This window comes from Dendrobates tinctorius, unplaced genomic scaffold (assembly GCF_039654945.1).
Source record: "Dendrobates tinctorius isolate UK_male_01 unplaced genomic scaffold, ASM3965494v1 ptg000126l, whole genome shotgun sequence".
NCBI classification, from domain to species: Eukaryota; Metazoa; Chordata; class Amphibia; order Anura; family Dendrobatidae; genus Dendrobates; species Dendrobates tinctorius.
In genome coordinates this window covers 17,888,250-18,032,428 of record NW_027361794.1, presented here as the reverse complement: position 1 = coordinate 18,032,428, position 144,179 = coordinate 17,888,250, and the positions used below count along the sequence as shown (strand labels likewise).

At 46.3% G+C, this 144,179-nt stretch overlaps 1 protein-coding gene across 1 annotated transcript; it reads left to right on the top strand.

Moving 5' to 3' along the window:
• The first annotated feature begins 26,212 nt into the window (after positions 1–26,212).
• On the top strand, positions 26,213–96,873 carry LOC141047051 (uncharacterized). The gene is made up of 9 exons (XM_073541980.1): positions 26,213–26,312; positions 31,381–31,471; positions 55,757–55,843; positions 80,893–81,042; positions 81,170–81,349; positions 81,433–81,556; positions 81,640–81,737; positions 81,932–82,022; positions 95,272–96,873. The coding sequence occupies exons 1-9, from the start codon at positions 26,242–26,244 to the stop codon at positions 96,711–96,713; spliced, it is 2,334 nt and encodes a 777-aa protein (XP_073398081.1). The 5' UTR covers positions 26,213–26,241; the 3' UTR covers positions 96,714–96,873.
• Positions 96,874–144,179: the final 47,306 nt, after the last annotated feature.

The window sequence follows — 144,179 nt, the reverse complement described above, 5'->3', positions numbered from 1 at the left end:
CACCTGTGGTTTGCACACGTAAGTTTTTCATTTTTTCAGGAATGACGGTTAGGCCTAATTCCGGAACTGCGGTTGACCTGCACTTACTGGGAAATCATTGTTCGCGGGTAATAATTGTAATCAGTGATCCCCATCATTAACGTTGTTCAGCGGGTTATCTGCACCTGTAAGCGACAAACGCTGGCCTTTTCAGTGTAGCGCACATGCAGCCACGGACATGTAAGGGTATGACACACCAGTTATTGGCCAATCTCATGTGCCAGAGCCTCACGTGTCCCTCTAGCAAGCCGGACTTGGACCGAGGGGCATGACGGAGTCTCGTTCGTTAACGGAATTAAGCTTGCAATGTGTGCATCTGTTCTGTAGCTGGCATGGTTGAGGTTTCCCAGGTGGAGTCGAATTTAACCGTAGGCTCCACTCCTGGTGGTGCCCTTCTGGACATTCCTTTAAGGTTCAGCTTTGCAACCATACTGCCCACGTAAAACAAACACTTTGCCTTCATGAACGCTGTTTGGAGGGTCATGACTCGTGGGAATAACGCCGCCCAATCAGTTAACCTGCTAGAGAGATCGGTCGTTGCTCCCAAGCATGACATCACACTCCCTAGGAAGAAGGTAATGCCACTGTGGCGACCGTACTCCTGGGGGCGACACAAGTGCACTGATGCCCAGCCACTGCTCGATGAATCTGCTGGTACATTGACCCAGACCACTACATTCCCCTCGCACGCTACACGGCCTGAATCTGACCCTGATGAAACTCAGGTTACCCTTCCCATATACAGTTCCATCTTACACGGTGACAAAGAGGAAGCTGCAGATGAAAGTGCAGGTTCGGCCCACCCGCCATCAGACACACCACCGTACTATCAGGGGCCCTGTGCCAGTGCCGTCGCCAACGAGTGGGCCCCCCTGCTTGCTCAGGATCACAGCACTTGCAAAGTTGAAATACTGTGCAGTGAGATGGAAGATGGGGACGACGAGGAGTCCAGACAAGTACAGGGATTCCCTAGCGAGGAGACTTATTTGATTGTTTTCAATGTTGGGACAGCAATTTTTGGGGAGCACTATACTCTGGAGAATGATAGATGGGGCCCACCATACACTGGAACATTCCAAAGGTGGACATCAGACACTGGAGCAGCATTTACAGGGCCCATTATACACTAGAGCATTAGAAATGGGGCCCATTATGTTTGGAGCGTTATTTGGGCCCATAAGACAGTGGAGCTTCATCCATGGGGACCAACATATACTGTAGCATTATGTGGAGCTCATCATATACTGTTTCAAACATTATATGGGACCAATGATTCTGTATGGAGAAATAGATGGGCCTCGTCATGAGATGTAAAAAGTGAAGTATTTTTCATTGTACTATACCGCTATTTCTCTGCCGTATCGGAGCATGATGAGTTGTGGTATGTGTTAAAGGGGCGCTCTTTCGCCCAGGGCACATGAAAACCTGGAGCCAGCCCTCCCCCCCCACAACTTTAGCCAAATAACCCCCATTTTTCAGTGCGTAACTTGTATTATGAAGTTAATTAAGGTTGGCAAGCTTAAGTAAGAAGAATTGATGCTTTTGGCATTCAAATGGGCACTGTAGTTGTGTTTCCTGTCCTCTCACTGCCGACTTTTATTCCCCATTGACTTACATTGGGTTTCGTGTTTCGGGACGACCCCGACTTTTCCCTATAATCGGACGATCTTGCTCGACCCGACTTTTGGAAAAGTCGGGTTTCACGAAACGAAACGCGACCCTAAAAAACCTAAAGTCGCTCAACTCTACTCCTGACCATAACCCTTCCACTTAACCAAATACTGGAGTCTCCGTCTAGCCAGACGGGAATCCAGTATCTTCTCTACCTCATATTCCATGTTACCTTCAACCAATACAGGGTCCGGAGGTACCACCCCAGGAACAACTGGTTCAACAAACCTCTTCAACAAGGACTTATGAAACGCATTATGGATTTTAAATGTGAAAGGAAGAGCCAAACGAAAAGAGACCGGATTAATAATCTCCAAAATCTTGTAAGGTCCAATAAATCTAGGCTTAAACTTAGGAGAAGTCGCCTTCATAGCGATATTTTTTGATGATAACCAAACCATATCACCAACCTTAAACTGGGGACCAATGGTCCTATGTCGGTTGGAAAACCGCTGGGCCTTTTCCTGGGAGAGAGACAACTTATCCACCACTTGGTCCCAGATCTGGTGCATTCTCTCCACCACAGTGTCAACACCTGGGCAGGCAGAAGGCTCCACCTGCCCTGAAGAAAATCGAGGATGAAACCCAAAGTTACAAAAAAAAAGGTGACATCAAAGTGGCAGAACTAGCTCTATTATTTAAAGCAAATTCGGCCAAGGGCAAAAATGAAACCCAATCATCCTGATCAGTGGAAATAAAACATCTCAAATACGACTCCAAGGTCTGGTTTGTTCTCTCCGTCTGCCCATTGGTCTGAGGGTGAAAAGCAGAGGAGAAGGACAACTGAATTCCCAGCTTGGAACAGAAAGTCCTCCAAAATCTAGACACAAACTGAACTCCTCTGTCAGATACAATGTTCTCAGGAATCCCGTGCAAGCGAACCACCTGTTGCAAAAACAGGGGCACCAACTCAGAGGAAGATGGCAACTTAGGGAGTGGTACAAGATGGACCATCTTAGAGAACCTATCACAAATCACCCAAATAAGTCATTCTCTGAGAGACAGGCATATCAGAGATGAAATCCATTGAAATATGGGTCCATGGCCTCCTGGGGACCGGCAAAGGCATCAACAACCCACTAGAGCGAGAACAAGGTTTAGACCGGGAGCAAGTCCCACAGGACTGCACAAAATTCCTGACATCACGAGACAAGGCAGGCCACCAAAAAGACCGACTCACCAGATCTCTAGTACCAAAAATACCTGGATGACCAGCCAATGCAGAGCAATGAACTTCAGACATCACTCTCTTCTTCCACTGGTCAGGAACAAACAACTTTCCACTGGGACAACGCTCAGGTTTGTCCTCCTGGAACTCTTCCAGAGCACATCTCAAATCGGGCGAGATGGCAGAAAGAACTACCCCTTCGCCTAAGATGGTAGCATGCTTGGTCACCACAGGAGAATCAGCAAAGAAGCTCCTAGAGAGAGCATCAGCCTTGACATTCTTAGTGCCAGGAAGAAAAGAGACCACAAAATCAAAACGTGTAAAAAACAAGGCCCACCTAGCCTGTCTAGCGTTCAAGCGTTTGGCCGACTCCAGGTAAATCAAATTCTTGTGGTCAGTGAGGACCACGACTTGATGTTTAGCTCCCTCCAACCAATGTCTCCACTCCTCAAATGCCCATTTCATGGCTAACAGTTCCCGATTCCCCACATCATAGTTACGTTCAGATGGAGAGAACTTTCGGGAAAAGAAAGCACAGGGATTCATTTTAGATGTTACAGGATCCTTTTGGGACAAAACAGCTCCTGCACCAATCTCAGAAGCGTCCACCTCTACCTGGAACGGGAGTGAGACATCAGGTTGCCGCAAAACCGGGGCAGAAGTGAATCTTTGCTTCAGCTCCTGAAAGGAAGAAACAGCCTCCGGAGACCAATTCAACACTTCAGCACCCTTCTTAGTCAGATCAGTCAATGGCTTGGCAATACTAGAAAATTTTGCTATAAATTTCCGATAAAAATTAGCAAAACCCAAAAATTTCTGGAGGGCCTTCAAAGAAGTGGGCTGAACCCAATCATAAATGGCCTGTACCTTGGCCGGGTCCATTTCAATAGTTGACGGAGACAAAATAAATCCCAAAAATGAAATCCTCTGTACCCCAAAAAGGCACTCGATCCTTTGACATACAAGGAATTCTCCCTCAAGATCCGGAACACAGTCCGAACATGTTCCACATGAGAATCCCAATCCTTGGAGAAGATGAAAATATAATCCATATAGATAATCAAAAATTATTCCGCAAAGTCCCGGAAAATGTCGTTCATGAAGCACTGGAAGACAGAAGGGGCATTAGTGAGCCCAAAAGGCATCACCAGGTACTCAAAATGTCCCTCCGGAGTATTAAACGCCGTCTTCCATTCATCCCCATGCTTAATGCGGATAAGATTATACGCCCCCCTGAGTTCAAGCTTGGTAAACCAGCAAGTACCTTTAACTCTGGAGAATAAATCCGAAATCAGGGGTAACGGATATTGATATTTAATAGTAATTTTGTTGAGGGCATGATAATCAATACAAGGCCTTAATGAACCATCCTTTTTGTCCACGAAAAAAACCCGGCACCTAAGGGTGAAGAGGATGGTCTAATATGACCCTTCTCCAACGCCTCCTTAATATAGGATCGCATAGCCTCGTGCTCGGGTACAGATAAATTGAAGAGCCGACCCTTGGGAAATTTACACCCCGGGCTCAGTTCAATTGCACAGTCATAACTCCTATGAGGAGGCAAAGACGCAGAATCATTCTCACTAAATACATCATAAAAGTCCACCAAATAGTCAGGAACATCATGCGACTGAGGAGAGGTGGAAAAAACCGGAGCCTCACTAAGGGCACACCGACAACACCAACTCACCACAGACACAGATTTCCAATCCGAAACTGGATTATGAATTTGTAACCAGGGAAACCCCAGAACAATGGTATCATGAAAATTATGCAACACCAAAAATCTGCTATTTTCTTGATGGTCTGGGGCGACCCGCAATACCACCTGGGTCCAAAACTGAGGTTTATTTTTTGCCAATCAATCCCCCTCAAAGGGATAGGCGTCCGCAGAAGTGTCATTGGAAATCCACAACGTTTAGCAAAATCCAAGTCCATTAGGTTCAGGGCTGCTCCCGAATCCACAAAAGCCTTGGCGGAAAATGTGGACAAGGAGCAGATCAGAGTAATTGCCAGAAGAAACTTAGGTTGAACACCACCCACAGAAAACGTGTGTGCAAAACGTTTCTCTCGTTTAGGACAGACAGAAATAATATGCGAGGCATCTCCACAAAAAAACACGGCTTATTACGCCTTCTGAACTCCTGATGTTGCTCCCTGGACAAAACTCTATCACATTGCATAGGTTCAGACACTTGTTCAACGGGTGGCAACACCTCTCGTGCAGTCCTGCGTTCACGTAAACGCCGATCAACCTGAATGGCTTATGACATAGAATCGTCAAGACCAGAGGGAACAGGAAATCCCACCATAGTATCTTTTACGGCTTCTGACAAACCCTTCCGAAAGAGAGATGCCAAGGCATCATTCCAGGTAGTAAGGACCGCCCACTTTCAGAATTTTTGACAGCACAATTCTGCAGAATATCGACCCTGGCTCAATGCCAACAGGGTCTTTTCAGCCTGATCAATAGCATTAGGTTCGTCATACAACAACCCCAAGGCTTGAAAAAATGCGTTCACATTAGTCAGAATAGGATCATCTGGTTTCAAAGAAAACTCCCAATCCTGGGGATCGCCACGCAGCAAAGAGATGACAATTTTAACCCGCTGTGCGGAGCTCCCTGGCGAGTTAGGCTTTAAGGCAAAAAATAATTTACAATTATTTTTGAAATTCAAAAATTTAGACCGATCCCCAAAAAACACATCAGGAGTAGGGATCTCTGGTTCAGCAGCATGTGAATGAGCAAGGTAGGCGGAAATTCCCCGCACTTCCGCAGCGAGCTGCTCCACACGATCAGACAATTGCTTTATGTCCATTGAGAGAAAAAAAATTCCCCCTACGGCCTCAGTGATATAGAGGAAAAAATATACACACTTTTTTTTTTAACAATTCTTTCCTGCTATTGAGTACCCTAGGATCTGCGGTATGGCTGGTGATTCTGTTATGAATGAGTCACCGTAGGAGGCAAAAACAGAAATACTAGCTAAGTCCAGAAAACCAGAGAAGTTGGCAGTATCGGATTGCAGACCCCTGAACCTATCAACAACAACTAGCGGTAGCCATGGGGGTTTCCTACGGTGCCCTAGACCCCTCGATCACAGACGGAGAACTAAATAGCCTAAAGACAGAAAGGGAAATCTAAACTGCCCCAGAGCAGACCCCAAAGCAATAGGCAGCCCCCAACATATAATGACGGTGAAGCAAGATGAAAAAACACTCACACAGATAGAAAGATAGGCTGAGCAAATGATGGGGCCCAAGCTAACTAAATAGGACAGGATAGAAAAGCTGCTGTCTGCAATCCACCAAAACCCTATCAAAACAAGAGCCAACAGACTGATAGGGAAAAAAGCCCTGAGGACACTAGGCTTCAAAAAGACTATATCAGTACTCAGGTATTTTCTGAAGACAGAGCAAAAAGGAATTCAGCTCACCCCAGCAGGGAATGGCAGAAATCCAGAAACACAAGGCAAAACAAAACCAAAACAACAAATGCAAAAAGCAGAGCAGAAAACTTAGCTTTTGAGGAGCAGGAAACAGACTGGTCTCCTTGAATCCCTCAGAGAAATCACCAGCAAGGCAGAAGGGCGTCGGCTGCCTTATATCCAGTCAGCAATTCCAGTCACCCAGTCATCATCCTGCTCAGGTGCTTGGTAATCAGCCTCACTACCTTCCTTCACCAGAAGAGATAGTTCTGTTGTGAGTTCATTTTCCCCTTCATTACTGAGGCTCGAGGAACTCCCTCTTCTGGTAAAGAAAGGTAGTGAGCCTGATTGTCAAACACCTGAGGCTGATGATTGTGACTGGCTGAGTGGAGTTACGGACTGGATATAATGCTGCCGACGCCCTTCTGCCCTGCGGGTGATTTCTCTGTGGGATCCTTGGAGACCAGTCTGAATTCCTGCTCCTCTAAAGCTAAGTTTGCTGCTCGGCCTTTTGCTTTTGTGCTTTGACTTTGTTTTTGCTTTGTTTTTCTGGATTTCTGCCATTCCCTGCTGGGGTGTGCTGAATTCATTTAGCTCTGTCTTCTGAAAATACCTGAGTGCTGATTCAGTTTTGGAAGCCTAGCTGCTTCAGGGCCTTTTTCATATCAGCTGGTTGGCTTATGTCTTTGATAGGGTTTTGGCAGATTGCAGACAGCAGCCTTCTTGTCCTTTCCTATCTAGGTAGTTTTGGGGCCCCGTCTTTACTCAGTCTATCTTTCTGTCTGTGTTAGTATTTTCATCTTGCTTCACCGTCATTATATGTTGGGGGCTGCCTATTGCTTTGGGGTCTACTCTGGGGCAGTTTAGATTTCCCCTTTCTTTCTTTAGGCCTATGTATTTCTCCGGCTGTGATCGAGGGGTCTAGGGCATCGTAGGAACCCCCCACGGCTACTGCTAGTTGTGTTGATAGGTTCAGGGGTCTGCAATCTGATAGTTGCCAACTTCTCTGGTTTTCTGGACTTAGCTTGTATTTCTGCTTTTGCCTCCTACGGTGACTCATTCATAACAGATTCTAGGGTACTCAATAGCAGGAAAGAATTGTAAAAAAAGAAAAAAAAAAAAGTGTGTATATTTTTTCCTCTATAGCTCTGAGGCCGTAGGGGGAATTTTTTTTTTTCTCTCATTGGAGATAAAGCAATTGTCTGATCGTGTGGAGCAGCTCGCTGCGGAAGTGCGGGGAATTTCCGCCTACCTTGCTCATTCACATGCTGCTGAACCAAAGATTCCTACACCTGATGTATTTTTTGGGGATCGGTCTAAATTTTTGAATTTCAAAAATAATTGTAAATTATTTTTTGCCTTGAAGCCTAACTCGTCAGGGAGCTCCGCGCAGCAGGTTAAAATTGTCATCTCTTTGCTGCGCGGCGATTCCCAGGATTGGGCGTTTTCTTTGAAACCAGATGATCCTATTCTGACTAATGTGAACGCATTCTTTCAAGCTTTGGGGTTGTTGTATGACAAACCTAATGCCATTGATCAGGCTGAAAAGACCCTGCTGGCATTGAGCCAGGGTCGTGATTCTGCAGAATTGTACTGTCAAAAATTCCGAAAGTGGGCAGTACTTACTACCTGGAATGATAATGCCTTGGCTGCTCTCTTTCGGAAGGGATTGTCAGAAGCCGTAAAAGATACTATGGTGGGATTTCTTGTTCCCTCTGGTCTTGACGATTCTATGTCATTAGCCATTCAGGTTGATCGGCGTTTGCGCGAACGCAAAGCTGCACGAGAGGTGTTGCCACCTGTTGAACAAATGTCTGAACCTATGCAATGTGATAGAGTTTTTTCCAGAGAGCAGCGTCAGGAGTTCAGAAGGCGTAATAGGTTGTGTTTTTTCTGTGGAGATGCCTCGCATATTATTTCTGTCTGTCCCAAACGAGAGAAACGCTTTGCACACACGTTTTCTGTTGTGTGTGTTCAACCTAAGTTTCTTCTGGCTATTACTCTGATCTGCTCCCTGTCCACATTTTCCGCCAAGGCGTTTGTGGATTCGGGAGCAGCCCTAAACCTAATGGACTTGGATTTTGCTAAACGTTGTGGATTTCCGATGACACCTCTGCAGATGCCTATCCCTTTGAGGGGAATTGATGCTACTCCTTTGGCTAAAAATAAACCCCAGTTTTGGACCCAGGTGGTAATGCGGGTCGCCCCAGACCATCAAGAAAATTGCAGATTTCTGGTGTTGCATAATCTGCATGATACTGTTGTTCTGGGGTTTCCCTGGTTACAGATTCATAATCCAGTTTTGGATTGGAAATCTGTGTCTGTGGTGAGTTGGGGTTGTCGGTGTGCCTTTAGTGAGGCTCCGGTGTTTTCCACCTCTCCTCAGTCGCATGATGTTCCTGATTATTTGGCGGACTTTTATGATGTATTTAGTGAGAATGAGTCTGCGTCTCTGCCTCCTCATAGGAGTTATGACTGTGCAATTGAACTGAGCCCGGGGTGTAAATTTCCCAAGGGTCGGCTCTTCAATTTATCTGTACCCGAGCACAAGGCTATGCGATCCTATATTAAGGAGGCGTTGGAGAAGGGTCATATTAGACCATCCTCGTCACCCTTGGGTGCCGGTTTTTTTTTTTGTAGCCAAAAAGGATGGATCATTAAGACCTTGTATTGATTATCGTGCCCTCAACAAAATTACTGTTAAATATCAGTATCCGTTACCCCTGATTTCTGATCTATTCTCCAGAGTTAAAGGTGCTTGCTGGTTTACCAAGCTTGACCTCAGGGGGGCCTATAATCTTATTCGCATTAAGCATGGGGATGAATGGAAGACGACGTTTAATACTCCGGAGGAACATTTTGAGTACCTGGTGATGCCTTTTGGGCTCACTAATGCCCCTTCTGTCTTCCAGTGCTTCATGAACGATATTTTCCGAGATTTTGTCGATAAATTTTTGATTATCTATCTGGATGATATTTTGATCTTCTCCAAGGATTGGGATTCTCATGTGGAACATATTCGGACTGTGTTCCGGATCTTGAGGGAGAATTCCCTGTATGTCAAGGGATCTAAATGCCTTTTTGGAGTACAGAGGATTTCTTTTTTGGGATTTATTTTGTCCCCGTCAACTATTGAAATGGACCCGGCCAAGGTACAGGCCATTCACGATTGGGTTCAGCCCACTTCTTTGAAGGCCCTCCAGAAGTTTTTGGGTTTTGCTAATTTTTATCAGAAATTTATAGCAAAATTTTCTAGTATTGCCAAGCCATTGACTGATTTGACTAAAAAGGGTGCTGATGTGTTAAATTGGTCTCCGGAGGCTGTTTCTTCCTTTCAGGAGTTGAAGCGAAGATTCACCTCCGCCCCGGTTTTGCGGCAACCTGATGTCTCACTTCCATTCCAGGTAGAGGTGGATGCTTCTGAGATTGGTGCAGGAGCTGTTTTGTCCCAAAAGGATCCTGTAACATCTAAAATGAATCCCTGTGCTTTCTTTTCCCGAAAGTTCTCTCCATCTGAACGTAACTATGATGTGGGGAATAGGGAACTGTTGGCCATGAAATGGGCATTTGAGGAGTGGAGACATTGGTTGGAGGGAGCTAAGCATCAAGTCGTGGTCCTCACTGACCACAAGAATTTGATTTACCTAGAGTCGGCTAAGCGCTTGAACCCTAGACAGGCTAGGTGGGCCTTGTTTTTTACACGTTTTGATTTTGTGGTTTCTTTTCTTCCTGGAACAAATAATGTCAAGGCAGACGCCCTCTCTAGGAGCTTCCTTGCTGATGCTCCTGTGGTGACCAAGCCTGCTACCATCTTAGGCGAAGGGGTAGTTCTTTCTGCCATCTCTCCCGATTTGAGACGTGCTCTGGAAGAATTCCAGGAGGACAAACCTGAGCGTTGTCCCAGTGGAAAATTGTATGTTCCTGACCAGTGGAAGAAGAGAGTGATGTATGAAGTTCATTGCTCTGCTTTGGCTGGTCATCCAGGTATTTTTGGTACTAGAGATCTGGTGAGTCGGTTTTTTTGGTGGCCCTCCTTGTCTCGCGATGTCAGGAATTTTGTGCAGTCCTGTGGGACTTGCTCCCGGTCTAAATCGTGTTCTCGCTCTAGTGGGTTGTTGATGCCTTTGCCTGTCCCCAAGAGGCCATGGACCCATATTTCAATGGATTTCATCTCTGATATGCCTGTCTCTCAGAGGATGACTGTTATTTGGGTGATTTGTGATAGGTTCTCTAAGATGGTTCATCTTGTACCACTCCCTAAGTTGCCGTCTTCCTCTGAGTTGGTGCCCCTGTTTTTACAACAGGTGGTTCGTTTGCACGGGATTCCTGAGAACATTGTATCTGACAGAGGAGTGCAGTTTGTGTCTAGATTTTGGAGAACTTTCTGTTCCAGGCTGGGAATTCAGTTGTCCTTCTCCTCTGCTTTTCACCCTCAGACCAATGGGCAGACAGAGAGAACAAACCAGACATTGGAGTCATATTTGAGATGTTTTATTTCTGCTAATCAGGAGGATGATTGGGTTTCATTTTTGCCCTTGGCCGAATTTGCTTTGAATAATAGAGCTAGTTCTGCCACTTTGATGTCACCTTTTTTTTGTAACTTTGGGTTTCATCCTCGATTTTCTTCAGGGCAGGTGGAACCCTCTGCCTGCCCAGGTGTTGACACTGTGGTGGAGAGAATGCACCAGATCTGGGACCAAGTGGTGGATAAGTTATCTCTCTCCCAGGAGAAGGCCCAGCGGTTTTCCAACCGACATAGGACCATTGGTCCCCAGTTTAAGGTTGGTGATATGGTGTGGTTATCATCAAAAAATATTGCTATGAAGGTGGCTTCTCCTAAGTTTAAGCCTAGATTTATTGGACCTTACAAGATTGTGGAGATTATTAATCCGGTCTCTTTTCGTTTGGCTCTTCCTGTCACGTTTAAAATCCATAATGTGTTCCATAAATCTTTGTTGAAGAGGTTTGTTGAACCTGTTGTTCCGGGGTGGCACCTCCAGACCCTGTATTGGTTGAAGGTAACATGGAGTATGAGGTAGAGAAAGTACTGGATTCCCGTCTGGCTAGACGGAGACTCCAGTATTTGGTTAAGTGGAAGGGTTATGGTCAGGAGGATAATTCCTGGGTCTCCGCCTCTAATATTCATGCCAAACGATTGGTGCGTGCCTTTCATCGGGCTCACCCTGATCGCCCTGGTGGCATAGTTGAGGGTTCGGTGACCCCTCCTCAAGGGGGAGGTACTGTTGTGAGTTCATTTTCCCCTTCATTACTGAGGCCTGAGGAACTCCCTCTTCTGGTAAAGAAAGGTAGTGAGCCTGATTGTCAAACACCTGAGGCTGATGATTGTGACTGGCTGAGTGGAGTTACGGACTGGATATAATGCTGCCGACGCCCTTCTGCCCTGCGGGTGAATTCTCTGTGGGATCCTTGGAGACCAGTCTGAATTCCTGCTCCTCCAAAGCTAAGTTTGCTGCTCTGCCTTTTGCTTTTGTGCTTTGACTTTGTTTTTGCTTTGTTTTTCTGGATTTCTGCCATTCCCTGCTGGGGTGTGCTGAATTCATTTAGCTCTGTCTTCTGAAAATACCTGAGTGCTGATTCAGTTTTGGAAGCCTAGCTGCTTCAGGGCCTTTTTCATATCAGCTGGTTGGCTTATGTCTTTGATAGCGTTTTGGCAGATTGCAGACAGCAGCCTTCCTGTCCTTTCCTATCTAGGTAGTTTTGGGGCCCCGTCTTTGCTCAGTCTATCTTTCTGTCTGTGTTAGTATTTTCATCTTGCTTCACCGTCATTATATGTTGGGGGCTGCCTATTGCTTTGGGGTCTGCTCTGGGGCAGTTTAGATTTCCCCTTTCTTTCTTTAGGCCTATGTATTTCTCCGGCTGTGATCGAGGGGTCTAGGGCATCGTAGGAACCCCCCACGGCTACTGCTAGTTGTGTTGATAGGTTCAGGGGTCTGCAATCTGATAGTTGCCAACTTCTCTGGTTTTCTGGACTTAGCTTGTATTTCTGCTTTTGCCTCCTACGGTGACTCATTCATAACAGAGTTCATCAGACCACAATGGTGAAGGGGAAAATGAACTCACAACAGGTATCGTCCTGTACCTCCAGCTCATTATCAGTATAGCTACAGTCCTTGGGCAGCTCCCCTGGTGTTAGTCAAAAAGAAAAATGGTACAATGCGCATGTGTGTAGATTACAGACAGGTTAACAAAATTACTTACAAAGATGCATACCCTTTACCGCGCATAGAGGAGTCTCTAGCAGCATTAAAATCAGCTAGGTACTTCTCCACTTTGGACTTAACCAGTGGATACTGGCAGGTTCCTGTTGCTGAGGCAGACAAAGAAAAAACTGCATTCACTACCCCTATGAGGCTATGTGAATTTAATTACATGCTGTTTGGATTGAGCAGTGCTCCTGGAACCTTTCAGAGAATTATGGAATGTTGCCTGGGACATATGAACTTTGAGACTGTGCTGTTGCACTTGGATGATGTGATTGTATATTTCAGGACCTATGAGGAACATCTGCAACACCTGGCAGAGGTCTTGCAGGCGTTGTCCAACTTTGGCTTGAAGGTAAAACCATCTAAATGTCATGTCCTAAAGCCCAAAGTGCAGTATTTAGGCCATGTCATGAGTGCAGAAGGAGTAGCACCCGACCCAGACAAAGTGACTGTCATCAGGGACTGGCAAGTACCCACCAACACCCAAGAGGTCAGACAATTCCTAGGTCTAGTGGGGTACTACAGACACTTTATCAAAGACTTTGCTAAATTGGCAGCCCCACTTCAAGATCTCCTAGTTGGCCAATCCAAAAAGGCTAGCAGCAATAGTCCCCTGATTGAGTGGAATGCTAAGTTGGATGAGTCATTCAACAGCCTTAAGCAAGCACTTACGGGAGAAGAGATCTTAGTGTATCCAGACTATGATTAGCCGTTTATCCTGCACACTGATGCCAGCAATGTTGGGTTATTAGCTGTCCTATCTCAAGTGCAGCAGGGTAAGGAGAAAGTCATTGCTTCTGCCAGTCGTAAGCTTCGTCCTACTGAGAGGAACCCTACCAACTATAGCTCCTTCAGGCTAGAATTCTTGGATATCGTTTGGGCAGTGACTGAGAGGTTCAAGCACTATTTGGCCTCATCCAAATTTACCATCTATATGGACAACAATCCGTTAAGCCAAATGGAGACCGCCAGACTTGGCGCCTTGGAACAAAGATGGGTGGCTCGGTTGTCCAATTATGAGTTCGTCATTAAATACCGAGCTGTCACTAAAAATGCCAATCCCGATGCCTTGTCCTGTATGCCAAATGCTCCTGTTCCAGCAAAGGATCTAGACGACCTGGAAGAAATAGAGATGCCAGCATTCCACCGCCACGGTGTCTCCCAAGACTCAAACCACGTGACAGGGAGAAGTCTTGCCATTCACGAAGTTTCCCTTTATCCACTACCTCACCATGGTTGGGCAGAGACACAGAGCAATGACCCAGCTATATGTATGGTCAAAGAACTCCTTGGAGAAGCAGATTCATCTCCAGCTCCTGATGCGCCTGCAGATGTCCAACAGTTGTGGAAAGAGAAAAAGAGGCTGTTCCTTTATGAAGGCAAGTTGATCCGAAGAGCAATTAACCCATGTACGCATGAACTAGTGTGGCAGATCGTGGTCCCCAAAAAGGATGTGCCCATGGTCTTGGCAGCATACCACAATCAAGCGGGACATTTTGGTTGGAAAAAGTCATCCGCGACCGCTTCTTCTGGGCAGGTATGAGATGGTCCATTGAACAGTGGTGTAGGGAATGCGGCCCATGTAATCTTAGAAGAAAGAATTCTGACAATCAAAGGGCCCCCTTGAAGCCCATCATCACTAAACAACCTTTGGAACTGGTGGCCCTAGACCACGTGCAACTAACCCCAAGCCGATCAGGGTATACCTATGCCTTAACAATAGTGGATCACTATTCCCGTTTCCTAGTGGTCGTTCCGGTGAAAGACCAAACAGCAAGAACAGCTGCAAAGGCATTCCGAGAATATTTCTGCAGACCCCATGGCTACCCAGGTCAAGTGCTGACAGACAGAGGTCCAGCCTTCGAAGCAGAAGTCTTTCAAGAATTTTGCTCCCTTTACACCATACCATCCTCAAGGCAATGGTCTTTGCGAAAAACTAAATCATCTGGTGATCAATTTATTGCAGATCCTACCACTGGAAGAAAGGAGCCAATGGCCTGAGAAATTGCCTGATTTGATTGAAATGTACATCCATATCCCAACCAGTGCAACAGGATGTGCCCCAGCGTACATGATGTCTGCACATCTAGGTAAAATCCCCATCGAACTAGAAATGGGAGTCCTAACTCCTGAAACCATATCCAGCCAACTGGACACTGATTGGAATACTAAAAGACAATTGCAGTATCAGAAAGTTCAACAATGTGTAGAAGAAAGTCTTGCGCAAGCTAGGCAAAAACAGGAAAGGAACTTTAATAAACATGCTGTAGCAACCCCCTTACCAACAGGTGAACAAGTGCTGAAGAAAAAGAGAAGAAACCACAAATTAGATGAACAATGGGGGAGGCTCAGCCTTACACTATTCAACCATATAGCTCTGACAGCAGCAAAGTGTGTACCATCTCCAAAGATGGTGGAAAAACGTGTACCACAGTATCCAGAGACAATCTGAAAGTATATCCAGCACAATTGCGTGAAAGAGTTGAGACTAAAGAAGATTCTCAGCAAAAAGAAAGGACTGATACAACGATTCGCACTGTTCTAGGTGAATTCCCTAGATCTTGGCTACAAGTTAACAGCGCAGTGGTAAGTCCAGTGATAGTGTTCCCACAAAAGTCTTTACCAGAGACACCGAATTGTTCTGGAAGCTATGAATCGCTAATGCCAACCACTAACGTTGTGCATGAGGAAGAATCAGAAAATTTGCCCACAATCAGAGGTGAACCTGTTGTACCCATGGTAGGTTCAAAGATTCATAGGAAGCTGCCTAGTATTCCTAACGTGCGCAGATCACCAGCGTTGCACACCGGGCCAAACACCTTCTCATTATAGAAATGATTTATAGAAATGATTTGTAAAAAAAAATATTTACTTGCATTGAATTTTGCCTTAGGTAACGTTACTAAAAATGTTAAAGAAATTGTGCCCACATGGACTAATGTGAGATTTCACTAGTTATTATGCTTTTTTCTACTACAAGAACTCTTGTAAAGACTCTTAAACTTGAGAAGAAAAATCTGTTCATCGTGCCTTCGCAGGAAGCCATCTAAAACAGCCAGTGCAGTGAATTTTCTATTATGGTCTGTGTGCCCTGCAGCTGCACTCAGGGACAATCCAAACAATCAGAAGTGGTTTTGGGCTGTAATCCACAACTCAACTCAGTTACTGGGACTGTTTACTTATACTCAAGTTAACTGTTATGTCATTTATTATATGCTTATGTTCCTTGTGAAGCCCGAGGACGTGCTACCTTTAACTGGGGGGAATGTGGTGCCCTGCATCTTTATCGCCACAAAAGGGTTAAATATGTACTGTTCTGTATGTGTTTTGTGAGCAAAGGGAGTTATGTTTTCTCTGCTAGACATACACAGACAATTTGCCTCACTCCCCCACTTGTCTGAAGCTGAGAGCTTTGCAGACATACCCTAACTGGGAGGGGGAGGGGCATGATGACATGTGGCTGATCCAGGAGTTAGCGCTAAAAAGCAGGGAACCAGCCCCTAGATCATCTATGCTTTCAGAGCTGGGTGGTAAGCTGAGAGACTGCTTGTGATTACACAACCAGCAGAAAGGTGTTTTCCCTCAGAAATACAGCAATAACCTGGAATCAGTGAAGGACCGTGCAAGTGGGAACTTGAGCTGCGTCACAAAGGGTTCAGACTGCAAGTTGCTGAAGGCGAAATACACAGTGAGTAAAGGCAATGCTGGGAAGTTCTAAACTCCAGAAAGCCTTGGTCCCAGAAGGGATTAGAATAGCAGGAGGTACACTGAGTCACAGCAAAGAGAAAAATAACTCCCATTCTCCAGAGCAGACTGTAACACGATGAGAGTTGTAATATCTCCTCTGAACTGCTCCTGAACTACAGTAAATACTAAAGTGACTTTCCTTGTCTCCTGCCTTATTACTCCATGCCTTCTACTTGCATCACAATCTCTGGGGGTCCTGCCCTGGTTGAAGAGGGTTTTAACATCTGCACTGCCATCACCATCTACTCCCCCCGGGATCATCTGCAGTGCCGGCTATACTACAGTCGAACACTCCAACTTGCGTCACGAATCACTACATAAACTATTCAATTCTACCACTTTTACATGACCGCCTGGGGCCATGGACCAGGTCACTGCCACTGTGACATCTCCCATTGAAGTTAACGGGCTCGGTACCGAGTACTCCATGGCCCCTCGGGCGCGTCAACTTCATTAGACAGCCTACGATGTCTAGATAAGCAGAAAGAATGGACCTGCATGACCTGTTGGAAGTGTCTGCTTTCTATATGGAATTTGTCCATGATTTCTTGTGGGCTCAGCCATCATTTAACCTCTGTATGCATAATATCCCTTGCTTTGTTCATATTATCGCCTCCTTGTTCTATCGCTCTTTTGATTTCTGTTCCCTGGGGAAATTCCGGGTGACCAAATAGTGGCATATGTTTAGAGATCTGGAAGGGAAGGCCGAATGCCTTCCTTACTATCTTCCAGCATACAATAGTTTCCCGAAGCAATAGGGAGGATTTTACATTTTGCGGGAGTTTGGCCTGTTTTGTATGTAAGAGGGCATTTAATTTCCACGGCGACGCCAGTTGTCTTTCCAATTGGGTATCTATATATATAATTACTTTAAATTGTCTGTCATCCACTTCCGTCTGGATGTCCCCGAATCCCACAATCCACCGCGCCGATGGACCCCCCCCCCGCCGCTGCCTGCCCACCCACCTCTGTTACAGCCGCCAGGAAAGACCGCGGCTTGCGGCCTGTGCACAGGTCGCGAGCCGCAGTATTTCCTGCCGGCTGGCTACCGCCAGGTCTCCCCGCCGGACCCGCCCACCCACCTCCGTCACCAGGGGCGTATCTAAGGGGGGCAGCTGGGGCAGTTGCCCCGGGCGCAGTCGGCAGGGGGCGCAGTCCGGGCCGGAATGCAACGGTCCGCAGTGTCCTCCCTGGCGGCTGCGTTCTGCCGCCCCCCGGCCTGAGAGTCGGCGGTTCTCTGTGTCAGCTGTCAAGCTGACAGCTGGCGCAGAGAAGGTGCGCGTTCCGGCTGGCTCCCAGGGAACAATTGTACTGGCGTCTGTATAGACGCCAGTACAATTGCAGCTCTGATCGCCGGGCCAGAGCGACGTCAGCAGCGTGACATGTCATGTGATCACGCTGCTGACGTCACTCCCCGGCGCCCAGAGTGAACGCTCAGTGCTGGTGGTAAGTGTGCTCCAATGTGGAGCTGAAGAAACCACTGAAGAGGGGGGGTGTTAATGTGTGGCGATGGGGTTAATGAGTGGGGATGGGGTTAATGTGTGGGGGGGTTAATGATTGGAGATGGGGTTAATGGATGGGGGTTAATGTGTGGGGATGGGGGTTAATGTGTGGGGATGGGTGTTACTGTGTGGGGGGTAAAGAGTGGGGATGGGGTTAATGTGGGGGGGTTAATGAGTGGAGATGGGGGTTAATGTGGGGGGGTTAATGAGTGGGGATGGGGTTAATGTGTGGGGGGTTAATGAGTGGAGATGGGGTTAATGGATGGGGGTTAATGTGTGGGGATGGGGGTTAATGAGTGGGGGGGTTAATGAGTGGAGATGGGGGTTACTGTGTGGGGGGTAAAGAGTGAGGATGGGGTTAATGTGGGGGGTTAATGAGTGGAGATGGGGGTTAATGTGTGGGGGTTGTTAATGAGTGGGGATGGGGTTAATGTGTGGGGGGGTTAATGAGTGGGGATGGGGTTAATGTGTGTGGGGGTTAATGAGTGGGGATGGGGTTAATGTGTGGGGGTTTAATGAGTGGGGATGGGGTTAATGTGTGTGGGGGTTAATGAGTGGGGATGGGGTTAATGAGTGGGGATGGGGTTAATGAGTGGGGATGGGGTTAATGAGTGGGGATGGAATTAATTTGTGGAGGGTTAATGAGTGGGGATGGAATTAATGTCTGGGGGGTTAATGAGTGGGAGATTTGCCGCGGTCTTTCCTGCCGGCTGGCCGCTGCCAGGACCCCCCACCGCTGGACCTGCCGCCGCTGAACCTCACCACCACCGCCTGTACTCACATTCACACACACACACACATACACACACGTACTCACACACGTACTCACATACACACACACGTACTCACATACACACGTATACACGCACATACTCACATACACACGCACATACATACACACGCACGTACTCACATACACACGCACGTACTCACATACACACGCACGTACTCACAAACACACGCACGTACTCACATACACACACATACACACACACACGTACTTACATACACTTATATACTCACACTAGAGCCAGCAAGGCCGGTTTCTCTCCCGACTGGCTGTGGCAACCACCCCGTCCAATTCAGTTAGTACCTTTCGTATGTTTTTCACCACCGCCCTACCCTTAACGAATCCCACTTGTGCAGGGTTCACCAGTTGGGGTAATACTACTGCCAATCTGTCCGCCATTATTTTTGACATAATCTTCTGGTCTACATAAATAAGGGAAATGGGTCTGTAAGAGCAGGCCTCAAGGGGGTCCTTGCCTGGTTTGGGTATGACTTTAATATGTGTTTCTTTAGATCTTTCTGGTATGACCCCCGTTAAGAGGATGGTGTTGTAATAGTTTGTTAGCATTGGGGAGTTATGTTCCCTGAGGGCCCTATAAAACTCCCCGCCAAATCCATCTGGGCCTGGTGCTTTCCCATTTTGAAGATGACTTATGGTTTGTCTCACTTCTTCTGTTCTCCTTCTCGTTATGTTATTTCTGCATTAATTGTATCTTGTTGTTCTTGTGTTAGTTTTGGACCAGTGACTTGTTGGAGGAATTTTTATCCTTCTGCCAAATTAGTATGTGAGGGTTTATACAATTCTTTGTAAAGGTTTTGTAGTGTTTCATTGATTTTCCTGGGGTCGGAGGTTATATTTCCCTGGCCATCTCGTAATCTACCTATTGGACTCGCCTGCAGTCTTCCTTTTGCCAGTCTTGACGGCAATTTCCCCACTCTGTACCCATATCTCAGCAATTCAGACTCCTGCGTAGAGCGGAACATCTGCTCTTTCCTATCAATCCAGGTTTCAAACTCTTGTTTGGCCAGCTTCCATTGTTCCCTTTTTTGAGTTGTGGGGCTCTGCAAGAACTCTGTATATAGATTTCTAAGCTTCGCACTAGAATCTGAGTATTTTTCCGCTACTCTTTTCTTGAATGAGGCCACAAACATCATGATTTTGCCACTTAGTACCGCTTTTGCCGTATTCCAGTACAAATGGTGTTGGTTTGCATGTTCCTTGTTGTCCCATTCATGAAAGTGGATAGAGATTAAAACCTTAAAGCAAGCAAACGGTGAGTTCTCAGTACGCTGTAGTGTATTTCTAGCTTCTTACACCACTAATAGCGTTGTGGACTTTCCTTTTTTCTGAGGAAGGAAGAACTACCAAAAGAAAAAGAAAGGAAAAAAGAAAAAAAAAACCTGTGGAAAGAAACATATCCCACACCAAATGTTATAAATGATTGTCACATTGCCATCTGCATCTTCTCCTCCGCCCTTGGCAGCACCTTTGCATAGCTCTTTTGCCCTCCACCCTGCCAAACCCGGGTCCCTTCCCCCAAATATGGAGCCGATGGACACTTCTGTCATCTTGGGGAGACATTGTCCTGTTTGTAGGAAAGGTGTGTAGTGGTGGGGGGGAGAACTGTCAAGAGCAAGATGTATATGGTGCAGTCCATTTCTCTGGTGCTTCACCTGGGCTGGTCATATGTCCTCTGAGGCTTTGGTTTTGAGGGGAAGCGGTCTTCCTCATGGCCTCTTCTTTGTTCGATGTTTTTTGCATTGCGCAGTTTTTTTTCCATGTCTTTTTCTGCATCATTTGGCGAGTTGTAGATGAGGTTATCACCTTCGTTTTGGAAAATCCTCAGCGTTGCCGGGTATTGCAGTGTAAAGCTCTTCTTTGCTTAATAGAGTGCTGCACATATTTTACTAAAGGCTCTCCTGCCTTTTGCCACCTCCGCGGAATAGTCTTCAAATTGTAGGACTTTCATCCTACTCAAAGTCACTGGCCGGGAACAGCTTTCTCTCATCTGCTCTCATTATGTCAAACTTATCATTATAGTCCAGGAATGTCATGATTACTTGACGTGGTCTTAATGTCTGTTCATTCGATCCTTGGTTGTGAGATCGTAGATCTGGCCCAACTCTGTTAGCCCTTTTAACCGTACAACCATGATTAATTCCCAGGGCCATTTATGGGTCTCTTTCGCAGAGTCTTTGCAGTTCAGCTGCATGGATTGACTCAGAGAGCCCCACTAGCCTTAAGTTGCTGCGCATTGACCTGTTTTCCAGGTCCTCGACCTTCTCAGACAGGCATTTTGTTTCTGTAGTTGTCTCTTTCAACTGTGAGGAGAGCTGCACGTTATCACCCTCCAGTTGTGGGACCCTCTGCTTCAGCTCCTCTATCTATCCTTTATGTTTGTTAAATTCCTCTTGAATGTGCTGGAGGGCCTTCCTGATAGCATGTTCCAGGGTCTTTTGGATGACTGGCATGATGCTACTTGCCACGTCGGCTGCCAGTTTGTTATAATCTATTGTTATCAATCTTGAAGGGTCTTCCTTGCTACACTCAGTTAGGTCTTCTATGTCCTCCCTACCAAAGGTTTTCTGTTGCGAGTGTGTTGCGGTAGCATCCTCTCTTGTGGGGCTTGGGTCCATGATTTCTTCCCCCTTACTGTGGTTCCCACTGCTTGTTTGCATAGTGTTCTCCGGCTTTCATGAGCTACGTAACATGTAGAGATCCATTTGCTGAATTGGTGATGTAAATGGGGTCAGCGTCTGAGCCCTCTCTGTTGTTGCAGTTTATCCTTTCTCCAGAGAATTATCAATTCTTATGTTTCTTTGCAGCTATAGAAATATCTCTCCCTATAGCACAAAGCAGGTACTTGTAGTTCTTATTTTGGTCCACTAGGACTGCCTTGTGTGAAAAGCAGTTGCAGTTCACTGTAGCTGCAGGCAGATGTCACAATTTTTCCCAGGAGAAATGACCAGCCGACTGTGTTTAACCTCCCTTCTTGGGCCCTGTCGTTGCTTTTCCTGGTCGCTGTCCCACTTTTAGGGGCCCCTTTACAGGTGTTCCTGGGGGGGGGGTTCTGTGTGCAGCTAGTCTCTGATTGTGCCTTTTAGCACAGTGGGTTTTGCTGTGGGTTACCCTGGGGGGAGATAGCAGCTCCTCCAGGCCTCACTGGGAGCACGTGGGTGGGCTGCTGGCCAGGACCCTCCGGGGGTCTCAGGAGTGGTCCAGGAACTAGTGACTGACCTGTTAGGGTGATGTGGAGTGGGGGCCAGTGGTATTCTATCTTTTTCTTGTCTAGGAGGTACAGATGTTGGCAGATTTGTTAGTAGGGCTTCTGTCTGGTGTGGGAGCTGCTCCTTCAGCCCTGCTACATCCTCAGCGCTGGAACCGGAAGTCGATGCATAGGATAACAGTATGTCATTATCAAATGAAAAAGGAATATGAACTTGGCTTTCCTGTGGCCATCCAGTACGTGGGTTCAAAGGCTTATTGTGGTGCGTGTTACTTTGGGGCAGGGTAGGCCTTGAATTCAATGCATAGGATAACAGTATGGCAGTACCAAAAGATTAATGTAAACTTGGTTTTCCTGTATCCATCCAGTCCGTGGATTCAAAGGCTTATTGGGGTGCGTGTAACTTTGTGGCAAGGCGGGCCTTGCATTCAATGTAAAGGCTAACAGTATGGCAGTACCAAAAGAATAATGTGAACTTTCTTATTGGTTTGCTTATAACTTTGTGGCAAGGTGGGCCTTCCACTCAATGCATAGGCTAACAGTATGGCAGTGTAAGGGAGGGATAGGACTGTAGTCGTGACCTGAATAACTGCAACATCTGTGTCCAGTCCTTCCCCTACAGAAAACTGTACTCTTCTCTTCAGCGTACCTGCATTTCCAGATCCAGCTTCACCCGGGCACTTCCCAGGCGATGACGGACCCTCTTCCAGGCGACTCCTAACAATGGAGACTCAAATACATCAGGCCCTAGGATCGAGTGCATCAGTACTCGATTCCTAGCCTAGGACCTCATTGTTTCAGCCAATCTGATTGGCTGAAACAATGAGAAGCGCTGTGATTGGCTGTTCGGAATAGAACAGCCAATCACAGCGATCAGGGGGCGGACCAGGGAGGAGACAGCCCTTCTGATGATGACTTTTATGGTGAAGATGCAGGAGAGGGTTTTTGTGATGATTCTTCCATGAAGGTCATATTTGTGCAGATGTCTCTGAAGAGTACAACAATGAACCACAAATTCAGTGTCTGCTAAATCCTTCTGATGGTCTTTTACAGTCAAGCATCTATGGAAGGTCAGCTCACTTAGCTGCTCCACGAGGCAGACACAGGAAAACGTTTGGTTAAAGTCTCTGGATTGTTTATTGCAACATAAATCAAACAGCCCAAACTGGTAACAGAAACAGCCTTTCTGGCTCAAACCACCCAGAGACTTTAACCAAACAGCCCAAACTGGTAACAGAAAACAGCCTTTTTGGCTCAAATGAAAGTAAATAGTACATATAAACTCCTCCCCAGTATGGCTTCCATCTCCTGGGACAACACATAAAGCGGCTCTGACAGGAGCATCAGTCTGGAGGCTTCCTTCCTCCACACAACACAGACAGAGGACAAAAACTACTGGCTGGCCATTTAATTCACCAGCCACACCCTTTCGGTGGAGATATGGTGAGTAGGCATCCCGCCCATCTCTTACCTACTCACCTAGAAACCGTCCCATCTCATGGCTGATTAACACTTTCATGCTGAAGAGAAACTTATAGCTTTCTAGATCACGGAGGAAAGCAATCTTTGGGACACATATCTCCCCTCATATACTGTGCCAGTGACCCTGTCACATATTCCCCCCTCTGCCCAAAGCCGGGGGCTTTGGCACCTTCAGACACCAAACTGGGAATTCAGGAGAGGGCAACTGCGTTCCCTATTAACTTCCCAGGTCTGTGTTCTACATGGAACCTGACATTCTGGAGGCCTAAGAACCACCTAGTCACCCAGACATTCTTACCCTTTGTCTACCTTAACCATCTCAGAGAGGTATGATTGGACACAAGTTTGAACCTTCGGTCTAGTAGAAAATACCTAATTGTATCCAAGACCCATTTTATGGCTAGACACTACTTCTTGATGATGGCGTAGTCCTTTTCACATGACGAGAGCTTCCGGTTCAAATACAGAATAGGATGTTCTTCTCCATTTATTACTTGAGACAGCATGGCTCCAAAACCAACTTCTGACACATCTGTCTGGACCACAAACTCTTTGCTTAAGTTTGGTGAGACCAGAACCGGATGTTTACACAGCGCCCTCTTCGGCTCCTGGAACGCCATCTGTTATGATTCTGCAACCGTGGAGGATAGCCGGGGCATAGGCTAGGCAACCAGAACACCAGAAAGGTTGGTAACTAAGCGGACTGCAGTCCCCTAAACTGACAACACAACTAGAATTAGTCGTGGGACGTACCTACGATGCCCTAGGCGCCTCGGCGCAGCCAAAGAGTTAACTAAACCTAAAGAAAGAAAGAAAGGGAAATGCTAAACTGCCCCGGAGTAGAACCCCAAAGGAATAGATAGCCCTCAAACATATATTGCCGCTGAGACAAGATGAAGCACAAACACAGGCAGAAAATAGAGTAAGCAAATTATGGGGCCCATACTGTCTAGATAGAATAGGACAGGAAAGAATCCTGTCTGCAATCACGCAAAAAACTCTAAGAAAAATCCATCACATCTGATAAGCAAAAATACTGAGGCCACACGACCTCTCCCCCACTAGATCAGAATTCTGGTGTGAACTGGAAGCAAAGCAAAAGGCACTGATATACCAGGGGATCAGAAACACTGAACAAACTGACATGAGCTGAAGCTTATAGAACGGGGTCCAGCGCAGGTCCCTGCAGGAACAAGGCTTAGCACACAACAGCAAAGCAGAAATCAGAGTAAAGCAAAAACGGACAAATAACTTATCTGAAAGATGCAGGACCAAGCAGGGGACAAACAGACTTCCAAAGTGCACAGGAAGAAACAAAATCACCAGCAGCAATTGAGGGAAGGTTGCTCACTTAAATCTTCCCAGTCAGTAACACCTGACCTCCAATCATCTTCTTCAGGTGATTGACCTCCGTCAGATAGACCAACTTCATTACCCGCTGCAACCACCAGAGGGAGCCCAAACTCAGAATCCAGGTCAGACGTGTTGACAACAGTACATCCCCCTTGAGGAGGGGTCACCGAACCCTGACCCGAGCCACCAGACCAATCAGGATGGGCCCTGGTGGAAGGCGCGAACCAATCTCTCGGCATGAATGTCAGAAGCAAACACCCAAGAATAATCTTCCTGACCATAACCCTTCCAGTTGACCAAGTACTGGAGTCCCCGTCTAGCCAGATGAGAATCCAATACCTTTTCTACTTCCTACTCCAGATTATCCTTAGCCAATACAGGATCAGGGGGCGCAGCCATGGGAACTACTGGCTCCACAAACCTTTTCAACAAAGATTTATGAAAATCGCTGTGAATTTTAATCGTTCCTGGAAGAGCCAAATGGAAGGAAACAGGATTAATGATTTTCAAAATCTTATAAGGTCCAATGAACCTGTTAGGCGTCGCGTTCCGGTTGCTGCACAGCAGGAATCCCGAGCCTTGCATTTGGCAGTCTCCCATTCCTCTCCGGCCGCAGAGGAGGCTGCTCAGCAGACTCGTTGATCCAGGCGCTCTGGTCAGACCAGCTCTGTAGGTTTGGTTGCTGCTGCTGCTGCCACCTCTGTTCCAGCTATAGCAATGCATGCTGGTCAGCAGCGAGCTACTCCAGGGACTAAGTTCTCCTTTCGGTCCACTGAGCATGTCCATGGGATGATCTCTCATTGGAAATCGGAGGTCGCATGCTCAGGTCCTTCTCCAGCTCGGATTGGACTATCAGGAAGGTCCCGGAAGGACGCTGCTATAAAAGAGTCGCATGGCCGCACGGCCATGCACTAGTATAGACTCTTATGCTTAAGGTGTGTATGATGATGGATGCATGTATCTAGTGACTGACTCATTGGAAACCCCTACCCTTCGTTGTGTCTGCATTTAGGTTCTTCGTGTTAGTCAGCGCCCATCAGTGGCTAGGCTTTAGGCCACAGCGCGTCCAGGTCAGCACCTCACGTAGCGCCATATTGTGCCATCCAGCACAAGGCACATAGTACCGCATCTACTGCGGTGCCGTTGAGGGAGGATCTGGAGTCACCAAGTGATTTCCAAATTAATCCACAGGGCGTTGCCAGCAACTGAGAATGACCAGACGGAGACGTGTCTCTGTTTGGGAGGATCAAGGCAGATCTCTAATCCCCTTTATTATATCACCTCTTTTATAGTATTAGCAGTAGCGTAGCTACCGGGGGGGGGGGCAGAGGGGGCGGTCGCCCCGGGCCCTGCTCTCTGAGGGGGCCCACCAGAGCTACACTAATGTAACTGTATCGGCGTGCACAGCGTGCCCATACAGTTACATTCTGCGGCAGAGCAGGGAGAATCGATCTCCTTCCTCTGCCACCCGGCCGCTATGGGCCCCTGAGAAGGCAGTGGGGGGCCCCGGTGCCAGCAGTGGGCTTACAGCCAGCAATGTAATCCTGAGTTATTCTGTGCGCACACAGGACCTGTGATGAGGTCACACGAGGGGCGGAGTCAGGGGGTCACATGATCAGGGACTTCAGTGGCTGGCTGCAGGACTCTGCTGTGCTGGTTGTCATGCATTGGTGCTGGATAAGGTGAAGTTTATGTATGGGGTCAGGAGGGGTTTACAGCCAGATGGATGTAGCAGAGCTGTGTGTGTATGAGGTGTACAGAGTGGAGCCGTGTGTGTAGAAGGTGTACGAAGCGGAGATATGCATGTATGAGGTGTACGGAGGAGCAGAGCCGCGTATGTATGGGGTGAGCGGAGCCGTTTGTGTACAAGGTGTACGGAGCGGAGCCATTTGTGTACAAGGTGTTCGGAGCGGAGCCGTTTGTGTACAAGGTATTCGGAGCGGAGCTGTTTGTGTACAAGGTGTACGGAGCGGAAACGTGTGTGTGCGGGGTGTACGGAGCGGAGCCGTATGTGTACAAGGTGTATGGAGCGAATGGGGGGGTGCTGCCTTATACTACAGTCTGCCTATAGGGGATGGGGGGGTGCCTTATACTACAGTCTGCCTATGGGGGGAGTGCTGCCTTATAATACAGGCTGCCTATTGGGGGGTTGGGGGGGTGCTGCCTTACATTACAGTCTGCTTATGGGGGCTGCAATATACTATTGAGTCTGCCCATGGGGGGGCTGCATTATACTGTAGAGTCTGCCTAAGGGGGCTGCATTATACTATATTGAGGACTATCTGGTGTATTATACTATATGGAGGCTATCTAGGGGGCCATCATACATTGTGGAGATTATTAAGGGGGCCATCATACAGCGTTGGAGCCATCATTGGGGGATACTAAGGGGTCAGTATGTATACAGTGAGGGGGCATATTACTGTGTATAGGGGAGCTGTACAGGGGGGGACTCAGGACATTAATAAATGTAAAGTGGGCACTTATTGTTATAGGGGAACTCAGGTTACAGTGACTGTCAAACGGGGCACACAGAGCGCAATATTACATTCTAGGAGATAATATGTGGGCACTGTTTTTTAGGGCAATTGCACCCGGCATTACTATATTATAGAGGGATGCTTTAGAATTTAGAGGTCACACAGAACCACACAGTAGGTGCAGTAATAGGGACACATACAGCTGCAGCGGCTCAGTATTGGGGTATCAGGTGCAGTAATAGGGACACATGGCAGCAGCGGCTCAGCATTGGGGTATCAGGTGCAGTAATAGGGACAAATACGGCAGCAGAGGCTCAGTATTGGGGTATCAGGTGCAGTAATAGGGACACATACGGCAGCAGTGGCTCAGTATTGGGGTATCAGGTGCAGTAATAGGGACAAATATGGCAGCAGCGGCTCAGCATTGGGGTATCAGGTGCAGCACTAGGGACACACGGCAGCAGAGGCTCAGCATTGGGGTATCAGGTGCAGTAATAGGGACACATGGCAGCAGCGGCTCAGCATTGGGGTATCAGGTGCAGTAATAGGGACAAATACGGCAGCAGAGGCTCAGTATTGGGGTATCAGGTGCAGTAATAGGGACATACAGCAGCAGTGGCTCAGTATTGGGGTATCAAGTGCAGTAATAGGGACAAATATGGCAGCAGCGGCTCAGCATTGGGGTATCAGGTGCAGCAATAGGGACAGACGGCAGCAGAGGCTCAGCATTGGGGTATCAAGTGCAGTAATAGGGACACATGAGGCAGCAGAGGCTCAGCATTGGGGTATCAGGTGCAGTAATAGGGACACATATGGCAGCAGCGGCTCAGCATTGCGGTATCAGGTGCAGTAATAGGGACACATACGGCAGCAGAGGCTCAGCATTGGGGTATCAAGTACAGTAATAGGGACACATATGGCAGCAGCGGCTCAGCATTGAGGTATCAGGTGCAGTAATAGGGACACATATGGCAGCAGCGGCTCAGCATTGGGGTATCAGGTGCAGTAATAGGGACAAATACGGCAGCAGAGGCTCAGTATTGGGGTATCAGGTGCAGTAATAGGGACACATATGGCAGCAGCGGCTCAGCATTGGGGTATCAGGTGCAGTAATAGGGACACATACGGCAGCAGAGGCTCAGCATTGGGGTATCAAGTGCAGTAATAGGGACACATATGGCAGCAGCGGCTCAGCATTGGGGTATCAGGTGCAGTAATAGGGACAAATATGGCAACAGAGACTCAGTATTGGGGTATCAGGTGCAGTAATAGGGAAACATACGGCAGCAGCAGCTCAGTATTGGGGGTATCAGGTGCAGTAATAGGGACACATATGGCAGCAGTGGCTCAGCATTGGGGTATCAGGTGCAGTAATAGGGACACATACGGCAGCAGAGGCTCAGCATTGGGGTATCAGGTGCAGTAATAGGGACACATATGGCAGCAGCAGCTCAGCATTGGGGTATCAGGTGCAGTAATAGGGACACATACGGCAGCAGCGGCTCAGTATTGGGGTATTAGGTGCAGTAATAAGGACACATACGGCAGCAGAGGCTCAGTATTGGGGTATCAGGTGCAGTTATAGGGACACATACGGCAGCAGCAGTGGCTCAGCATTGGGGTATCAGGTGCAGTAATAGGGACACATATGGCAGCAGCAGCAGCTCAGCATTGGGGTATCAGGTGCAGTAATAGGGACCCATACGGCAGCAGCGGCTCAGTATTGGGGTATTAGGTGCAGTAATAAGGACACATATAACAGCAGCGGCTCAGCATTGGGGTATCAGGTGCAGTAATTGGGACACATACTGCAGCAGATGCTCATCATTGGGGTATCAGGTGCAGTAATAGGGACACATATGGCAGCAGCGGCTCAGTATTGGGGTATTAGGTGCAGTAATAAGGACACATATGGCAGCAGCGGCTCAGCATTGGGGTATCAGGTGCAGTAATAGGGACACATACGGCAGCAGAGGCTCAGCATTGGGGTATCAGGTGCAGTAATAGGGACACATACGGCAGCAGAGGCTCAGCATTGGGGTATCAGGTGCAGTTATAGGGACACATACGGCAGCAGCAGTGGCTCAGCATTGGGGTATCAGGTGCAGTAATAGGGACACATATGGCAGCAGCAGCTCAGCATTGGGGTATCAGGTGCAGTAATAGGGACACATATGGCAGCAGCAGCAGCTCAGCATTGGGGTATCAGGTGCAGTAATAGGGACCCATACGGCAGCAGCGGCTCAGTATTGGGGTATTAGGTGCAGTAATAAGCACACATACGGCAGCAGCGGCTCAGTATTGGGGTATTAGGTGCAGTAATAAGGACACATACGGCAGCAGAGGCTCAGTATTGGGGTATCAGGTGCAGTTATAGGGACACATACGGCAGCAGCAGTGGCTCAGCATTGGGGTATCAGGTGCAGTAATAGGGACACATATGGCAGCAGCAGCTCAGCATTGGGGTATCAGGTGCAGTAATAGGGACCCATACGGCAGCAGCGGCTCAGTATTGGGGTATTAGGTGCAGTAATAAGGACACATATGGCAGCAGCGGCTCAGCATTGGGGTATCAGGTGCAGTAATTGGGACACATACTGCAGCAGATGCTCATCATTGGGGTATCAGGTGCAGTAATAGGGACACATACGGCAGCAGCGGCTCAGTATTGGGGTATTAGGTGCAGTAATAAGGACACATATGGCAGCAGCGGCTCAGCATTGGGGTATCAGGTGCAGTAATAGGGACACATACGGCAGCAGAGGCTCAGCATTGGGGTATCAGGTGCAGTAATAGGGACACATATGGCAGCAGCAGCTCAGCATTGGGGTATCAGGTGCAGTAATAGGGACAAATACGGCAGCAGCGGCTCAGTATTGGGGTATCAGGTGCAGTAATAGGGACACATATGGCAGCAGCTCAGCATTGGGGTATCAGGTGCAGTAATAGGGACACATACGGCAGCAGCAGCAGCTCAGCATTGGGGTTTCAAGTTCAGTAATAGGGACATATACAGCAGCAGCGGCTCAGTATTGGGGTATCAGGTGCACTAATAAGGACACATACTTCAGCAGAGGCTCAGCATTGGGGTATCAGGTGCAGTAATAGGGACACATACAGCAGCAGAGGCTCAGCATTGGGGTATCAGGTGCAGTAATAGGGACACATACAGCAGCAGTGGCTCAGTATTGGGGTATCAGGTGCAGTAATAGGGACACATACGGCAGCAGCAGTGGCTCAGCATTGGGGTATCAGGTGCAGTAATAGGGACACATACAGCAGCAGAGGCTCAGCATTGGGGTATCAGGTGCAGTAATAGGGACACATACAGCAGCAGTGGCTCAGTATTGGGGTATCAGGTGCAGTAATAGGGACACATACGGCAGCAGCAGTGGCTCAGCATTGGGGTATCAGGTGCAGTAATAGGGACACATACGGCAGCAGCGGCTCAGTATTGGGGTATCAGGTGCAGTAATAGGGACACATAAGGCAGCAGCGGCTCAGTATTGGGGTATCAAGTGCAGTAATAGGGACACATAAGGCAGCAGAGGCTCAGTATTGGGGTATCAGGTGCAGTAATAGGGACACATACGGCAGCGGCTCAGTATTGGGGTATCAGGTGCAGTAATAGGGACACATAAGGCGGCAGCAGCGGCTCAGTATTGGGGTATCAGGTGCAGTAATAAGGACACATACGGCAGCAGAGGCTCAGTATTGGGGTATCAGGTGCAGTAATAGGGACACATACGGCAGCAGCAGTGGCTCAGCATTGAGGTATCAGGTGCAGTAATAGGGACACATACGGCAGCAGAGGCTCAGTATTGGGGTATCAGGTGCAGTAATAGGGACACATACGGCAGCATCGGCTCAATATTGGGGTATCAGATGCAGTAATAGGGACACATACAGCAGCAACGGCTCAGCATTGGGGTATCAGGTGCAGTAATAGGGACACATATGGCTCAGTATTGGGGTATCAGGTGCAGTAATAGGGACACATACAGCAGCAGCGGCTCAGTATTGGGTATCAAGTGCAGTAATAGGGACACATATGGCAGCAGTGGCTTAGTATTGGGGTATCAGGTGCAGTACTAGGGACACATATGGCAGCAGCTCAGTATTGGGGTATCAGGTGCAGTAATAGGGACACAAATGGCAGCGGCTCAGTATTGGGGTAGCAGCAGGATGAGGAGTTTGTGCAGGTTGGGGATAGATGGTGATGGGGCTGGAATATGAGAAGTGAAACATGTCTTTGTTGTATTCTCTGTAGCAGAGTCGTGGCTGGAGAAGTTGTCATGTTGGTCTGGGCCAGATGGAAAAGACGTGAAAAGTGGACGATTCCATCAGAAAGAACGTCAGCGGTAAGGCAATATCTGTAACTGTGCAGTAATTACTTGTATGTTTTGTAGTACTGGTATTTACCACTGACCATGTAATATCCATGTTGGTCTTTATATTGGGATTATTTTAGTAACAGCGCAGTTATCTTCTACATCCACTATTAGGGTGCGTCACCGAGTTGTAATCAAAGTTACCTAGTTAGGGGCCCACTCAGAAGTTTCGCCCCCCCTAAAGCAAAACCCTAGCTACGCCTCTGAGTATTAGCATACAGCACTTAACCTATAAAAATACAGAAAAACCGGAAACTACATATATGTCCGTATCTACGTGGCATGGAAAGAAGCACAATAGCACATGCATCAGAGTCATACACAATAATACACCCCCAGGTCTCTATTCTCATATCTTGTTCAGACTGGAGCAGTCTGGTTTTATTACAGCCATGAACTTTACTCTAGTTAAGTTACAGAATTTATCTCGTAAACAACAAGATGGATTCACCAGCATAAAAATGGAGCCTTTAGTTTTGATCTTAGATTAGCCCTTCACAGAGGGACTCCGACCCTGTGTCTTGGGGCAGAGTCCTGTAACTTTACCCAAGCGCTCACCTCGCCGAGCTCTGTGATCTTAACAGGCTTCAGCATTTATGTTCAGTGTTGGTGTGGCTCTGTGAGGCAACAGAGTTACACCGGATGACTCAAACCCGCGTGCGTTCACTTATTATACCGCTATATAGTGTCCGCCATTACCGAGCAGCAGCTACCATCTCTGCACGGTGGACCCCGGGCTGCGAACGCACCTAAATACCTTCTATTTTATTTGGTGCGTTCCGCCAGCCCCTAACCGAACCTTGGCTTGAATTTTGGAGACGCAACTTTCATAGGAATATTTTTTGAGGATAACCAAACCATGTCACCCACTTTAAACCGGGGACCAATAGTCCTATGCCGGTTGGCAAACCGTTAGGCCTTCTCCTGAGAATGAGACAACTTATCCACTACTTGATCCCAAATCTGCTGCATTCTCTCTACCACAGAATCTACACCTGGACAGGCCGAAGCCTCCACCTGTCCTGAAGAAAACCGAGGGTGAAACCCAAAGTTGCAGAATAAAGGAGACATCAAAGTGGCAAAACTAGCCCTATTATTTAGAGCAAATTCAGCCAAGGGAAAAAAGAGACCCAGTCATCTTGCTCAGCAGAAACAAAACATCTCAAATAGGTTTCCAAAGTCTGGTTTGCTCTCTCAGTCTGCCCATTGGTCTGAGGATGAAACGCAGAGGAGAAGGACAACTGAATTCCCAGTTTAGAACAAAAAGTTCTCCAAAATATGGAAACAAACTGGACTCCAGACACAATGTTCTCAGGAATGCCATGCAAACAAACAAACCACCTGTTGTAAAAACAAGGGCACCAACTCAGAAGAGGATGGCAACTTCAGCAATGGTACAAGATGGACCATCTTGGAGAATCTATCACAGATCACCCAGATAACAGTCATTCTCTGAGAGACAGGGAGGTCGGAAATAAAATCCATTGAGATATGGGTCCATGGCCTCCTGGGCACCGGCAGTGGCATTAACAATCTACTAGAACTAGAACAGGTGTTGTGAGTTCATTTTCCCCTTCATTACTGAGGCCCGAGGAACTCCCTCTTCTGGTAAAGAAAGGTAGTGAGCCTGATTGTCAAACACCTGAGGCTGATGATTGTGACTGGCTGAGTGAAGTTACGGACTGGATATAATGCTGCCGACGCCCTTCTGCCCTGCGGGTGATTTCTCTGTGGGATCCTTGGAGACCAGTCTGAATTCCTTCTCCTCCAAAGCTAAGTTTGCTGCTCGGCCTTTTGCTTTTGTGCTTTGACTTTGTTTTTGCTTTGTTTTTCTGGATTTCTGCCATTCCCTGCTGGGGTGTGCTGAATTCATTTAGCTCTGTCTTCTGAAAATACCTGAGTGCTGATTCAGTTTTTGAAGCCTAGCTGCTTCAGGGCCTTTTTCTTATCAGCTGGTTGGCTTATGTCTTTGACAGGGTTTTGGCAGATTGCAGACAGCAGCCTTCCTTTCCTTTCCTATCTAGGTAGTTTTGGGGCCCCGTCTTTGCTCAGTCTATCTTTCTGTCTGTGTTAGTATTTTCATCTTGCTTCACCGTCATTATATGTTGGGGGCTGCCTACTGCTTTGGGGTCTGCTCTGGGGCAGTTTAGATTTCCCCTTTCTTTCTTTAGGCCTATGTATTTCTCCGACTGTGATCGAGGGGTCTAGGGCATCGTAGGAACCCCCCACGGCTACTGCTAGTTGTGTTGATAGGTTCAGGGGTCTGCAATCTGATAGTTGCCAACTTCTCTGGTTTTCTGGACTTAGCTTGTATTTCTGCTTTTGCCTCCTATGGTGACTCATTCATAACAGAATCACCCGCCATACCGCAGATTCTAGGGTACTCAATAGCAGGAAAGAATTGTAAAAAAAAAAAAAAAAAGTGTGTATATTTTTTCCTCTATATCTCTGAGGCCGTAGGGGGAATTTTTTTTTCTCTCAATGGAGATAAAGCAATTGTCTGATCGTGTGGAGCAGCTCGCTGCGGAAGTGCGGGAAATTTCCGCCTACCTTGCTCATTCACATGATGTTGAACCAAAGATTCCTACACCTGATGTATTTTTTGGGGATCGGTCTAAATTTTTTAATTTCAAAAATAATTGTAAATTATTTTTTGCCTTGAAGCCTAACTCGTCAGGGAGCTCCGCGCAGCAGGTTAAAATTGTCATCTCTTTGCTGCGCGGCGATCCCCAGGATTGGGCGTTTTCTTTGAAACTAGATGATCCTATTCTGACTAATGTGAACGCATTCTTTCAAGCTTTGGGGTTGTTGTATGACGAACCTAATGCTATTGATCAGGCTGAAAAGACCCTGCTGGCATTGTGGCAGAATTGTACTGTCAAAAATTCCGAAAGTGGCCAGTACTTACTACCTGGAATGATAATGCCTTGGCTGCTCTCTTTCGGAAGGGGTTGTCAGAAGCCGTAAAATTTGGAACGCTGAAGCAGCCTCAGGGCTGGAAGCGTTCAGGCGCGATGGATAGCGACCAGCATGAGGAGCTACAGCAGCCTAAGCAGCAGCAACATAGGCAGCATCACCAGCACCGCCAAAAGGATAAAGACGGACGGGGGAGCCGGTCCAGTAGCCACTCCACGCAGCATTCAACTGCAAGGAGCAAGTCACCTGCCGTGGATCGCCCAGTGAGGGATTTGGATCCACTTCCAGAACCGGTACCTGCAACCGCGCATGGGGGGTAAGTGGATCTTCGTGAATGTTCCCCATTGTAATAGACTTCTTTCCCTTATCAGGGAAAGAAGAAAGAAAATACCAAGAACAGGGAATGCCCCACCTGTAGGAAACCATTACCAACGCCCTGGGAGAAAAAATTGTGTGACTCCTGTATACAGGAGGTCCTCGGCGGTGAAACCCCGGATCATGCCGCAGACCTAAGGGCGGTAATCCGCGCAGAAATTCAGAGTGCCCTTTCATCCAAAAAATGGGAAAGGAAAGGAAGGAAGGGGGTAATAGAGTCCCAATCAGAGAGCTTATCGTCAGGGGAAGTCACCTCCCATACTGTAAATACCGACTCGTCATCCTCCGAAGAGGAGACGGAAGGTCGTCATTGTTTCCCCCTGGACGAAGTGGATGCCTTAGTAAAGGCGGTAAGATCCACTATGGGGGTGGAAGACCCCCGGACTGATAGATCAGTCCAGGACATTATGTTCGGGGGACTGGGTCAAAAGAAACGGAGGGTATTTCCGTTAAATAAGAACGTCCAAGGCCTCATAGATAAAGAATGGGAAAAACCGGATAGGAAAAGCTCTACGGTTCCTTCCATCAAAAGAAAGTACCCATTTGATGAGGAGGCATCCACATCGTGGGATAAGGCCCCCAAACTAGACGTGGCGGTAGCCAAAGCTTCAAGAAGGTTTGCACTCCCCTTTGAAGATATGGGTACCCTGAAAGACCCGTTAGATAAAAAAGCGGATACCCTACTTAAGGGCACCTGGGAATCAGCAGGGGGAAACATCAGGCCGGCGGTAGCGGCAACCTGTACCTCCAGAGCTCTTATGGTATGGATAGACCAATTGGAGAGACAGATAAGGGAAAGGGTTCCCAGAGATAAAATCCTGGAATCCATGCCAATGATAAGAGGGGCGGCAGCCTTCCTGGCCGACTCTTCGGCTGATTCGATAAGATTGTCATCTAAAATGGCAGCCTTGTCGAATGCAGCTAGAAGAGCTTTATGGTTAAAATGTTGGCCTGGGAATCTCCAGACAAAAATGAAGTTATGTGCCATTCCCTGTGAAGGAAAATTCCTCTTCGGGGAAACCTTGGATGACATCCTCGAAAAGGCAGGCGACAAAAAGAAAGGCTTCCCAAACCTAGGACCAGTGAGCGCCACATGCTTTAAACGGTCCTTTCGGAACAAAAAGTTCTTTCAGAGGAGACCCCCGAGAGACCAAAAATGGGAAGACAGAAGAAGGGACAGGGGGTTCATCTTCGGTAACTCGTCCCGGGATAAAAAACCCGCCAAGTGACTGTGGGCCCAGGGTGGGAGGGAGACTAAGTTTTTTCCTCCCAGCCTGGGAGAAAATATCCAACAATCCCTGGCTGATAAATCTTGTAAGATCAGGATTAAGGATAAACTTTTATTCTCTCCCGCCGCAAAAATATATAATTACCCCGATAAGGTCGTCAAAAAACGAACAGGGCGCCCTCGAAAAGGAGGTCCTGAGTATGTTGGACAAAAAAGTCCTACAGGAGGTTCCCCCACAGGAGAGAGGCAGGGGGTTCTACTCGCCTCTCTTCCTGGTAACCAAACCAGACGGCACCTTCCGCACCATCATAAATTTAAAAAGACTGAATTGCTATATCAAGAACGAAAAATTCAAGATGGAATCGATCAAATCGACCATCAAAATTCTCTTTCCGCAATGCTTTATGGTGGTCTTAGACCTCAGCGATGCCTACTACCATGTCCCCATTCACAAAGAATCCAGGCAATACCTCAGGCTAGCAGTCTCGATAGCAGGAGAAATAAGAGAATTCCAGTACAAGGCCCTGCCATTTGGGATCTCAGTGGCTCCACGGGTCTTTACGAAATTGGTGGCAGAGATGATGGCTCACATAAGAGAACAGGATGTTCTGATAGTGCCTTATTTGGACGACTTTTTAATAGCGAGCAACTCGGGCCAGAAATGCACAGAACAGAGGGACAGAGTGATGAGCACTCTAAAAAACCTCGGGTGGCTTCTGAACCTGAAAAAGTCAAGGCTGGAACCAAGGAGAGTCCAGGAGTTCCTAGGCCTGACACTGGATTCAAACATCCAAGTGTGTTACTTGCCAGATCACAAAAGGGACAGAATTATTCATATGGTACAAAAAGCGAGGCAAAACCCTTCTATGACACTAAGACGAGCAATGTCCCTGTTAGGGTCCCTCTCTGCATGCTTGCCGGCGGTCCAGTGGGCACAAATACACATGAGGGATCTGCAGTGGGATATCCTGACCAACCAGCGGGCCTTAGGAGACCACTTGGAACATCATATTACGCTAGTTTCAAAAACTAATCATTCCCTAGCCTGGTGGGAGGACAAAAACAACTTGTCCAAAGGGATCCCCTGGGAGGCCAAGATCACACATGTAATTACCACCGACGCCAGTCCTGTGGGATGGGGAGCACACATGGGCATCAGTGTGGCTCAAGGGGGATGGAGAAGTCAAGAACTAAAAGCCTCCTCGAATCAAAAAGAACTGCTAGCAGTAAATTATGCCTTGAGTCACTTTTTGCCAGCATTAAAGGGCCATCATTTCTCGGACAACCGAGTAACAGTGGCCTATATAAACCACCAGGGGGGAACCAGGTCCAGAACGCTAATGGAGGCATCCTCCGAGATATTCAGGTTAGCCGAGGAAAACTTACTGTCCCTATCGGCGCTACACATACGGGGAGTAGAGAACCAGACAGCAGACTTTCTGAGCCGTACCCAACTACATCAAGGGGAGTGGGCTCTAAATCAGTCCGTTTTTCAGAAGACTGTGGAAATGTGGGGAACCCCAGACATAGACTTATTTGCAGACCACAAAAACAAAAAAGTGGAAGCATTCTGTTCTCTAAATCCCAAGGGGAATCCTCAGACCCTGGACGCATTTATGCTCCCATGGACACGGGGACTACTGTATGCCTTCCCACCGACCATTCTCCTCCCGGCAGTGATAAGGAAAGTCAGGGAAGAGGGGGCTCGGGTAATACTTATAGCCCCTTTCTGGCCAAAAAGAACATGGTTTTCATGGCTCAGAATAATGTCAGTAACCGACCCCTGGGTTCTACCAGATCTCCCCGACCTTCTATCGCAGGGTCCTGTGCTACACCCCCAAGCAGTGAACCTCCATTTAACAGCATGGAATTTGAAAGGTCACTGCTGAGGGGGAAAGGATTTTCAGAAAATCTAATTTCCACGTTACAAAAAAGTAGAAAACCAATTACAATCAAAGCCTATGGTAGAACCTGGAGGAAATTCCTATCCAGTTCGGGAGCAAAGGTTCAGGATGGAATACAAATGGATAAAATCCTGGAATTCCTCCAAAGGGGGTTAGAACAGGGACTAGCGACTAACACACTGAGGGTACAGGTAGCGGCCCTAGGCGCCCTCTATAATCAGGAGGTGGCGAGCGACCCTTGGGTATCACGGTTTATGAGGGCCGCAGCCAGGTCTAGACCAATAGCTACCCAGAAAGTACCATCATGGGATCTGAACTTAGTGTTGTCAGCCCTAACAGGACCCCCATTCGAGCCTATTCAGTCAGCTCCACTAAAGACCCTATCATTAAAAACGATACTGCTAGTGGCCCTAACATTGGCTCGCAGAGTGAGTGACATTCAAGCCTTATCGGCATTACCCCCATTCATTAAAATTATGGAGGATAGAATTATATTGAAACCTGACCCTGCATATTTGCCCAAGGTAGCAACACACTTCCATAGATCACAGGAGGTAGTCCTTCCTTCCTTCTGCCCAAACCCTACGAATAGAGGAGAGGAGAAATTTCACACATTAGATGTGAAGAGGTGCTTAGTGCACTACCTAGAGGCCACCAAGGGATGTAGGAAGGAAGGATCTCTCTTTGTGTGTTTCCAGGGACCTCGTAAGGGGCTCGGGGCGTCCAAAAGTACCCTGGCAAGATGGATAAGGGATGCGATTGCCCTGGCATACTCATGCAGCGGGAATACCATCCCGGAGGGTCTAAAAGCCCACTCTATGAGAGCAATGGCGACCTCATGGGCAGAAAGATCAGAGGTATCAATAGAACAGATCTGTAAGGCGGCCACCTGGTCAACACCTTCTACCTTTTTCAAACACTATCGCCTAGACCTAGCCTCTGCGTCTGACCTGACCTTCGGGAGAAGGGTCCTTCAGGCGGTGGTCCCTCCCTAAGCTACCAATCTCTGAAATTCTCTCCATGGTGCTGTCATGGGTGAGGGAGAATAGCTTAGTTACTCACCGATAATGGTGTTTCTCGGAACCCATGACAGCACCCGCTTAATTCCCCCCCTTTTTTCACGTGTGCGGTGAGCACGATTTAATGTGTGTAGAGTGTGTTCTTAGACACGAGGCTTCTCTATAAGTATACAAATTATAATGTTATGTATATACTTTTGTTGTTAACTAACCGGGAGACCCTCTGATGCTCTGTAACCAACTGGGGGCGGAGGAGAGGTGCTGCTCTTTTGTCTGTAGGTTCCTGTCCTTGATGGGCGGACCCCCTCTCTCCGTGGTGCTGTCATGGGTTCCGAGAAACACCGTTATCGGTGAGTAACTAAGCTATTCTGTCTGTGTTAGTATTTTAATCTTGCTTCACCGTCATTATATGTTGGGGGCTGCCTATTGCTTTGGGGTCTGCTCTGGGGCAGTTTAGATTTCCCCTTTCTTTAGGCCTATGTATTTCTCCGGCTGTGATCGAGGGGTCTAGGGCATCGTAGGAACCCCCCACGGCTACTGCTAGTTGTGTTGATAGATTCAGGGGTCTGCAATCTGATAGTTGCCAACTTCTCTGGTTTTCTGGACTTAGCTTGTATTTCTGCTTTTGCCTCCTACGGTGACTCATTCATAACAAACAGGGCTTGAACCGAGAAAAAGTCCTACAGGACTGCACAAAGTTCCTGACATCACGAGATAAGGCAGGCCACCAAAAAGACCGACTCACCAAATCTCTGGTACCAAAATTACCCGGATGACCAGCCAACGCGGAGCAATGAATTTCAGACATCACTCTTCTCCTCCATTGGTCTGGGACATACAATTTCCACATTGGGCATCGTTCAGGTTTGTCCTCCTGAAATTCCTCCAAGGCAAGTCTCAAATCGGGTGAAATAGCGGAAAGAACCACACCCTCATTTAGAATAGTAATAGGCTCAGTCACATCAAGAGAATCCACAAAGAAACTCCTAGAGAGGGCATCCGCCTTAATATTCTTAGTGCCCGGAAGAAAGGAGACCACAAAATTAAAACGCGTGAAAAACAAGGCCCACCTAGCCTGTCTAGGATTCAATCGCTTGGCTGATGTAAGATAGATCAAGTTCTTGTGGTCGGTGAGGCCCACAACTTGATGTCTGGCTCCCTCCAACCAACGTCTCCACTCCTGAAACGCTCACTTCATAGCCAACAATTCCCTATTCCCCACATCATAATTACGTTCAGAATGGGGAAAATTTTCGAGAAAAGAAGGCACAAGGGTTCATCTTAGAGGTTACCGGATCTCTTTGAGACAAAACAGCTCCTGCACCAATCTCAGAAGCATCTATCTCCACCTGAAATGGGAGAGAAACATCAGGTTGCCATAGAACAGGAGCAGAAGTGAATCTCCGCTTAAGCTCCCGAAACTCCAAAACTGCTTCTGGAGACCAATTCACCACATCAGTGCCCTTTTTGGTCAAATCCGTCAGTGGTTTCACAATACCAGAAAAATTACTTATGAATTTACGGTAAAAATTAGCAAAACCCAAAAATTTCTGGAGAGCCTTCAAGGAAGTGGGCTGAACCCAATCATAATTGGCCTGGACTTCAACTGGGTCCATTTCAATAGCGGACGGGGACAAAATGAATCCCAAAAACAAAATTTTTTGTACGCCAGAGACATTTTGATCCCTTAACATACAGAGCATTTTCTCTCAAAATCCAGAATACAATCCGAACATGTTCCATATGAGAATCCCAATCATTGGAAAAAATCAAAATATCATCCAAATAAACGATCAAAAACTTGTCTACATAATCCCGGAAAATATCGTTCATGAAAGATTGGAAGACGGAAGGGGCATTAGTGAGCCCAAAAGGCATCACTAGGTACTCAAAATGCCCCTCAAGAGTATTAAACGCCGTCTTCCATTCATCACCGTGCTTGATGCGAATAAGATTATACGCCCCCCTAAGGTCAAACTTGGTAAACCAACTAGCACCTTTCACTCTGGAGAATAAATCAGAAATCAGGGGTAATGGATACTGATATTTAACAGTGATTTTATTAAGGAGACGATAATCAATACATGGCCTTAATGAGCCATCTTTCTTGGCCACAAAGAAAAAGCCAGCACCTAGAGGTGAAGAGGACGGTCTGATTATGACCCTACTCCAATGACTCCTTGATATAAGCATAGCATCATGTTCAGGTACAGATAAGTTGAAAGGCCAACCTTTGGGAAATTTACAACCAGGCGCTAACTCGATCGCGCAATCATAACTCCTATGAGGAGGCAAAGACGCAGACTTACTCTCACTAAATACATCAGAAAAATCAGCCAAATAGTCAGGAACATCATGAGACTGGGGAGAGGTGGAGAAACCAGTAGTGTCACTAAGCACTCATTGACAACCCCAACTCACCACAGACATAGATTTCCAATCCAGAACAGGATTATGGGTCTGCAACCAAGGAAAACCCAGTACAATAATGTCATGTAAATTATGCAACACCAAAAATTTACGACTCTCTTGGTGGTCCGGAGCTACCCGCATTATCACCTGGGTCCAAAACTGGGGTTTATTCTCCACCAAAGGGATAGCATCGATCCCCGTTAAAGGAATAGGAGTCCGCAGGGGTACCATGGGAAAACCACAACGTTTGGCAAAGTCAAAATCCATCAGGTTCAGGGCTGCTCCTGAATCAACAAAAACCTTAGCAGAAAATGAAAACAAGGAACAGATCAAATAAACCGCCAAAAAGAATTTAGGCTGTACATTGCACAAAGCAAATGAGTGAGCAAAACTTTTTTCTCGCTTAGGGCAGACGGAAATAGTATGAGAGGCGTCCCCACAAAAGAAGCACGACTCATTACGCCTTCTAAATTCTTAACGTTGCGCCCTGGACAAAACTCTATCACACTGCATGGTTTCAGAAGTTTGTTCGAAAGGCAACACCGCCTCTCGCATAGTTTTACGTTTACGTAAACGTCGATCAATTTGAATGGCTAATGACATAGAGTCGTTAAGATCAGAGGGGACAGGAAGTCCCACCATAACATCTTTTACGGTTTCTGCCAGACCCTTCCGAAAAAGAGCCGCTAGAGCGTCATCATTCCATTTAGTAAGGACCACCCACTTTTGGAATTTCTGACAATATAACTCTGCTGTTTCCTGACCCTGGTTCAATGCCAGTAAAGTTTTCTCAGCTTGATCAATCACATTAGGTTCATCATACAACAACCCCAGAGCCTGAAAAAATGCATCCACATTAGCCAGAATAGGATCCCCAGGTGTCAGGGAAAAAGCCCAGTCCTAAGGGTCACCGCGCAACAGAGAGATGACAATTTTAACCTGCTGCACTGAGGTCCCCGAGGACTTAGGTTTCAAGGCAAAAAACAGTTTACAATTATTCTTAAAGTTCAAAAATTTAGACCGATCCCCAGAAAATAAATCAGGAATAGGTTCTACAGCAGACGATTGAGCAAGATAGGCAGAAATTCCCCGAACTTCAGCAGCAAGCTGCTCAACACGATCGGACAATTGCTTAGTCTCCATTACAGAAAAAATCCTCCTACGGCCCCCAGAGAAAAAGAGGAAAAAATATATAAAAAATTCTGATATATTTTTTTTTTTTTTTTTTTACAATTCTCGCCTTCTTTAGAGTTCCCTAGGATCTATAATGTGGGCTGGTGATTCTGTTATGATTCGGAAACTGAGGAGGATAGCCGGGGCATAGGCTAGGCAACCAGAACACCAGAAAGCTTGGTAACTAAGCGGACTGCAGACCCCTGAACTGACAACACAAATAGAATTAGTCGTGGGACGTACCTACGATGCCCTAGACGCCTCGGCACAGCCAAAGAGTTATCTAAGCCTAAAGAAAGAAAAGGAAACTCTAAACTGCCCCGGAGTAGAACCCCAAAGGAATAGATAGCCCACAAACATATATTGCAGGTGAGACAAGATGACGCACAAACACAGGCAGTAAATAGAGTAAGCAAATGATGGAGCCCAAACTGTCTAGATAGAATAGGACAGGAAAGAATACTGTCTGCAATCACGCAAAAAACCCTAAGAAAAATCCAACACATCTGATAAGCAAAAATACTGAGGCCGCACGACCTCTACCCCACTAGATCAGAATTTTGGTGTTAACTGGAAGCAAAGCAAAAGACACTGATATACCAGGGGATCAGAAACACTGAACAAACTGACATGAGCTGAGGCATATAGAACGGGGTCCAGCACAGGTCCCCGCAGGGAACAAGGCTGAACACACAACAGCAAAGCAGAAATCAGAGTAAAGCAAAAATGGACAAATAATTTATCTGAAAGATGCAGGACCAAGCAGGGGACAAGCAGACTTCCAAAGTGCACAGGAAGAAACAAAATCACCAGCAGCAATTGAGGGAAGATTGCTCAATTAAATCTTCCCAGTCAGTAACACCTGACCTCCCAATCATCTTCTTCAGGTGATTGACCTCTGTCAGCTAGACCAACTATATTACCCACTGCAACCACCAGAGGGAGCCCAAACTCAGAATCCATGTTAAAGTGTTCGCAACAGCCATCTCTGTGTCATCAGTCCATTTAACGATCGTCGATTTGATGCATGTAAGAAGCTCCATCAATGTTGCGGCTATTATAGTGAAACTCAGAATAAATCGCCGATAGTACCCCACAATTCCAAGAAACGCCCTCACTCGCTTCTTGGAAAGCGGTTGCGGCCACTCTTGAATGGCCTCGATCTTGTTTATTTGTAGCTTAATTTCGCCCTTCCTGACGACATAGCCTAGGTACTATTTTTTCAGAATTATGGTGAACCCCGCATTTCTTAAAGCATCCAGAACCATCTGTACCTTTGGCAGATTACTAGCCCAGTCAGGGCTAAAGACCACAATGTCGTCGAGGTACGCTGTGGCATACTTCTTATGCGGAGTCAGGATCCGATCTATCGCACTCTGGAAGGTTACCGGGGCCCCCTGCAGACTGAAGGGCATTTTGATGTATTGAAAACACCCATCAGGTGTCGAGAAGGCCATCTTCTCTTTGACACTATGGGACATGGGAATTTGACACTAGCCCTTCGTCAGGTCTAGGGTTTTAATGTACCTTGCGGGACCAAGTCTCTCAATGAGCTCGTTCACATAAGGCATTGGGTGTGTATCAAATCTTTAGACTTCAGTCAGCTTGCAGTAGTCTTTACAGAACTGCCACTCACCGTCAGGCTTTGCCACAAGGATGATTGGACTCCATTATCCACTGTTCGACTCCTATATCACCCCGAGATCTAGCATCCTTTTCACCTCATTTGAAATTACCTCCCGACATGCTACTGGAATTCTATAGGGCTTGAGGTTCACCCTGACATGCGGTTCTGTCAACACGTCATGCTCTACAACCTGAGTATGCCCTAAATGCTCCGAGAACAGGTCATGGTTCTGCTGCAATAGCTCCCGACGCTGTTGTCTCTGGGCAGGTGTTAGATTCTCCGCAACAGTGACATCGTCCACTGTGGCTTTGGGACTGGCTCTCAGGCAAGGGGTGTCCAGCGACTCTTGGTCTAACATGATAGACTTGGTGCAGTTTCCTTCGACCCAGCTGTGTACCTTGTAATTAAATTCACCCAGTTTTTCTACCACCTCGTATGGGCCTTGCCACTTAGCTAGGAACTTGCTCTCCACCGTACAGATAAGCACTAGCATGGGGTTCCCGGGCTGGAACTGCCACAGCCTTGCTGATTGGTTATAGACTCTTGACTGTGCCTCCTGTGCCTGGAGAAGATTCTCCTTTATGATAGGCATTACTTTCGCCATGCTCTCCTGCAGTTGTGGAACACAGAATAATATTAGAAAGAAGGAAAAAGACACAAGACGATAATACACGGATGGGAATAATGGAGAGGAAATATTGGAGAACAATACATGCAGGCTCTGTCTGGCCTAGTGGAAATCCCCCGGTAGGCCCTCCCCTTGGCTGTGGGAATGAGCCAGCCAGGAGGAGAAGAGAAAAAAATAAAAAAAAGGGTGCGGGCCCTTTAAAAGAGCAGGGAGGCGCGCACACAGTGTTCATTACCTGAACTGCTGCGGCGCGCGTTCCGATTGATAGTGGCATGTGTGCGCCCGGCGTATGACGTCAGTTTCATGCGACAGGCACACACATCCACCGCTGGCCTCTGCTATGTCGGTGGCCATTTTGCAATGAGCGCGCCGGCCGCCGACCTGCAGAGGAGGAAGAGGACGCCAGTGCCACCGCTGGGAGCGCAGGCAGGTAAGTGAAAGATTTTTTTTTTTCTTCTCTCTCTCTCGGGAGGAGGGGGCCCTGGAAGGATGCACATAAGGGGGGACCTGCATGGATGCAAACAATGGGGGGAGCCCTGGAAGGATGTACATAACGGGGGGGGCCTGGAAGGATGCACATAACGGGGGGGGGCCTGCATGGATGCAAACAACGGGGGGAGACCTGGAAGGATGCACATAACGGGGGGGTCCCTGGAAGGATGTGTGGCACCCTGAGTCTCAGTAGCCACAGAGGTACTGCACCTCCTCCTGAGGTGTGGTGCCCCACCATCCCGGTAAGTTGGAGGCTCCTGACCACGCTCCAACACCTGCATCCCACACAACATGGTAGTTCAGCAAAGCCACATTGCGGCTCCCTGCTTGGAGTGTAGCAGAGCACCTTTGGTGGCTCCCTGCTTGGAACACGAAACGTGCTGGGAGGCGGGTGGAGTTAGAATACATAAAAGAGCGGGAAGGTTTAGGATTTGAGGTCAGTCAGTCAGAGGGACACACCGCAAGATTCTGATGCAGAAAGGTGATTTAATAGATAACAGTACATACATACACAGACTTTTCGGTCTAGGACCTTCATCAATGTACTGTGAAATATAAATAACAAAAGAAAATAATAAAATTGGAAATAAAGTATATACAGTATATACAACAATATATGGGTATTTCACGTAAACAGTTGAAAGGAATGCTGAGACATCGGTCACATTATAGCACATGATGAATACTGGCATAAGAAATAGTCAATCATGAAGAGGAAAAAAAAAAAAAAAAAGGGGCTGGAAAAACACATACACCGATATATTGTACTGTGAGGTTCTCAGTGACTGGGCTTTGTGAGATAAACCTAAAGGAGAATATAGGTACTATAATAGCCAGGAAAACTTTGTGAGTGATAAGATAACTATGTCATCTTAGTTACATACCAATCCTATGAGGAGGTACATGTGGCCGTCCCACTACTGAAAACAGAAAACAGCGCTGAGATGAAGAAAAGTGACGTGCAGTCACTAATCTGTCTGTGTAAAGCATCTAGGTCTTACCGTGGTTATATGTGGAGTATGGACGCGGTATCCGCCGCGAATCCAAGGCGCTATGGTGTGAGAGAGTGACAGGGTTATATAGCCCTGTAAATCTTAAACCCTGGATGGGAGTGCGCCACCGGAAGTCGGTGGGCGTGTACTGAACACGTCATCAAGCGCTGTGAGAAACAGGGATGAGGCGTGTCGGCAACGAACCCGGGGAGTATACCAGACACGTCATCATGTGCTAAGGCGCTGTGATAGACAGGGAGGAGGTGTGTCGATAATGAGCCCGGGGAATGTGCCCCAGTCTATCAGGCTGGCTAACAGGGCAGTGTGGTGAAAAGGGGTATATTACCCTGGGGGCTACTGCGGCGCCGGTGTCACAGGTGCCAATGGTGAGGATAGTGGCTATTCAGTGCTTTTTGAGGTGATGATTCAAAAAATCACAGTTGTGGGTTCTGTAAATGAGACAAAGTACAATTAGTATCGATGGCATACAATATTACAGCAGTATACAAAAAGGAATATTATAGCGGTATACAACAAAGATAAAATAAAAAGGATAAAAGAAACGAGGTCATTATTTATGATATTGTTACACTAGTGACAATGTTCAGGTACCGGAAGATGTGAGAAATTATGATTGTAAGAAGGCCTGTGTATCATAGTCTTTATTTAACCCCTTAGGTGTCAGGGTATTGAGCTCATGGATCCAATAGGCCTCTCTCCTTTTTAATATATTGATACGGTTGCTTCCTCTGCGTGATGGATGGATTTGCTCGATAACTTGAAATTTCAATTGAGCAATGGTATGACCAGGGGTAATGAAGTGATATGGGATGGGGAGAAGCATATTCTTGCACCTGATCATAGATTTATGCTTGGATATACGATCCCTAATATGTTGTGTGGTTTCCCCCACATAGAGTAGGCCACACGGACATTTAATGATGTATACTACAAACGAGCTGTCGCAGATGTAGTATTCACGAATATTAAATTTTTTGCCGGTGTAAGGATGGTAAAAGGAGTTACCTTTCTGTACATTGTTGCACTGTGTGCATTGCAGGCAAGGGAAAGTGCCGAATTTAGGATTTGATAAGAAACGTTGTTGTTTTAAAGGGGCAGGGGAGCCAATATCTGCTTTAATTAGAGTGTCACGAACATTCCATGGTCTCCTAAAGCAAGGTAGAAAGGGTTCTCTAAATGCCTCAACATGTGGGTGAGCCGTGGAGAGGAGATGCCAATGACGTCTGATACTGGAATGGATACGATAGGCAAAGGGGTGGTAGTCGTGGATGAAAGAAATGCGGTTGGTGACCTTAGATTTCATAGGGGGGGAAGTATCTACATTGTTTAATACATATGTCGGATATCCCCTCTCAAGGAATTTAGTGCGCATTTCGTCCATGCGTGTTTCTAGGATCTCAGTGTTCGACACTATCCTCTGAACCCTTTTGAACTGTGACTTAGGTATCGCATTTTTCATTTTGGTGGGATGAAAGCTATCGTAATGTAGCAAGCTGTTGCGGTCAGTGGGTTTCCTGTACAGGTCAGTGGAAAGGTGTCCAGAATAATCCTTCATGACTAGTGTGTCCAAGAAGTTGATCTGTTGAAGGTGATAGGTCATGGTGAAACTCAGTCCCGGCCAGGCTGTTTGTAGCATAGAAAAGAAGGATTGTAGTGTATCTAGTGATCCCCCCCAAATACAGAAGATATCGTCGATGTACCTCTTCCACACTAGCGCGTGAGTGCGGAAGAGACAATCACGATAGATGATAGAATCCTCAAAGTGGGCTACGTAACAATTTGCATAGGGGGGTGCGGTGTTCGAGCCCATCGCAGTCCCCCTGGTCTGCAAATAGTACGTATCTTCAAAAAGAAAAAAATTCCTGGATAATATGATGGACAATAATTCACAACACAAGTTGGTTTGTTCTGGGTGAAAATTAGACAGTTCAAGAAGCCTTTGCACTGACTAGATACCCTGCATGTGGGGAATGGATGTATATAAATCTTTTACATCAAATGTAACAAGGATGGCATCTCTAGGGACGTGGTTCAAGGTACGGATCACATCTAGAAAGGCCCCTGTGTCAAGTAGGAAGGAAGATGTCTGTTTGATAAGAGGTGTAAGGATTTTCTCAAGGTATTTGGAAATAGGAGAAAAAATAGACTCTGTAGAGGCCACGATGGGTCTTCCTGGTGGATTGTCTAGGTTTTTGTGCACTTTAGGAAGTATGTAGAAGACTGGTGTGATGGGGAATCTTTTAGTTAAGAAATCACATGTTTTATTGTCTAGGACTCCGCTCAATTTGTATTTCGATAAAGCAGTTTGGATCATTAGTTTTACTTCGTTGGTGGGATCCCTCTCAAGTGGTAAGTAGACCGAGGTATCACTCAATTGGCGATGAACTTCGCCCAAATACATTGTTTTGTCAAGAACAACTATGGCCCCCCCCTTGTCTGCTGGTTTAATGATTATGTCTTTATCGTCTTGTAGGGTTTTAAGGGCTTGTTGATCAAGTGCAGTAAGATTAGATGGGAAATGCATTCGCCCTTTGTGGATGTCGTCTCGCAGATTTTGGAAAGTGTTGTCAATGAAAGAAATGAATGTTTCCAAGGCATGTGAGCCCGTGGGTGGTCTAAAATTGCTTTTGTTCCTAAGTCCTAAGCTATCCGAGGATAGCAGGGGAGGATGTGGAAGTATAGTGCTATTGTTGATAACAGTAACATTGGAAAAATGTAGTTTTAATCTTAGCGATCTATAGAACCTCTGCAGGTCCATGTCAAGATTAAAGGTATTGTACCTATAACTTGGGCAGAAGGAAAGGCCCTTTTGTAATACGCGATATTCTGCAATGCCTAGGCTTTTGGAAGAGATGTTGATTACCAACGGGTCTTTACCTGCGAGCGGGTGATACGACCGGAGTCCATACTTCTGTGTGGGTTTCTTCCCCCTGCGGGTCCTCTTCTTTTCGTGGATCTGCGTCTCTGTCCTAAAAAACGACTGGATGAAGTCTGTCTGTCGTGATCCGATCCTGAAGATGAAATGTCCGTAGTGGATCTGTAATTGGAATAGGGATTGAAATTGCCGGAGTTGTGAGACTCTCGCCATTTGTAAACTCTATTTTGTTCGTAATCTTCTGTATCACGGGCAAACTTATTTGTTTTCCTTGTCTCAATGTCTCGTCGATGCTGTTCAATGACTCCGTTGATCTTGGTCTTCAGATTGTTGAAATCTTCAGTACTGATGGAAGATGAGAGCTGGGTTTCTATGTTAGTGATTTCCTCTTTACACTTGGCGATTCCAAGATGCAGATGCTCTAACGTGAGAGTTATAAGGTCAAAAGATCATTTATTAATAATTTGTTCAAAACAGGAACAAAAATCACTTGAATCGCTGAAGAGGGTGGGACGTAGGGGAACACGTAGTCCCCTTGGTATCCTCTGAACTTTAAGGTATTCAGTAAGAGTAACACAGTGTAACTCCAGATTAGTGCACCGCCTGAGTGTCCTCTCCAAGTCACGACCCTTGGTCTCCTTGGGAGGAATTCTAAGGAAATCGCTAGGAAGAGTGGATTGTGCTATAATGTTCGATGTCTCTTCTGCATTATACGAGAAGGTAAGAGATGTCATTGCCCAAAAAGGGTGTGCACAGCGTAAAGGATAATGATATAGGAACAAAACCGTTGGCACAACCCTGGAGGTCAGAGGTGGTGCCCAAGTAGGATCCCAATCCGTGAACTTAATATATATAAACTTCGCACACACCGCCAAGAGATACATCGACGATATCTTCTGTATTTGGGGGGATCACTAGATACACTACAATCCTTCTTTTCTATGCTACAAACAGCTTGGCCGGGACTGAGTTTCACCTTCAACAGATCAACTTCTTGGACACACTAGTCATGAAGGATGATTCGGGACACCTTTCCACTGACCTGTACAGGAAACCCACTGACCGCAACAGCTTGCTACATTACGATAGCTTTCATCCCACCAAAATGAAAAATGCGATACCTAAGTCACAGTTCAAAAGGGTTCAGAGGATAGTGTCGAACACTGAGATCCTAGAAACACGCATGGACGAAATGCGCACTAAATTCCTTGAGAGGGGATATCCGACATATGTATTAAACAATGTAGATACTTCCCCCCCCTATGAAATCTAAGGTCACCAACCGCATTTCTTTCATCCACGACTACCACCCCTTTGCCTATCGTATCCATTCCAGTATCAGACGTCATTGGCATCTCCTCTCCACGGCTCACCCACATGTTGAGGCATTTAGAGAACCCTTTCTACCTTGCTTTAGGAGACCACAGAATGTTTGTGACACTCTAATTAAAGCAGATATTGGCTCCCCTGCCCCTTTAAAACAACAACGTTTCTTATCAAATCCTAAATTCGGCACTTTCCCTTGCCTGCAATGCACACAGTGCAACAATGTACAGAAAGGTAACTCCTTTTACCATCCTTACACCGGCAAAAATTTAATATTCGTGAATACTACACCTGCGACAGCTCGTTTGTAGTATACATCATTAAATGTCCGTGTGGCCTACTCTATGTGGGGGAAACCACACAACATATTAGGGATCGTATATCCAAGCATAAATCTACGATCAGCTGCAAGAATATGCTTCTCCCCATCCCATATCACTTCATTACCCCTGGTCATACCATTGCTCAATTGAAATTTCAAGTTATCGAGCAAATCCATCCATCACGCAGAGGAAGCAACCGTATCAATATATTAAAAAGGAGAGAGGCCTATTGGATCCATGAGCTCAATACCCTGACACCTAAGGGGTTAAATAAAGACTATGATACACAGGCCTTCTTACAATCATAATTTCTCACATCTTCCGGTACCTGAACATTGTCACTAGTGTAACAATATCATAAATAATGACCTCGTTTCTTTTATCCTTTTTATTTTATCTTTGTTGTATACCGCTATAATATTCCTTTTTGTATACTGCTGTAATATTGTATGCCATCGATACTAATTGTACTTTGTCTCATTTACAGAACCCACAACTGTGATTTTTTGAATCATCACCTCAAAAAGCACTGAATAGCCACTATCCTCACCATTGGCACCTGTGACACCGGCGCCGCAGTAGCCCCCAGGGTAATATACCCCTTTTCACCGCACTGCCCTGTTAGCCAGCCTGATAGACTGGGGCACATTCCCCGGGCTCATTATCGACACACCTCCTCCCTGTCTATCACAGCGCCTTAGCACATGATGACGTGTCTGGTATACTCCCCGGGTTCGTTGCCGACACGCCTCATCCCTGTTTCTCACAGCGCTTGATGACGTGTTCAGTACACGCCCACCGACTTCCGGTGGCGCACTCCCATCCAGGGTTTAAGATTTACAGGGCTATATAACCCTGTCACTCTCTCACACCATAGCGCCTTGGATTCGCGGCGGATACCGCGTCCATACTCCACATATAACCACGGTAAGACCTAGATGCTTTACACAGACAGATTAGTGACTGCACGTCACTTTTCTTCATCTCAGCGCTGTTTTCTGTTTTCAGTAGTGGGACGGCCACATGTACCTCCTCATAGGATTGGTATGTAACTAAGATGACATAGTTATCTTATCACTCACAAAGTTTTCCTGGCTATTATAGTACCTATATTCTCCTTTAGGTTTATCTCACAAAGCCCAGTCACTGAGAACCTCACAGTACAATATATCGGTGTATGTGTTTTTCCAGCCCCTTTTTTTTTTTTTTTTCCTCTTCATGATTGACTATTTCTTATGCCAGTATTCATCATGTGCTATAATGTGACCGATGTCTCAGCATTCCTTTCAACTGTTTACGTGAAATACCCATATATTGTTGTATATACTGTATATACTTTATTTCCAATTTTATTATTTTCTTTTGTTATTTATATTTCACAGTACATTGATGAAGGTCCTAGACCGAAACGTCTGTGTATGTATGTACTGTTATCTATTAAATCACCTTTCTGCATCAGAATCTTGCGGAGTGTGCCAAGTTTATATATACTAAGTTCACGGATTGGGATCCTACTTGGGCACCACCTCTGACCTCCAGGGTTGTGCCAACGGTTTTGTTCCTATAAGTCAGTCAGAGGGAGTCACTCAGTTAGGAGTGAGGAAAGAAGATCCCTCAGAGAGGGATGGAGGAAGGAGGTGCTGCAGCAGATCTCAGTGACCTGGGTCTGCTGGCACGGGAAAGGAAAGAAGGAGAAAGACATTGAACTGAAACCTGATCTTCCATAAGAAGGAGAGACTAGTACGGAATGAAGGAGTAAAAGGGAAAAGAGGACGTGGGTTAGGAGAGAACCCTGCCTAGAATTTCTAAGCGCAAGGCCGGGGCCCGGTCACCGAGGTTGTATGAATACTAATGGTCCTACAGCAGACACCGGTGGAGTAGTGGGCTGTAAATGCACTACTCCCATCTAAGACTTGGGGGCACAACAGCAACTTGGATAGTGAGCCGGGACTCAGGAGTCCCCGAAGCAGGCTACAGCTGTCTGCCGTACATGTAGAGTTCTTGGGAACATCTGTCAGGAGGCACTCCAGTGTAACTCAGTACTGGGAGTACTTCACACTTAAAGGCGCTATAAGAGGAGACGTTCAGAAAGGCACATGTTGGCGGAGCGTTGGAAGGGAGCATTCCATCTGGCCTGGAGGTTGATTGAGTCCCTGACCCGAAGGACACGGCACGGAGGCGGGCAACTGTATGTGTACTACAGACTGTGAGTAAAGCTTTGGAACTACAAGCCTGGTGTCCTCCATTGATTCTTGCGCCAACACACCCAGCACCGCTACATCTGGGTACCAGTTCTACACCGCTTGTCCCTCTCCTCTACCCCTACATCCACACTGCCCTGGGGCTACAGCTCCACCTGTGGGGAGCTTCACCATCTTGGCTGCAACACACCACCAGCCCCAGAGGATCTGCACACAGCGTCAGCTCAACGTCTCACTTGCCGAACACCACAGGTGGCGTCACGAACTATTCCATTAACTACATTCCACCATTCAACTTCCCTGTTAATTGGGCACCCAGGGCCACGGACCGGGTCACCGTTGCTGTGACACATCCCACCGACACCGGCCCGGTACCGAGTACCCCACATCCCTGGGAGGGCGACCCAGATGCACATAACGGGAGGGGGCCTGCATCAATGCAAATAGCGGACGGGGCCTGGAAGGATGCACATAATGGGGGGGCCCTACATGGATGCAAATAACGGGGGGGGCCCTGGAAGGATGCACATAATGGGGGGGCCTGGAAGGATGCACATAATGGGGGGGGCTGGAGGGATGCACATAAAGGGGGGGCCTGGATGGATGCACATAACGGGGGGGCACCTGGATGGATGCACATAATGGGGGGGCTGGATGGATGCAAATAATGGGGGGGCACCTGGATGGATGCAAATAACGGGGGGGGCCTGGATGGATGCAAATAACGGGGGGGGCCTGGATGGATGCAAATAACGGGGGAGGCCTGGATGGATGCACATAATGGGGGGGCCTGGATGGATGCACATAACGGGGGGCCTGGATGGATGCACATACAGGGGATGGGGGGGTGGATGGATGCACATACAGGGGGAGCCTGGTTGGATGCCCATACAGGGGTTGGGGGGGCTGGATGGATGCCCATACAGGGCGGAGCCTGGAAGGATGTACATACAGGGGATGGGGGGCCCTGGAGGGATGCACATACAGGGGATGGAAGGGGGCTGGAAGGATGCACATACAGGGGATGGAGGGCGGCTGGAAGGATGCACATACAGGGGATGGGGGGCCCTGGAAGGATGCACATACAAGAGATGGGGGGCCCAGGAAGGATGCACATACACGGGATGGAGGGGGGCTGGAAGGATGCACATACAGGGGATGGGGGGCCCTGGAAGGATGCACATACAGGGGATGGGGGGCCTTGGATGGATGCACATACAGGGGATGGGAGGCCCTGGAAGGATGCACATACTGGGATGGAGGGGGGCTGGAAGGATGCACATACAGGGGAGGGGGGTCTGGATGGATGCTCATACAGGGGAGGGGGGCCTGGATGCAGGCACATACAGGGAAGAGGGGAGCCCTGGATGGATGCACATGGGGGGCAGAATGGATGAATGTACAGGGGAGGCCAGGATAGATACATGTACGGGATGGAGCTAGGATGGATGCACATGGGGGCCAGGGGTAGGACAAGGGGCCAGGATGGATACACACATGGGGGGAGGGGCAGGACAAGATGCCTGGATGGATACCCATCCGGGGGGTGCAGGATGGATACATGTGGGGGGCCCAGATGGATACATATGGGGGGCCAGGATAGATACTGTATATGGGGGGCAGGATAAGAGACGAGGATGGATATATGAGGGAGTCAGGATATATTTATGTGGGGGGCCAGGATGGATTTATGAGGGACAGGACAAGGGACCAGGATGCATATTTATGGTGGGTCAAGATGCATATTTGGAGCGGGTAGGATGGATATATGGGGGAGGGGGCCCTGATGGATATATGGGGGAGGGGCAGGACAAGGGACCAGGATGCATATATAAGGGGGGGGGCCTGGATGCATATATATGGGGGTTGGCCAGGATGCATTTATAGGGGAGGGGGACAGGATGGATATATGGGGGAGGGGCAGGTCAAGGGACCAGTATGCATATATATAGGGGGGCCTGGATGCATATACTGTAAATGGCAGGCCAGGATTCATTTATGGGGCAGCCAGGATGGATATATGGGGGGAGGTGGTGGCCAGGATGAATATATGGAGGGGGGCAGGTTGGATACATATGAGTGGGCAAGAATTCATATATGGGGGGAAGGGACCAGGATGCAGATATATGGGGGCCCAAGATAGATTTATGGGTGAGGGGGGCAGGGCAAGGGACCAAGATGCAGATATATGGGGAGGTGCCAGGGTGGATATATATGGGGGGCAGGTTGCATATATGTGGGGCCAGGATGGCTATATGGGGGGGCAGGACAAGGGACCAGGAAGGATATATGCGGGTCCAGGAGAGATATATGGTGAGGCAGGACAAGGGACATATGAGGGCCAGTATGTATACCTGGGGAAGCGGGATGGATATCTGGGGGCCAGTCTGGACAAGGGACATAGGGGTTCAGGCTGGGTGAGGTTATTAAATAAAGGGGGCCAGGATGAGGGACTTTATTACTGTTTGGGGGCCAGAATGAAGAACATGCTATATTAGTTTATGGTGACAAGTGGGGAACATAATTTCTTTAGGGTCCAATTAGGGACATTATTACTACTGTAATATAATTTACTTTTTAGGAAATGGTTTTCCATGGAGGGAACAAAAGGGGATCTTGTTACTGTGCAGGGTGGTACTACGTTGCTTTTCTTCTTCATCTGACATAGTGTAGAAGTCAGGGAAAAAGTAAGGAAAATGCTCAGGAAGCGATCAGCTATTGATGACTGTGTTATTTTTTGCAGAGACGAGTCCTGGTTGGAAGATGTGACGGCAGTCTGTGCTGGTTGAAGAAAAGCAAAGATGAAGGACTTCAACTACAGACGTCACTGGTGAGGCAGTGTATTACATGCACGCACACACACACTATACACTATATACTGTGTACAGAGCTCCTTTGTATAATGTTACTGGTGATCATTGTATTACCTGCACACTATATGCTATATACAGAGGTCCTGTGTATAGTGTCACTAGTGATCTCTTTATTACCTGTACACTGAGACTATATACAGAGCTCCTGTGTATAATGTCACTGGTGATCACTGTATTACCTGCACACTGACACTATATACAGAGCTCCTGTGTGTAATGTGACTGGTATTACCTGTACACTGATACTATATAGAGAGTTCTTGTGAATAATGTCACTGGTGGTAATAAGTGTTGTTAGTATTGTGGTTTGTATTCATAATCAGTATTGTATGCGGTCACTATGTGGTGGTAATTTGTGATCTGGTCACAGTGTGGCAGTATTTCTCCTTGTATGTGGTATTATTTGGTCCCTATATGTTGGTAATATGTCATATTATTCGGTCACTATGTGGTGCTAATATGTGGTCTAGTCATGGTGTGGTGGTATTTGTCCCTTGTATGTAGTATTATTCGGTCTCCATGTGGTCTGATCATGGTGTTTTGGTGTTTCTTCCTGTATGTGATGGTATTGGTCTTGGTATAATGGATTGTGTTGTGTATGGCGGTCATTTGTTCTCTCTGATATTATTTAGGAGAAGATTCTTTATTTCAACCTGAGATTAAATACTGTGTACACAGCGGCAGAGATGCACTTACAGGGGGTTTCCTGTGGAAAAAAGTAATCATCTCTCCACAGGATAAATGATAACGTATTGATTGGTGGGGGTCTGACTACTTGGACCCATTCAGCAAAATGTGGAACTTTTCATCCCCATTAGACTGGAGTGGCATGTCCGACTTGACCACTGATCCATTCTTTCCCTCAGTGGCTGCACTTTTTTTTTTTTGTAGACGCTCCAAAGAGAATGAATGGAGCTGCGGTCAGATATCCCACCTGCCGCTCCATTTTAAAATGGGGATAAGTGTCCTATCAGCGATAAAACTTCCTCATTCTTCCGATCGGTGCAGTTTCTAATGGTCGGACCTAAGCGATCACCTATGCTGTGGAGCCCATGGATCGGTGATAACGTGTTCTAACCAAAGAACCCCATTAATGTAAACTACTGTAATTATACATCCCATTTGTGGTGGCGCACAGTAGATGTACAGGAGTCGCCTGTGTTTTACAGCCGATGCTCCACTATAATGGGGATAACGACTGACAGATATTTGTATATACCTGTAGGTGGGTCCCTAGAGTCCAATCCCCTGGTGGGCCCCAGACACCCCAGTCCAACCCTGAATACATGTATATTCAGATGGATCCAATCATTGTTTTATTAAAAAATCTACATATGAAATGAACCAAAACATGATGGAACAAAGCTCAGCTCTGTACACACACGGCTCCGCTCCGTACACCTCGTACACACACGACTCCGCTCCGTACACCTCGTACACACACGGCTCCACTCCGTACACCTCGTACACACACGACTCCGCTCCGTACACCTCGTACACACACTACTCCGCTCCGTACACCTCGTACACACACGGCTCCACTCCGTACACCTCGTACACACACGACTCCGCTCCGTACACCTCGTACACACGCGGCTCCGCTCCGTACACCTCGTACACACACGGCTCCACTCCGTACACCTGGTACACACACGGCTCCGCTCCGTACACCTCGTACACACACGACTCCGCTCCGTACACCTCGTACACACACGGCTCCGCTCCGTACACCTCATACACACGCGGCTCCGCTCCGTACACCTCGTAAACACACGGCTCGGCTACATTCACACTGTAAACCCCTCCTGACCCCACACATAAACTTCCCCTCATCCAGCACCATGACAACCAGCACAGCAGAGTCCTGCATACACTGAGGCCCCTGATCATGTGACCCCTGACTCCTCCCCTCCTGTGACCTCATCACAGGTCCTGTGCGCACAGAGCAGCCATACATGTGTGCGGCTCTGCAGGTGAAGGTATGTGGAGATTCTCCATTACTGATGCATTAATATTAGAAATATATTGCTTGATCTTCCAGACCTTATCTTGACCTCTACTGTTCCTGATAACTGCCAGTTTCTTAATTACTAGAGTTGACCAAAACAGGTCGGCCAAATTCAGAATCCGACGATCGAAACCCGACCATAGCGTGAGGTCGGCCATGAGGTCGCCGACTTGAGCGCCAAAGTCGCGTTTCCCACAATCCTTCCAGCGCCTTTTCTCAGCCAATCATCAAGGACACACACTGTGGGCAACGCGATTACTTCGGCAGCGGCCCCCACCATGTTAGAGAAGGGCATGCAAGTGATTGGCTTTGTGTGGCGTCACAGTGCCTATAAAAGGCCGTGACCGCCGACCGCCATCTTACTTCTGCCGATCTTACCATAGGGAGAGGTTGATGCTGATCGTTCTCAATAGGGAGAGTGTTTAGGCAGGGAAAAACTAAAACAAATTCCTTCTGCTGATAGCGATTGTCACTGTAAAACACAACACTTAGTGAGCAGTGACAGGGGAGGATATATTTGTGTGCAGCAGCTCTGGTGGTTATTAGGCTGCCTTATAAGGCTCCCTGATAGCTGCATTGCTGTTTGCACACTGCTGTGCAGAGTGCTTTTTTAAAAGCAAAAATCCTTTTATTCTTTTTTTTCTGCACAGTAATAATAATAATAATAAATTTTATTTTTATAGCGCCGACATATTCCGCAGCACTTTACATTTCAGAGGGGATTTGTACAGACAATAGACATTACAGCATAACAATAATCACATACAGTAGATTATAACAAATACCAAGAGGAGTGAGGGCCCTGCTCGCAAGCTTACAGTCTATGAGGAAAGAGGTAGACACGAAAGGTGGGTGGTAACAGTTGCCCTGATTGTATGCACCAGCCATAAAGTGTGTGACAGTACAGACACAGAGGGCTAATGGATGCATAAAGCATGTGGGAACATGATGCAGGAAATCTGGTTATGGTAAAACTTTTGGCTGTGCCACACAGGGATAGATTAGGTTAATGTGTTGAGGTGATAGGCCAGTCTGAATAAATGTGTTTTCAGGGCACGCTTAAAATTGTGGGGATTGGCGACTAATCGTATTGACCTGGGAAGTGCATTCCAAAGAATTGGCGCGGCACGTGTAAAGTCTTGGAGACGGGAGTGGGAGGTTCTGACTATTGAGGATACTAACCTCAGGTCATCAGCAGAACGGAGGGCGCGGGTAGGGTGGTATACTGAAACAAAGGAGGAGATGTAGGGTGGTGCTGAGCCATGGAGGGCTTTGTGGGTGAGGGTAATAAGTTTATACTGAATTCTGGAGTGGATGGGTAGCCAGTGTAATGACTGGCACAAGGTAGAGGCATCGGTGTAGCGATTGGTGAGGAATATGATCCTGGCTGCAGCATTCAAGACAGATTGGAGAGGGGAGAGTTTGGTAAGAGGGAGACCGATTAGAAGAGAGTTACAATAGTCCAGACGAGAATGAATAAGAGAAACAGTAAGAGTTTTTGCAGAGTCAAAAGTAAGAAAAGGTCGAATTCTAGAAATGTTTTTGAGGTGCAGATGACAAGAGCGAGCCAGTGATCGAATGTGGGGGGCAAAGGAAAGCTCAGAATCAAGAATGACCCCAAGACAGCGGGCCTGTTGCTGGGGAGTAATAGTGGAGCCACACACAGAAATAGCAATGTCGGGTATAGGTACATTAGTAGAGGGAGGAAACACCAGGAGTTCAGTCTTTGACAGGTTCAGTTTCAGATATAGTGAGACATGATATTAGACACAGCGTTTAGACAATCGCCGGTGTTTTCTAGAAAGGCTGGCGTGATGTCAGGAGAAGAAGCGTATAATTGGGTGTCATCAGCATAGAGATGGTACTGGAAACCAAATCTACTGATTGTTTGACCAATAGGGGCAGTGTACAAGGAGAAGAGGAGGGGGCCTAGAACCGATCCTTGGGGGACCCCAACAGTAAGGGGAAGGTGAGAGGAGGAGGAACCGGCAAAAGATACAGTAAAGGAGCGGTCGGAGAGATAGGAGGAGAACCAGGAGAGAACGGTATCCATGAGGCCAATGGAACGGAGCATAGTGAGGAGGAGCTGATGATCCACCGTGTCGAATGCTGCAGAGAGATCCAAGAGAATTAGCATGGAGTAATGACCATTTGATTTAGCTGTTAGCAGATCATTAGAGACTTTAGTGAGGGCAGTTTCAGTGGAGTGTAAAGAGCGGAAACCGGATTGGAGAGGGTCGAGAACAGAGTTTTCTGAGAGATAGCGGATAAGACGGGAGTGGACCAGGCGTTCCAGGAGTTTAGAGATGAAGGGAAGATTAGAGACAGGTCTATAGTTAGCTATAGATACTGAGCGTAATTTTTTTCACACACCGTTTAGAGGTGTACGTGCCTCACACACTACCGTGTACCGGCTGGTATCACTGACAAATACATGCTATATGTTGTGAGCTCATTTTCTCGTTCACCTTTGGTGTCTGATGAACTCCCTCTGCTGGTGAAAGGAGGTGGTGAAACTGATTTGGATGGGAGAGACCTGCCACCTGAACAGGTGGATTGTGATTGGACATCAGGAATCTCTGAGTGGATATAAGGCAGCCGGCGCCCTGTAGGGTTGCTGGTGATGTTCTCCTGCTCTGAGCTCTGGCCTCCAGTTCAGTTCCTGTCTTCTAAAGCTAAGTTTTGCTCTGCTATTGTTCCATGAGATTTTGTCTGATTTACTTAGTTTTGTGTTCAGCCAGCCCCTGCTGGGACTGTGCTGAACTTCCATTTTGTCCCTGATCGGTTTAATCTCTTTTGCTCTGTCCTCAGAATATATCGGAGTGCTGATATAGGGATTTTGAAGTCTAGTGACTTCAGGGCCGTTTTTCCTATCAGACGTGTTGGGACATTTTTGGTAGGGTTTTTGCGGATTGCAGCCAGCAACTTTTCTGTCCTGACCTATCTAGTTAGTTGGGCCCCATCATTTGCTCTGCCTGTCTTTCTGTCTGTGTTTGTGTTTTCATCTTTTTTCAACGACAATACATGTTGGGGGCTGTCTATTGCTTTGGGGTCTGCTCTGGGGCAGTTTAGATTTCCCCTTTCTTTCTTTAGGCTTATTTAGCTCTCCGGCTGTGACGAGGCATCTAGGACCACCGTAGGCACGCTCCACGGCTACTGTTAGCTGTTGTGAATAGGATCAGGGGTCTGCAATCCGCTAACTACCAACCTCTCCGGTTTTCTGGACTTAGCTTGCATTTTTGTTTTTTCCTCCTCCGGTGACTCATTCGTAACACTATATGTGTGTGACTCCGTAAAAAAATACACGGAGATTAACATTTTTCCATACATACACCGTATAGAGGTGTCCGATTCTCAAACAGTATCGGATATCTGGTGTTTTTACTACGGTCACATCTACGCAGAGTCAGCGTGTGTGTGACACTCCATAAATACATATATGGACATTTCCTTTTCTCCATACACTGTATTGACTGCTGTTTGATTCTCTAACAGTATCGGATATTCGGTGTTCTTATTAAGGTCACATCTCCACAGAGTCAGCGTGTGTGTGTGACACTCCGTAAATACCAATACGGACATTTCCATTTCTCCATACACCGTATTGACTGCTGTCCAATTCTCTAACAGTATCGGATATCTGGTGGTCTTAGTTATTATGGTCACATCTCCACAGAGTCAGCGTGTGTGTGACACTCCGTAAATACATATACGGACATTTCCATTTCTCCATAAACCGTATTGACTGCCGTCCGATTCTCTAACAGTATCGGATATCTGGTGTTCTTATTACGGTCACATCTACACAGAGTCAGTGTGTGTGTCACACTCCGTAAATACATATACATTTTCACCAACAGCGTATACAGCTGTACACTTCTGATACAGTACTGTATATCTTCTTGTTGGATTACGGTGAAATACATACTGGGTGTGTGTCTGTGATTCACAAAATATATACAGCAATTTCACTTTTTACATACACCTTACATAGCTGTACGCTCCTCATACAGTACCATTTCTCTGTTGGTCTTTTTGGTACATTTTTCCAAACATGAGGAAGTATGGTGGAAGAGGCCGCAGACGTGGGCGGGGGGGCGCAGCTGGTACTGATGGTGGTGGTGGTGCATCGGCTGGTTCTGAAAAAAGCACAATAGCAGCTAAGGCAGGAGGTGTTGAACCTGCGTCATTGTCTGGTACAAGAAGGCCTTTAAGTTTCCCTTTTCTGGGAGTAGGTAAACCGCTTTTAAAGCCGGAGCTTCAGGAACAGGTTTTGGCTTACATTGCCGAAACAGCCTCCAGCTCTATTGCATCCTCTTCTGAAGTTACAACAACTGCAAGCATGGAATCGTCAGTGCAGGCTTCTGGTCAGGAACAACACTTTTCCTTGTGTCCTTCACCCACATCAAAAGTGAAGGATGCCGCAGCACACACTTCAGATTACTCCATGGAGCTCTTTTCACATACCATGCCTGGGTTATCAAGTCAAATCCTGAATTCCCCAGTCCAAGATGAATCTGACATGGACTGCACTGATGCACAGCCACTGCTAGATGATTATGCTGGTACATTCACCCACAACACTACATTGCCCTTGCAGTCTACTGAGCCAGAATCAGACCCTGATGAAACTCAGGTGCCCCTTCCCGCATACTATACCACCTTACACGTTGACACAGAGGAAGGTACAGAGGAAGGTGCAGATGACATTGAAGACGAGGTCATGGATGACCCAGTTGTTGACCTGGATTGGCATCCATTGGGGGAGGAGGGTGCCGGTGAAATTAGGTCAGAACAGGAGAAGGATCCGCAGCAGGCATCGTCGTCGCAGCGGTTATCTGGCAGGCCCGTAGCTGTCAAAAAACTTGCTAAGAAAACTAAGAGTTGCAGGACAGCTTGGCCAGATGGTCAAATTAGTACAGCGTGCAAGCCCTGAAAATTTATACCATAGTAGGAAGAGTGCAGTGTGGCACTTTTTGAACAAAATCCTACTGATGACGCAAAGGTTATCTGTAAGAAGTGCCGAAGGACCTTTAGCAGAGGGAAAAATCTAAGAAGTTTGAATACCAGTTGCATGCTTAGACATTTAATCAACATGCACTTGGAAGCGTGGACGGACTACAAAACCTCAGGTAGCACATGTGCATCTGCTCCGACTGAAGGTAGTCGGCAATGCTCCATCGCTTTACCCACTGTAAGGCCACCGTCAAGCACACCACCATCAAGAAATGTTGAGGTGTCGTCGCAAGGCCAAAGCAGTCAGTGAATCACAATATTTTCGCCAGGAAACACTGAATCTAGGCCATCAACACCCACACCAACCCCTTTTCAGTCCATCCGGTCCAACGCTAGTTCCCCCATATGCAGCTCTCAAGTCCAGCTCACCCTACCAGACACTCTCAGGACAAGAAAGTACTCATCCTCTCATCCGCTTACACTGGCTTTGAACGCCAGTAACGGCACCCTTGACTGGGACCACCCTGCTTGCTCAGGGACACAGCACTTGCAATACTTACCTCTCCCTGCTCCACCGATGTGTAGTCTGGCCACTTAAATCCTTCACAGGGACGGCCACTACAAATTTGGAGTACTGATCGATGATGGTTAAGATGTAGCTATGTCCTGTCCTGCTGGCCTCTACCTTCAGATGATCAATGGCTACCATTTGTAATGGATGTCAACTCACAATCAGCTGCAGTGGTGCTTTATGACCACCTTTCACATTTTTTAAAGTCATAGACGTGTGACATTCCTTCCACCATTTTTCAATGTCTCCTCTCATGGCAATCCAATAGAATCCCCTACGGCCTGTGTCTTCTGTGTTTTGCACTCCAAAGTGACCAGACAGATCATAATAGGCAGTGAGGACCATGTCTACAGCTCTCCCTGTGATCACAATGTGATGGAGACGAGTAACGGTGATGGGATCGACGCTACTGCGATACAGCAACCCTTTCTTCACTAATTTCCGTTTTAGCTGTATCCACATTAAAAGTAATTGAGGGTCAGCATCGCCTCTGCTAATTCTCCCGGGAGGTTTTCCCGTGATTAGTAATTCAAACTTTTCTGAAATCACTCGCCTTTCCGTCTGTACTTTTATCCATCTAGCTTCTTGTAGCGGAGAGTCTGGACTGGCTTACTGAGACTGAAATATATACGAAGATTTCAAAGTACCCCAACACTGTATAATGGTGTACGTTTCGAATACATTTCCCTTTTTCTCATTTTTATATTCTTGTGTAATCCATACTGAGCCTGTGAACGTCTGTCTGTAACTCCAGAAATATATTTGTACATTTAAGATTCCCCAACACTGTATACAGCTGTACGCTTGTGATACCTTACCCATTTAATGCTTTTAATATTGTGGTCTAATCCATACTGAGCCAGTGACAGTCTGTTTCTGACTCTGGAAATATATACTGAGATTTACAATGCCCCCTACACCGTATACAGCTGTACGCTTCTGATCCATTACCCTTTTACTGCTTTTTATATTGTGTAATCCATACTGACGCTGAGAGCGTCTGTGTCTGCCTCCTGAAATAAATAGGGAGATTTGCAATATTTAAACAATACTATATCTACCTTGTATCTGGTGAAACAGTACCCTTTTTGTACTTTTTATATTCTTGGCTAATGCATTCTGGGACTTAGAGCGTCTGTGTCTGCCTCCAAAAATATAAACGTAGATTTAGAATGTTGAAACTATACTATATAGCCCTTTTATCTGGTGTTAAAATGAAATGCCATGCAGGGCTGGGGGTTACTCAGTACCAGGCCTTTCAGGCTCTTTTAAGGGTGAAGTATGTCACGGTGGTGATTGGGACCCAGTACGTGGCCCTGGGTGTCCAATAAAGAAGATGACCGTTCAGATGAGGGGGAAGATGGTATGATAATTAATTTGGAAAACGGGGATCATGACGCCACCTGTGGTGCTCAGCTAGGGTAGCCGACGCTGCAATGCATATCCTCTGGGACGTTGTTAAAGCATCCAAGATGATGAAGCTCTCCACGGGCACAGCTGTATTCCAGGGCAGTTGAGATGGTGCTTGTGAGCCGTTGACTGTGATGGTGAGTGTACCTTGTGTAGCAGGCGAGTTGTAAAAGACAACAAGGACATAGTTGGGTGCAGTTTCTGAGTTTTTCCTCAAAAGTTTTGTGCGCAAGATGACCCGCTTGGTACTGTGTCCTCTGAGGGATGGGTCCGCCAAACTCCAAGGTAGATCAGGAACACCTGTTCAAGACTACTCCTTGTGTATCCTTTCTAGGCCGTGTCTCTGCGCTGATCGCTCCCTTCCTTCCTGCTGTGTGCCTTTGCAAACAGTGTCCCAAGCCGGCAGCCACGGATCACACCGGGCAACGTGGGTCAGGCCCCGGGGTCCTTTATTCCAACTGCTGCCTTTTTGAGTTTTGAATGCGGCTGCGACTGAGAAGCTTAAAGTTACCTCTGCCTCCGTCTTTCTAGCTGAGCCCTGTATTTCTCCACTACCTTTAGGAGCCACCTTCCCGAACGAGGCCTGGTCCTTCCTTGTCCAGAAACGGGCTTCACAGGTGGGTTATTGCACTTCCCGTGCCCCAATGACCCCTTCCTTCCAGTCTAGGAGCTTGGACAAAATGTTTCTCTCTTCTCTGACCCTCAGCCCTCTCACAGCAATCCTGCTCTTACTCTGTCCTGTCACCAACTGACAACTCTCTAGAAAGATCCATTTACCTCAGACTAGCTACACCCACCAACTGTCACCTTGCGCTCTCTCATTGGATGGCCACAATCACTCCACTACCTAAGCTCCTCCCACTGTACCTACCTTCCACACTAACCCCCAACACCCTTTCCTAGTCAGTCTGGGATGAGGCCATTCTCCCGCCGGGTACACCCAGATGCCCTGACAATCTAGTGTGTGTGTTGAGTGCAGGGTTAGGAGTCCTGAGTGGTGATCCCTCTTTACCTGAGGGTGGGATACCACACCTTTGGATGAGGTGCAGTACCTCTGTGGCGACTGTACCCTCAGGGGCACCATAGTACCCTTTCTCAATGTTCTATATTGTTGTCGGATCCATACTGGGCCTGAGAGCGTCTGTGTTTGCCTCCAGAAATGTTTACGGATATTCATTATGTTTAAACTATACTATAGATACCTTGTATGTAGTGATACTGTACCCTTTTGCAAATTTTTATATTATTGTCTAATCCATACTGAGCCTGGACCGTCTGTGTCTGACTCATGAAATATATACGGAGATTTACAATTATCCCTAGACTGTATAGAGCTGTCCACTTCTGATACAGTACCATATATTTGCTTGTGTTTTGAGTCCATTTTCACAAAAATTATTAAGTATGGTGGAAGAGGCCGCGGACGTGGGTGTGGAGGGGCCAGCTGGTACTAATGGTGGTGGTGCATCTGCTGGTAGTGCCAAAAGCACAATAGCAGCTAAGGCAGGAGGTGTTGAGCCTGCGTCAACGTCTGGCACAAGAAGGCCTTTAAGGCTCCCTTTTCTGGGAGTAGGTAAACTGCTTTTAAAGCCGGAGCATCAGGAACTGGTTTTGCCTTACATTGCCTCGTGTGACAGAGGAAGGTGCAGATAAAAGTGGCGGTTCCCTGAGCAGGTGGGGGGTCCTACTCGTGGGCGACGGCAGTGTCTCAGGGCCCCTCATGGCATGCAAAAGTGTCTCTGCCGGTGGGAGGGCCCACTCGCCGTCAGACATACCTTTGTAATATGTGGGGCCCTGTGCCAGTGCCGTCACCCACGAGTGGGCCGCCCCATGCTTGCTCAGGGCCACAGCACTTGCAATACTTAACTCTCCCTGCTCCACCACCGTGACGTCTTCCACGTTTCCTGACAGTGACATTCAGGTTAGAGAGCGCGTTGACATCACGTCTGTATGCCCTCTACCGAAACAGTACAAGTGCAGAGAGCTTGAAGATGGGAATGCTGAGGAGTCCAGAGTACAGCAGTGCCCAGCGAGGAGAGGTATTTAATTTATTTAAATGTTGGGAGCATTTTTTGGGGAGCAATATACACTGGAGAATGAGATATGGGGCCCATCATACACTAGAGCATCATCCATTTGGCCCATCATATACTGGAGCATTCCAAATGGGGGACTTCAGACACTGGAGCAGCATTTACGGGGCCCATTATACACTGGATGATTAGAAATGGGGCCCATTATATATGGAGTATTATTTGGGCCCATAACACACTGGAGCATCGTCCATGGGGACCAACATATACTGGAGCATTCCAAATGGGGGACATCAGACACTGGAGCAGCATTTACGGTGCCCATTATACACTGGAGCATTAGAAATGGGGCCCATTATATATTGAGCATTATTTGGGCTCATAACACAGTGGAGCATCATGCATGGGGACCAACCTATACTGTAGCATTATGTGGATCTCATCATATACTGTATGGAACATTATATGTGACCAATTATTCTGTATGGAGAAATATATGGGGCTCATTATTCTGTATACTAGGTGGTGGCCATAATATTGTATGGAGTAATATACTGTCCGTTTTTTGAGCTATTGTAGAATTTAAAATAGATAATATTAGTCATGTCATGTAAGCAGTGAAGTATTTTTCATTGTACTATACCTATATTTCTGTGCCGTATCGGAGCATTATGAATTGTGGGATGTGTTAAAAGGGCGCACTGACACTCTTTGGCCAAGGGCACATGAAAACCTGGTGCCAGCCCTACCCCCTCACAACTTTAGCCAAATAACCCCCAGTTTTCAATGCGTAACTATTATTATGAAGTAAATTAAGGTTGACAAGCTTCAGTAATATGAACTGATGTATTTGGCATTGAAATGGGCACTGTAGGTGTGTTTACTGTCCTCCACTCCCTGCCGACTATGCTTCCCCATTGACTTGCATTGGGATTCGTGTTTCAGTCAGACCCCGACTTTTCCCTATAGTCGGCCGATTTCGTTCGACCCGACTTTTGAGAAAGTTGGGTTTCATGAAACCTGATTCGACCCGAAAAAAGGCATAGTCGCTCATCTCTATTAATTACATTTTGAACTGAGGAAAGGGCAACTTGAAGAAAACACTTTGCTATCTTCTTATATCCTTCTCCCTATTTGTGGGCCTCCACCATTTTCATTTTCAGAGTGCTATGCAGCTGCTTAGGACCCATGGCTGCTATTTTTTGGCACAAGGTTAGAGGAGGCTGGGCTTTTTACAAAGCTGGGAAATTTGCATCACCTGGATAACAATGATAGTGAACAAGCCATAACCCTAACAGACTAATTAAGGTGTGAAACCTGGGTCTAAGTTATCTGGGCACACAAATCTACAAGGGTGTCCAAACTTTTTCTTCACCCCCTTTTCCTTTTTGTAGTTTTTAAAATGTAAAAAATGGCTATATACAATATATATATATATATATATGTGACGAGCATCAGCTTACGCTGAGTCGTTTTTCTTGAATGAGTGGACCCTCCGCACACTTTGTACACACACGACTCCCCTCCGTACACCTCGTACACACGGCTCCGCTCCGTACACCTTATACACACATGGCTCTGCTCCGTACACCTTGTATACACACGGCTCCGCTCCGTACGCCTTATACACACATGGCTCTGCTCCATACACCTTGTATACACACGGCTCCGCTCCATACACCTTGTATACACACGGCTCTGCTCCGAACACCTCCTTCACACACGGCTCCGCTCCGAACACCTCGTACACACATGGCTCTGCTCCGTTCACCTCGTTCACACACGGCTGCGCTCCGTACACCTCGTACACATGCGGCTCTACTACGTACACCTAGTACACACTGTTCCGCTCCGTACATTTCGTACACACACGGCTCTGCTATATCCACACTGTAAGGGTAAGTGCACACACTGCGGATAGTGCTGCAGATTTTTCCGTGTGGATTAGCCTGCGGTTTTGCCCTTCGGTTTGACACCTGTACAATGGAGCAGGTTTAAAACTGCTGTGGATTCCGCACAAAGAATTGACATGCTGCGGAATTGAAACCGCAGCAAATCCGCGCGGAAAAATCCGCAGCATATCCACAGTGGTTTTTGTTTTTCATTGATTTTAATGGTACTGTACAATGCAGCAGAAACTGCAGCGTGTGCACACACCCTCAATCCCTCCTGACCCCCCCACATAAACTTCCCCTCATCCAGTACCATGACAACCAACACAGCAGAATCCTGCATACACTGAGGCCCCTGATCATGTGACCCCTGACTCCTCCCCTCCTTTGACCTCATCACAAGTCCTGTGCGCACAGAACAGCCATACATGTGTGCGGCTCTGCAGGTGAAGGTATGTGGAGATTCTCCAATATTGGCGCATTATTATTAGAAATATATTGCTTGGTCTTCCAGACCTTATCTTGACCTCTACTGTTCCTGATAACTGCCATGTCTTAATTACATTTTGAACTGAGGAAAGGGCAACTTAAAGAAAACGCTTTGCTATCTTCTTACAGCCTTCTCCCGATTTGTGGGCCTCCACCATTTTCATTTTCAGAGTGCTAGGCAGCTGCTTAGAACCCACGGCTGCTATTTTTTGGCACAAGGTTAGAGGAGGCTGGTTTTTTTTTACAAAGCTGGGAAACTTGCATCACCTGGATAACAATGATGGTGAACAAGACCAAAAGTTTGGACACACCTTCTCATTCAAAGAGTTTTCTTTATTTTCATGACTATGAAAATTGTAGATTCACTCTGAAGGCATCAAAACTATGAATTAACACATGTGGAATTATATCATTAACAAAAAAGTGTGAAACAACTGAAAATATGTCTTATATTCTAGGTTCTTCAAAAGTAGTCACCTTTTGCTTTGATTACTGCTTTGCACACTCTTGGCATTCTCTTGATGAGCTTCAAGAGGTAGTCACCGGGAATGGTTTTCACTTCACAGGTGTGCCGTCAGGTTAAATAAGTGGGATTTCATGCCTTATAAATGGGGTTGGGACCATCAGTTGTGTTGTGCAGAAGTCTGGTGGATACACAGCTTATATTCCTACTGAATAGACTGTTAGAATTTGTATTATGGCAAGAAAAAAGCAGCTAAGTAAAGAAAAACGAGTGGCCATCATTACTTTAAGAAATGAAGGTCAGTCAGTCCGAAAAATTGGGAAAACTTTGAAAGTGTCCCCAAGTGCAGTGGCAAAAACCATCAAGCGCTACAAAGAAACTGACTCACATGAGGACTTCCCCAGGAAAGGAAGACCAAGAGTCACCTCTGCTGCGGAGGATAAGTTAATCCGAGTCACCAGCCTCAGAAATCGCAGGTTAACAGCAGCTCAGATTAGAGACCAGGTCAATGCCACACAGAGTTCTAGCAGCAGACACATCTCTACAACAACTGTTAAGAGGAGACTTTGTGCAGCAGGCCTTCATGGTAAAATAGCTGCTAGGAAACCACTGCTAAGGACAGGCAACAAGCAGAAGAGACTTGTTTGGGCTAAAGAACACAAGGAATGGACATTAGACCAGTGGAAAGCTGTGCTTTGGTCTGATGAGTCCAAATTTGAGATCTTTGGTTCCAACGACGCAGAAAAGGTGAACGGATGGACTCTACATGCCTGGTTCCCACCGTGAAGCATGGAGGAGGAGGTGTGATGGTGTGGGGGTGCTTTGCTGGTGGCACTGTTGGGGATTTATTCAAAATAGAAGGCATACTGAACCAGCATGGCTACCACAGCATCTTGCAGCGGCATGCTATTCCATCCGGTTTGTGTTTAGTTGGACCATCATTTATTTTTCAACAGTACAATGACCCCAAACACACCTCCAGGCTGTGTAAGGGCTATTTGACCAAGAAGGAGAGTGATGGGGTGCTACGCCAGATGACCTGGCCTCCACAGTCACCAGACCTGAACCCAATCGAGAAGGTTTGGGGTGAGCTGGACCGCAGAGTGAAGGCAAAAGGGCCATCAAGTGCTAAGCATCTCTGGGAACTCCTTCAAGACTGTTGGAAAACCATTTCCGGTGACTACCTCTTGAAGCTCATCAAGAGAATGCCAAGAATGTGCAAAGAAGTAATCAAAGCAAAAGGTGGCTACTTTGAAGAACCTAGAATATAAGACATATTTTCAGTTGTTTCACACTTTTTTGCTAATTATATAATTCCACATGTGTTAATTCATAGTTTTGATGCCTTCAGAGTGAATCTACAATTTTCATAGTCATGAAAATAAAGAAAACTCTTTGAATGAGAAGGTGTGTCCAAACTTTTGGCCTGTACTGTGTATATATATATATATATATATATATATATATATATATATATATATTTGCCTAAAATATAAAGGAAATGTGTCATCTTTAACTTTAGACCTTTTAGACATCTCTTAATCTTTAACTTGCTTAACTGTTCACATTAACAGCAAAAAACATCTTTTACAATTGGGATAATTTTCAGTTTAGTACTTAGCAGCACATCCGCACTTTTATTATTTCCATTTTTGCACAGTAATATTGCATGCACTATTCCCTTATTTTCATTTTTCTTAAGTGTTTATCCACACTTTAACACTTTACAGCTCACCGCTAATATTCACACACATTAATAGGTTGTTCATAGAGGAAACACTTTCTTCACCACTCCACCCTCTATAGGTATAATGCTTCCTTTTTCATGTTTATCTCCATACATACAGTGGGTACAGAAAGTATTCAGACCTTTTGCTCAGTATTGAGTAGAGGCATCCTTTGGAGCTAGTACAGCCATGAGTCTTCTTGGGAATGATGCAAAAAATTTTTCACCCCTGGATTTGGGGATCCTCTGCCATTCTTCCTTGCAGATCCACACCAGTTCCGTCAGCTTGGAAGGTGATCTTTGGTGGACAGACATTTTCAGGTCCTCCAGAGATGCTCAATTGGGTTTAAGTCCGGGCTCTGTCTGGGTCAGTCAAGAATGGTCACAGAGTTGTTCTGAAGTCACTCCTTTCCTATTTTAGCTGTGTGCTTAGGGTCATTGTCTTGTTGGAAGGTGAACCTTTCACCAATTCTGAGGTCCAAAGCACTCTGGAAGAGGTTTTCATCCAGGATATCTCTCTACTTGGCCGTATTCAAGTTTCCTTCAATGTCAACCAGTCATCCAGTCCCTGCAGCTGAAAAACACCCCCATAGCATGATGCTGCCACCACCATGTTTCACTGTTAGGATTGTATTGGGCAGGTGATGAGCAGTGCCTGTTTTTTTACACAGGTACCTGTTGTGAGTTCATTTTCCCCTTCACTACTGAGGCCCGAGGAACTCCCTCTTCTGGTAAAGAAAAGTAGTGAGCCTGATTATCAAACACCTGAGCCTGATTTTGATAACTGGCTGAGTGGAGAGGTTGGCAGCTATCGGATTGCAGACCCCTGAACCTATCAGCACAACTAGCAGTAGCCGTGGGGGGCTCCTACGATGCCCTAGGCCCCTCGATCACGGCCGGAGGACTAAATAGCCTAAAGACAGAAAGGGAAATCTAAACTGCCCCAGAGCAGACCCCAAAGCAAAAGGCAGCCCCCCACATATAATGACGGTGAAGCAAGAAGAAAGAACACAACACAGACAGAAAGATAGACTGAGCAAAGACGAGGCCCAAGCTTAACTAGATAGGAAAGGACAAGAAGGCTGCTGTCTGAAATCCGTGAAAAACCCTATGAAAATAAGAGCCAACAAACTGACAGTGAAAAAGGCCCTGAAGACGCTAGGCTTCAAATAGGCTATGTCAGTACTCAGGAATATTCTGAAGACAGAGCAACAGGCAAAAGGAGATTCAGCTCACCTGAGCAGGGAATGGCAGAATCCAGAAAAGCAGGGCAAACAAAAACAAAACACAAATGCTAAAAGACAAAGCAGAAAACTTAGCTTTAGAGGAGCTGGAATCAGACTGGTATCTTAGAAGTCCACAGAGAAATCACCCGCCGGGCAGAAGGGCGTCGGCAGCCTTATATCCAGTCAGTAACTCCACTCAGCCAGTCATCAAAATCAGGCTCAGGTGTTTGATAATCAGGCTCACTACCTTTCTTTACCAGAAGAGGGAGTTCCTCGGGCCTCAGTAGTGAAGGGGAAAATGAACTCACAACAGGTACCGCTTAGAATTATCACCAAAAAGGTCTATCTTCGTCTCATCAGACCAGATAATCTTATTTCTCATAGTCTCTGAGTCCTTCATGTTTTTTAGCAAAATCAATGCGGGTTTTCATATGTCTTGCACTGAGGAGGGGATTCTGTCAGGCCACTCTGCCATAAAGGCCCGACTGGTGGAGGGCTGCAGTAATATTTGACTTTGTGTAACTTCCTCCCATCTCCCTACTGCATCTGTGGAGCTCAGCCACAGTGATCTTGGGGTTCTTCTTCTACCTCTCTCACCAAGGCTCTTCTCCAACGATTGCTTAGTTTGGCTGGACGGCCAGGTCTGGAAGACTTCTCGTGGTTCCAAACTTCTTCCATTTAAGGATTATGGAAGCTACTGTGTTCTTAGGAACCTTGAGTACTGCAGAAATTCTTTTGTAACCTTGGCCAGATCTGTGACTCAACACAATTCTGTCTCTGAGCTCCTTGGCAAGTTCCTTTGACCTCATGATTCTCATTTGGTCTGACATGCACTGTGAGGTCTTATATAGACAGGTGTGTGCCTTTGCAAATCAAGTCCTATCAGTTTAATTAAATACAGCTGGACTACAATGAAGGTGAAGAATCGATTCAAGGAAGATCACAAGGAAATGGACAGCATGTGAATTAAATATGAGTGTCTGACCAGAGGGTCTGAATACTTATAACCATGTGATATTTCAGTTTTTCTTTTGTAATAAATTTGCAAAATTTCTACATTTCTGTTTTTTTTTTCAGTCAAAATGATCTGCAGATTGTACATTAATGAGAAATAATGAACTTTTTTGAATTTTCTAAATGGCTGCAATGAAACAAAGAGTGAAAAATATAAAGGGGTCTGAATATTTTCCGTACCCACTGTATTCGGTCCAGCACCCATTATACATTCTCTTGGCCATTCTCTTTACTGACGGCACATTATATATCCGGGCTTGGGATAATGGAGCGCACGCTTCTTTGGACCACGCCTCTTGACCTGCTTGTCCTCAGCTATCGGACCCCACTGGCACGCGGCACGGTCGTTACCATGTTCTCAATACTGGACACTTTCACAGCTCAGAACTATCTACCTTCACAGCTGAAATAGTTGTTCTATCTTTTCAGTATACATAGCGGTTCCCAAGTTGGCTGCCACTTGGAATTATTCATCCATTCATGGCGAATACAATTTCTTGTTCTCCATCCTATGCTACAGATCGTTGGCAGCCTATTGTGTAACACTTTTTACGCAAGTTAATCAGCTCTTCTGCTCTCCTTACCACAGGATTACATGATCTCACTGGAATTAAAGGGAACCTGTCACCAGGTTTGGCCGATATCAGATATTGCCACCGCCTTTCAGGGCTTATCTACAGCATTCTATAATACTGTAGATAAGCCCCCAATCCGAACAGAAAGATAAGATAAATAAGTTTTATTATACTTATCCGGGGGCAGTCTGGTCCGATGGGTGTTGCAGGTCCAGGTTTGGCGCCTCCCACCTTCTCATAATTGCCGCCCTCCTGCTTGCTTCATGGCTCCCGGCATCACGCTCCTGGACAGGCGTACATATCTGCCTGTACTCAGGCCCATGTCTATTCTCTGTGTGCTCTACCCTGCGCGTCCGTACTCCTTTACCCTGCTCTGCACGTCTGTATTCCTGTATCCTGCTCTACTTCTCCGTACCCTCTACACTGCTCTGCACATCCATACTCCTGTACTCCGTTCTGTATGTCTGTCTCTAATGCTCTGGTGTTCGTCAGTCTTCTACGTTTCCCTTCTATCCCATGTGTCTCCCGCTATCTGAGCCCCCCCTCTTGGTATCAGCTAACGTGGTATTTGTCACACCGCCAGTCACGCCGCTCTCACCTGGGGGCAGGACCCCACGCCCGGTGTCACCATGTCTGGCGCTGCGCTGCTCCGGTGTTCCCATCGGGTCCGCACACGCGCCTCTCATACTTAGTTCCATGGATGCACAACGTTGCTAGTGTGCATCTGTCTCTGCTCTGTCATACTCCTTTGCACACGCTCAGCTCCTACCTTCTCCATGTCGTGCTTCTCAGCACACCCACTGTCTAACCTTGCACTCAGGCGTGCCCTCTGCGCACGCTTTGTCTAACTCTGTACTCAGACGTGCTCCTTCGCTCGCGCCCTGCTTTGCTCGCACCTGGGCGTGCTTGTCTGTGCACGCCATACGTGCTCTCGTGTACCCACCTTGCACTATCCTGTATCTAGCGTACTCCCGTGTACATGCTTTGTATTGTCCTGTACTCTCCGTGCTCCCGTACACTCGCCCTGTTTTGTCCTATACCCTGCGTGTCCCTATGTCCACGCTATGCACACTCTTGTACTCTGCACATTCCCTGTTGCTAGACACATCACTCGTGTCTCCTGTGAGCCGGCCACCTGGTTCCAGCTGTCGTGGTAGCTCACCCCCTTAGGCTTGCCCCTGACACTTCCTGTATAAGGAGTGGTCCTCACTAGGTCAGCTCGCCCTAGGTGGGTTGGTGTCACGACCCAGAAGGTCCACTCCAGGAGTCGTCACAGAATTAGAGATCCCTGGGCCTGTCCCTGATGATCTCTGTATAGGGGTCAGTCTTCACTAGGTCAGCTCGCCCTGGAGCTATCTGTTCCACAGTCCAGAGAGTCTACTCTTATTGCTCGCCTCCCTGAGGCGTTACAGAATAACCAGGCCATAGACCCCGCTGGCACCATGTTTTCCGCGGCTTCCGTACAGGTAACAGCCCGTGGCTTTTGCTCTGTGTCCTTGCCACATTTCCCGCCTCGTGCTTGCAAGCCACCTAAGTTTTCCCAATCTGTGCAGGGTTTTTTTGACTCAGTGCAGCATCCATTTTGAACTCCTGCCCCTGTGGTATCCCACCGACTGGGCAAAGGTGGCTTTCATTTTATCTCTTCCAGAGGGAGAGGCCTTGGCTTGGGTGAAGCCCCTGTGGGAGCGTGATGACCCCATTGTCTCCCAATTGGCAGCTTTTTTGGAGACTTTTCGCAGGGTCTTCGATGAACCGGGATGGCTGGCCTCCATGACTGGGTCCCTTTTCAACCTTCGCCAAGGTTCCCTGTCAGTAGCTCAGTGCGCCATTCGCTTCCGCATCCTAGCCTCCGAGTTGGGATGGAATAATGAGGCTCTGGTTGGTGCTTTCTGGCATGGGCTGTCAGGCTGGATTAAGGATGAGCTCGCGGGGCGAGATACTTCAACCTCCTTGGAGGATCTAATCTACCTGGCCACATGCATAGATTTGCGTTCCCAGGAACGATCCTGCAAGGCTTCCAGAGAGGCTGGTTTACTTCTTCCTCTAGGACAGGTAGGGGAGGCCTTCTTAGGAGTTCCTGATTCCTCATCTCCCTTGACTTTTTACGTTGTGATATAACTGGAACAGAGACGTTACTCCGAGGTGGCCTATGTGGATTCGGGTGCGGCAGGCAACTTTATTAAAGTAGTCTCAAGACTGTCAGGAGGCTTCAGATTCTTGTTGTTTCCCTGGACAGACCACGTTTGATTGCATCGGTGGATGGAAGACCTTTGCCAGAGCTCGTCACCATGGTGACCGAAGAAATAGTACTACAGATTGGGGCCCTTCATTCGGAGAGCATTGCCTTGTACGTACTACCGAACCTCTCACACGCACTGTTGCTTGTGTTGCCTTGGCTCAGGTCCTATGAACCTATCCTTGATTGGTGCTCGGGTGATGTGCTACGTTGGGGGATCCTCCTGCCAGAAGCAGTGTATGCAGCCAATTCGTCCTGTTAATCTCCCACAGTTGACCTCTGCTCCCGCAGGTCTCCCTTCGGCTTATTGGGGCTATACGGACGTCTTCAATAAGAAGGAGGCTGAGGTCCTTCCTCCACACCGCTCGTATGATTGCCCGATCAAGCTTGCTCCTGGTTCCTTACCGCCCAGGAAAAGGATCTACCCTTTATCTCCAGAGGAGACTCAGGCCATGTCGGAGTATATTCAGAACTTTTCCAGAGGGTTCATCCGGACAGACACGCGCACACACACACACACGCAGCTCCACTCCGAACACGGCTCCACTCCGTACACCTCGTACACATGCGACTCGGCTCCGTACGTCTCGTACACACACGGCTCTGCTACATCCACCCTGTAAACCCCTCCTGACCCCACAAAGAAACTTCCCCTCATCCAGCACCAAGACAACCAGCACAGCAGAGTCCTGCATACACTGAGGCCCTGATCATGTGACCCCTGACTCCTCCCCTCCTGTGACCTCATCACAGGTCCTGTGCGCACTGAGCAGCCATTAGTGATGGGTAAAATGCGATTTTTTGGTGAGCCGGCTCTTTTGGCTCCGAAAACGGCTCTTCATTTCCTATTACCTTTGGCTTTAAATTTGAAGCCAAATTCTGGTATGTGTTAACCCATGATTGTATACCTTTTAGTAAAAATCTACACATGTGCCAATTTATGACATAAAACAGAATAGTTTCCAGAATAACCAGATTTTATATTATTTGCTGTAAAAACTCTAACAAACACAAAATGAACATGCAAAATAGCAACAAGATCCTAATTATCAGTGCCACATTTTAAAGCTACCTTCACACTTCGCAAGTTCGCTGTGGGCTGTCTGCTGCAAACAGTCTGCAGCAAAACTGCAGTGTCACATGTCGCATCTGCATCCAGGCGGATTTAGATAAGGAATTTGTGCCATTGTGGGTCGGGCGGTGACAGCACGGAGCTGTGCGATCGGTCCCCGGAGGCCAATCACGGAGTTCTGTGCGCATGTCATGCGTGCGCACAGAACTGCCTGTCGCATCTCCGGCCCCGCCCCCTGAGGCAGGGGCATAAGAGAAAATGCAGCGCTGGAGCCGGGAAAGGTAAGAATTGAGCCTACCCCTTTAAACCTGATAATTTCCAAAATAACATTTTGTGTATTCTGTTTAGTATGAAAACATTAACAAATATAAAATGTGCAAAAATATAACAAATGCTCAAAACAGCAGCAGAAAACCATTTTTAAAAGTGCAACATGTTAAGATTGTCATTTGGGCAGATTGTCATTAAGAAAGACCAAGTGCTGGAGCTTGGATGGGCAGATTTTTACATTCTGTTTTTGTGTTGTCGATGTAATCAAAATGCGACCAAATCCTACTTCGTTTGCGGCTGTCACTCATCTTGTTATCCACTGTACGTGCACTCCTCTCTGCAGGCTATCAACCTCCCTCTTTATTTATTTGTGGGTATTTTAAAAATAGTCTGTGAGGAAATTAATACCCAAGTTCCTCACCGTCACCAATATGGTTGCAAAATTGGGAGGATTTGATTTGATTACACGCACCTCAATCTGCATGCACTACTGTTTGTTACACTCTGTATCCGTCCACGACACATCCATCCAGGGTAGGGCAGGCTGCCAGGAACAAAAACAATCACAAGAGGGCAAGGAATGCTTGTCACAGATTGGAGGGGGGCGGGGCTGTGAGTCAGTGCTATGTGCGGCAGCAGGAGGAGCATGCATTCTTTCTCAGTCTCCTGGATAAGATCAGAGTCACTACTGCTGGGAGGGGCGGGGCAAGAGGGGACTGACTGTGGAACGTGAACTGGCAAAGAGCCGTTTAAATTTCAATTGGCTCCCTGCCAGGAGCCGGCTCATATGATTCACTATAAAGAGCCGGCTCTTAGAGCCGGCTCCTTCGGGAGCTACCCATCATTAGCAGCCATATATGTGGAGTGTGGCTCTGCGGGTGGAGGTCGGTGCTGGAGGCTCCATTATTCTCTATGTGGAGTACGGCTCTGCGGGTGGAGGTCGGTGCCGGAGGCTCCATTATTCTCTATGTGGAGTGCGGCTCTGCGGGTGGAGGTCGGTGCCGGAGGCCCCATTATTCTCTATGTGGAGTGCGGCTCTGCGGGTGGAGGTCGGTGCTGGATGCTCCATTATTCTCTATGTGGAGTGTGGCTCTGCGGGTGGAGGCTCCATTATTCTCTATGTGGAGTGTGGCTCTGCGGGTGGAGGTAGGTGCCGGAGGCTCCATTATTCTCTATGTGGAGTGCGGCTCTGCGGGTGGAGGTCGGTGCTGGAGGCTCCATTATTCTCTATGTGGAGTGCGGCTCTGCGGGTGGAGGTCGGTGCTGGAGGCTCCATTATTCTCTATGTGGAGTGCGGCTCTGCGGGTGGAGGTCGGTGCTGGAGGCTTCATTATTCTCTATGTGGAGTGCGGCTCTGCGGGTGGAGGTCGGTGCTGGATGCTCCATTATTCTCTATGTGGAGTGCGTCTCTGCGGGTGGAGGCTCCATTATTCTCTATGCGGAGTGTGGCTCTGCGGGTGGAGGTCGGTGCCAGAGGCTCCATTATTCTCTATGTGGAGTGCGGCTCTGCGGGTGGAGGTCGGTGCTGGAGGCTCCATTATTCTCTATGTGGAGTGCGGCTCTGCGGGTGGAGGTCGGTGCCGGAGGCTCCATTATTCTCTATGTGGAGTGCGGCTCTGCGGGTGGAGGTCGGTGCTGGAGGCTCCATTATTCTCTATGTGGAGTGCGGCTCTGCGGGTGGAGGTCGGTGCTGGAGGCTCCATTATTCTCTATGTGGAGTGCGGCTCTGCGGGTGGAGGTCGGTGCTGGATGCTCCATTATTCTCTATGTGGAGTGCGTCTCTGCGGGTGGAGGCTCCATTATTCTCTATGCGGAGTGTGGCTCTGCGGGTGGAGGTCGGTGCCAGAGGCTCCATTATTCTCTATGTGGAGTGCGGCTCTGCGGGTGGAGGTCGGTGCTGGAGGCTCCATTATTCTCTATGTGGAGTGCGGCTCTGCGGGTGGAGGTCGGTGCCGGAGGCTCCATTATTCTCTATGTGGAGTGCGGCTCTGCGGGTGGAGGTCGGTGGGGATTCTCCACATCTTTTTAGTCTCTTTAGCTTCATAGTATCAGCTCTAATCCAATGGTGAGAGAGCGATTTACCCTGAAGAGTCACAGATTGTGGGGTTGGTATAAAATGTTATATTTAGCGGTTTCTGTGTTGTCTCCTTATATGAATCACAATGGTTTTGTTCCTTTTCCGCTGATTGATACAAACGACCCAACTATGAAACACGAGAACCAAGGAAACCTGTATTACTCTCATAGTACGGGGCCTCTTACTTGCCCCCATATACAGTATAATGTTCCCCCAGTATCGCCATCCTCCACACACAATATGTTTCCACCCAAACCAGGAGATAATCAGTTCTCACTCTTCCCCATACTTAATGCCATAGAGCCCCTTTCTTGGTTCCCGCACACAGAATTATGTTCCACAGTATCTCCATCCCCAATTTTATTTATTTTTTTTTGTGTTTTTCATGTAATATACGGAAGCCTACAGGAAAATGCTTAAAAAAAATCACTGTATGTGGAGACATTGGCCTCATATATCTCCTGTCTTGTTGTTCTTGCCAAGAAGCTTTTATAAAAGCCTCAATCTTCTGTGTGTGAATCAGAGCTGAGATCTAACGTGATAGAAGATTACAGTGCGGGGAAGACGGGAAACCTTCATATAGACGGCCGGTGGGGATGGAGTCAGTGACGGACTCTGGACAAATATGTTTCTAGAGCCGTAGTAGGAGATGAAGATGTCGTCCTCATCATGAAGTAGTTATTTCTCCTGTCACGTGTAATGAATATCTCCTGCAGTATTGCTAATGCCGATTCCAGTGTCGGTAAATGAGACAAGAATTAGCGTTATGGAAGATGAGTCTATGAGGAACGTATTCAGCTGCCGACTCCGAGGGAGAAACTGCTTGTTGTCTGTGGCCTAAATATATAGGTTTTATTAGTAGATATAAAGAAGAAAACTAAATACTGTAAAATAATAAATCTCCTCATATGTTTCCCTTATTATCTGCAGTAATTGTATTATTACACAGGATTTTTATGATGTTACATCGGCTCATCTTCTCATTCAGGTCTCTACAATATCGGATCCTCTCAGTGAAGATCTTCTACATAAGAGAATTTTCCTGATTTACCCATCAAAGATGGATATGGACAGAGACAAGATGGCGGAGAGGATATTACACCTCACCCTAGAGATCCTCTTCTGGCTTACTGGAGAGGTGAGAGATTCTGATGACGTCACATTACATCAGTCTTATCTATGGGAATAACAGATGGACAGAACTGGAGAGGTGAGGACTCTGGAAATGTCTGTAGTGAGATTTATTAATGTCTCTCCATAACCAGGATTACACAGTAGTGAAGAAGACCTCTAGTGAGCGCTGTCAGGACCCTGTGTCTGAGGGATGGGGAAGACCCCTGAACCCAATCATGGGGCCTCCACCTCACCCACTGATACATGAGGACGTCAATGACCAGAAGATCCTAGAACTCACCTACAAGATGATTGAGCTACTGACTGGAGAGGTGACACTGCTGGGAATGCTGGGACATTATACAGTAATGCTATAAAGGTATCGGGGGGATGACGGTATAATTGTATGTATCAGGTTCCTATAAGGTGTCAGGATGTCGCTGTCTATTTCTCCATGGAGGAGTGGGAGTATTTAGAAGGACACAAAGATCTGTACAAGGACGTCATGATGGAGGTTCCCCAGCCCCTCACATCACCAGGTAATAGACAGGACTAAATACACACGGCCTATAATTATCTGTATGTAAAGAATGAATTCAGTCCCTGTATGTGTTTCCTCCAGATCTATCCAGTAAGAGGACAACACCAGAGGGATGTCCCCGTCCTCTTCTTTCGCAGGACTGTAAACAAGAAGATCCCAATGTTCCTCAGGATCATCAGGTAGATGGAGAGAAGGTGTCATGAGATCTCCCCTATGATGTGTAGACGGCTGTGAAGGTCTTGTGCTCTGTCTTGTTTTATCCCCCAGTATTATATGTTTTATACTTGTGTAATGAGAGCGGTGGAGATGGCAGGATTAGAACTGATCATAGATGTGACTTCTCCATCTGTGACTTTTACAATATTTATTTTAGGGTGAAGATCTGACCCATATTAATACTACAGAGACATGTGTGAGGGGTGATGAGAGATGTAAAGAGGAGATTACTGCTTATAACCGGTCGGGTGAGTACTGACCACTAAATATAGACAAGTCACAGATTCCTCTCAGTCACCGGCTATGGCAGCTTTATCGGTGGTGTAGTCAGGCCGTATCACAATCGTGTGATCAATACTATCATAAAATCTCATGCTTTAGAAAATGATTTTTGAATATGCAAATTTTATTAGTCACACAGAGCCCAACGTTTCGGCCGAGCGGGCCTTTATCAAGGGTATTTATCTAAACAAAATATAACAATAATGTAAAATTAGGAATCCTGTCTAAGAATGACACAAAATGAAATAAGTACAGTATCACTGACTGACATATTAGTGCGAGTGAAAAAAAGTTTATAATAAAAGTGTCATGGTCACGTGTGGCTGGACACACCGCCTCCAGCAGGGCGAATTTATATGACACGCGTGACCCTGGATACACCGCCTCCAGCAGGGCGAATTTAAATAATAGAACGTCCAGCTGGATACCCCGCCTCCAGCAGGCGAATTTCAGTATACACGTATCTCTGGATACTCCGCCTCCAGGAGGGCGAATTTAAACAATAAAGGGAAACACCAGGGAATCCGATACAATGGAGGGCCCTGCGATAGGGAACGGGGACGTGGAGACCTCCTGCACTCCCCTGAGCCAGTGTCCCTGCACTCCTCATGAACCCTAGGCCGGTTCCGCACTGGGCGCCGATCAGGAACCTAAAATCCCTAACTCGCCCTGCGCCAATCCCTTACTAGTGAAGTGGACGGTGCAGAAACTAATCCCACCACTGCACTAAACACACACTGAGGAAAGTGACAAAACAGGGAAACACCACTTAGCTTTGCTCTGTTGCTTATGCTCCCAGCAACAGAGTCCAACACCTGAGTGCACCTTTTCCTCCTACCGGGTCCAACACCAGCGTGCAGCCTTGGAGCTACAGAGTCCAGAACCTGAGTGCAGCAGTCCAGAAATAAAGTCCAGCATCCAAGTGTAGCTTTCCAGCAACAAAGTCCAGCATCATGAGTGCAGCTTTACACCATAGCTGCCACTCCACCAAGCTTTGCAAGAACTCCTCACTGACACCATAGCTGCCACTCCAGGACTCTGACTGAGCTGCCCGGGACTCTCCTCCAGCTCCTTCCTTCAACAAGGCTTGGTTGCAACTGAGCAATATCACCCACGCTGATTGCAATACCTGACACTCTTTTATTGGTCAGCCAGAGCAATCACACCTGCTAAATAATAACGTTCAATAAACCAAAGTAACCAGTGTGCAATGACCCTAACGGCCACCGGGGGCAAACTAGAACTGAAACCACCACAGTGCAATGACCCTAATGGCCACCGGGGGCAAAACCAACGCCGAGCACACAGCTCAAGGGAAAAAAAAAGGTTACTTGTACATTTGTCTGTCAGATCCAACCTGGATCATGACAAAAAGAAGACGTCTAATCAATATGCGCAATACATTGAACAGAAATAACGAAAAATATTTTTTTTCCTCTCAGGAGTAAGAACTCCATCATCAGAATAAATCCTCACAATAAATCAATAAGTACAATCTGTAAAAAAAGAGGAAAAGTGGGGAGAGAAGTTACTCAAATACCATAAATAAAATACAGCCTAACGCAGCTTAAAGGTACCATTGAGGAAATGTGCAAAAAGTAAAAGGATATAAGTACCTGTGTGGCTATATATTGAAGTTTCAAAAGCTCTAAGAAAGAAGAGGAGAAAAAAAGGGTAAAAATAAGGTAAAAACCAGAGTATGACAGAAGAAAGCATTGTAAGTATATTGTAATATAAGCGGTATATAGCTAATCTTTACAAACCTAGAACGAGAAATGCGGTAACTTGGGACTGCGCCGCTGCCTGTGGAGTGTGTGCATGTGTATGGGCCGGAACCTGTGTCTCTTTTATATTCTACTCATGACACAAATGCACTACAGCTGGAGGGGTACTGGCGTCCAATAGCGCCAATATCGCGCATGCGCAAACCGTCTCTCCGGACGGAAGTGGGGCTTGATCTGTACGAGTAAAAAGGAAGTGTGTCAGAGAAGCTTAATGTTCAACCGTGCGTATGCAGACCGTCCCTCTGGATGGAAGTGGGGCATAATCAAGTCCGAAACAGGAAGTGTGGCAAGGAGGAGTGATAATGTATAAATAATGACCGCTACAGCGCAAGCGCTAGAAATAATCAAAAAAAGGGGAAAATATGTGTATAATTATAAGTATATTATATTACATATATCTGAGCCAGGTCAAATCTGAAGGTCTATATCGCATGTATGTGTAAAATTGTTATAAAAACAAGAAATAGAGGGAAAGAAAAAAGAAAAGGGGGGAAAACACCACCAAGTGAAAAAGATCAGAACCGAAAGTGGGTACCTTCCTTCCGCGATTAGGTCTGTAAAAGAATAAAAAGAGAAAGAAAAAATTATTCTTATATTACATAGACACATATGAGGCACTTATATAAATACCTATACAATGCTCATAACATGTTACTTATGAGAAAACCTACGAATGTTTGCATGTGTACACATATTGAGGGATACATGTATACACATACATATGACGAGTTTGATCTTTATCTCTCAACGGGAGATCTTTAGATATACCGGATGGTAGCCAGATTGATAGCTTGTTGCCCGGGCAAGGTGACAGATCAACACAGAGACAGGTTATGTATCTGCAACATGCCACACGGCTGTTTAATCACATCAAGTTTATATACTCTTTTGAGTAGGCGGTTACATTACATCATCATATTCCATTGGACAGTTGATTATTCAAGAGTAAGCATAAATGGTTTCAACCAATCATATTCATATTCGGCAACCAATCAGATTGTACTCGGCTGTTAATTATTAGATACATTCGGGAATTTCCAGAAAAAGGTGGAAACAGGTATTGGTTATACAATACCCTAACATTAGCCTCATTAACCTGTCTTAATAAGGGTTCATAGCCCCTTTATCTATCTATTTCTAAGACTATGTACTCATTATCTACCTTAGGCCTACGTGGAACTCGTGATATGTTCTTTAGTTACATGAATCATAAGAGTTATAGAGGTGAGAGGCAAGAATAACAGGATTAGGTGAGAGTTGATCTCTTCTCTGTCAGCTAATATCATAGAAGTATGGAGAGTGAGACCCTAAGAGTGTATGAAGGGACCCCAAAGAATCAGGGTTTCCCTATCAGTCCCCCCTTTTGAGAACAGATATCATTCTCTCACCCTCCTTCCTCCAGGTACTTCAAAGGCCTAAGCGCCAGTGTTGGGCTTATTATTTTCTTCACCAAATTCCCTGGAGTGGGTTGAGAGATCATATCTCATTCTCAACCTTGTCAATTCTTGGGGGAGTATTCACGTATTTTATCGTGTTAGTGGAAGGTGTTGGGCCTAGCTTGATCTGTTATTCCCCTTATTGCATCTCTAGTGTAATTTATAAACCTCTGTTGATTATAGTAAATGTAATTCATCCAGTACACATGTTTCTTAAAATCAAATCTAAAAGGAGCTGCTGTCTTTAAAATGTCATTTTGGTTTCTCTGCGTCTGTCCCTTTTGGAGCAAGGCTGTCATCAGCAACAGGAACAGGATCATCATTCTTCCGTTCCAGGGCCTTGCAGTGGCTGGCATGAATCCAAGTGGGTTTTCCTTCAAGCTTCACTGAAGTGGATGTAGTGAGGAGAACTTGGAATGGACCGTCGAACCTTGGTTCCAGTGGTTTCCGTGTGTGTCTTTTAACCACCACCCAATCTCCTGGTTGGAGAGAGTGGGTTCCTTCTTGATTCTCTGGGTCTGGAATAGAATCAAAGACTTGTTTATGCACAAGTGAGAGCCTCTTCTGAAGGCTCTGGATATAGCTAGTGAGATTGTCACACTGTAGCTGCAGTGTCTGTGGGAAGTATAGGCCTAACCTTGGCGCTGACCCAAACAAAACTTCATAGGGGAACACTTTTGTCTTTCTATTAGGTGTGTACCTAATGGAGACCAAAGCTAGGGGTAAACATTCTGTCCAAGGTTTCCCCAATTCCTCACTTGCTTTTTGAATCTTTAACTTAAGTGTCCCATTCAGCCGCTCAACCTTACCACTTGCTTGGGGTCTGTAGGGTGTGTGGAATGCTTGTGTGACCCCTAACATTTGCATAACATGCTGCATTACCTCTCCAGTGAAGTGGGTACCTCTATCGGACTCTATGGTTTCAGGTAGTCCGAACCTACAGAAAACTACTGACATCAGCTTCTCTGCAGTAGCCCTTGCAGTGGCTTTCGGCATCGGGAATGCTTCTGGCCACCCATAGAAGAGGTCAACACACACAAGCACATTCATACATTGCTACTTGGGGTAACTGTATGAAGTCAATCTGCAGTCGTTGAAACGGGTAGAGGGGCTTAGGTATGTGTTTCTGTGGTACTTTCACTACACCTCCTGGGTTGTGTTGTGCGCATGTCAGACATGCCTGTGTGAACCTAGTAGCAACCGTTGTGAAACCTGGGGCTATCCATTGCTTATCCACCAAAGAACACATAGCATTTTTAGAAAGGTACGTCGGTCCATGGGCTGCTTAAGCCATGACGGGGTACAAGGATCTTAGCAGACACACCCGCTGTTCCCACCATCCACAAACCTTCATGGTCACGTGCTCCAGCTTTCGACCAGACCTGTTTCTCTTCCCCGGTTGTCTGCCGAGTCAGAGCCTGCAAGATACTCAAGTCGAAGTGGTTACACTCAGTGCTTACCATAACCAGTGGAGGTGCCTCAGGGGTCTCATTGTGTCTGGGTCTTCTAGCTGCTTCTTTGGCAGCTCGATCCGCTTTGTCGTTTCCTCTTGCTTCGGTGATATTAAGCTTTGTATGTGCCTTTACCTTAACTATGGCAACCTCTTTGGGCAGCAGTAACGCTTCCATCAGTTGTTTGATGAGGTGCCCATGTTTAATAGGAGTGCCTGTTGATGTAAGAAAGTCTCTTGCTCTCCATATAGGACCGTAGTCATGGGCCACCCCGAAAGCATACCTTGAGTCTGTGTAAATATTGTAGCTTCTACCGTCAGCCCCTTTAAGCGCTTCAATGAGTGCCGTCAACTCCGCCTGCTGCGCAGACATATGAGGAGGGAGTGGTTCTGCTTTTACTACCTCGTGCTGTGTTACCACTGCATAACCAGTGTAGAACCGTCCGTCTTCACCGATGCTTCCATCTATGAAAAGCTCAACATCTGGATTAGCGAGAGGTACATCAGAAACATGTGAAAAACCTGCTGTCTCTTGGGCCATAAGGGCCATACAATCATGTTCATGATATACATCAAAAAGCTCCTCTTCAGTCAAATTCTGCAAAAACAGTGGTTTGCCTTGTCCTTCTCCCCCCCCCCCCTTTTGAATCCACCACATTAATGGGAATGAGAGAGGCTGGATTCAAAGTTGTACATCGTTTCAGAGTGACATTGGGAGGCATGAGAAGTGCACACTGCAGTCTCAGGTGTCTGGCTACAGAAATGTGCTTGGGTTGAACTTGGTTAAGAATGCTGTGCAAGTCATGTGGAGTGTAGATGGTTAGAGTAGTCCAGTATGATCTCTGATGCTTTGTCAAGAAGGAATGTGACAGCTGTTACTGCTCGGACACAAGATGGTGCTCCTCTCGCTACAGGGTCCAGGCTGGCTGAGTAGTATGCCACAGGCCTGTTTTGCTGACCATGTTTTTGGGCTAGGACCCCTGTAGCATGTCCTTGCATTTCAGTGCAGTACAGGAGGAAAAGTTTGGCATAGTCTGGGGTGCCTAGAGCTGGGGCAGAGACGATTGCTAGTTTAAATGAGTAGAAACTGTCTAGTGCTTCCTGATCAAGTCTGAAGGGTTGAGAGGGCACACAATCATAGAGTGGCTGCATGAGAATGGATGCAGAACGAATCCAAGGCCTAAAATATGATGCCAACCCCAGGAAGGTGTGTAGATGTTGAACCCCTGTGGGTGGTTTTAGCACTTCAATCGCCTTTTTCTTGTCCTCTGTCAAGTGGCGTGCACCCTGTGATATGCAATGTCCGAGAAACACAACTTTTGGCTGACAAAACTGTAACTTTTCTCTGGATGCCTTACACTTTTTGGCAGCAAGATGTAGAAACAATGAGATTGTAGCTTCGCAGCATTCATCTCTGTTTGGGGCACAAAGGAGTAGGTCATCAACATACTGAAGTAAGACAACCTCAGCATGTTTGGTGTCCCAATCCTGCAAAATGAATTGCAAAGCAGCAGTATACAGGGTCGGAGAGTTTTGAGCTCCATGCGGCAGCACCAGCCATGTATACTGTTGGCCCCTAAAAGTAAAAGCAAACAAATACTGACAGTCCAGATGCAAAGGGACAGAAAAGAAAGCATTTGCCAGGTTAATACAACTGAAATAGGCAGCTGTTGAAGGGATCTGTGACAAAATTGTGTGCGGATTCGTAACTACTGGTGTCAGTAATTCTGTGCCAGCATTTATGGCTCTAAGATCATGAACCATCCTGTAAGTAACTGGCTCCCCTTTCCTGCCTTTCTTTTTCACTGGGAACAAGGGGGTGTTGGCTATAGATTTTGTGAGTTTGATTGCCCCAGAGGCAATTAATTCTGTAATGTTTTTGCCTATAGCTTCCTCTTGAGCTGTGCTTAATGGATACTGTTTTAATTCCGGTAGTCTCTCTCCTGGTTTGAGGTTAATCATTACAGGAGAAACTGGCATGTGTCCGATGTCAGTTTTAGACTTTGACCATAGCGAGTCTGGGATCTGCGCTAACTCCCTATTCTCTTCTGAAAGGGCGGGGGAGTCAGAAAAATACATGCAGGCTAGAACTTTGCACAGGGTGCGCTCAGAGACTCCAGCCTTCAATTTCACATTCCCGTCACAGGCACATATCTTGTATGAATCTATCGCTTGCAGTACATCAGAACCAAGTAAGTTTACGGGTGTTTTGTCACTAACTAGCAGCTTAGTTAGGCATGTGTGGTCAGCCAGTCGAAGGGGCAATGGTTTCGTCATTTTACATTCCTGTATCAGTCCCTCAAACCCTTGAGTGTAAATGGTTTCGTCGGATATGTCAGATGGTTTCACATGTTCCTGGCAAATAACAGTTTTGGCTGCCCCCGTATCCACCAGGAATGGGATTTTCTTACCATCTGGGAGAGATACTGAGACTACCCCTTGTGGACCTGTGTTTTAACAGGAAGGTGTCCTAAGGGGGTAGATGGCTACGGGGTTGCCTATTTCCTATTGTGGGTCTTGGGTCGGGACGTCCGTCATGGCCTGGTTCTCTTTTCTGGTTGATCTGCACTGTCGGCTAATATGGCACATCTTACCGCACTTGTAACATTCAATCTGTCTGCGGTAATTTCTGGCTGGGGTAGCTTTCTGACCTGTCTGTGTGTCATTGGACGCATACTGTATCTGTACTGGCTTCATCCTCTGGTCTAACTCAACACCTTTTGCCACACGCACTAAGTCTTCTATGAGGAATGTCCTCCAGTCGGGCTTAGCTGCCTGCACCCTCTGTCTGAGCTGTGATCTAAGCCCTGCCATAAAAGCTCCATGGAAAAGTTTCCTTCCTGCTTCTCCCATGATGTCATAGCCCAGATCTGCATATCTCAACTTCAGGTTCCCCCAAAACTGGTCTACTGTCTCCTTAGGACCCTGTACCACATCCAGAAGGGAGATAGTGGATTCCCCCTCCTTTCCTCGACTCCATGTGTGCAGACCTCTCAGGAAATGCATCCCTGACTCTATAGTTCTTACTGTACGTACTGTGCTCCCAGTCTACTCTCTGCACTGTATGACCTTCCAGCTCTGTTTATATCCTCTAATACTGACTCCATTCTTGCATCCCCAATTTTCCCCCTCAGGAGGGACTCGTAAGTCCATCCATGTGCAGGTGTAGGTGTTGTTTAATCCTACCATCCATCTATAAAAGGCCATTGGCAAGTCAAATGGGTGTGGGGCGTCTTTGACTAATGTCATTTGGTCCTTTGGACTCCATGGTCAGTAATGAGACACAGTAGTTGTCTGTATAGTCGGTTGTGCGGGGGTAGATGTTGCAGCTGCTGCGATACCAGTCGTATCCATGGTCTGATATTCCCCTTCTTCCATTGTAATCAGCATACTGTTTTCTGGTTTTACTACCATGTTGTTGTATGTACCCAGGGACCTGATACTGAGTCTGACCCTGCAGGACTGGGTATATCCCTGTGCCCTTGTGGGGTCTTGGTCTCCCGCAAGCAGAACATTGTTCACGCCAGTCGGGGTTTTCCTGTCCACACACACAAGTCCATCCCTCTGGTCCTGCCATAGGATGGGCCTGATAAGGTGGAGGCGTTTTTATTTTCCTTGCATACCTCACTCCTTTCGGGGTTTCTTCCTTAACCCAACAACCATCTCTCTTCATTTTCTTTGCTACCTCTGCCCAAGCCTTTGCTTGTTTTATTAACTCATTGTGAGCAATCCATCCCCTGCTTGGTGCTAGAGCAGACTCCCAGAGAGAGTAATCCAGTGGATCACCCTCCATTCCTAAACCTTTTAACAACTTCTTTGCCTCTTTTACAGCAAACTTTCCTTTTCTTCTCTCTATTATCTCACACGCCTTGCAACCCTCCTGATGCTCTGAACGTTCTGCGTTTCCCATTTCTGTCTGATCTCTCTGTCTGCCTCTTTCTCTGGTTGTTACTCTCTATTCTCTTAATACGTGCTGCTATTTTGTGCCCACTTCCCAACTTCGCTTGCAATTCCTTGACCTATGCCGACTGCACTTCACTAATTCGATGCATAGGCTTGCGTGCCGTTGTTATAAGGGATTTCCGCTCAGTGTCTGAACTTTCGTGACCTAAACTGCCTCCCCACCTTCCCAGTTGATAGGTGTCAAGACCGTAGAAACCTGATAAAGAAGTTTACTTATTTAGTGGTTTGGCCAACGTGACCCCACCCGGTCACCTCCCACTAAATCTCTACATGCTCAGTACGAGATGGCACTTCTCTGTAATTAATCCTAGTATATTCAGCAATTCTATATATCAACCAGAGAGAAAATCCAACTAACCATAGGCAGACTAATATGACCCAAATTTTCTCATAATCTTCTAGTCCCATATGAGGCAAGGCAGAAATTGAACAGTCCTATACCATGGAGGGTGCGATCATGCATAACCCACACAGTTGCAGCTTCCCCAAGATATCAGCTAAGTTGTTGTAAAACCCGCAGGCCAACAGAAAACACGGATAGGGCAAGCCCAAACACGTGCAATCCAATTTCTCTGCGTGGCTCCGCGACAACAGCAAAATATATTGGTTTCAGCTTATCTCATTCATTCAGGTGTGACTATGTGTTTGACTTCCTAGTGTTCCTCCACTCTATTTCTGGTACCAATTGACCAGTTAGCATACCTAACGGACTCCCTTATACATTCAGGATTTTATGTCACAATCCTTATTACATGCATACGGTCATTCAATTCACTCAGGGAGTCTCATCCTCTACACACACATTCACACCTCCAATACGGTATACCGTTAATGTATCACAAGGATATTCTATGGTTCTTTGCCAAACAACTGGTCATATAAGAAGACGGCTATACTGTACCCGAAACCCGGCTGCAGAGCATGTGACAAGAGGAGACACAGAAAGTTGTAAGAAACAATGGCTCTTACCTTCACCAGTGATTTTGGTCTGTGTTTCCTCTAGGCCTCAGTCTGCGGCTGCCGAATCTCAGATGCTGGGGGTCTTCCTGTTGCGACCAGCCCGCCCAATGGGACGCCAAATGACGAGTTTGATCTTTATCTCTCAACGGAGATCTTTAGATATACTGGATGGTAGCCAGATTGATAGCTTGTTGCCCGGGCAAGGTGACTGATCAACACAGAGACAGGTTATGTATCTGCAAAATGCCACACAGCTGTTTAATCAGATCAAGTTTATATACTCTTTTGAGTAGGCTGTTACATTACATCATCATATTCCATTAGACAGTTGATTATTCAAGAGTAAGCATAAATGGTTTCAACCAATCATATTCATATTCGGCAACCAATCAGATTGTACTCGGCTGTTAATTATTAGATACATTCGGGAATTTCCAGAAAAAGGTGGAAACAGGTATTGGTTATACAATACCCTAACATTAGCCTCATTAACCTGTCTTAATAAGGGTTCATAGCCCCTTTATCTGTTTCTAAGACTATGTACTCATTATCTACCTTAGGCCTATATGGAACTCGTGATATGTTCTTTAGTTACATGAATCATAAGAGTTATAGAGGTGAGAGGCAAGAATAACAGGATTAGGTGAGAGTTGATCTCTTCTCTGTCAGCTAAGATCATAGAAGTATGGAGAGTGAGACCCTAAGAGTGTATGAAGGGACCCCAAAGAATCAGGGTTTCCCTATCACATATATATATATCCAAAATAACTAATATTATAAGGTAAATATAGTGCTCTCTATAAAAAGAAGATCAAGGCACCAAAACTCCACATTATCATAATGGAAGTTAAAAATAAAATTAAAATGGAGAAAACCTGGAGAAAAAATCAATAAAAAAATCAATGAAAAACCTCATACTCCCTATTCATGCCAAAGGGTTCCAATGTTTGAAGAACAAAAATCCAATAGGACTCTCTTTCTTTCAATCTTTGTATCCTGTTGCCACCTCGTCTATCCAGAGGTACACTTTCAATAACTTGATAACGAAGCTGAGAAATATTGTGGTTATGAGAAATAAAATGAGCTGAAATGGGTAACAGAGTTCTCTTACAGCTGATAGTGGATTTATGTTGAGAGATACGGTCTCGGATATGTTGGGTAGTCTCTCCAACATATCCGAGACCACATGGGCATTTTATGAAATATATTACATATGATGAGTCACAATTGTAATAGTCCTTAATTGGAAAAATCTTTCCCGATCTGGCATGGGTAAAGGTTTCACCTTTAGTAATGTTGGAACATTGCAAACAATGCAAGCAAGGAAAAGTCCCTTTGCGTAATGGCCTAAATAAAATTTGTCTTCTTGAATCACGGGAACTACCAATGTCTGCCCTTACTAAAAGATTGCGTAAGTTAGGAGGTTTTTTGTGACAAATCAAAGGTGGAGCTTGAAATTGGGGTATCTGAAGATAAGAATTAGAGAGGAGTGGCCAGTGTCGACGAATAACCTTATGGATGAGATACATAAAGGGATGGTATGTGTTAACGAAGGCCACCCTATTAATTTTAGTTGCAGGACTAGATATAGATGGAGGAGAAAAAGACAACAGGGAATCGAGATATCCTCGGGATTCGAATTTGGATTTCATTTCAGCAAAACGACCAACACGATTAAGATTATCAGACACAATATGGTTAATACGTCAAAATTGTGATCTTGGGAGAGATATTTTTTCTTATGTGTTAAGGATGACAGCTAGTGAAATGAAGGAGACTATTTTTGTCCGTTGGTTTTACAAACAAATCAGTGGAAAGGGAACCATCAATATCTCTAATAACCCTGGTGTCAAGAAAAGGAATAGAAACTGAATTATATTGCATAGTGAAAGATAAACCTGCAACTTTTGTATTAATATCTTGGAAAAAACTCTTAAGAGAAACCAAGTCACCCGTCCAGATGAGAGAAATGTCATCTATGTATCTCTTCCACAGTACCGAGTACTGTTGGAAGAGAACATGTGGGTAGACAAACTCTAATTCAAATTCTGCCATAAAAATATTGGCATATGGGGGCACCACATTTGAACCCATTGCAGTGCCACTTAATTGAATAAAAAACTGATCCTCAAATAAGAAAAAATTCTTTGTTAGAATGAGAGTCAACATAGAGATACAAAAAGATTGAATGTCGTTAGAAAAATCCGTTTTCTAAAAAAATTTTTACGGCTTGAATACCCCTTGTATGGCTAATACTAGTATATAAACTAGTGACCTATAATGTCACCAAGTAACATTTAACCGAAGTTAAATTCAAATCCCTAATGCAAGACAAAAAATGTGATGTATCTCTAAGCCATGAGGGGATCAAATGTAAGAGAGGAGAAAGGATCTTTTCAAGTACAACAGATAACGGTGATAATATTTTTACCCTTTTGCTCTCCTCTTCTTTCTTAGAGCTTTTGAAACTTCAATATATAGCCACACAGGTACTTATATCCTTTTACTTGTTGCACATTTCCTCTATGGTACCTTTAAACTGCGTTAGGCTGTATTTTATTTATGGTATTTGAGTAACTGTTCTCTCCCCTCTTTTTTCCCTTTTTTTTTACAGATTGTACTTATTGATTTATTGTGAGGATTTATTCTGATGATGGAGTCCTTACTCCTGAGAGGAAAAAAATCTTTTTAGTTATTTCTGTAAATTTTGTCAATGTATTGCGTATATTGACCATATGTCTTCTTTTATTATAAACTTTTTTCACTCGCACTAATACGTCAGTCAGTGATACTGTACTTATTTCATTTTGTGTCATTCTTAGACATGATTCCTAATTTTACATTATTATTATATTTTTTAAATATAAATACCCTTGATAAATGCCTGCTCGGCCGAAACGTTGGGCTCTGTGTGACTGACAAAATTTGCATATTCAAAAATCATTTTCAAAAGCCTCAGGTTTTATGATATTATTGATTGATTTTCCTGACGGCTTGGTTGTCTTTCCCCATATATATTATACAATCGTGTGATCACCATTTTGCTGCTAGACAACGTTTTCCACCACCCAAAACAGTTCAGATGACGTTGGTCATTGAAAGCCCTTTTCTAGAGAAGATACAACTTGGAGGAACCACTTACCCCCTGGGATTAGAAGACGCTGATCATTACCTGCCCAGATCTGAAAACTAAAAAGCCAAATGACAGTGTACATAGAATGTGCTGACAAGTTAGAAAATTACTTGAAGAAAAATATTATGATGCGTCTGTAAGAGAAAGTGGAAGGTAATGATGCTGTTGGCTTCCTAGATTCCTGATATTTTATTGGATTAATGTAGCTTCTCTCCCTTCTGTGCTACTGAATGTGCTCATATGGTCCCTACAAGACCAGGTCCAGTCTTTCTGGCCAAACTTCTCTTTTATGATCACTAACATTAAATGTGCAGTGAGGCCAAGTGTGAATTTCTGTACAATAACAACAGAGTTTCCCTTTATCCTGACTTTTCAGTTTAAAAATGACTAAATTCAAACAGGGTCGTGAGAAACTGCATAAAAATATTACACCTTTTATAAATTTCAATGATTTTATTCAAAAATAATAATTGGTTTTATTCTTGGCAGATGATTGTACCAGGAGATCAGGGGGACAGCTGACATCTTCAATTTTTAAATCAGATGATCTTGAGATTACACAGGATACAACTGAAGTGAATGCCATTACTCCAGATATTCCATCATTCCTTCAAAGCAAAGATCGACCTTCTGATCCTTTGAAACAGGTCCTGTCTTCTGATTCATTACTGACCCCTGAGGAAACTCAAAGTCACAAAATAAGCATTAAAAAACAAACTTATAAAGCAAATAAACCATTCTCACGTTTTGAATATGTAAATAGTTTTCCCCTCGAAAAGTCTTTTCTTAAATATCAAAAAATTCACACAGAGGAGAATAGATTTTCTTGTTCCAAGTGTGGGAAATGTTTTAACCAGAAATCACATCTAGTTACACACCAGATAACTCACACAGGGGAGAAGCCTTTTTCATGTTCAGAATGTGGGAAATGTTTTACAGATAAATCAAGTCTTATCAAACATCAGAGGACTCACACAGAGGAGAAGCCTTTTTCATGTTCAGAATGTGGGAAATATTTTACAGATAAATCAAATCTTATCACACATCAGAGGACTCACACAGAGGAGAAACCTTTTTCATGTTCAGAATGTGGGAAATGTTTTAACCATAAATCAAATCTTATCACACATCAGAGAACTCACACAGGGGAGATGCCTTTTTCATGTTCAGAATGTGGGAAATGTTTTACAGTTAGATCAAGTCTTATCACACATCAGAGAACTCACACAGGGGAGAAGCCTTTTTCATGTTCAGAATGTGGGAAATATTTTATCCAGAAATCAAATCTTATCACACATCAGAGAACTCACACAGGGAAGAAACCTTTTTCATGTTCAGAATGTGGGAAATGTTTTAACAATAAATCACATCTTATCACACATCAAGGAACTCACACAGGGGAGAAGCCTTTTTCCTGTTCACAATGTGGGAAATGTTTTACAGTTAAATCAAGTCTTAACAAACATCAGAGGACTCACACAGGGGAGAAGCCTTTTTCATGTTCAGAATGTGGAAAATGTTTTACAGTTAAATCAAGTCTTATCGCACATCAGAGTGCTCACACAGGGGAGAAGCCTTTTTCATGTTCAGAATGTGGGAAATATTTTACACGGAAATCAAATCTTATCACACATCAGAGAACTCACACAGGGGAAAAGCCTTTTTCCTGTTCAGAATGTGGGAAATGTTTTAACCATAAACCACATCTTATCACACATCAGAGAATTCACACAGGGGAGAAGCCTTTTTCCTGTTCAGAATGTGGGAAATGTTTTACACTTAAATCAAATCTTATCACACATCATCAGAGAACTCACACATGGAAGAAACCTTTTTCATGTTCAGAATGTGGAAAATGTTTTGAGAGGAAATCATCTCTTTTTAGCCATCAGAGCAGTCACACGGGGGAGCAGCTTTTTTCACGTTCCTAATGCAGGAAAAGTTTTATTTGGAAATTTAACTCTTAATAAACTTCAGAGTAGTCACACAGGGGAGAAGCCTTTTTCATCTTCAGAATGTTGTTTTAACCGAAAAGTGTATCTTATCATTTCTCGTGTTCGGTCTCTTTAAAATATAAACAATCATACTCTCCTTCCATGCCTATGCTGATTAATTGGTGTCGTGATTCACATTCCCGCATTTCTTATCAAAGGGCACATCTTCCCACTCTGGTGCCATTTCTGCCTCAGCTTGGAAAAAGCACTTAACTCACAGGCTTGAGCTGTCTTACATTATGAAAGTCTTGCAATTTCTCCTTTCTTAATGTCGGTCTCACAAGAAAACAGCTCCACAAATCTTCTTGTGTTCTCACCGATGCCCACATACTGAGCAATGTTTGCTTCACAGGGGAATTTACCTCCCCCCTCCCAAACCACAGGGGATTCTGATATGTGGAACACCATAATTGATTTGTATATCATATTGCATCTATGCCTACTAAACAAGACATGGAGCAATATATACAAAGGCTGGAGACCACATACAAAACTGAAAATATGTTCCCTCACTTATAGCCTGTCACAGCTTACTGTCAAGGTACAGAGATTACAGGATGATGTTGTACAAGTTTTGGACCATCAACATGTTCATAAACGAACACTGGATCTTCACAGCCAGCAAATAAACAGTCTGCATAATATGGTTGATGACCAAGAAAATCACAATAATATCTGGATAAGAGGTATACCTGAAAGCATCAATACCCAAGTGATTATGCAGACACTGCTTACTTTATTCAATACTATCCTTGGTGATCCTATTGATAAGGACTGCTGGAGATCGATCGGATGCACCATACAGTAGACAATCATGGCTCAAATTCTGAGAGTCCAATAGACATTATTTGTCGCGCATTTTTTCAAAGTAAATGAGCCCATTATGAGGAAAACAAGAGAGTTGGGTCTTATTAATTTCAATGTAAAACGCATACAATTGCTCACAGATCCTTTCTGAATGAGCACTCTCCACCCGTGCCTCTGGGAAATCCCTTTCCCCTTCAGGGAGCTTCTTTCAGTCCTTCAGTCCGTACCAGCAGGCCCTCAGAGCAGGGGTCTGCTGTACAATTCTATGTCTTCCCACCTTCCCCTACGGGAAGGTTGCCTATGCACGTCTTTCCCCTTCTTCCCCTAAGGGAAGACTGATCCTAACTTCCCTTCTATTCTCCCACACCAACCTTCCAGCTCCACCCACCTTCTAACACCCTTTCCTAGCCAGCAGGGATGGTGAAGCACATCACCTGCTGCTGTGGTGGATGCAGTGTTGTGTAAGAGCCAGGTCTGGTGTCTCCATCTTACCTGAAAGGTGGGATACTACACCTCTGGTTGAGGTGCAGTACCTCTGTGGCGACTGGACCCTCAGGGGCGCCACATTACCCCCCATTAAGCGCAGCACGTCCACGGGCTGAAACAGAGTACATGATGTTACAGGGGAACATACAAACAATTTAAACACGTGTTATCAGGTAAAACATATTCAAACTCAACTTCTCTTTATGAGAGACACTCTCTCACTTCAACGTTACATGATAACATTACCTTACATTATCTATATCTTACATCCTAGATAGTTATCCATTCCTATCTTCTATATTCTAAAGTACTACTGGCAGCAACCATTACCAACTGTGAAGTTCGTTACCAAGTCAGGGCACACTATCCGTGCTGAAATACTTTCATTATTCCTTATGTCTTGCATCTATCTATACAATACTAACACATGTCCCTAAACTGTTTGGGTGACAACAGTTGCTAATTGGTTCGCCACCTGCTCTGGACACCTTGTCCCAGAAACAATACTTCTCTCATTTACTATTAGACATTCACCATATTTTACAAAAAGCCAGTTCCCTACTTAATAATCTACGGATACCTATTAGTTCTGATACTCTACCAATGCTATACTAGATTTTCACAATAATCCTATACACTATCAATATACTGTTTCCTATACATAGTATAATATTTACAATCATAATAACACTTTTATTAGTTACAATGAAAAAGCTGTCATTATTTGAGGTAAGTGGCAGATTCTATCCCAGCCGGGGTATCTTCTAGTGTCCTTGTGCTGTATGGAGGACCCGCTCAAAACTTCCAACGTTGGTTTTGGGTGGGCGGCAAGATATAACTGGTTTCCCCTTTAGACCTCATCTTCGGCCACACCTAACAGGTTTTTCTTCAGGTCTGTAGTTGTTGTGCAATGATGAAGTCTCTGTATTTTAAAAGGCACGTGTAAAACCAAGAAGGAGCACCTGAATAGGTGCTAAACTATATAAAAAGAAAGTTTTGATCACTCACTGTTCATGATCCCATTGTCTCTACTTCTTTTTCTCCTTATGACTATAAAACATGATCAGCTATAACATGTTGCCAAAGCCCCCCTGGGCCTAACTATTTACAACGGACTTGCCCTAGTCTCTGTTCATTTTAATGGGGCTGAATGATACAACCTCCTGGTTACATTGAAGCTGTTTGGTTCCCTTGCTTCCAGGGAAGAACTTCAGGACTACTGCGTCTTGGATAGATTATGATTGCTGTAGAAGCCTTGGTATATACTGCTTGCGGAGCTTCATCCGGTAAAGTCTCCTGCTGTCCTATTGTTGGCAATGATGATGGAATGGCTGCTGATTGAGGTACAATTGCAGCCTGAGGAACAATCTACCTTACTGCAGCTGGTGTCACTGCTGCTGTACGTGGCACTGGTGGTATTGCCATGGCTAGGATTACACTGACGGAGCCTCAGTTGTTGCCCCCTGGTGGTCCTGTGGAGCTATCAGCTCGGCGGGAATCCTGCGGACATGAAGCATGTACCATCTCCTGTCGCCAAGATGGCGGGTAAAGGAGACGTACTCGTCAGGGAACAGATCGCGCTACGGATGTCCCTGGATGAGATGAGCTTCGACATCCCGCCTGTTCACAAACAGGTTGGGAGCTTTTCTGGAGTCCTGGATGAACCCGAATCCTCTGTCGAGGTCGAAGCAGAGGACTCTGCCCCAACCCATGGGATTACAGTTCTCCAAATGCTCACCCTGGGCCTGGATCTTGCCCCTTAGATCACGCTCCGCCAAGGCCAGTTTCTGCATTTGTCGCTTCCTCTCTTTCTGCTCAAATTCAAGTATCTGCCTATGGCAGAACTCTTCTGTGGTGATGGGGAACCCCATGACATCAGCTCCCTCTTCCTCCCACCTGGGGATCTTCAGCCTGCTGCATGCTGCGGGAGTTGACTGCGGTATGGGGACAGGTTCCAGGATCCCTCCCCTAGGCGAAGCTTTCCGGTCCCCGGCGACGTCCATGACGACCTGGCCGGAATTTGTGGTCGGTGGTAACCCGATGGGGCCTAGCAGGCATCCCTTGTCCCAGGGGCGCTGACCGTACCTATTCCTCCTGGCCCGCAGTCATCTTTTACAGGCTCCGGTGACGGAGAGACTGGTGCGGCAGGTACTGGCGAAGATGGTACCTGGGAACTGGCGGTAGGTATCATTGGTGGTGGTACCTTGGGACTGGCAGTGGGTACCGGTGGCATTGGTACCAGTGTTCTGGCAGTTTCCTCCTGGATAGCCTGTCTTTTCTGCGCAAGCAGAGCCTGCCACTGACGCAGACTTCTGTTCAGCTCCTCAATTTCCTGCTCCACGTTGACATACTCCGAGGGGCCGGAGCCTCATTCCACAGAGTCGGGAGAAGGTTGCATTTCTCCACCGCACTTCACAGGCCTCCTTCTGCTCTCCATCATGGCCCCCTGGTGTACTGGCTTCTCCTATGCTCTCTTTCCCGCCGTGGGGCCTCTCTCCACCCCCTGGTGGCGGTGTCTTTTTCCTTTGCTGCCATACCCGGCCAAGATCCAGACCCCTCTGGCTGTCGGCCATGATGCAGTTGCATAGAAGTACTGGCAGGAGAGGTTCATGCTGCTTCACGCTCTTTCTAGGGTACCGCCCACGATGGCATGCCTCACCGCACACCTCGTGGGACCGCCATAGCAGCCATCTTTGCAGTCAAAATCATAGTCCAATAAATGTGTTGTGGTTTGCCCATTGTGGTTTGTTATTTCTCAGTACAGTCAAATTTCTGGCACACAGGACCCGGTGACACCGAGCATCGAAATCCTATTCGTGACACCAAGTTGGAGCGCCCGCCAGGGCCGTGGGGTACTCTGTATCGGGCCGCTTTTTAAAGGGACAGTGTCACTGCGGCGGTGACCCGGTCCATGGCCCTGGGCATCCAATAAAAGGGGTATATTTACAGGGGATTGAAAATAAAGAGTTTTTGTATACAGTGTTCGTGACGCCACCTGTGGTATCTGATCAGAAGGGACTAGCGCTGCAGTGCAGATCCTCTGGGACTGATGGTGTGATGCAGCAGAGTTGGAATAGCTCTCCACAGGCAGAGCTTAGTCCCAGTGCAGTTGTAGAAGAAATTTGCAGTTGTAGAAGAAATTGAGGACGACGGTGATGATATAGTGTTAGGCAAGAGATGTAGCAGTGCTGAGAATGTGACGCAGGAAGAATGCAGAAGACACAGCTGGGTGCAGTTCCGAAGCTTTACTCACAGTTCTGTCTGCAGTACAGATTCCCGCTTGGTGCCACGTCCTCCAGGTGAGGGATCCAGCCAGCCTCCAGAAAGATAGAGAACACCTTTCCAGAATTTCCTGTCAGTATGTGCCTTCCCTGGCCATCTCACAGTGCTGCTTTCCACTTTCCTTCCTTTCCAGCACCTCACAGTCAGTGTCCCAGGCCAGCTGCCGCGAACCCTGCCGGATAACGTGACCCAAAACGTTTCCTTGATCCTTTCTGGCTGCCTTTCCGGAGAAGATAACTGTGGTAATTGGCTGTGGCCCCTAAAGTTGCCACAGCTGTTGGCTTGCTAACTGAGTCCTGTTGTCCACTCCACTAGGCTAGGGGTGGAGACCCTTCTGCGACCTGGATTTCCCCAACCTGACGTCCGTCAGTGTGGAATGAGCCCCACGGGGAGCACTCTCCACCCGTGCCTCTGGGAAATCCCTTTCCCCTTCAGGGAGCTTCTTTCAGTCCGTACCAGCAGGCCCTCAGAGCAGGGGTCTGCTGTACAATTCTATCTCTTCCCACCTTCACTTACGGGAAGGTTGCCTATGCACGTCTTTTCCCTTCTTCCTCTACGGGAAGACTGATCCTAACTTCCCTTCTATTCTCCCCCTCCAACCTTCCAGCTTCACCCACCTTCTAACACCCTTTCCTAACCAGCAGGGATGGTGAAGCATATGCTGCTGTGGTGTGTGGTAGATGCAGTGTTTTTTTTATAGCCAGGTCAAGTGTCTCCATCTTACCTGAAAGGTGGGATACTACACCTCTGGTTGAGGTGCAATACCTCTGTGGCGACTGAACCCTCAGGGGCGCCACATGTATTTTCAAAAATCCAAGCTGCATGAGACCATTCTGTGATGCCCTGGACTTTCCCAGAATCCATATATCTGACTGGACACCTGCTCCACCATTGCCACAGAGAGTTCCAGCATGTTGCAGAAGGCTTTCAATGGATCAGGAACTTTCCAGATGGGAAAGGAACCTACCAATCATATGTGCTTCTGAAATGAAACTTGTCTCCACTGATGAGAGAGACACTTTGCAGATGTTTGGTTGATTCTTTAAGAATATAATTACATATAGCTTAATAGAGTTTTATGTTCCTCTCTCCCACTATAAAGGATGTCTCAGTTCATATAAGATCTTAGAACTGCATATAAGTTGAGCTCACATTATATTACTGTAATATCTGGCTGTATTAATTTACTTGCTATGTATTCCATGGTTCCCCTTAGTAGGATCCCTAGGACCGAAAGTAAGACTTACACCTGTAAAAAAAAAAACCCACCAGTTATGGATTTGAGTTGGGGTCTGCTTGTTTCGCAGCTATCTATGTGTTTTCAACTCTGCAAGCTTATATCTGGTAACCAGCTTTTCCAATCTCTGCTCTGAATCCACTCCTGTGTCTCCATTCAATGTCAGCAAGCAGTTAATCCTGAATGCTATCTATGTGTTTTCAACTCTGCAAGCTTATATCTGGTATATAGTTATTTCAACTTACTCTGCTTGTCCCCTTATGTTGTGAGGTCAAGAAACTTTTCAAAGTGCTTTATGATCCATGTAGTGCTGGACATGTGTTTATTTGACCACAACATTTTATTGGGTCCTGGTGTCTCAATTTAGTGTGATTGATTAACGAGAAGAGAGAGCCAAAAAAAAAAAAAAAAAAAAACTTAGCCTTAACCTCCTATATATTCAGACATAGTTAGGGGGAGCATTTATGCTGGGGTGGCATTTATGCACATGTAATCGAAGTACATGTATCAAAGTACTTCTGGCAGTTATAACATGGCAGTTAAACAGGGCAGGAGACAGGTAAGACATTTATATACATCGACTCCCTGTACATTTGGAGTACAACAAATATATACCATATGCATTTGTGTAATTTATATCCTGGCCGCTGCATTCACACACATCCACCGCCCTGGCATTAACTCTCCACACTCCATCCATATTGGCCCCTCGCTCCTTTCCTCTCCTATGTATAGCACTCATGCTCTTTTCACATTGTTAAATTGCACAGATCCAGCCAGTCCCACCATTCAACACCAGAGACGCTCTCACAAATCACTTAACCATCTGCTCACTCTTTCTATCCTCCTTCTCCTAGTCGCAGGAGACATTGCTCCCAACCCTGGTCCCCCATGTTATAGAAAGTCAAACCCCCCCACTGCTACACTCAGAAACCCCTCTAATCTTATTAATATTCCCTGCATGCCATCTGTCTCTCTTAATTGTGCACTTTGGAATTCTCGCTCAGTGTGTAACAAACTCTCCTTCATTCATGACTTCTTCCTTTCTAATTCTCTTAACCTTCTGGCTCTTACTGAAACCTGGATCCAGCAGTCAGATACTACCGCTGCTGCTGCTCTTTCATACGGGGGGCTACACTTCTCTCATACCCCAAGATCAGACAATAGAGCAGGTGGAGGCGTTGGTCTGCTCCTATCACCAAAATGTACCTTTCAGGTTATCCCTCAACTACCCTCACTTGTCTTCCCTTCTTTTGAGGTCCATGCCGTCAGACTCTACACCCCCTTCTCCATGCGAGTGGCGGTGGTATATCGTCCTCCCGGCCCCTCCCATCAGTTCCTGGATCATTTTGCCACTTGGCTTCCACATTTTCTCTCCTGTGACATCCCTACCCTCATCATGGGAGATTTCAACATCCCCATTGCTCTTCCCCTCTCCCCATCTGCTACTCACCTTTTATCTCTAACCTCCTCATTTGGCCTTTCGCAGCTTACTAATTCTCCAACGCATGAAGACGGAAACTCCCTCGACTTGGTCTTCTCTCGGCTTTGTGCAGTGGATGATTTTGCAAACTCCCCTCTCCCGCTCTCTGACCACAATCTTCTTTCATTCTCTATAAAGAACTGCCAGGCTGCTCAGGTCACCCCCACTGTCCAGACTTATAGAAACACACAGGCCATTAACACCCAGAAACTTCTGAAGAACTTGCAGTCTTCATTGGCCCCTATCTCCTCCCTCTCATGTCCTGATTCTGCTTTGAAGCATTACAATGAAACACTTCAAACTGCCCTGGATGAATTTGCACCCCCTATAAATAGAACACCACAACGCAGACGGCGACAACCCTGGCACACGGTGCAAACACGTTTCCTGCAGCGGTGCTCCAGGTGCGCCGAACGTCTGTGGAGAAAATCCAATCTACACGAAGATTTCATCCATTTTAAGTTTATGCTTAGAACATACAACACTGCCCTTCACCTCTCCAAACAAACCTATTTCAACACCCTCATCATCTCACTGTCCAATAACCCGAAACGTCTCTTTGACACTTTTCATTCTCTACTCAATCCAAGAGTACAGGCCCCAACCACTGAGCTCCGAGCTGACGATCTGGCCAATTACTTCAAAGAAAAAATTGACCAGATCCGACAGGAAATTATCTCCAAATCCCCTCATACCATGCACTGTCCTCCCTCCCCCACTGCATCTAACTCACTCTCTGATTTTGAACCAGTCACAGAAGAAGAAGTAAGCAGGCTCCTTGCATCTTCTCGCCCAACTACTTGCACCAGTGACCCATTTCCGTCACATCTCCTCCAGTCCCTTTCCCCTGCTGTCACCCCTCACCTAACTAAAATATTTAACCTCTCTCTCTCTTCTGGTATTTTCCCCTCCTCATTTAAGCATGCCATCATACATCCACTACTTAAAAAACCATCCCTCGACCAAAATTGTGCCGCTAACTATAGACCTGTCTCTAATCTTCCCTTCATCTCTAAACTCCTGGAACGCCTGGTCCACTCCCGTCTTATCCGCTATCTCTCAGAAAACTCTGTTATCGACCCTCTCCAATCCGGTTTCCGCTCTTTACACTCCACTGAAACTGCCCTCACTAAAGTCTCTAATGATCTGCTAACAGCTAAATCAAATGGTCATTACTCCATGCTAATTCTCTTGGATCTCTCTGCAGCATTCGACACTGTGGATCATCAGCTCCTCCTCACTATGCTCCGTTCCATTGGCCTCAAGGACACCGTTCTCTCCTGGTTCTCCTCCTATCTCTCCGACCGCTCCTTTACTGTTTCTTTTGCCGGTTCCTCCTCCTCTCACCTTCCTCTTACTGTTGGGGTTCCTCAAGGATCGGTTCTAGGCCCCCTCCTCTTCTCCTTGTACACTGCCCCTATTGGTCAAACAATCAGTAGATTTGGTTTCCAGTACCATCTCTATGCTGATGACACCCAATTATACGCTTCTTCTCCTGACATCACGCCAGCCTTTCTAGAAAACACTGGCGATTGTCTAAACGCTGTGTCTAATATCATGTCCTCACTATATCTGAAACTGAACCTATCAAAGACTGAACTCCTTGTGTTTCCTCCCGCTACTAATGTACCTACACCCGACATTGCCATTTCCGTCTGTGGTTCCACTATTACTCCCCAGCAACATGCCCGCTGTCTTGGGGTCACACTTGATTCCGAGCTTTCCTTTGCCCCCCACATTCGATCACTGGCTCGCTCTTGTCATCTGCACCTCAAAAACATTTCTAGAATTCGACCTTTTCTTACTTTTGACTCTGCAAAAACTCTTACTGTTTCTCTTATTCATTCTCGTCTCGACTATTGTAACTCTCTTCTAATCGGTCTCCCTCTTACAAAACTCTCCCCTCTCCAATCTGTCTTGAATGCTGCAGCCAGGATCATATTCCTCACCAATCGTTACACCGATGCCTCTACCTTGTGCCAGTCATTACACTGGCTACCCATCCACTCCAGAATTCAGTATAAACTTATTACCCTCACCCACAAAGCCCTCCATGGCTCAGCACCACCCTACATCTCCTCCCTTGTTTCAGTATACCACCCTACCCGCGCCCTCCGTTCTGCTGATGACCTGAGGTTAGTATCCTCAATAGTCAGAACCTCCCACTCCCGTCTCCAAGACTTTACACGTGCCGTGCCAATTCTTTGGAATGCACTTCCCAGGTCAATACGATTAGTCCCCAGTCCCCACAATTTTAAGCGTGTCCTGAAAACGCATTTATTCAGACTGGCCTATCGCCTCAACACATTAACCTAACCTATCCCTGTGTGGCAGAGCCAAAAATTTTACCATAACCAGGTTCCCAGCATCATGTTCCCACATGCTTTATGCATCCATTAGCCCTCTGTGTCTGTACTGTTACACACTTAACATTATGGCTGGTCCATACAATCAGGGCAACTGTTACCACCCACCTTTCGTGTCTACCTCTTTCCTCATAGACTGTAAGCTTGCGAGCAGGGCCCTCACTCCTCTTGGTATTTGTTATAATCTACTGTATGTGATTATTGTTATGCTGTAATGTCTATTGTCTGTACAAATCCCCTCTGAAATGTAAAGTGCTGCGGAATATGTCGGCGCTATAAAAATAAAATTTATTATTATTATTATTATTATTCTTTGTGTTCAATATATCCATAATCTATATGCCTTGGAGGTAGAGAGGTAGACGTTACTATCTACCTTCTATACTTCCTCCTTGCTCTTAATCTTACTATCCTTTTTTTCCTTCCCCCTTTTTTCCATATAATATGGCACAACTATAACTTACCAGAGCTACAGAAAACAAAAAAAGAGTAGTGAGTGGAGGATAAGCGTATATGTTTGGTATCACAAATCTTGAGGGATGGATTATTCAAGAGCTTTGAACAAATAAAGGCCGATTTTTAACCTTCCAAATAGGGTCGTTGATCAGTATCTGCAAATACGTCATGTGTATAGTACACTATCTAGAACAAACGCCTTACTGATTTATAGATCTCACAATAGATACCATTCCTAAAGTGGTGGACACAAAAGGTGTAATATCCCTTATTTATAGGCAGTTAAGGCCCTGTCACACTAAACGATGTCCAGCGATCCCACCAACGATCCGACATGATGGGATCGTTGGGACATCGTTAGGCTGATCGCTGGTGAGCTGTCACATAGACAGCCCCAGCGATCAGGACGAGCGACGCTGGACGCTGGTTTCTAATGTAAACGGCGGGTATCCAGGAGCTGCGCGACTCCTGGATATCCGCTGTTTACCTTGGAACCCGGCGTACACGATGGTTTCCAAGGTAAACATCGGGTATCTAGGAGTCGCGCGGCTCCTGAATACCCGATGTTTACATTAGCATCCAGCGTCGCTGATCGCTGGTCTCTCGCTGCCACTTGCAGCGATGCGCGTTGGGCAGCGGGAGACCAGCGATCGAAAAACTGCCCAGGCCGCTCGAGCACGATCAGCGATAACCGGCAGGGGGACCGGTCGCTGATCCCCGTCACACACAGTGATCTCACTGGCGAGATCGCTGATGTGTCACAAAATCAGCGATCTCGCTAGCGAGATCGCTTAGTGTGACGGGGCCTTTACTGGACCTGCATTTGATAGTTAAGACAAAATGGGAGGATGATGTGGGTCCTTTGAGGAGCAATGGGTGAAAATGCTGTATGTGACACCTAAACTTTACTTGTCGGAGTCACAAAGAATGTTCCAAATTCCTCTCATCCATAGGGTATATAAATCCCCAATGTTGTTATGCACCAGAGAACTCACACAGGGGAGAAGCCTTTCATGTTCAGAATGTGGAAAATGTTTTAACTAGAGATCAGATGTTGTTATACATCAAAGAACCCACACAGGGGAGAAGCTTTTTCCTGTTTAAAATGTGGGAAATGTTTTACAGAGAAATCAACACTTGTTACACATCAGAGGACTCACATAGGGGTGAAGCCATTTTCATGTTCAGAAGGTGGAAAATGTTATGTGAAGAAATCATCTCTTTTTCATCATCAGAGTACTCACACAAGGTAAAAGAATTTTTCCTGTTCATAATCTGGGAAAGTTTTAACCAGAAATTACATTTTGTTAAGACCAGCAAATTCATACAGGGAAGAAGTCTTTTCCCTGTTCAAAATGTTTTAACCAGGAAGCATATTTTGATAGACATCAGAGAAATCACACAGGGGAGAAGCCTTCTTTAATGTATATTCCTAATGTGAGAAATGTTTTACTTTGAAAGACACACCTTTATCAGGAAAAAATTCTTGCTAATAAGTGTCTAATAGACTGGAGACGGCTTCCTGTGACACAGGAGAACAAGAAGACAATGTCCATCCTGATCACCGAGAGAACTTCTCTCCTCCAGCCCCACACTTATCTACATTAACTGATTGGTGCAGAATAGAAGAGGAAGGTTCCGGGACCTGCACATCCTGAGGGAGCAGCAGAAGAACCTTCTACCTGACTAGGTCAAGGACCTGGACCTTTCAGATCATAGAACACTGTTTTACATATTTTCAAAAGTTGTCAGGTTCAGTTATGAAATGAGCCATTTCTTAATGATTTAGACCTCCTGACTTCAAATCTAACAATGAAAATGTTTAATTGTCTCTTGTTTCTTTGATATGAAAGAGTTTTCCTTTTACCTCTACATATAATAAAAGCATAAAAGTTTCAGTACTTTGAAACATTATTATTTTTGCAAATATAAAGATGCAGAGTATTTCGTTATGCCAATTTTTAACATTTATTTAGAGGAATTTTAGCAACAATTCAAATAACTTAAACTTGTCTAAACTCTATTGTGAATAAAAAACAGTTGCAGCGGTTTATTTTCTGCAGCATGTCAATTCTTTGTGCGGATTCCGCAGCGTTTTTACAGCAATTCCATTATAGGAATCCGCAGGTGTAAAAACGCAGGCCAAATCCGCACTAAATCCACTAGAAATCCGCAGGAAAACCACAGTAAATCCACAAGTAAAATGCAGGCATTTTGACCTGTGGATTCTGCAGATTCTGCGCGGAAAAATCCACACACAAATCTGCAACGTGTGCACAAACCCTTACAATTGTCCAACAGTAACCTGCAAGCATTGATGGATTTCATTTTCCTTGATATCTTTTCTCCATAGCCGCAATATCTTGGTGAAATCTCTCACCGTTCTCGTTGCTCACTGCTCCGCAGTTTGGTGGGAAGAAGCTTAGATGCGAATGTAAGAAATTAATCTTTAAGTTCGTTACAGTAAAGATCTTTACATGTTTTGAAGAGATAAGCACTAGCATGGGGTTCCCGGGCGGGAACTGCCTCAGCCTTCTGATTGGTTATAGACCCTTGCTTGTGCCTCCTGTGCCTGGAGAAGATTCTCCTTTATGATAGGCATTACTTTCGCCATGCTCTCCTGCAGCTGCGGAACACAGAATAATATTAATAAATATGGGTATATTGGGGGCGCTAATCCTATGGGGGGGATATCCACTGCAAGACAAAACAACAGACCACTAAGTCGTTTAATTATAATACAGATAATGTAGAAAATGTCTGCGCTGAATAAACCACACAACCCCACAAAAGCAAGGGTTAAAGAGGCCAAATATAGCAATAAATTGCAAATGGATATGGGGATCTCAATTAATCAATATATACAATGAAAAAACAGAATGTCCACCAAACATATGTTCTAAAAAACGCAGTAGCAGAAAACACACTGAATGAAACTACCACTATATAAAAATAGATAAAAGGATCAAACATATATAATAGGCGTATAAATAATAAAAACACTTTAAGAGGATATATATATGTACCTTAGGTGCATTCCAAAAAAACGTTCAAAGCCTCATAAGGGGACCAGAATGTAGCGATTATGAGGGAGCTAATGAAGTTGAGGCTCCATCGCTGCAATGATAATCAAATACTGTACATACAGAGTCTAAAAGCAAGACAAGAGTACGTTTAAGGCACTCAGTCCAGCAATATCTGCTGAGAACTGTCCCGGCCGGTGACGGTCTCTTAGTTACTCACTGTACGCTGCTCCCTCGGTGCGCCGCACCTTTCATGCATAAATACCTTGTTTATATCGGTTCAGATGTCCGCTGTCCGGTCCGCTGGGCGGGGCTTATTCAACTGCCTCCCCCCCTCCCTGTCTTGCTCTACACAAGAAGAAATGCGTAGAGCAAGACAGGGGGGGAGCAGTTGAATAAGCCCCTCCCAGCGGACCGGACAGCGGACATCTGAACCGATATAAACAAGGTATTTATGCATGAAAGGTGCGGGGTCAGGGGGAAGCAAAAGTACTAAGAGAATCCTTATGTGACACACAATTGAATGATATCATTATATGATATCTCAGAAAAGGGGTGACAGATTCCATTTAAGTGTTTATCCAGACTTTAACACTTTACAGCTCAACGGTAATATTCACACAGATTAATAGGTTGCTCACAGAGGAAACACTTTCTTCACCACTCCACCCTCTATATGTATAATGCTTCCTTTTTCATGTTTATCTCCATACATATAGTGGGTACAGAAAGTATTCAGACCCCTTTACATTTATCACTTTTTGTTTCATTGCAGCCATTTGGTAAATTCAAAAAAATTCATTTTTTTTCTCATTAATGTTCACTCTGCACCAAATCTTGACTCAAATAAAGCAAAAATATAGAAATTTTTGCAAATTTATTAAAAAACAAAAGCTGAAATATCACATGGTCATAAGTATTCAGACCCTTTGCTCAGTATTGAGTAGAAGCACCCTTTTGAGCTAGTACAGCCATGAGTCTTCTTGGGAATGATGCCACCAGTTTTTCACCCCTGGGTTTGGGGATCCTCCGCCATTCTTCCTTGCAGATCCTCTCCAGTTCCGTCAGGTTGGATGGTGAACATTGGTGGACAGCCATTTTCAGGTCTCTCCAGAGATACTCAGTTGGGTTCAGGTCAGGGCTCTGTCTGGGCCAGTCAAAAATGGTCACAGAGTTGTTCTGAAGTCACTCCTTTGTTATTTTAGCTGTGTGCTTAGGGTCTTTATCTTGTTGGAAGGTGAACCTTCAGCCAAGTCTGAGGTTCAGAGCACTCTGGAAGAGGTTTTCATCCAGGATATCTCTGTACTTGGCTGTATTCATGTTTCCTTCAATGGCAACCAGTCATCCTGTCCCTGCAGCTCAAAAACACCCTCATAGCATGATGCTGTCACCACCATGTTTCACTGTTGGGATTGTATTGGGCAGGTGATGAGCAGTGCTTGTTTTTCTCCACACATACCTCTTAGAATTATCACCAAAAAGGTCTATCTTCTTCTCATCCGACCAGAGAATCCTATTTATCATAGTCTGGGAGTCCTTCATGTGTTTTTTAGCAAACTCTATGTGGGTTTTCATATGTCTTGCACTGAGGAGTGGATTCCGTCGGGTCACTCTGCCATAAAGGCCCAACTGGTGGAGGGCTGCAGTAATAGTTGACTTTGTAGCACTTTCTCCCATCTCCCTACTGTATCTGTGGAGCGTTGCCACAGTGATCTTGGGGTTCTTCTTTCCCTCTCTCACCAAGGCTCTTCTCTCACAATTGCTCAGTTTGGCTGGACAGCCATGTGTAGGAAGGTTTCAGGTGGTCCCACACTTCTTCCATTTAAGGATTATGGAGGCCACTGTGCTCTTAGGAACCTTGAGTACTGCAGAAATTCTTTTGTAACCTTGGCCAGATCTGTGCCTTGCCACATTTCTGTCTCTGAGCTCCTTGGTCAGTTCCTTTGACCTCATGATTCTCTTTTGGTCTGACATGCACTGTGAGCTGTGAGGTCTTATATAGACAGGTGTGTGCCTTTCCAAATCAAGTCCTATCAGTTTATTTAAACACAGCTGGATTCCAAGGAAGGAGTAGAACCATCTTATGGAGGATCACAAGGAAATAGACAGCATGTGACTTAAATATGAGTGTCTGAGCAGAGGGTCTGAATACTTATGACCATGTGATATTTAGTTTTTTCTTTTGTAATAAATTTGCAAAATTTCTACATTTGTATTTTTCAGTCAAGATGATGTGCAGATTGTATATTAATGGGAAAATATGAACTTTTTTGAATTTACCAAATGGCTGCAATGAAACATAGAGTGAAAAATGTAAAGGAGTCTGAATACTTTCCATACCCACTGTATTAGGTCCAGCACCCATTATACATTCCCTTGGTCATTCTATTTACTGATGGCACATTATATATCCAGGCTTGGGATAATAGAGCTCACGCTTCTTTGGACCACGCCTCTTGACCTGCTTGTCCTCGGCTATCGGACCCCGCTGGCACGCAGCACAATCGCAGTTGCTGGGCCTCTCTGACCTTTTCCGGCGCCTGCGCACTGTAGTACTTTACTTTGCCCTCAATAGGGCAGATAAGTACGCCTGCGCAGAAGCGCGATGCCAGGGAGTCATGAAGCAAGCAGGAGGCAGCGATCATGGGAAGGGAGGGACCGGACCTGGACCTGCCACACCGATCAGAGCGGACCGCACTCAGAGTGAGAATAATAAAATTATAGATAAGCCCTGAAAGGCGGTGGCCGCATCTTATATCAGCCAAACCTGGTGACAGGTTCGCTTTATTAGAGAATTGTATACATATGCACTATGCACTGTAATTTTCTTATTGCTGGATTAGACAGCATGTTTGGGCCCTTCCCTGACATCTGTATTTGCATCTAGTCTTACTGTCTCCATTTATAGCACTGTATTCTCTAAGTAGTGTGATCAACTTTTTACTATTGAGGCTGCCTATGCAGCATCAGTAGTGAAAAGATCTAATGTTAAAAATAATTTTAAAAAAATAAAAAATCGGGTTTTATTCATCTTCCGGCGTCCCGCGCAGCCTTCCCAGGCCTCAGTGATGCTTCCGTTCCCAGTAATGCCTTGCGAGACCTTCGATGACGTCGCGGTCTCGCGATACTGTAGCGATCTCGTGAGGAATAGGTACCGCTACAGTATCGCGAGACTGCGATGTCATCAAAGGTCTCACAAGACATTACTGGGAACGGGAGCATCGCTGAGGCCTGGGAAGGCAGCGCAGGATGCCGGAAGGTGAATATAACCCGATTTTTTTTAAATTTTTTATTCCATTTTTTACAGGGATATGGTACCCACAGCCTGGAGGAGAGTCTCCTCTCCTCCTCCCCCTGGGTATCATCCGCAAATGTTCTGCTTACTTTTCGCATGGTGGGCACAGCCACATGCGGAAAGTAAGCAGAACAATGCATTCCTATGTGGGCGGAATCCCCGCGATTCCGCAAAATTAATGAGCATGCTGCGTATTTTTCCGTGATGCGATTCCGCTGCTGAAAAACCCGCAGCATTAGCACAGCATTGCGGAATCCCATAGGAATGCATGGGATGCTGTTTTTTTACGTTTTCGCAGCAAAAACGTGCGTTAAAAACCGACATGAAAATGCAAAAAAAACGCAAAGTGTGAACGCAGCCTTAGGCTACTTTCACATCAGTGATTTTTGCCATTCACGGCAGATCCAGCAGTTTTTCCGTATCTGCCACGCAGGGCCGGTTTTTCGGCAAAGTGGAGCCCTTGGCAAAGTTTAAAATGGGGCCACAAATGCTAACATTGCATATCACACAGAAGCATTTCGATTGTATTTACATGCGCTGAGTTCAGGCCACTAAATGAGTGTGATCGACAATATTGAAGTCGTTCAACACTTGTTTCCCAGCCTCTTTCCACCGTCTGAGAAAGAATGATGGGGACAGAACGATCACTAACAGATCACCATACAGTATCATGTTATCAGTAGCACATCTACAGTTTACACCTCATAAGACTCCATATAATATGATGTGCCCCATCGTCCTCCATATAGTATATTACACTCCTCAGTCCTCCATATAGTATAATATACTCCTCATAGTCCTCCATATAGTATAATACACTCCTCATAGCCCTCCATATATTAAAATACACTCAGTCCGCCAGTCATCCATGTAGTACAATTACCGTATATACTTGTGCATAAGCCGACCTCCATAATTTTTCCACAAAAAACTGGGAAAACTTATTGACTCGTGTATAAGCCTAGGGTGGAAAATGCAGCAGCTACTGGTAAATTTCAAAAATAAAAATAGATGTCAGGAGCACCGCACTGCACTTGCTCACTGAGCCAGTGCACTTGTCCTGAGTAAGACAAACTGTGCTCTAAGATACCTGTGGAGCGGGCAGCAGCAGAGAAGATGCGTGCTTCAGACCAGCAGGACGCGAAGCACATGACTGCTGGGGCCGTGGCCTAAACTCCAGAGAGCTAGGAGCTGAAGGAAAACTCCTAGGAGGGTAACTACAGGACAAAGTTACTAAGGGGCATAGACAGGGACACACGATGAGGAAGTACGGGGGCAGCCGGCTTCCTGATCGCTTCTGATATGACTAGAGCTGGAAAGTTTGCAGAAGTTGCGGAGGACGAGCGATTACTGACCAGAGCCCTCTGTCAGTAGCAGCATCCCCTGCATAGCCTTGGATTTCTGCCTGGCTTCCACTGAGACATCCTCTGCCTCTGATGCTTACCAGGAATCTCTGCTTTTTGCCTAGGCCTTCCTCTTCTCGGTCTCTGTCTATCGCCCTGCTCTGCGCCTCCTCATCCAGAACAGGGCGCAGAACAGGGCGATAGTGACCAAGAAGAGGAAGGCCTGGGCGAAAAGCAGAGATTCCTGGCAAGCATCGGAGGATGTCTCAGTGGAAGCCAGGCGGGTCTGGAGCAGCAGAGGTAACGCCAACCACAAGCTCTGCAGCGTGCCTGCAGAGACTCGTATGTCAGTCACTCCATGCCACCGTCATGAGCTTGTCCAGTCTCAGCCCGTACTTAGGGTTCCCGGCCAAGCGTCTTTTCCGTTTCCCGCCCCCGCTGCCACTTCAATCACTGTAGCAAAACTTTTTTTTATGGAGCCATCACTTTTGCGTGGAGTGCGCAGGTGCCGCACGGCAAAATTATATTAAACAATATCTGAAAGGGGCAGGGAGACCGTGTGCTCACAGAGTGTGGGTCACATCCTCGGGGAGGGCGGTCACACATTCTCCCTCAGTGTCCGCGCTGTGTAATGAGGGCATGCAGCAGACCCCCACAGCAGTGGGCGGGCCAACCCAGGACAAAAAAAGACAAACCTTGCTCAAGTGCCCCTCCCCACATCCTCCCACCCTAGGCACGTGCCCTCAGTGCCTAGTGGCAAATACGGCCTTGAGAAACTCCTTATTTTATCATCCATTTTCAGTGTTATGTTGTGTTTTTTTTTTTTTTTTAATATTTTTATTGATTTTTTTAACATAACATCGGATAGGGTAACGTAGCATAGGATAGGATAAGCAATGACACTGTAAATTACCAAAAGTACATATACAAATCTTACTTGTCAGACTACAGGTCCGTATAACTTTTTAAAATAGTATATAGATACATAGATAGATCTCCATCAATGCCTTGTAACCAGAGATGAGCGACTTTGCCTTTTTTAGGGTCGAGTCGGGTTTCATGAAACCCGACTTTCGCAAAAGCCGGGTCGAACTAAATCGTCCGACTATAGCGAAAAGTCGGAGGCCAACTGAAACACGACACCCAATGCAAGTCAATGGGGAAGCAAAGTTGGCAGGAAGTGGACAGTAAACACACCTACAGTGCCCATTTCAATGCCAAAACATCAATTCTTATTACTGAAGCTTGTCAACCTTAATTTACTTCATAATAATAGTTACGCATTGAAAACTGGGGGTTATTTGGCTAAAGTTGTGGGGGGGTAGGGCTGGCTCCAGGTTTTCGTGTGCCCTGGGCCAAAGAGTGTCAGTGCGCCCCTTTAACACATACCACAACTCATGATGCTCCGATACGGCACAGAAAGATAGGTATAGTACAATGACAAATACTTCACTGCTTACATGACATGACTGATCTAATTTAAATTGTACAATAGCTCAAAAACAGGACAGTATATTACTCCATACAGTGTTATGGCCACCACATTGTGCACCATACAGAATAATGAGCCCCATCAAATGGCCAAGTTCTCCAAAAAATATGACATAGTTGTCATGGGAGATTTCAACTATCCAGACATTTGTTGGGAATCTCTCTCAGGCAAAACTAACAGGTCAAGGAAATTCTTATCCTCTCTTGCTGACAACTTTATCTTCCAAAAGGTAGGGGAGAAAACAAGGGGAACTGCTACCTTGGATCTAATCCTTATAAACAGGGAGGAAATGGTTGAGGAGGTAAAAGTGGCTGGGACCCTAGGAGGTAGCGACCATGCTATTTTAGAATTTTGGATAACTAGAGGAGGAAGACCTGTGAAGACTCAGACGTCAAGGTTAGATTTCAGAAAGGCAGATTTTAAGGGATTCAGAAAGAGAATTGGAGGGATCCAATGGCTGGATATCCTTAAAGACAAAAATGTCCAGGAAGGATGGGAAATCTTGAAAAGTGAAATTCTCAAAGCACAATTGTTAACAATTCCGAAAAGAGGGAAGAATAGGAAGCATTTAAGGAAACCAGGATGGATGAGCACAGAACTTAAGCACATGCTAAAAAGGAAGAAAAAAATGTTTATAAAATGGAAAGAGGGAGGCATATCTAAAGAAGAATATAATGCTGTCTGCAGAACCTGCAGGGCACAAATCAGATTATCTAAAGCTGAAAATGAATTGAGGCTTGCAAGAGATGTCAAAAGCAATAATAAAGGATTTTGGGGATATGTCAAAAGTAAAAGAAAAGTCAAAGATGCTATAGGATTTTTACAGGATGAAAATGATGAAATGGTAAGACAGGATGTTGAGAAGGCCGAACTTTTAAATTCCTATTTTGCATCTGTTTTCTCTCAGAAAGGAAATGTAACATCAACTGTTCTTCACTGTCCTATTAAGGGAATAGAAGAATCCAGGATATCTATAAAAAGAAAGATAGTGAGGAAACACTTAGCTAACCTAAATGAATTCAAGTCTCCAGGTCCAGATGAATTACACCCCAGAGTACTGAAGGAGATAGCAGAAGAAATTTTTGAACCCCTCTCCATAATCTTTGAAAATTCTTGGAGAACAGGAGAAGTCCCAGAAGACTGGAGAAGAGCAAATGTTGTTCCTATCTTCAAAAAGGGGAAGAAGGTGGACCCAGGCAACTATAGGCCGGTGAGTCTGACTTCTATACCAGGAAAGATCTTTGAACAGATTATTAAACAACATGTATGTCAGTACCTGGATAAGAATGAAGTGATTAAACAGAGTCAGCATGGGTTTGTAACTAATAAGTCATGTCAAACTAACTTAATTTCCTTCTATGACGGAATCACTGATTGGGTGGATCAAGGAAATGCTGTAGATATAGTATATCTTGACTTCAGCAAAGCATTTGACAAAGTATCTCATACAATCCTTATTGAAAAAATGACTAAGTATGGAATGGACAAGGCAACTGTTAGGTGGATTCATAACTGGCTTAGTGATCGGACCCAAAGAGTGGTCGTAAATGGCTGCACATCCAGTTGGAAGAATGTGTCAAGTGGGGTACCACAGGGCTCTGTCCTGGGCTCTGTATTGTTCAACATCTTTATCAATGATTTAGATGAAGGAATTGAGGGTAAACTGATTAAATTTGCTGATGACACAAAGCTAGGAGGGATAGCTAATACTAGAGGAGAGAGAGAGGATTCAAAAAGATATAAATAAACTGGAGAAGTGGGCAGCAACTAACAGAATGGTTTTTAACAGGGAAAAATGCAAAGTACTACATCTGGGCAATAAAAATGAAAAAAGCATATACAGAATGGGAGGAATAGGGCTAAGCAACAGCACATGTGAAAAAGACTTGGGTATACTAATAGATCACAGACTGAATATGAGTCAACAGTGTGATGCAGCAGCAAAAAAGGCAAATGCAATTTTAGGATGTATTAACAGAAGCATACAGTCTAGATCACGTGAAGTCATTATTTCCCTCTACTCATTGGTCAGACCTCATCTGGAATATTGTGTCCAGTTTTGGGCACCACATTTTAAAAAAGACATCAACAAACTGGAGCAAGTTCAGAAAAGAGCGACCAGAATGGTGACCGGTCTGCAAACCCTGTCTTATGAGGAAAGGTTGCAGGATTTGGGAATGTTTAGTTTGAAAAAGAGAAGACTGAGAGGAGACTTAATAGCTGTCTACAAATATCTAAAGGGCTGTCACATTGTAGAAGGATCAACTTTATTCTCATTTGCACAAGGAAAGACTAGAAGCAATGGGATGAAACTGAATGGGAGGAGACACAGATTAGATATTAGAAAAATCTTTTTGACAGTTAGAGTGATCAATGAGTGGAACAAGCTGCCACGAGAAGTGGTGAGTTCTCCTTCAATGAAAGTCTTCAAACAGAGGCTGGACAGACATCTGACTGGGATGATTTAGCGAATCCTGCTTTGAGCAGGGGGTTGGACCAGATGGCCCAGGAGGTCCTTTCCAACTCTACGATTCTATGATTCTATGATATATTTCTCCATACAGAATAATTGGTCACATATAATGTTCCATACAGTTTATGATGAGCTCCACATAATGCTACAGTATATGATGGTCCCTATGGACGATGCTCCAGTGTGTTATGAGTCCAAATAATGTTCCATATATAATGGGCCCCATTTCTAATGCTCCAGTGTATAATGTGCCCCTTAGATGCTGCTCCAGTGCCTGATCTGCCCCATTTACAATGCTCCAGTATATGATGGGCCTCATGGATGATGCTCCAGTGTATGATGGGCCCAAATAATGCTCCATATATAATGGGCCCCATTTCTAATGCTCCAGTGTATAATGTGCCCCATAGATGCTGCTCCAGTGTCTGATCTGCCCCTTTTATAATGCTCCAGTATATGATGGGCCTCATGGATGATGCTCCAGTGTATGATGGGCCCTAATAATGCTCCATATATAATGGGCCCCATTTCTAATGCTCCAGTGTATAATGGGCCCCGTAAATGCTGCTCCAGTGTCTAATGTCCCCAATCTGGATTGCTCCAGTATATGATGGGCCTCATGGATGATGCTCCAGTGTATGATGGGCCCTAATAATGCTCCATATATAATGGGACCAATTTCTAATGCTCCACTGTATAATGTGCCCCATAGATGCTGCTCCAGTGTCTGATCTGCCCCATTTACAATGCTCCAGGATATGATGGGCCTCGTGGATGATGCTCCAGTGTGTGATGGGCCCAAATAATGCTCCAGTGTATAATGGGCCCCATTTCTAATGCTCCAGTGTATAATGGGCCCCGTAAATGCTGCTCCAGTGTCTGATGTCCCCCATTTGGAATGCTCCAGTATATGATGGGCCCCATTTTTAATTAACCCAGGCATGGTATAACTCCATGGAGTAATCTAAAGTGTGTGCTGCTGCATCCTTCACTTTTGGTGTGGGTGAAGGACACAAGGAAAGAGGTTGCTCCTGACCAGAAGCCTGCAGTTATGACTCAGTGCTTCCATTTTTTTAAACTTCAGAAGAGGAGGCGATAGAGCTGGAGGCTGTTTCAGCAATGTAAGCCAAAAACAGTTCCTGATGCTCCGCTTTAAAAGCAGTTTACGTACTCCCAGAAAATGGAGCCTTACAGGCCTTCCAGAGCTACACCATGATGCAGGCTCAACACCTCCTGCCTTAGCTGCTATTGTGTTTTTGGCACTACCAGCAGATGCACCACCATCAGTACCAGGTGGCCCCCCACACCCACGTCCGCGTCCTCTTCCACCATACTTTCTCATGTTTTGGAAAATGGACCCAAAATACCAGCAGATATATGGTACTGTATCAGAAGCGTACAGCTCTATACAGTCTAGGGATAACAGTATATCTCCGTACATATTTCATGAGTCATACACAGACGCTCTCAGGCTCAGTATGGATTACCCAATAAAATAAAAAGTTGAAAAAGGGCACAGTATCACCAGATACAAGGTATATATAGTATAGTGTAAACATTCTGAATCTCCGTATACCTTTCAGGAGGCAGACACAAACGCTCTCAGGCCCAGTATGGATTACACAAGAATATGAAAAGCTGTAAATGGGTAATGTAACACAAGTGTACAGCTGTATACAGTGTTGGGGTAATCTTAAAGCTCCAAATATATTGCCGGAGTAACAGACAGACGTTCACTGGCTCATTATGGATTACACCAGAATCTAAATAGCTAAAAAGGTTACTGTATCAGAAGCGTACAGCTGTATACAGTGTTGGCCAAGTTTGAAATCTCGGTATATATTTCCGGAGTCACCCTCAGACGCTCACTCAGTCTGGGTTTGACCGTAATAAAAAATGTTTTAAAAAAGGTACTGGATAACAAGATAGCAAGTATATATATTATAGGGTACAATTGAAATCTCCATATACATAGTCCCGTAGTCACTCTCAGACGCTTACTCAGTATGGATTTGACCGTAATACTAAATATCGAACAAAGGTACTGTTTAACAAGATACAAGCTGTATCGAGTTTAGGGTAAAAATTGATATCTCCGATTCACCATATACATATGGTATATAGAAGGCGTAAACCACACACGCTCATTCACTATGGATGATACCGTAATACAAAATTTTTAACAAAGGTACTGTATCAGCACATACCAGGTGTATCCAGTCTAGGGGTAATTGTAAATTTCCGTCTATACTTCTGGAGTCAAACACAGACACTCACAGGCTCACTATGTATTACACCAGAATTTAAAAAGTAGAAAAAGGGAAAGGTAGTTGAAGCATACAAGAATATACAGTGTTGTGGTACTTAGAAATATATACGAAGATTTAAATCTCGGTAAGGCAGTCCAGACTCTCTGCTACTGGAAGCTACATGGATACAAGTACAGACGGAAAGTCGAGTGTTAGCAGAAATTTGAGAATTACTCATCGCGGGAAAACCTCACGGTAGATGTTGCAGAGGTGATGCAAACCCTCAATTACTGTGTCTGTGGAGACAGCGAAAACGGTTCTTTGTGAAGAAAGGATTGCTTTATCGCAGTAGCGTGGATCACATCACCGTTACTCGTCTCCATCAAATTGTGATCACAGGGAGAGATATAGACATGATCCTCACTGCTTATCATGATGTGTCTGGTCATTTTGGAGTGCAAAAGACAGAAGCCACAGGCCATAGGCGATTCTATTGGATTGGCATGAGAGGAGACATTGAAAAATGGTGGCAGGAATGTCACACGTCTGTGACTATCACAACTGTGAAAGGTGATCATAAAGCACCACTGCATCCGCTTGTAAGTTGACGTCCATTACAAATGGTAGCCATTGATCATCTGAAGGTAGAGGCCAGCAGGACAGGCCATAGCTACATCTTAACCATCATCGATCAATACAGCAAATTTCTAGTGGCCGTCCCTGTGAAGGATTTAACTGCCCAGACTACACAGCGGTGGAGCAGGGAGATGTAAGTATTGCAACTTGCAAGTGCTGTGGCCATGACCAAGCAGGGGGGGTACACTCGTGGTCGACGGTACTGGCACTGGGCCCCTCATAGTACGCTGGTGTGTCTGACGGCGAGTGGGCCCTCCCACCGTCAGAGACACTGTATTGTACTATGATGGGCCCTGTGCCAGTGCCGTTGGTCATCAGTGAGCCCATCCACGTGTTCAGAGCAATGGCACTTGCCCGGCTGCGCCAGGTGTTGACCCCAGCTCTTGGGGGGGGCAGCCAATTAGGGATGTTTAAAAAATGGCATGGGTTGATGTGTTGGCTGGACATTCAGCTGCTGCAAAGGGCGGAATTGGGCAAGTCCTTGGAAGAGGAGGACAAAAGCGAGGCAGTTTTCTGGCAACCTATGTGTCATCAGGGGAAGGTGGGACAAAATCCTTTGAAACCCATGCATGGTTCATTTTAATGAAGGTTAGATCATCAACATTTTGGGTCGACAGACAGGTCCTTTTTTCTGTCAGGATTAATCCAGCAGCACTGAAGACTCTCAGATAACACACTAGCAGCAGGGCAAGCGAACTCCTATAAGGCATATTGTGCCAATTCAGGCCAGGTGTCCAGTTTAGAGGCCCAATAGTCAAAGGGGAATGACCTGTGAGGGAGAACATCGATATGGGAGGAGAATTAGTTTGTAATCATAGTTGACAACTGCTGTCTCCTGTCACTTTTAATCGATGCAGTATTAGCAGTCGTGTGAGCGGTACTTGAGAAATCATTCCACAACATGGTCATTAAACCCCTGTCTCCAATGCCACTTCGGCTGTGTTCCATGAACACCTCTTCCATTATGCCCACTACGGCTCGTGGGAGAACAGCACCGCTGCTGTGTGCTGGGAAAGCCTCAAACAAATGGTTTACCAGAGTTGCTTATTTGTTAGCCAATATTATCTCTAGGTTTTCCTGTGGCATGATGTTGTGTAATTTGCCTTTGTTGCGTGGATCGAGGATGCTGGCCAGCCAGTATTCGTCATCCCTCATCATTTTGGCAATACGGGGGTCCCTTTTTAGGATCCACAAGACATAATCGCACATGTGGGCCAATGTTCCAGGTGTCAATGATGCACTGCCACTGCTGGGTGGAGGAGCACTTTCTGGCAAATCCACATCCCTACAGTCACACACAAAGACTGTACCTGACCTTGGAACGCCAACATTTTCTCTTGCCCCATGAGAAACATCCTCCTGCCCAAAATAATCATCCCCCTCATCCTCCTCCTCTTCCTCCACCTCGTCCAGGACAGTTCCCTGACCAGACAATGGCTGACTGTCATCAAGGCTTCCTCCTCCTCCTTCTCCGATGCAGACGCCTGATCCTTAATGTGCGTCAAACTTTGCATGAGCAGACGCATAAGTGGGATGCTCATGCTTATGATGGCGTCATTTGCGCTTACCAGCTGTTTGCATTCCTCAAAACACTGAAGGACTTTACAGAGGTCTTTCAGCTTTGATGACTGCTCACCTGACAATTCCATGTCTTCCCTCAAACTGCCTGCCCGTGTATCCTCCCACAAATGCATTACAGCCTGCCTCTTCACACAGGCTCTCAACCATGTGCAGGGTGGAGTTCCACCTTGTTGCAACGTCTATGATTAGGCGGTGCTTGGGGAGGTGGAGCAATCGCTGCAGCTTCAGCATACGAGTGGAGTGGACGTTTGAGCGACCTTATGGAGCAGGGATGTTAACTCCGGATAATTATTAAGGAAGCACTGCACCACCAGGTTCAAAGTGTGAGCCAGGCAAGGTATGTGTGTGAGTTTTGCACGGGCTATGGCTGCCACAAAATTACTGCCGTTATCACTGACTACCTTGCCTGGCTCAAGATGTAGACTGCCCAGCCATGACTCAGTTTGTTGCAGCAAGTAATCGGCCAGTACCTACGCGGTGTATCTGTTTTCGCCCAAAGACATCATCATTAACACAGCCTGCTGACGCTTACCACTAGCTGTTCGATAGTGGGACACCTCGTGTGCAACACTGCCAGCTGCGGATGGAGTGCTCGTGCGACTGCGCTCTGTGGACGAGCTTTTGCTGATGGAGGAGGAGGGTCGAAAGTCTACAGCCAACTGTTTCCTATACCGTGGGCTAGGCAGCACTGTTCCACCGCCGCTGTCCCCTGTGGAGCCTGCATCCACCACATTAACCCAGTGCGCAGTGATGGACATGTAACGGCCCTGGCCATGCCTACTGGTCCATGCATCTGTTTTGAGGTGCACCTCTAAACTCACTGTTTCACATGCCGGTGTAGGGCAGGGATGGATTTTCAAGAAAAGAAGTGCCGACTGGGTAGGTCATAGCGTGGGACAGCGTAGGCCATGAGCTTGCAGAAAGCTTCGCTTTCAACCAAACAGTAGGGCATCATCTCTAATGAGATTAGTTTGGCAATGTAGGTGTTCAAACACAGTGTACGCGGATGAGAGGATGAGTACTTTCTTGTCCTACTCAGAGTGTCTGGTAGGGTGAGCTGGACTGGAGAGCTGCATATGGGGGAAGTAGTGGTGGACCAGACAGAGTGAGAGGGGGTTGGTGATGGTATTGGTGGTGATGGCCTAGATTCAGTGTTGTGTTGCAAAACCATTGTGATTCCCTGAGTGCTTTGGCCTTGCGACCACACCTCCACATTTAGTGCTGGTGGTGTGCTTAACGGTGGCAGTGGTCTTACAGTGGGGGAAGCGATGGAACGTTGCTGGCTACCTTCAGTCGGAGCAGGTGCACATGTGCTACCTGAAGTTTTGTAGTCCGTCCACGCTTGCAAGTGCATGTTGATTAAATGTCTAAGCATGCAACTGGTATTCAAATTTCTGAGTTGTTTACCTCGGCTAAAGGTCCTTCCGCACTTCTTACAGGTAACCTTTGCCTCATCAGTAGGATTTTGGACAAAGTGCCACACTGCACTCTTCCTATTATGGTATACATTTTCTGGCCTTGCACGCTGTGCTAAGTTGACCGTCTGGCCAAGCTGTCCTGCAACTCTTGTAGTTTTTGTTCCACGTTTTTGGACAGCTACGGGCCTGCCAGATAACCGCTGCTGCGATGTCAATGCCTGCTGCGGATCCTTCTCCTTATCTGAACTATTGCCAGCGCCACCCTTCACCCCCAATGGATGCCAATCCGGGTCAAGAACTGGGTCATCCATCACCTCCTCTTCAAAGTCATCTGCACCTTCCTCTTTACCTTCCTCAGTGTCACAGTGTAAGGTGGTATAGTATGCAGGAAGGGGCACCTGAGTTTTATCAGGGTCAGATTCTGGCTCAGTAGACTGCGAGGGCAATGTAATGCTCAGGGTCAATGTACCAGCAGAATCATCTAGCAGTGGCTGTGCATCAGTGCACTTCATGTCAGATTCATCTTGGACTGGGGAATTCAGGATTTGACTGGATAACCCAGGCATGGTATGTGAAAAGAGCTCCATAGAGTAATCTGAAGTGTGAGCTGCCGCATCCCTAACTTTTGGTGGGGGTGATGGACACAAGGAAAGGTGTTTTTCCTGACCAGAACCCTGCACTGACGACTCCGTGCTTGCAGGTTTCGAACATTCAGAAGAGGAGGCAATAGAGCTGGTGGCTGTTTCGGCAATGTACGCCAAAACCTGTTCCTGATGCTCCGGCTTTAAAAGCGGTTTTCCTACACCAAGAAAAGGGAACCTTACAGGCCTTCTTGGGCCAGACGATGATGCAGGCTCAACACCTCCTGCCTTATCTGCTATTGTGCTTTTGCCAGAACCAGACGATGCACCACCACCATCAGTACCAGCTGCGCCCCCTGCCCACGTCCGCGGCCTCTTCCACCATACTTCCTCATGTTTGGGAAAATGTACCAAAAATACCAGCAGAGAGATGGTACTGTATGAGGCGTGTCCAGCTGTGTAAGATGTATTAAAAAAATTAAATCTACATATATATTTTGTTACTCACAGACGCTCTCACAGTATGTATTTGACCGTAATCCAACAAGCAGATATACGGAACTGTATCAGAAGTGTACAGCTGTATTCGTTTTTTGTGTAACAAACAATCTCCCTATATGTATTTACGGAGTGTCACACACACACGCTAACTCTGTATAGATCTGACTGTAATGCTAACGGCAGATATACAATACTGTTTGAGACTCGGACAGCTCTATACGGTGACTGTATGGAAAATTGTCAATCTCCCTCTATTTTTATACAGACTGACACGCTGTCTCTCTAGTTTTGACCGTTATCAAACAGCAGATGTACGAAACTGTTTGAAAAGCGGACAGCTCTCTAAGGTGTAGGTCTGGAAAAATGGAAAATCTCCTCGGCTTGTTTTTCCAGAGTCACACACAGATAGCTTCTATTTGTCCGTGATACAAGGCGGTACACGGTAGTGTGTGAGGAGCGTACACCGCTATACGGTGTCTGTATGGAAAATTGTCAATCTTCGTCTATTTGTATACGGACTGACACACGCTGTCTCTGTCTTGTTTTGACCATTATCAAACAGCAGATATACGAAACTGTTTGAAAAGCGGACAGTTCTCTAAGGTGTAGGTCTGGAAAAATGGAAAATCTCAGCTTGTTGTTCCAGAGTCACACACAGATAGTTTCTATTTGTCCGTGATACCAGCTGGTACATGGTAGTGTGTGAGGAGCTTGCACCGCTATACGGTGTGTGAAAAAATGAACGCTCGGTAACTCACCAGAACAAAATAATAAAAGTTGGAATGCTTTGAAAAAGCAGTTTGAACAGCAGTGTGCACACAGCAATGCAGCTAGCAGGTAGCCTTAAAAGGCAGCCTAATCACCACCAGCGCTACTGCACACAACAAAAATCCTCCCCTTTCACTGCACACTAACTGTACAGTGAAAAGCGCTATCAGCAGAAGCTATTTTTTTTTCTTCTTCTCTGCCTAATGCTCTCCCTATTCAGAATCAGCAGCAGCACCTCTCCCTATTCTAAGATCGGCAGAAGTAAGATGGCGGTCGGCGGTCACAGCCTTTTATACCCACTGTGATGCCACACAAAGCCAGCCAATCACTTCAATGCCCTTCTCTAAGATGGTGGTGGCCGCTGCCCATGTCATCGTGTTGTCCACAGTGTGCGTCCTCCATCATTGGCTGAGAAAAGGCGCTGGAAGCATTATTTGAAGCGCGAGTTTGGAGCTAGGCTTGGTGACCTCATGGCCGACCTCACGCTATGGTCGGGTTTCGATCGGTGGGTTTTGAATTTTACCGACCCGTTTCGCTCAACTCTACTTGCAACAAAAAATTTGGGGAAACAGTAAGAAAAAGAAAAGACAGACTGACTACATAGATGGATAATAGGGGAAGGTAGAGAATCTCTTTTACTGTATTTTGCATTGTCAAGAGTGTCATTGTACGGTAATATATGTTGTATCTTTAATAGACATTATACATCTGGAATAGTTCCCAAGACCCCTAACGTCTCGCTCAAATCCTCTAGACAGTACCATTCCGTGTGGCGGAAGGGACTAATCATTCTCGATGTTTCGTGAGGGCTACAGTGGAAACCAATGAACGTTTTCCACAGCGGAAATACTTTCCCTGCAGATTTTTCTTTACTCCTTTCCGCCTCTATTAATTCAATTCCCAGTAAGTGTTTCATCTGGGCTATTATCATCACCATTGATGGGGTGCTTGGTTTAAGCCATTCGCCAAATAAACCACGTAAGGCTACAACTATGAATGTGTGGATGTTTTTAGGGATCTATGCTTTAACTTCTGTGGGTTGTGTCTCCGGGGGTCTTAACTGGTGAAATAGCATAGTTTGTGGTGTTTGTGGGAGATGGATTCCCCAGCACAATCGAACCTGCTCCCCTACCTGTTTCCAGTACTCTTTAGCTGCCCTGCATTCCCACACCCCGTGCCAGAGATTCGTTGAAGGCGTTCTGCACTTAGGGCACACTGTAATTTTGTCAGGGAGTCTAGGAGAGGATGGGATATTGGAACCATATAATGCTGTATGCATGAGCTTAAAATAGGTTTCACTCCATCTTTCACATAAAATGGATTTTTTAACTCCTGTAGAATTGTCTCTGCGATATCCTTATCCCCGGTCCACTTCTCCCAAGTCTTAAACAGCTTGTTCTGCTTTAGCTTCAAGAATTTATGTCTTACAGTGTTGTATATTGAGGATATGCTCACATTCTGAGTGCTCATACCCACTCTATTATCTAGAATATGTAGTTCCACTTTGTGGCGCCCTGTGTCTTTATCGCCACAAAAGGGTTAAATATGTACTGTTCTGTATGTGTTTTATGAGCAATGGGAGTTATGCTTTCTCTGCTAGACACACACACTGTTATGCTGTGAGGCTGCAAACCTCCGGAAGCTGAACCCTCAGGACCGCGACGACGAACCTCCCCTAGGCGAGCTGACCAGGTGGACCACCCCCTATACAGGGAGTGTTAGGGGCAGACCCAAGGGAGACTATCGCCGCGGAAGCTGATACCCGGGGACAACCGGAGGAAGACGTAGGCAGGGGAAGGACTGGAGAACCGATGGGGAATGAAAACGACCACAGGGGAGACTGCTGTTGCCGCGAGGATGGAGGTGACCACCAGGAGGGATGCTGGAACAGGTAGCAGGACAGGAACGGAGCAGACCTGGAAAGGAACATGAGAGGGTAACTAATAGGCAGACTAGCGGGAAGTCAGGGGGAGTGCAAGGCACAGAGACAGACAGAGCGCTAGGAAGCGTGGACCCGATATCAGAGCGCGAAGCACAATTGATAATCAGGCAGGGAACCTAGGGAGAGGGTGCCTGATATAGGGCACGCAGGTGGACTTCCGGGTTAGGGAGAGGCGGACAGCCGGGTTAGGGAGAGGCGGAGCCTAGGATCCGAGGGATAGGACGCCTGGACTGGGGGGGCGTGCGCCTGCGTACCTGGGGAGGTGCAGAGGAGGCGGGACGAGGTGACCGGAAGTGCTTGGTCAGCGTGGAGCCACGGGGGAGAGCGGAGACCGCCGGCGACATGGCGACAGGGGACGCAGCAGAGGTGAGCGGCGCGGCGGTGGCAGGAGCAAGGTCAGTATGCGCTGTGGCGGCAGCGGTCCGAGCGGTGGCTACAGAAGCCGCAGGATGCGCCGGAGCCGGGGAGGTGAGCGTGACAGTACCCCCCTCCTTACGCCCCCTCCTCTTAAGGCCAGAAAGGAATCGGGCTAAGATACGAGGAGCCTGAATATTCTCGCGGGGCTCCCAAGATCTCTCCTCGGGGCAGAATCCCTTCCAGTCAATTAAGAAGAGCGTCCTACCTCTGGATCTTTTCATCGCAAGAATGTCTTTAACTTCAAAGACATCCTGTGTGGACACAGGCAGGGGTGAGCGGCCAGTGGAAGGGTGAAAACGGTTCAAAATAACAGGCTTCAAGAGAGAAGCATGGAACGAATTAGGAATTCTCAGCGAGGCGGGAAGTTTTAACTTGTAGGCCACATCATTGATACGAGTCAAGACTTCAAACGGACCTATATACCGAGGACCCAGTTTGTACGAGTTTTGTTTTAGACGGACAAATTTTGACGACAGCCATACTTTATCTCCGGGTTGGTACAGTGGAGAATCCAGGCGTCTTTTATCCGCATGTTTCTTGATCCTACCCTGAGCCTGATCAAGCGCGGTTTTGGTCTCCTGCCAGACCCTGGAGAACTCCTCGATCAGAAGATCGGCCGCCGGCACACCCGAGACAGGAGGTACCGGCAGAGGAACACCTGGATGTTGTCCATAGACAATGAAGAAGGGTGATTTGGAGGAGGATTCACTGGTATGGTTGTTGTAGGTGAATTCAGCCCAAGGGAGTAGGTTGGACCAATCATTCTGGTGGGCGTTGGAAAAATGCCGGAGATAAGATACAAGGATTTGATTCGTGCGTTCAACCTGGCCGTTGGTCTGGGGATGGTAGGAAGAGGAGAAGTCCAACGTTACCTCCATCATGCTGCACAGGGCCCTCCAAAACCATGAAGTGAACTGAACCCCTCTGTCGGAAACGATATGTTTGGGGAAGCCGTGAATCCGGAACACATGGGTGATGAAAATCTTCGCCAATTCAGGGGCGGAGGGTAAGCCGGGCAGAGCAATAAAATGGGCCATCTTAGAAAACCGATCCACCACAACCAAGATGACGGTGTGACCAGAAGACCGGGGCAGATCAGTAATAAAGTCCATTGCGACGTGCTGCCAGGGGGCTGAAGGAATCGGAAGCGGGTGTAAGAGTCCGGAGGATAGGTGCCGTGGGACTTTGTTTTTGGCACACGATGGGCACGAGGCGATAAAGTTTCGGACATCTTGACGAAGAGATGGCCACCAATAAAAACGAGAAATGAGAAGGAGTGTTTTCTTGAGGCCTACATGGCCGGCTAGTTTGGAGGCATGGCCCCAATGTAGTACTCGTTTCCTCTCGCTTTCCTGCACGAAGGTCTTACCCGACGATAATGAAGTCAAGCTAACGGGTGCGACCATGATGACCTTACTGGGATCCATGATGTGCGATGGTTCCTCTTCATGATCCGAGACCAGAAAGGACCTGGGTAAGGCATCTGCTTTGAGATTCTTGTCCCCAGGGTGGAAATGCAGTTCAAAGTCGAAGCGGGCAAAGAATAGTGAACACCTGGCTTGCCGGGGATTAAGTCTTTGTGCTGACTGGATGTATGCCAGGTTCTTGTGGTCGGTGTAGATTTTGAACGGATGCACAGCTCCCTCCAAAAGGTACCGCCACTCCTCCAGGGCCAATTTGATGGCAAGCAACTCTCTGTCACCAATGGCATAGTTTCTCTCCACGGTGGAGAACATCTTCGAGAAAAAACTGCAGGTGAGCAGACGACCGGAGGGAGATCTCTGGGAGAGAACCGCCCCTGCTCCGATGGCTGATGCGTCTACTTCGAGAATAAAAGGTTTGTTGACCTCAGGACGATGGAGGATGGGAGCCGTAGCAAAGGCTTGTCTCAAGGCCTGAAAAGCATCCTCAGCTTCCGAGGACCAGAGGTCAGGATTGGCTCCCTTTTGGGTTAGGGCGGAGATTGGAGCGGTCAAGGTAGAAAAGTGTGGAATAAACTGCCGATAATAATTGGCAAAACCAAGGAAACGTTGGATCGCTTTGATTCCCTGGGGACGCGGCCATTTGAGCACGGCGGACACTTTTCCCGAGTCCATACGTAGGCCTGAGTCTGAAATGATATAACCCAGGAACGGCAGAGAAGATTGCTCAAAGGCGCATTTCTCGAGTTTGGTGTAGAGACGATGCTCTCTTAATCGTAGTAAGACTTGACGGACGTCTTTTCGGTGGACAGCCAGGTCCGGGGAAAATACAAGGATATCGTCCAAATACACCACCACACAAGAGTAGAGAAGGTCTCGAAACACGTCGTTGACGAACTCCTGAAACACTGCGGGAGCATTGCACAGGCCAAAAGGCATAACCAAATACTCGTAGTGGCCGTCTCGGGTATTGAAAGCGGTCTTCCACTCGTCTCCGGAGCGAATGCGGACTAGATTATAGGCCCCTCGGAGATCCAATTTCGTGAAGACTCGTGCTCCCCGTAGACGGTCAAATAGCTCCAGAATGAGAGGCAGCGGGTATTTGTTTTTGATGGTGATATTATTGAGACCCCGATAATCAATGCAGGGACGAAGAGATCCATCCTTTTTCTTGACGAAAAAGAACCCTGCTCCTGCAGGTGACGACGACTTGCGAATAAAGCCTTTTGCCAAGTTTTCCTGGATATATTCGGTCATGGCCAGTGTCTCGGGAGGGGATAAAAGATAGATCCGACCTCGAGGTGGAGTCGACCCAGGGACCAGATCGGCGCCTCCTTCTTATCGAAGACGTCCGAAAAAGCCCAATAGGCTGATGGAAGATCAGAGGAGGCTACAGTAAGAGGCGTGAAGTTATTCGGTAGAACGACAGACATCTATCTTGACAAGACTGTCCCCAGCGCAGGATGTCCCCGGAGCGCCAGTTCAAGGTAGGCTCGTGAGTTCTCAACCAGGGTAGGCCCAAGAGGATGGTATGGGATAGCGCGGGCAGTACATAAAAGACAATCTTCTCCTGGTGTAAGGCTCCAATCTGAAGTTCTACTTCTTCGGTGACCTGAGTAACGGACATCCGCAAGGGTCGGCCGTCGACCGAAGCAATCTGCCGAGGAGTCTCCAGGGATCGCACAGGGATCCGAAGTCTCTTAACCGCCTCGAACTGAATAAAGTTGCCCGCTGCGCCTGAATCAAGGTAAGCCCACTCAGAGAAACGTTTGGAGCCTATGTGCAGAAGGACGGAGAGAATCAAAGGTAGAGAGGAATCATGATCACCTAGGGAGGCCTCTCTTACCTGTCCTAGGCGGAGGCGTTTCCCGGGCGAATAGGACAGGAACGGAGGAAGTGGGAAGCACTCCCACAATAGAAGCAGAGCCTCTGTTCGATCCTCTCTCTCTGACGCTCCTCCACAGGTTTTAGACGATCGACTTGCATGGGCTCCGGTGCAGAAACCGCAGAAGACGACGCAGGACGGGAGCGGGGAGGGCTGCGAGCGACCGGAAGGACGCGAGGTCTTCTCTCTCTAGCGGCCTTGCGGGATCGCTCCTGGAATCGTAGGTCGATGCGGGTGGCCAGGGAGATCAAGTCCTCCAGGGAGGCTGGAGTATCACGTCCTGCTAACTCGTCTTTAATTCGGGCAGAGAGTCCCCGCCAAAAGGCTCCCACCAAGGCCTCATTGTTCCACCCCAACTCAGAGGATAGGGTACGGAACTGAATGGCATACTGACCTACCGAGAGTGCCCCCTGGTGGAGATTAAACAGCGCGTCGGTAGTGGAGACTAAACGACCTGGTTCATCGAACACCTTCCGAAAGGTGACCAGAAAAATAGACAGCTGGGAGACAATGGGATCATCTCGTTCCCAGAGTGGGTTCACCCAAGCCAGGTCCTCCCCCTCCAAGTGGGACACGACAAAAGCAACCTTGGCCCGGTCAGTGGGATACTGCAGAGGGGACAGCTCAAAGTGTAGCTGACATTGATTTAGGAACCCTCTGCATAATTTGGGATCGCCATTATAGCGTGGGGGCTTTGCTAGACGGGGTGGTGGGTGGGAAGCTGCTGCCTGGGGTGGCGCGGAGGCTGCGGACTGGAGAGCCAGAAGACGGTTATCCACTGAGGCCATGTAGTTTAAAATGTGGGCCTGAGTGTCACGCTGCTGTGCGAGCTACTGCTGAAGACCCGCCATCTGAGGGGCGCTAGTGGGATCAGAGGTCTGTATGGATGACAGACGGGACTCCATGGACTTGAGGAAGGACATTATCCTCGCCTAGTTTTCTCGTAGGAACAGGAGTTCCTTTTGAGTCGGGGTCGGGGTACCAGCGGGGTCCATGGCCTGATTATACTGTTATGCTGTGAGGCTGCAAACCTCCAGAAGCTGAACCCTCAGGACCGCGCGAAGCACAATTGATAATCAGGCAGGGAACCTAGGGAGAGGCTGCCTGATATAGGGCACGCAGGTGGACTTCCGGGTTAGGGAGAGGCGGAGAGCTGGGTTAGGGAGAGGAGGAGCCTAGGATCCGAGGGATAGGACGCCTGGACTGGGGGGGCGTGCGCCTGCGTACCTGGGGAGGTGCAGAGGAGGCGGGACGAGGTGACCGGAAGTGCTTGGTCAGCGTGGAGCCACGGGGGAGAGCAGAGACCGCCGGCGTCATGGCGACAGGGGACGCAGCAGAGGCGAGCGGCGCGGCGGTGGCAGGAGCAAGGTCAGTACGCGCTGTGGCAGCAGCGGTCCGAGCGGCGGCTACAGAAGCCGCAGGACGCGCCAGAGCCGGGGAGGTGAGCGTGACACACACACAATTTGCCTCACTCCTCCACTTGTCTGAAGCTGAGAGCTTTGCAGACTTACCCTAACTGGGATGGGGAAGGGCCGACTTGTAGTTCTCAGTGTGTGAAGAAGGAGGAAGTACGCTTGGACACTATGATGACATGTGGCTGATCCAGGAGTAAGAGCTAAAAAGCAGGGAACCAGCGCCTAGATCATTCATTCTTTCAGAGCTGGGTGGTAAGCTGAGAGACTGCTTGGGATAACACAACCAGCAGAAAGGTGTTTTCCCTCAGAAATAAGGCAATAACCTGGAATCAGTGAAGGACAGTGCAAGTGGGAACTTGAGCTGCGTCACAAAGGATTCAAACTGCAAGTTGCTGAAGGCGAAATACACAGTGAGTAAAGGCAATACTGGGAAGTTCTAAACTCCAGAAAGCCTTGGTCCCAGAAGGGATTAGAATAGCAGGAGGTACACTGAGTCACAGCAAAGAGAAAGATAACTCCCATTCTCCAGAGCAGACTGTAACCTGATGAGAGTTGTAATATCTCCTCTGAACTGCACCTGAACTACAGTAAATACTAAAGTGACTTTCCTTGTCTCCTGCCTTATTACTCCATGCCTTCTACTTGCATCACAATCTCTGGGGGTCCTGCCCTGGTTGAAGAGGGTTTTAACATCTGCACTGCCATCACCATCTACTCCCCCAGGGATCATCTGCAGTGCCGGCTATACAAAAGACACTCAAAAACACTCACGAGCAACAAGTAGTGCGTCCGGAAAGAAAAAAAGAGTGGTAGTTATGGGCGACTCACTACTAAGAGGCAAGGAGGCAACTATCTGCAGAGCGGACATAACCGCACGAGAAGTATGCTGCCTCCCAGGAGCAAAAATCAAGGATGTGGCCAACAGGATACCAACTATCCTCAAATCCAAGGACGACTACCCTTTCCTACTGATACATGTAGGCACAAACGACACGGCAAGAAATGACCTACCAACTATCTGCGAAGACTTTGAAATTCTGGGGAAGAAAATAAAGGAACGGAACGTACAGGTTGTTTTCTCATCAATCCTCCCAGTTGATGGTCATGGCATCAGAAGATGGGATAGGATACTAGAGGTGAACAACTGGCTATGACGATGGTGCAGGCGGCAAGGATTTGGATTCTTGGACCATGGCGTGAATTACCTCTTCGATGGACTTCTCGCAAGAGACGGGATACACCTCACAAAACCTGGGAAACACATTCGCCAGAAGACTTGGCACACTCATCAGGAGGGCTTTAAACTAGAAGAAAAGGGAGGATGTGAGGAAAAACAGCAGACTAGAACATGCAGCAGAAGGACAAACTAATCAAGGATACTAGATGTGGTAAAGAGGACCCAAGACAGGGTACTCAAAAGGAAGCAAAACTTCTTTCCTGCATGCTGACCAATGCAAGAAGCCTGACCAATAAGATTGAAGATCTGGAGTTGGTAATGTATGAGGAAAAATACGACATAGTAGGAATAACTGAGACATGGTTAGACGACAGCTATGACTGGGCGGCTAATTTGCAAGGATATGATTTGTTTAGGAGGGATCGTAAAAAAAAGGAAAGGGGGTGGAGTCTGTCTATATATAAAGTCCACTTTAAAGCCCACACTAAGAGAAGATCTACAAGAGGGAAATGAAGAGGTGGAGTCTATGGGTGGAGATACAAGGAGGGAAAAGTAATAAAATCCTCATAGGGGTTTGTTATAAGCCACCAAATATAAGAGAAACCACTGAAAATGTATTATTGAAACAAATAGACAAAGCAGCAAATCACAATGAGGTGATTATTATGGGGGACTTCAACTACCCCGACATAGACTGGGAAACTGAAATCTGCGTATCTCAGAAAGGAAACCAATTTCTGTCAGTGACCAAGGATAATTATCTGTCACAACTTGTGCAGGGCCCAACTAGAGGGACAGCCCTTCTGGGCTTAATTTTAAGCAACAGGCCAGATAGGAAAACAGAAGTACGAGTCGATGGGCACCTAGGGAACAGTGACCACAATATAATACAATTCCACTTGTCCTTCAGTAAGGTGCCCTGGAAGGGGGTTACAAAAACGCTGAATTTCAGGAAAGCAAAGTTTGATCAGCTTAGAGAGGACCTTCGCCGAATTGATTGGGACAATGTCCTCAAAAAAAGGAGCACAGAAAATAAATGGGAAATATTTAAATCAGTTTTACACACCCACTGCGAGCTAGCAGAAATAAAAGGGCTAGGAACAGGAGAACACCAATGTGGCTAAATAAGGATGTAAAAAGGGCAATAAATAACAAGAACAAGGCATTTAAGAAGCTAAAACAAGAAGGCAATGAAGAAGCATTAAAAAGTTATAGAGAAAAAAATAAAATGTGTAAAAAAACAAATACATTTAGCAAAAGTGGAAACTGAGAGACTGATTGCAAAGGAAAGTAAAACAAACCCCAAACTATTCTTTAATTATATAAACAGTAAAATGATTAAAATTGATGGTGTCGGCCTTTTAACCCCTTCACTACCAAGGGTGGTTTGCACGTTAACTACCGGGCCAATTTTTACAATTCTGACCACTGTACCTTTATGAGGTCATAACTCTGGAACGCTTTCATGGATCCTGGTGATTCTGACATTGTTTTCTCGTGACATATTGTACTTCATGTTCGTGGTAAAATTGCATTCAAATAACTTGCGTTTATTTGTGAAAAAAACGGAAATTTGGCGAAAATTTTGAAAATTTCGCAATTTTCCAACTTTGAATTTTTATGCCCTTAAATCACAGCGATACGGCACACAAAAAACTTAATACATAACATTTCCCACATGTTTACTTTACATCAGCACAATTTTGCAACCAAAATTTTTTTTTGCTAGGAAGTTATAAGGGTTAAAATTTGACCAGCGATTTCTCATTTTTGCAACACCATTTTATTTTTAGGGACCACTTCACATTTGAAGCCACTTTGAGGGGTCTATATGATAGAAAATACCCAAAAGTGACACCATTCTAAAAACTGCACCCCTCAAGGTGCTTAAAACCACATTCAAGAAGTTTATTAACCCTTTAGGTGCGTCACAGGAATTTTTTGAATATTAAAAAAAAATGAACATTTAACTTTTTTTCACAAAAAAAATACTTCAGGTTCAATTTTCTTTATTTTACCAAGGGTAACAGGAGAAATTGGACTGCAAAAGTTATTGTGCAATTTGTCCTGACTACGCTGATACCTGATATGTGGGGGGGAACCACTGTTTCGGCGCATGGCAGAGCTCAGAATGGAAGGAGCGCCGTTTGACTTTTTCAATGCAAAATTGGCTGGAATTCAGATCGGACGCCATGTCACGTTTGGCGAGCCCCTGATGTACCTAAACAGTGGAAACCCCCCCAAGTGACCCCATTTTGGAAACTAGACCCCCCAAGGAACTTATCTAGATATGTGGTGAGAACTTTGAACCCACAAGGGCTTCACAGAAGTTTATAACGTACAGCGGTACAATTAAAAAATCATATTTTTTCCACAAAAATGATCTTTTCACCCACAATTTTTATTTTTCCAAGGGTAACAGGACCCTAAAAGTTTTTGTGCAATTTGTCCTGAGTACGCTGATACCCCATATGTGGGTGTAAATGACTATTTGGGCGCATAGCAGAGCTCGGAAGGGAAGCAGCGCCATTTGACGTTTTTGGCTAGAATTGAGATCGGACACCATGTCGCGATTGGAAAACCCCTGATGTACCAAAACAGTGGAAACCCCCCACAAATGACACCATTTTGGAATCTAGACCCCCCAAGGAACTTATCTAGATGTGTGGTGAGAACTTTGAACCCCCAAGGGCTTCACAGAAGTTTATAACGTACAGCAGTACAATTAAAAAATCATATTTTTTCCACAAAAATGATCTTTTCACCCTCAATTCTTATTTTTCCAAAAGTAACAGGACCCTAAAAGATATTGTGCAATTTATCCTGAGTACGCAGATACCCCACATGTGGGTGTAAACCACTATTTGGGCGTATGGCAGAGCTCGGAAGGGAAGCAGCGCCATTTGACGTTTTTGGCTGGAATTGAGATCGGACACCATGTCGCATTAGGAAAGCCCCTGATGTACCAAAACAGTAGAAACCCCCCACAAATGACACCATTTTGGAAACTAGACCCCCCAAGGAACTTATCTAGATGTGTGGTGAGCACTTTGAACCCCCCAGTGCTTCACTGAAGTTTATAACGTCCGGGCGTGAAAATAAAAAAATCGTATTTTTTTCACAAACATGATCTTTTAGTCCCCATTTTTTTATTTTCCCAAGGGTAACAGGAGAAATTGGACCCCAAAAGTTGTTGTCCAATTTGTCCTGAGTACGCTGATACCTCATATGTGGGAGAAAACTACTGTATGGGCACACGTCGGGGCTCGGAAGGGAAGTAGTGACGTTTTGGAATGCAGACTTTGATGGAATGGTCTGCGGGTGTCATGTTGCGTTTGGAGAGCCCCTGATGTACCTAAACAGTGGAAACCCCCCACAAGTGACCCCATTTTGGAAACTAGACCCCCTAATGAACTTATCTAGATGTGTGGTGAGCACTTTGAACCCCCCCAGTGCTTCACAGAAGTTTATAACGACCGGGCGTGAAAATAAAAAAATCGTATTTTTTCCACAAACATGATCTTTTAGTCCCCATTTTTTTATTTTCCCAAGGGTAACAGGAGAAATTGGACCCCAAAAGTTGTTGTCCAATTTGTCCTGAGTACGCTGATACCTCATATGTGGGAGAAAACTACTGTATGGGCACACGTCGGGGCTCGGAAGGGAAGTAGTGACGTTTTGGAATGCAGACTTTGATGGAATGGTCTGCGGGTGTCATGTTGCGTTTGGAGAGCCCCTGATGTACCTAAACAGTGGAAACCCCCCACAAGTGACCCCATTTTGGAAACTAGACCCCCTAATGAACTTATCTAGATGTGTGGTGAGCACTTTGAACCCCCCAGTGCTTCACAGAAGTTTATAACGACCGGGCGTGAAAATAAAAATATCGTATTTTTTCAACAAACATCATCTTTTAGTCCCCATTTTTTTTATTTTCCCAAGGGTAACAGGAGAAATTGGACCCCAAAAGTTGTTGTCCAATTTGTCCTGAGTACGCTGATATCTCATATGTGGGAGAAAACTACTGTATGGGCACACGTCGGGGCTCGGAAGGGAAGTAGTGACGTTTTGGAATGCAGACTTTGATGGATTGGTATGCGGGTGTCATGTGCGTTTGGAGAGCCCCTGATGTACCTAAACTATTGAAACTCCCCACAAGTGACCCCATTTTGGAAACTAGACCCCCCACGGAGCTTATCTAGATGTGTGGAGAGCACTTTGAACCCCCAAGTGCTTCACAGAAGTTTATAACGCCTGGGCGTGAAAATAAAAAAAACATTTTTTTCCGCAAAATTATATTTTTGCCCCCAGTTTTTTATTTTTCTAAGGGTAACAGGAGAAATTGGACCCCAAAAGTTGTTTTGTAATTTGTCCTGAGTAGGCTGATACCCTACATGTGGGGGTAAAACACTGTTTGGGCACATGGCAGAGCTTGGAAGGGAAGGAGCACCATTTGACTTTTTCAACGCAGAATTGGCTGGAATTGAGATCAGACGCCATGTTGCCTTTGGAGAGCACCTGATGTGCCCAAACAGTGGAAACCCCCAATTATAACTCCAACCCTAACCTCAACACACCCCTAACCCTAATCTGAGCCCTAGCCCTAACCCTAACCCTAACCCTAGCCCTAACCCTAGCCCTAACCCTAGCCCTAACCCTAGCCCTAACCCTAGCCCTAGCCTTAACCCTAGCCCTAGCCCTAACCCTAGCCCTAACCCTAGCCCTAACCCTACCCTAACCCTAACCCTAGCGGGAAAATGGAAATAAATACATTTTCTTTTAGTTTTATTATTTTTCTCTAACTAAGGGGGTGATAACGGGGGGTTTGATTTACGATTTATGGCGGTTTTTATGTTTGGCGGCTGTCGCACGCTAAAAGACGCTTTTTATTGTAAAAATAGTTTTTGCATCACCACATATTGTGAGCTATAATTTTTCCATATTTTGACCCACCGAGTCATGTGAGGTCTTATTTTTTGCGGGACGAGTTGACGTTTTTATTGGTACCATTTTTGGGCACGTGACATTTTTTGATCGCTTTTTATTCCGATTTTTGGGATGCAGAATGAACAAAAACCAGCTTTTCATGAATTTCTTTTGGGGGGTGCGTTTACACCGTTCCGCGTGCGGTAAAATTGATAACGCGTTTTTATTCTTCGGGTCAGTACGGTTACAGCGATACCTCATTTAGGTCGTTTTTTTATGTTTTGTCGGTTTTTTGCAATGAAAACAATTTTATATAAAAAATAATTATTTTTGTATCGCTTTATTCTGCGAGCTATAACTTTTTTATTTTTTTGCGGATGATGCTGTATGGTGGCTCGTTTTTTGCGGGACAAGATGACGTTTTCAGCGGTACCATGCATATTTATATGCGTCTTTTTGATCGCGCGTTATTGCACTTTTTGTTCGGTGGTATGATAATAAATCATTATTTTTTGCTTCGTTTTTTATTTTTATTTTTTAAGGGGTTCGCTAAAGGGGTTAACTAATGGGACAGTTTTATAGGGCAGGTCATTACGGACGCGGCGATACCAAATATGTGTACTTTTATTGTTTTGTTTTTTTTTTATTTTCAAAAAATGGATTTATTGGGGAATATTTTTTTTTTTTTAACTAATTTATTTAGCGATTTTTTTTAAATTATTTTTAACACTTTTTTTTTTTTTTTTTTTTTTTTACTTTATTACCTTGTCCCAGGTGGGACATCACTGTCCTGTGACAGATCGCTGATCTGTCACATCACAGATCACTGTGACAGATCAGCGATCTGTCACAGGCACTGCTGCAGACTTCCTCATGCCTGCGCTTTGCAGGCACTGAGGAAGCCAGCTTCCTCAGGCCCCCGAAGGCCCCCGTCGCCATCTTGGATTCGGGGGCCTGGAGGAAGGGAGTCCCCCGCAGCAGCGCTGCACATTGCGCTGCCGTGGGGGGCTCAGGGAAGCACGGAGGGAGCCCCCTCCCTGCCGATGCTTCCCTTTAACCCCCGGTACACCGCGATCGCGTTTGATCGCGGTGTGCAAGGGGTTAACGTGTCGGGGGCGGTCCGTGACCGCCCCTGACACATTGTGCCGGGTGTCAGCTATGATAATTAGCTGACACTCGGCCGCGATCAGCGGCGCTCACCACGTGGGCGCCGCTGATCGCGATGACGTAATATTCCGTCCATGGTAATTAGGTCCATGGTCACATGGACGGAATATTACGTCAATTGTAGGTAAGGGGTTAAAGAACAATGTGGGTGAAATCATAGAGAGCGATGTGGGAAAAGCAAATGTTTTAAATACTTTTTTTTCAACAGTGTTCACACAGGAAAAGGATTTGCCAGGGGAAATGCAGAGTGATAATGTAAATTCCCCATTAAGTATTATAATGTCCCCATCCGCAAGGACTCCCGGAAATACCTCAGACTGGCGGTCTCCATAGGAGGCGAAGTAAGAGAGTTCCAATACAGGGCCCTGCCATTTGGAATTTCTGTAGCCTCGTGACTTTTCACAAAGCTAATGGCAGAGATGATGGCACACCTGAGAGAACAAGATATTCTAATAGTCCCATATCTGGACGACTTTTTAATTGCGAGCAACTCGGCCCAAAGATTCCGGGAACAGAGAGACAGAGTGATAGACACTCTACAAAATCTGGGCTGGCTTCTAAACCTAAAAAAATCAAGGCTGGAGCCCAAACAAGTTCAGGAGTTGCTAGGCCTGACACTGGACTCAAACACCCAGGAGTGTTACCTCCCAGACCACAAAAAAGAAAAGATTATTCAGGTGGTAGCAAGAGCAATGCAGAACCCTTCCATGACATTAAGGAAAGCAATGTCCCTGTTAGGGTCCCTCTCCGTCTGTCTGCTAGCGGTCCAGTGGGCACAGATACATACAAGAGATCTCCAATGGGATGTATTGGCCAACCAGTCGGCATTAGGAGGTCACTGGGAGGGTCACGTCACACTAGACTCCAAAACTATTCATTCCCTAGCTTGGTGGGGGAACAGAGACAACCTATCCAAAGGGGTTCCCTGGGTGATAATCACACACGTAATCACGACGGATGCCAGTCCCAAGGGATGGGAAGCACATATGAGCAACAGAGTGGCTCAGGGGGAATGGGGAGCTCAGGAACTAGAAGCCTCCTCGAACCAAAAAGAACTATTAGCAGTACACCATGCCCTAATACACTTCCTGCCGGTACTACGGGGCCATCAAGTCCGGATATTTTCAGACAATCGGGTGACGGTGGCCTATATAAACCATCGGGGGGGGGAACCAGGTCCCGAACACTAATGAATACATCCTCCGAAATATTCACGTTAGCCGAGGAAACCTACTATCCCTCTCTGCATTACACATACGAGGGGCAGAAAACCAGATAGCGGACTTCCTGAGTCGCACCCAGCTACATCAAGGGGAGTGGGTTCTAAAACAGTCCATTTTTCTACAGATTGTAAAAATGTGGGGAACCCCGGACATGGATCTGTTTGCTGACTACAAAAACAAGAAAGTAAAAGCTTTCTGTTCCTTAAACCCCAGGGGAAACCCCCAGGCCCTGGATGCATTTATGCTCCCGTGGACACAGTGCCTAATGTATGCCTTTCTGCCGCCCATTCTCATTCCGGCGGTCATAAGGAAAGTAAGGGAAGACGGGGAAAGAATGTTACTAATAGCCCCGTTCTGGCCAAAACGAACCTGGTTCTTAAGAGAATCTACCTATGTCTGCACTGAGCCAGTTAAACATCCAGCAGTTATATACCACCAGGGGGCAGTATCCTCACCCCAGGTGCCTGCAGTACAGCACGTACAGACTCCAGTTGATGATTCTATTGCAGATTTACGGCTGCAAGTACAAGAACTGACTAAAAATATGGCTGGTCTAAGTAAAACTGTTAAGAGTCTCCAGACTTAATCCCCCACAGAGAGGATCCAACTAGCATCAAGCCCAGATGATCTCCCATGGCGACGGCCAAAGAGGATGCCGCAACATCAGCGACGACTGACTCACACCGGCAGGAGAACAACGGACCGATTTTACTCTTCTGGGAGACCCATCTGCAGACGGTGCAATAAGGTGGATCACATCGAAAGAGAATGTCCTTTAAATGGGCGATCCCTGGGGCTGAGGACCACCCCCCAGGAGTAAGACAATCTGGTCCAACAAACTGGAGAAATAGCTATGTTGGAGGACGTCCACTTATACCCGTGGTAGTGGATGGTATTCCCTTCACCGCCCTCGTGGACACTGGATCACAGGTAACCACAATGCCTCAAACACTGTACCAAAGATATTGGACTGAGACTGATTTCACCCAACTTCCTGATGGTAACTTGTCTTTAATAGCAAGTAATGGTCAACTACTGGCACAGGTGGGGTACAAAGAGGTTGTCATTAAAGTGGGGAAGGTGGAGCTCAAAGCTCAAGGTCTTGTGGTGGTAGAGGTGGAAAGAGGAGAGTGTCCACCTATCCTAACATTGGGCACAAATGTGATTGAAAATTGTTTAAGTGAGGTCATCACCATTTTGAAAGACATAGCCGAGTCGGCCCTGTACAAAGAACAGCATGCCCTCAATAAAGATATCAAGGCCCTTGTGCAGCAACAGCAGGTGGTGTTAACTGGTGGAGAGATTGGTAGCTTAAGGGTGAGTGATCCCTACTCCATTATGCTTCCCCCTTGGAGTGAGACACTCATCTGGTGCAGAGTACCCATAGGCATCAGAGGATGGGACTACCAAGCTCTCCTTGAACCAGTCTACTCAGATAGCAGACCTACTGTGTTGACGGCCAGATGAATTGTTGATGGTAAAAGGGGCAGGGTTCCGGTACGTGTTCTAAACTGTGGAGAGGAGGAAGCATGCTTGCCCCGTTATGCAACCATAGCCAAACTGTTCACAGTCAGTAACAATGATATTCAGGCTGTAGAACCCTTGACTCCGTCAGAAGCGACGGATGGCAATGGCTCCAAAAGATACATATTGCACCGACTCCACTCCTGTACATCAGGAAAATGGAGTGCAGCAGGTGGTGCAAGAATACGAGAGGGTTTTCAGTAATCATCCCTTGGATTTTGGGCAGGTAAAAGGGTTTCAACATAACATCCCCCACAGGAGATCACCCACCTATCAAAGAGAGGTATCTGTTATGAATGAGTCACCGTAGGAGGCAAAAACAGAAATACTAGCTAAGTCCAGAAAACCAGAGAAGTTGGCAGCTATCGGATTGCAGACCCCTGAACCTATCAACAACAACTAGCGGTAGCCGTGGGGGGTTCCTACGGTGCCCTAGACCCCTCGATCACAGCCGGAGAACTAAATAGCCTAAAGACAGAAAGGGAAATCTAAACTGCCCCAGAGCAGACCCCAAAGCAATAGGCAGCCCCCAACATATAATGACGGTGAAGCAAGATGAAAAAACACTCACACAGATAGAAAGATAGGCTGAGCAAATGATGGGGCTCAAGCTAACTAAATAGGACAGGATAGAAAAGTTGCTGTCTGCAATCCGCCAAAACCCTATCAAAACAAGAGCCAACAGACTGATAGGGAAAAAAGCCCTGAAGACGCTAGACTTCAAAAAGACTATATCAGTACTCAGGTATTTTCTGAAGACAGAGCAAAACGGAATTCAGCTCACCCCAGCAGGGAATGGCAGAAATCCAGAAAAACAAGGCAAAACAAA

Excerpts from the sequence above, each read along its gene's own strand:
- LOC141047051 (XM_073541980.1), top strand. The coding sequence starts at position 26,242 with ATGATCAGGGACTTCAGTGGCTGGCTGCAGGACTCTGCTGTGCTGGTT. Across the intron at positions 81,043-81,169 it reads TCTTCTGGCTTACTGGAGAG|GATTACACAGTAGTGAAGAA; the intron begins GTGAGAGATTCT and ends CTCCATAACCAG. Across the intron at positions 81,738-81,931 it reads ATGTTCCTCAGGATCATCAG|GGTGAAGATCTGACCCATAT; the intron begins GTAGATGGAGAG and ends TATTTATTTTAG.